The 144,179-nt window shown below is 39.3% G+C and overlaps 2 protein-coding genes across 4 annotated transcripts in view; one reads left to right on the plus strand and one right to left on the minus strand.

Annotated features, from left to right (window-relative positions):
• Positions 1 to 3,709, minus strand: part of GPR65 (G protein-coupled receptor 65) — a 6,942-nt gene extending 3,233 nt beyond the window's left edge. The window contains exon 1 of one of the 2 annotated variants that reach the window (XM_004476011.5): positions 3,629 to 3,709. The gene's annotated coding sequence lies outside the window, so the exon portion shown is untranslated. The remainder of the gene's footprint in view (positions 1 to 3,628) is intronic. The other variant, XM_071213739.1, reaches the window with a different exon arrangement.
• A 15,173-nt stretch (positions 3,710 to 18,882) lies between these two features.
• On the plus strand, positions 18,883 to 82,318 carry GALC (galactosylceramidase). Of its 2 annotated transcripts, XM_058292720.2 has the most exons (19): positions 18,883 to 19,042; positions 20,311 to 20,503; positions 22,232 to 22,701; positions 28,344 to 28,412; positions 28,681 to 28,744; positions 29,896 to 30,009; positions 38,187 to 38,326; positions 40,336 to 40,374; positions 44,473 to 44,603; positions 46,580 to 46,735; positions 49,892 to 50,016; positions 56,247 to 56,374; positions 65,241 to 65,330; positions 66,044 to 66,130; positions 68,421 to 68,568; positions 71,632 to 71,812; positions 77,199 to 77,362; positions 78,218 to 78,294; positions 81,490 to 82,318. In XM_058292720.2, the coding sequence occupies exons 3-19, from the start codon at positions 22,546 to 22,548 to the stop codon at positions 81,634 to 81,636; spliced, it is 2,016 nt and encodes a 671-aa protein (XP_058148703.1). In that variant the 5' UTR covers positions 18,883 to 19,042; positions 20,311 to 20,503; positions 22,232 to 22,545; the 3' UTR covers positions 81,637 to 82,318. The 2 variants fall into 2 exon arrangements, with proteins under 2 accessions (XP_058148703.1, XP_058148705.1); XM_058292722.2 differs by lacking the exons at positions 18,883 to 19,042; positions 20,311 to 20,503; positions 65,241 to 65,330; positions 66,044 to 66,130 and having other exon boundaries at positions 21,625 to 22,701.
• The last annotated feature ends 61,861 nt before the right edge of the window (positions 82,319 to 144,179 follow it).

Raw genomic sequence — 144,179 nt, forward strand, 5'->3', positions numbered from 1 at the left:
TGGCAAGTTCTCTGCCTGAGCTTTGTTTTTGTGAGGAGTTATAGTAAAAATGCCTTCCCTGAGTATTCATGACCCTTGCCTGGGAAATACAAACAGAAACCTCAATGAGATACCCCAACGAAAAGTAAGAATCTAGAGCACCTGGAACTCTCATTTACTTTTGGCTAGAAAATTGATTTGTGCTGTCTACTCAAATTGAACTTATACATGCCCTGTGATCTAGCAATCCCACTTCTAGGGATATGCTCAATAGACATGACTACAAGTGTTTACCAAGGGATATGTGCTGGAATGTTGGCACTATTTGTGATAACCCCCAAGTAGAATGCCATCAGCAGTAAAATAGATAAGTACATTGTAATACATTAACACAATTAAAGTCTATACATCAATGAAAATGAACAGATTATTGCTACCTGCAGTAGCAGGGTTGACTGTCACAAACATAATGCTGAGTGAGAAAATGACAGGAACAAAAGAGTATGTACTATCTGATAGTAACCAGGCAATGCTTATCTAGCTGTTAGAAGTTAGGATACTGGTTATCTTTGGGCATTGGTGGGGTAATGATGAAGGACTTCTGAATTTTGGTAAGGTTTCTTTCTTGATATGGATGCTGATTACGCGAGTGTACCTAGTTCATAAAAAGCTTAACAAGCTGTACTCTTAGGATATGTTATGCTGAAGTTAACAAGTGGAATCAAGAGGCTGCCTGACAATCAAACTTAACATCTGCTTTATCAGCAGGTGTAATACATATGCCTTCCCAAGAAATGAAATGACTTTACTGTTTCTCTTATGTATAAAAAGTTGTTCAGAGAAACAAAACAAACCTTTTAAGTAATATGGAAATTAATTCACCAAAAAAAAAGTTTTTTATGAAAAAATAATTCCAGGCACCTGGAAGAAGCAAACATAAATTCTCCCTTGAGTTAGGGCCCCTTAACCCAGATCTCAAACTATTCCCACAGATATAGTTCTACCAGACATGAGCTCATTAAAACACACAAACACACAAAGTCACTATGTGAGATTCAGCAAAAAACAAGAAATGACTCTTTCAATTTCAATTTCAGTTGTAATAAATTTACCACACAAATGAGAGGTGTTAATAATGAGGGGTGAGGTGGATTATGGGAAGTCTCTACTTTCTGCATGATTTTTCTCTAAACTTACAACTTCTTTAACAAACAAAAAGAAATGACAGACCCAACTCAGAAAAGCTTTAGAGATTAGAATGAACAGATACATAAAAATTAGTGTGCTTAATACATTTAAAGAAATACAAAAAGGAATTTGACCATGTGAGTAAGGAGCAAGAGACTATAAAAATGATCAGTCATATTTTTTTAAAAAATGAGTTTCTGGAAGTGAAAGTTATCATAATATAAATTTAATGAACAACGCAGGATGATTAGACCTATCTGAAGAGGAAAAATTAAGAGATAGCAAGGTAGACCTAAAGAAGTAACTCAAGATCATCATAGTGTTCCAAATATGGAGGCGTATAAAAAGTAGGTTAAGACACATGGAGAATAAAGTGCAAAGCTCAGCATATATGTAGCGAGAACTTCCATAAGCATAAAAGAGACAGAATGGGGAAAAGGCAATTTTCAAAAAACTTTCTGGACCTAATGAAGGACATGAAATCCTCACATTTATGAAGGCCATTGAATCCCAATCAGGATTAAACACAAACAAAAATGGAAATATACACTTAAACAATTTTCAGTCAAACTACAGATCTCCAAAGACTAAGGGGGAAAAAAAGAATCAGAGAGAAAAAAGGGATTACTTACAATGGATGGAATTGAAAACTGACAACAGCAATAAGAGAAATCAAAAGAGTGGATTAATATTTCCAAATTGCTATGATAAACTATATGTCATCCTGTAATTGTATACCCAATAAAACTAAATTTCAAGAACCAGAGCAGAAATTGGAACATTCCTAGATAAATTAACATTGAGAACATTTACCCTTAAAATCCTTGTTAAAGAATCTTCTAGAAGATATAGTTGATGAAAGAAAACGTTATTAGAATAAAGGTCTGAGATGCTTGAGGGATTGAATAAGCTACTGAGGATAGATATCTGAGAGGTGCAGAGAGTCTCTTCCATCTCTAGGCCGTGTACCTGGAGAAGGAGCCCTGAACTGTGATAGTATCCTGCCTGGACCCAGGATTGGGAGAGCAGAGGGATGGGGCAGTGGGTGCCCCTTCCTTTTGTCCACGTTACTCAGTAAACATGCATCTTTTCTCTTTAGAAATTATAAAATGGATAAAACGTGGAAAATGATTTCAGGAGGATATATAAAGTTCTGAGAGGAATGGTTTTTCCTATCTGTAAAAGTTCTTCCTGTCCTAACTACAAGCACAAAACTGAGTGGTTGTGAGGAAGCAGCTACTGGGTCTCTTCTCTGTGGAACAATGAGGCATTCGAAGCGTGTGGTTAAGAGTGTGGGCTCTGGAAACCCTTTGAAGACCTTTCAACAGCCCCCAGGGGATATGCGACTATGTTTCCTCACCTCGCTAAGCTACAGCTTTCACATGTGTAAAACAGAAGTGAGATTACTGCTCACTTCATAGCATTGTCATGAGGATTAAATGACATGACACAGAAAGCGGTGTGCCTAGCACATGGTCAGCTCTCAATACACATGAGCTAATGTTACTGTTTTAGACTCCAGGAGCTTCAAGCACCCTCTGTACTGATCCCTACATTTCCTTGAGGAAAGCATTTTTTGGCCATCTAGACAGAACATAGCTGAGAAGCCAAACAGAGGCACTAGGAGTGTAATTTTCATAACAAAATTTCACATGTGCCATCAAGCACGGCAGATAATAGTAGCTAATTTAATTTACATGCATCGGAGATTTTAATGGAATACATAATTATCATTTTTCATACATCTTTTCAGATTTTTTGGCTCCTCAAAGCAAATTTTGGGGGAAGATTGTTTTCAGAACTAATGCTGAGAAATTTGAATAATCTTTTCATTTTGATTTTAATTTCTATAAAATGCCAAAAGAAGTATCTATTATTAACCAATTTCTAATATAGAACAAATCATTGACAACATGACCAAAAGTAAAAACATTTTCCTACAGTAAATATTTGCTAAGGCTATTTACTAATTTAATAGTTATTTCTTAAGACTCTACTATGCATCAGGCACTGTGGTAGTTACTTCCTAAAATTATGTACTTATTAATACTGGTAATATAATTTCCTAACTTCATGCTATTTCCAAGGGGTAGACCATCCTACAGATGAAGAAACATTGTCAAATAGCTTTCCAGCCAGGAGCTGGTAGATTTTTCCCTAAACACTTAATTCAGTTTTCCCAGTACACTGTTTCCTGAAGAGGAAATGGAGTATAAATATTCCTCCCTTGTCTATCGATCGAGATTTTTATCTAACCAGTTCTAAATTTAAAATCTGACATCCTTTTCTCACTGTTTAAAGTAGAGGAAACCATGGTACTTCCTCATTTTTCCTTCTATAATGCTTCGCTTTACCACATTTATACTGCCTAAATTAGGTTAGATACTGTGAACGTTCCTGACAATCCTGCTGACAATACATCTACTTAAAAATCTTATTTTACTTTAAATCTTTTACTTACCCTTGCTTCTTGGGGTGGTGGTTTTGTTGACCAAGGAGCATTATAAATTTGCCTGCTTCACAATGAGAAGCCAACTCTGTTAAGGGGACAGGAAATTGCACTTACATTTCATCATAAACCAATGAGGAAGCACTATTTTAATGAGAAGGATGTATATTATCCCATTTGAACAGCAGAAGTCTCCTGAATACTTAAAAGATGATTTTATTTCTTATCTACTGTATAATTTTTTTTTTTTTTTTGAGGTACCTGGGACCTCATATATGGGAAGCCTAAGCTCACCATAGTGGCTTCCCTGAATTGGCTTTTCTGTTTGTTCTCCTTGTTGTTTTTTTTGTTTGTTTGTTTTTTTCGGGAGGTACCAGGAACATGAACCTGGGTCCTCCCAAGAGGCAGGCTCAACTGCTTGAGCCACATCTACTCCCTGTATAATCTTTTTTTTTTTCCACTCTAATCCGTATTTTATTTCTCTGTCCTGAGGACCCTGGGATGGCGATGTCCACTCCACCTCTAAATCTAGAGGGGGCTTAGGTCCCACATGGATGATGGATGTGATTCTCCTGCTTGCAGTTGTAGGCTCTCTCAGTTCCCTGGTATGGTGGTTGACCATCCTCCCCTCCCTGTTAGCTGACCTTAGTAAGTCCAATGAACCGGAGAGTAGATGCTGCAACTCTGCTGAGGCTCAGGGCCCAGCTGCCACATGGACAGTCCAGAGATTCAAGTCTCCTGAGCATACACCAACCCCAGAACCAACCACAAGTTCAGTAAAAGTGACAGAAGAAGCATGTGTAGAGATGTCACATCTGAGTCCATCTCCATCACACTCAGGAGCACAAATTCCAAAGTAGGGCCCGCTGGCAAGGCACTGAACTCCAGAGCCATCTGCTATGACCATAGGACCTGGGTGTCTCTGTAGCCCTCAGGAGCACCACTACCTGGTGTTGTATCTATTTTGGCTGTATGTGGGATCCTGCTGAGATGTGTGTAAGCATGACCCCTCTGATGACCTCCCAATTCATTCTGAAATCTCTTACCCATATAAACTTATTTGTTTTATACCATTTCCCTCTTTTATTCAAGGTATTTTTCTAGTTGCATCATCAGCTGGTGCTTGGTAGTAATCCCTCAGTGCCTGGGAGGCTCATCCCTGGGAGTCATGTCCCACACTGGGGGGAAGGTAATGCATTTACATGCTGAGTTTGGCTTAGAGAATGGCCACATTTGAGCAACATGGAGGCTCTTAGGAGGTAACTCTTAGGCACCCTGCAGCTCTAGGCCTAGTTGAAATTTCAAGCACACTGACTCATAAGCATAGTCATAGGTATCAAGGGCCCATCATTGGACCATTCTTCTTCACTGTTCTTTGCCCTTGCACTTGGGGGATTGTTGCTGGCTGTTCCATTGGGGAATGTGACAGAGCTCCCCGGGATGGGAACTCAGTGCTCCCTCAGTTGCCGTCTGTAACTCTACCCACTATGACAATACCCGATGAACATTTGAACATATCTATATGCTCTATATGCATGCCCTGGAGAACTTCCTCCCACCCATGCATTCCCCATCAATGACATCTCACACTAGCACTCCTCCCTGCCATAGTTGAACCCCTCTGTGATCCAAAACTTCTTAAAAAAATGAAGCCTAATATATTGCCAAATTTGATTAGTAGGAAAATGAAGTAGTAATGTTAGGCTTAAAGATTAGAAATAGAATACATAATAATTTAGGAAAACTAAAATAAAGTAAAAAATAAATTGGGGTGTTAAAAAATGAAAAATATAAAACTTTTTTTAGATGCGTTGCCTTTCATCACTGTAATAGGTGTTGTCCTGTATGTACAGTGGCAAGGCAATCTCTTCCATTTCTTCCTCAGTGTCTACATCCTTTTAGAAAAAAAATTCTTATTATATCTTCAAAAATGTTTTAGGTCACAGTAAAGTCACATGTAAAATATAGGGGATTTCCATATACCCAACATCAAACCCTTTCCCCCTTCCCCAGGAATGATCTTTTTACATGTGAATGTCACATTTGCTACAACCTGAGGTGCAGATTTTAAAACACAGTACTAACCATGGTTCCATTATGGTTTATATTTTAGGCTGTACACCTTTATAAATTTTTGGTTATGTTATGGTTTACATTTTGGACTTCATAAATTTATAAATTTTTGGTGAAATTTAACATGGCCTGTATTCATCATTGTATGATCTTGTGGAACACTTCCATTGCCCCCTAGTTACCCCTCTTCCATTTATTCTATTCCTCTCTCCCCCTCCCCTTGGGGCCCACACTGACAACTAAGCTTCACTGATGAAGAACAAGCCCTGCAAGAATGCTGGGGGTTTGACAAACTAGTCTGTCCTCCCTCACCCATGCTCTTGAGAGACAACCTCCCCTCTATTTGAGAATGTCACCCCAGGATGTGGGTACAACACCTTCCTGCTCATAGTATGGGTCTCTACCCACTGATGTAACACTCTATGACAAGATGAACACTCACACCCTCCCTAGAAGCCTGCCCCAGGTGCACCCTGTGCCAGATGCCCCCTGTCCAATACCTTTGGCCAGTTACCCTTCCTTATGTTTTCTAAAGAATTTTCTCTGTATACGCTTTTGTATAATTCACTTTTCTCTTTGCATCTTAATTGCAATCGTGTAATGATATAGCTGCTTTATTTAATAGAATGGATACTAGGATTTCATTAATCCATTCATTGCTTCACTCATTCCTTCTTTCTTTCAACACATATACCTGTTATATCCAGAGGCAGCGGGGAGAGGGTCCTGAGCTGGGTGGTGAATAGGAACCAACTATCCCATTTAAGGAGCTTATTGCCTAGTGAAAGAGAAAGGCATGTTCAAAAATAATCATAACTCAATGGCAAAACTGGGTAAGGACTCCAAGCGAGGTACAAGTTAGGATGAGTCATTCAGATGTGTGAGGAAGGAAAGGATTAAGAATGATCGGTTTCATGGGAAAATCAGTACATAGTTCTCTTAGAATGGTTGGGTATATAATTGTGGATGTTGCATTGCTTAATGGCAGTGATGGAGGGGGCTAAGCTAGCCAACTTTTGGACTTTTAAAGTCTTTTAAGTTACTTTTTTTAGAAGGACTAATGGGATTAGCTAGCTTTTGACTATAGACCATGTTTACTTGGATTCTCCTCTTGGAATAGAAGACAAAGAATGCTAAGTGTATGCTAAAACAAGGTGAACTAACTGGCTTAGGCCAATAAATAATTTTACGAAACTTGTACATTTATTGAAGAAAGATATAGATTGTTATTGCGCAAATTCACATAGTTCTTGAATGATTTGGAAGTTACTGCCAAATCGTTAAATGGCTTAGTATGGATTGAAATTAGCTTGTAGAAAGGAAGCACTTCCTACTGTCAGAGACATCACTTTTGAATCTTGCTTTCATAAGCTTTTTATCAGAAATGAAGGGGAAATGTAAACATTTTCTATATTTCTTTTGTGAAACTTTTATTGAGAATAATAAAAATAATACTTTACATGTATAAAGTACATGGAAGTTTATAAAGTAATTTAACATACATTAACTTAAAAAATTCAGAATACTTTGTACTTTTACAAAATGGAGAAAAACTTTAAGTACAATATTGAAAATTAATAAAAACCCTTAAACCCTTAAAATAATACCAAATGAAAGTAACAATTTCAGTATGTTTACAACTTTAATTCAAAATTCTCATTTTTGCTTGGTGTGGCACATCCGCTTATTTGTGGTTTCAATACATGGGCATTTCATGACTCTGATAATATCTCATTTTATCGAAGGAGACTATACTTCCGCTTTTAAGGAAGGAGGATTTTCATATCTATAGCAATCTTTGTATTTTGCTCTTCAAACATAAAGGGTGTAGCTAAAAAACACAAGATATATATATAATCAAAATTTCACTCCTCTGATTAAATATGAAAAATATTAACTGTGGCTGATCCATGCTAAAAGCTTATTAAAAGAAATTTAATAACTTTTAATAAACATGCTTCTTATTTTGTTCAGAATTTGTGGCAATACTGCATTTTCCATCTCAGGGTGATAGTGAACAGTTGGAAATATTACAGCATTAAATCATTGTGACATTTTAGTAAGATAAAGATGATAAAAAGTCAATTAGCAGTGATCCAGAACATTGGCAGTTGGCATTGCTGGTGAATGAAAGCTATCTGGTCTTCTGAGAACACATACTGGACACTAGAAATTGGCCAGTGGTATTATTTCCCCTGGGCTACCCACCAGGAAAGAGGGAAAAGAACACGTAGATCAGTCCCATTCCAACTTTTCTGTGGTCTGGACAGTGCAGAGCCTGTTTGGCTGATGAAGGTCCTTTGTGAGGCCACATTGTCTGTTGTAATTTTACTGGTTAAAGCAGTGACTAAATATAGCAGGATAAGGTTTTCAAAAAATAAATAAAAGTAGAAAAGTAGGTTGTTGTCCAAATACCCCTTTCCTGAAGTGGGGTTGGGGTTAGTGAATGGGGAAGGAAGCCAGATCGCCCTTGAGGGTTCCATGGGGCCAGATTGGAGGATGGAAGATTTCTTATTCAAAGTGGGTGGTGTCAAAATCAGTTGAGCAAAGCGGGGAACCAGGGTTGCTGAGGGAGTGTCTGAACCAAGGTGGAGGCCAAAAGACAATATTGACAGCCAGAGTATTGAATCAGGGATCAGAAATAGAGGGAGCAAGATGAGAGAGACATTATCCAAAGTAATTTACAAATTAAATGCAATCCCAATAATAATTCCTACAGATTTCTTTGCAGAGATAAAAAAGGCAATCTTCAGATTTATAAGGAAGTTAGGTAAGGAGAACTGAATAGCCAAAGTTTTCTTTCAAAAAAGAAGAATAAAATTGGAGGGCTTGCACTTCTTGGTCTTAGAATTTAATACAAAGCCACAGTAATTAAAACAAAATGGTACTGGCTCAAGGACAGACATATTGAACAGTGGAACTGAACCAAGAGTTCAGAAATAAACCCTCACATTTAGGGCCCATTGATTTTTTAAAAATATATCTTTATTAAAGTATAGCATTCATACATGAACATGCTCAAACAATAAGTGTATAGTAAAGATTATGAATTTACAAAATAAACATACATGACATCATATAGGGGTCCCATACATCACTCCTCCACCAACACCTTGCATTGTTGTGAAATATTTGTTACAAACTATGCAAGAGCATTGTCAAAATATTACTACTAATTATAGTCCTTATCTTACATTTGGTGTATTTTCCCCCCAATCCACCCTGTTTTTCAAAAATATTATTTTTATTACAGAGGTTGTGAACTTACAAAACAATCATGCACATGTGTGGAATTCCCGTACAACACTGTGGTAGAATATTTGTTACAGATTATGAGATAATATCAGCAGACTATTACCATCAGCCATGGTCCATATCATATATTTTACACACCTTTCCCATACACCTCCATTGTTAACACAGTACATCTTTGCATTGAGGCAAGAATATTATAGTATTGCTGTTAACCACAGTCCATAGGTCACACCAATTGTGTTTTTCCCATGCTTCTCTACATTCCCACCACCCTGCAATAGCAATGTACATCCGATCTAGCTCACAGAAGGCACTCCTGCATCTGTACCATCAACTACAATTTGCATCCACCTCTGAGTTCACTGTATTATACAGTCCCTACATTATTCTCTAGCTTTCTTTCAGTTGATATTTACTTCCCCAGACTACCTTTTTCAGCTACAATCCCATTTGTGAACCAGCTGCTACTCACTATAAAGTGTTACCATCAACTTTATCCATTTCCACACTGTTACAGTCAAGTTAATTAAAATTTCTATATACATTAAGTGTCAGTAGTTCTTCTCAACCCTCCTCTTATCTCCTAATAACCTATACTCTAGGTTTTAATTCCCTGTGTTTATTCTTCGTATTTAGTTCATGTTAATGAGACCATGCAATATTTGTCCTTTTGGGTCTGGCTTACTTCACTTAGCATAATGTCTTCAAGATTCATCCATGTTATTATATGTGTCCCAATTTCATTTCTTCTTAATGCAACATAGTATTCCATTATATGCGTATACCATATTTTGTTTATTAATTTATTGGTTGATGGAAACTTGGGTTGTTTCCATCTTTTGGCAATTGTGAACAATGCTGCTATGAACATCATAGCAGATGTTTGTTTATGTTATAGTTTTTAGTTCTTGGATATATTCCTAGTAGAGGAATTGCTGGATCATATGGCAATTCTGTATTTGGCTTCCTGAGAAAAGTCAAACTGTCTTCCACAGAGGCTGCACCATTTTACAATATTACCAACAGTAATAGGAGTGTTCCTATTTCTACACATCCTCTCCAGCATTTACTGTTGTCTGTTTTTTAAAATAATGATCATTCTATGCGGTGTTAGATGATATCTCATTGTCGTTTTGATTTGCATTTCCCTAATAGTTAGTGATACGAAATATTTTTTCATATGCATTTTGGCCATTTGTATTTCCTCTTTGGAGAAATGTCTATTTAAATCCTCTGCCCATTTTTAAGTTGGATTGCTTATTCTTTTACTGTTAAGTTATAGCATCTCTTTATACAGAAGGGAAATCAAATTCTTATCGAATATGTGGTTTCCAAATATTTTCTCCCATTGAGTGGGCTGCCTTTTCAAATTCTTTGAATCTCAGAAGTGTTTAAGTTTGAGGACATCCCATTTATCCATGCTTTCTTTTGTTACTCAAGCATTCAGGATAAGGTTTAAGAATCCACCACCTACCACCAAGTCTTGAAGATTTTTCCCAACATTTTCTTTTAGGAGCTTTATGGAACTTGCTTTTATATTTAGGTCTTTCATCCATTTTGAGTTAATTTTTGTATAAGGTGTGAGATAGGGCTCCTCTTTTTTCTTTTGGCTATGGATCTCCAGTTCTCCCAGCAACATTTGTTGAATAGACTGTTCTGCCCCAGCTGGGTGGGTTTGACAGGCTTGTCAAAAATCAATTGGCCATGGATGTGAGAGTCTGTTTCTGAACCATCAATTCAGTTCCATTGGTCTATGTGTCTACCTTTTTGGCAATACCATGCTGTTTTTACCACTGTAGCTAGGTAATATGATTTAAAGTCTGGAAATGAGAGTCTTCCAACTTCACTTTTTCTTTTTAAGATGTTTCTGGCTATTGAGGGCCTCTTATCTGTCCAGATAAATTTGATAATTGTGTTTTCCATTTGTTTAAAAAATGATGGTGGAATTTTTATTGGGATTGCATTGAATCTGTATAACAATTTGGGTAGAATTGACATCTTAATGATATTCAGTCTCCCAATTCATGAGCATGGAATGTTTTTTCAATTATTTAGTTCTTTTACAATTTCTTTTAGCAATGCATTGTGGTTTTCTGAATACAAGGGCTTTACATCCTTGGTTAAGTATATTCACCAGCAATGCCAACTGCCAATGTTCTGGATCACTGCTAATTGACTTTTTATCATCTTTATCTTACTAAGATGTCACAATGATTTAATGCTGTAATATTTCCAACTGTTCACTATTGCCCTTAGACGGAAAATGCAGTATTGCCACATATTCTGAACAAAATAAGAAGCATATTTATTAAAAGTTATTACATTTCTCTTGCAGTGTCTCAAATATATTGTGATGGATAGGCTAATGTGTCAACTCGGGCAGGTAATTGTGTCCAGTTGTTTGGTCAAACAAGCACTGGGCTAATTGTAATCCAAGAGCATTCATGGAATTCAGTCACCATTGACTTTACTGCAGTGGTAAATCATAGATAGCTGATTACAATTACATCAATCAGGGAGATTGCCATCAGCAATGACTGATGCTTTATCCAATCAGTTGAATGCCTGAAAAGGGGAAGTGATTCCAGCATTGAGTGAGAATTTCCCAGCTTGTCTTTGGACAGCCAACATCTTCCAGAACTCATCAAGAATCTTCACTGGACTTTCATTGGAGCCCCTAGTTGCAGCCTGCCTGCGGAATCTGGACTTGTGCATCCCCACAGTCACATGAGAGACTCTTATAAAATTTTGCACTATTGGCAGGTATCTCTTTGTTGATTCTGTTTCCCGAGAGAACCATGACTAATACATATATCATACCACTGCCGTCTAGCCTCCATGGTTTCTGATGAGAAATCAGTATTTAATCTTATTGGGTATTCTTTATATGTTACGCATTGCTTTTCTCCTGGTGCTCTCCAAATTCTTTGTCTTTGGCATTTGACATTCTGGTTAGTATGTGTCTCAGTGTTGGTCTATTCAGATATATTCGGATGGGAGTACAATGTGCTTCTTGGATGCAGATGTCTATGTCCTTCAATGGGGTTGGGAAGTTTTCTACCATTATTTCTTTAAATATTCCTTCTGCCCCTTTTCCTTTCTCTTCTCTTTCTGGGACACTCATGACAAGTATGTTTGCATGTCTCTTGCTGTCATTTAGTTCCCGGAGACCCTGTTTCTTTTTTTCCATTCTTTTCTTCATCTGTCCTTTTGTATATTCACTTTTGGAGGCTATGTCTTAAAGCTCACTGATCCTTTCTTCTGCCTCCTTAAATATGCTATTATATGACTCCAGTGTTTTTTTACAATTTCATTTATTGCAGCTTTCATCCCCATAATGTCTGCTATTTGTCTATGCATGCTTTCAAATTCTTCTTTGTGCTCATCCAGTGTCTTCTTTTTTTTTTTTTTTTGATTTTTTTTTATTGACTTTGTAATAATATTACATTAAAAATATATATGTGAGGTCCCATTCAACCCCACCCCCCCACCCCCCCCTCTCCCCCCCCAACAACACTCGTTCCCATCATCATGACACATCCATTGGATTTGGTAAGTACATCTTTGGGCACCTCTGCACCTCATAGACAATGGTCCACATCATGGCCCATACTCTCCTCCATTCCATCCAGTGGGCCCTGTGAGGATCCACGATGTCCGGTGATCACCCCCGAGGCGCCATCCAGGGCAGCTCCACGTCCCAAATACGCCCCCACCTCTCATCTCTTCCTGCCCTTCCCCATACCCATCGTCCACCATGTCCACTTTTCCCAATCCAATGCCACCTCTTCTATGTGGACAATGGATTGGTTGTGTCCATTGCACCTCTATGTCGAGAGGAGGCTCAGATTCCACATGGATGTTGGCTGCCATCCTCCCATTTTCAGTTGTAATCACTCTAGGCTCCATGGTGTGGTGATTGTCCTTCTTTAACTCCATCTTAGCTGAGTGTGGTAAGTCCAATAAATCAGATTGTAGGTGCTGGAGTCTGTTGAGGCTCAGGACCTGGCTATCACATTATCAGTCCAGAGATTCAAATCCCCTAACTATATCTTAAACCCCAACGTTAACTGCACCTCCAGCAGATTAGTATGAAAGTCTTATGAAGGGAGATCCCATCAGTGTCTTCTTAATATCCTTAATCTCTTTGCCATCTCATTGAATTTATTAAGGACATTTGTTTGAACATCTATGATTAGTTGTCTCACTCCTTTATATCATCTGCAGGCTTATCTTCTTTAGTTAACTGGTCCATATCTTCCTGTTGTGTGGTATGGATTGCAATTTTTTGTTGGTATGTTTGCATCTGGCTTACTAGATGTATTTGTCCTAGATGTAATTTCTCCCTTTAGTTTAGGGCTTTCTTGTCCTTTCTCCCTTGCTGTTTGTGTAGTAGGAGTCAAGGATATAGTTTGTGCTGTAAGCTATGGAAGCTGAAACTGCCCATGTTGCCCCAGGAATTGATGAAGCTTCTCCCACCTTTCTGCTCTCCCAGGGGTAGGGACAGAGCTGAAGCCATGTGTAATAATCCAAGTTGTTCAAGACAAGACTGTTTGTATTTGCCTGGAGAGTCTGATGAAGTTTCACACTCCTTCCTCCCTACCTGGGGTGAGATGGAGCTGCAGTTGTGGGTAGCAATCTTTGCCATGTGGGTCAAAAATGACCAAAGTTGTCCAGGTAAACTGCTGTAGCACAAGATCCCCTCCCTGCCAGGGCTGGGGCTGGGCCCTCTGGAGTGCCCAACAACCCAATCCTTGTAGGACGAATACACCTGCATTTGCTCTGAGAGGCTGAAGCAGTACTATCCCTTCTGCCCTTTAGGGGGTGGGGATGCAACCACTGGTGTCCAACAGTTCAGTCCCTGTAGGCTTACAGTACATGTCATTGCTTGTAGAGGCTGAGGAAGCACTAGCCTCCTCCTATCCTATTGGGGGGTGGTGGTGGTTCTACTGATACCCAACAGTTCAGTTCCTTTAGGCTGAGAATACCTGCCATTACCCAGAGAGGCTGAGGAAACACCAGCCCCCTCTTATCCCATTAGGGTGTGGGACTGAATCCATAGGCACCCAACAGTTCAGTCCCTGTAGGTCAAAAGTACCATTTGTTGCCCGAGAGTCTGTAGAGTCATCAGACTCCTCCTCTCCTGTTGGGGGTGGGGATAGATCCACAGGCATCCAATAGTCCAGTCTGTGCAGGCCAAAAGTGCCTGCCATTGCCTGGAGATAGGCAAGCCCCTTCCTATTCTAGTGGGTAGTGGGGGTGGATCCACAAGTACCCACCAGTTTAGGTTGTGTGGGACAAAATCATCTGGAATTACCCAGAGAGGCTGGGCAAACACAATCCGTCTCTTGTCCTATTGGGGGTAGGGGTGGAGCCACATGTGCTCAACAGTTAAGTTTGTGCAAGCCAAAAGTACCTGCAGTTACTGTGAGAGACTGAGGGAACACCACCCTCCTCCTATCCTATGGGTAGGCAGAGGTGGAGATGGACTCAAAGGCACTCAACATACCAGTTCCTGTGGGCTGAAAACACCTGCAGTTGCCTGGAAAGGTTGAGGAAACCCAGTTCCTCTCTTATCCTGTTGGGGGTCAGGGATGCAGTCCCAGTTCTGACTATGCAGTTTGTGCTGGCAGAAAGCACCTGCACTTGCCTGGAGAGCCTGGTGCAGGTCCTGCCATCTTCCTCCCTGCTGGAGGTGAGACTGGACTCCAGGCTAGGGCTGATCTTGGTGGAAAGAAGTCAGTCCCTAACTTCATTGTGATTTTTAGTCAGCTGGGCTTCCCCTCATGCTGGGGGTGGGTGGGTGGGTGGGTGGGGGGGGGGGTTGGTGGGGTTGGAAGCAAAATGGTGGCCACCAGCATATTTCCAACTTGGACAGGTTCAAACCCTAGCTGTTCCTAGGATTATACTTTAGCCAGCAGAGTCCACTAATCAGTGCCTGATGTCTGTGGACAACCATCTCTTCCTTCCCTGTTTAGGGGAAATGGAGCTTCTAACTGTAGCCAGCCATGGAATAGCTCCTGAGGCTGCTTGAGCTGCTAGAGTAGCATGGGCACTGGTCTCTGTGTCGTGGCTTGAAGTTTCCCAGAGAAGCAGTACATGTTTCCCTAGGTTCCTCCCTGCCAGAGGTGGGGCTGGGGTTTAGGCTAGGGCTGCAATCCAATCTGGGTGGAAAGAAGCCAGTCCTTACCAGGAGTTAAAACAGTGGTTACGGGCCTCTTCCTGACCTGGACAGGCTCGAAGTTTAGCTGTTTCTAGGATTATACTTTAGCCCACTGAATTTACTAATTAGTAGCTGAAGTCAGTGCCAAACTGTGTCTTCCTCCCCCATTTTTGGGAAATGGAGTTTCCAACTCCAGCCATGGAATAGCTTCCTAGACTGCCGGCACCAGCCTCCAGGTGTGGAGGGCTCTACTCATGAATCTTCTCTGAAGATGGGCAGTTTCCTCCTTCCATACATTCAAGGATGTTGTAGAATAGGCTCCTGTTCTCCTGGAGTCCCCATACAGGTGCTTTAGATAACTCTGGGTGATTTACTAACTGCCTTGCAGGATGAGCTGACTCTTGGAGCTCCTTACTCTGCTGCCATCTTTGCTTCCCCCCATGATCAATTGATTTTTGACAGGGGTGCCAAGTCCACTCAATTGGTAAAGTATAGTCTCTTCAATAAATGGTACTGGAAAAACTGGATGTCCACATGAAAAGAATGAATGTGGACCCCTACCTCACACCATATACAAAAATCAACTCAAAGACCTAAGTATAAGAACTGGAACTATAAAACTCCTAGAAAAAAATGTAGGGAAGCATTTCAGCGCCTTGTGTTAGGTAAATGTTGGAGAAAAATGGTGCTCACTGGGACATGGAGACTGATTAAAGGCAGAAAGTTTATTGGGAAGCTCTCCCAATAAAGGGGGTCTGAAGAATAGACTTCAACCCACTTTTGGAAAGGGGGAATTTGAATTTATACAGTACATTCCTAGGTAGGGAAATGATAGTCAGTGGGAGAAGATTGAGGGTCCAAGTGAGGTGCAGAGGCCAATAGGAAGCCCTAGAGGTGAAAAATTTCCTTATATTGCCAGAGGATAGTGGGTTAGGGAGTTATATGTTTTCTTGGAATGCTGGAGGAGTGGGTATTCCTTTGATCTGGAGGGAGTAAAGGTTTTTTTAAATCTGCCTTTGAATGCAGGTAGTGGAGGTTTCTGTCTCCCTTTGATATGCAGTTAGTGAAGGTCTTTATCCCCCTTTACTCCCATTTCCAGGTGGTTTCTTTGTTCAACCTTTGAGGAAGTGCTTTCAGACACAAAGACTATGAAGTGCTGAGACCAGCTCAGCAATAGGTTTGCATGAAGGGAAGGTGATGAAGAACTGAAGAAATAAAAGGACAGAAAGAAAGACACAAGAGAGGAAACAAAATGGGACCAGGGGACTTACAGCTTCTGAAACTGAGAGCCTCAACCCTAGTTTCACTTTGTATTTATTTAGAAACTAACAAGCAGCTGTTTGCTCTCAGAACTGCAACATCATCTACAATAACAGGAAACAACTGCAACATCTACAATAAGACAACATCTACAATAGAACAGGTGCAGCATTTTACTACAATACAGTACAAGTTATACAAAGTCCAAACGCTTCCTCACACAAACATTTTTTCATGCTGACCAGATGGTGTTCCATCTAGTCAAGGCCTGTCATTCCTAAGCCCACACTTTATGTCTGCATTATGGAAATGTTTCAAACTCAAACCATGTTCCCTACTCTTTTCCCACAACAATGAAGGAGGGGGCTTGTCTTTCCTCAATGCATATCAGGAGAACTGAGTTACAACTTATTAATTATTGCAAACCTAGTGAGGGGGAACCTCTAACAGTAAAGTTTTCTTAGACTTTACACCCAAAGCACAAGCAACAGGAGAAAAAAAAAAAAAAGATGGGACCTCTTCAAAATTAAAAACTTTTGCACATCAAAGGACTTTATCATGAAAGTGAAAAGACATCCTACAGAATGGGAGAAAATATTATGGACATTACACATCTGATAAGAGTTTAATAGCCAGAATATATAAGAAATCCTAAAGTTCAATAAGAAGACGAACAACACAATTAAAATATGGGGAAAAGACTTGGATAGACATTTCTCCAAAGAAGATACACAAATGGCCAAATGGTCTTTGTTCTGATCAGAGTCAACTCTGGGTTTAATGATGAACCTGGTTAAGCCTCCAGTTCTATTCAGTTTCTCCACCCCTTCCCTGCTTCACTAAAATGTGCTGGATCTTCTTGGTCTATTTCTTTTTCTCCCAGCCCAAACCTGATCTCTTGAATGATTCTGGGGCTAATTCATGTTAAGGTATAAAAGTATTTTAATGACATTTTAAACACATTCCTCCCCTTAAGGGAGGAATTTTTGCCAGTAGGTTAAAATAGGTATTAATTTGAACCTTGGGATTAAATGTTTATTCATGTATTCTGCCATTCATTCTATAAGTATTTATTCACAAGCATTTATTAGGTATCTATTATGAACAAACACTGTGCCATAGTGTGGTACTGTGCCACTGTGATGGAAATTATGAGGAATCAGACATGGGACTTAACTTTAATCCAGCTTTTGAGTCTAGGAAAGACAATATGTTGGAGGTTAGAAGTAGGGAAGGTTAGTTTTAGCAGAGAAATCAAGAGAAATTTAAGAAAGAGATAGCACTGAGATGGATCTTATAGAATGGGCATATTTTAGGCATTTAGAGATGGGAGAAAGGATGTTCCCAGACTAAGAGAATAGCACGACCTAAGTCATGGAGGAGAGCACCTAATAGGTAGTTCAAGGAAGAACAAGTGGTTATACTCAACACAGAGTCTATAAAAAGTTATGGGTAACATATTCTTCCCACCTCTGACTCTGATTATGCATGCAGAGTTCTAGATTTCAAAACATACTACATTGTTGTTTATGCTATAGATTTTCCCTTGGACACATAAGTGTCAATTTAATTTTTTGAAGAAAATTCTAAATTTTCCTGATGACTTTATTTGTTGAAGATCAACCCTATACTCAATAGTGTGCTACCCTTGTGCAATGAATAAGTGTTACTAAACTGCAGTTAGGTATCAAGTGGATACCTTCAACTGCATCTTCAGCAGCAAGCGGTAGACATCTAATGAGTGTGCCTAGTCCAGCACCTGGCATACACCAACACAGGTGTCACTGGCCATATGTGGTTACTGTACACTTGGAATGTGTCTAGTGCAAACCAAGATGACTTGTAAGTCACCGGATTTCAAAAGTTCAGTATGAAGAAAAAACAAATAGTATTTTATTAGTGCATTTTTATACTGGTAACATATTGCAGTGATAATATTTTGGATATCTGGCGTTAAATAAAACAATCCATTAAAATGCATCTATTTCTTTTTAACTTTAATGTTTTACTAGAAATGGCAAGTTACTAGTGTGGTTTACATTGTATTTGTTGAATAGTATTGTACTAGATGCTCAAAAGGTATCTTTTGATGGTGGGAACTTCTTGCACTGCCATTTTCTTCCCACCTAGGACCTGAGGCTAGGTGGACTCTAAAATTCTTCCCTTGATAGAGGTGCAGAAAAGATGGATATTGAGACTCCAAACAAGAAGAGACATCACAGGGGAAGCATGGGACAGTCAAACTTCCTGGAATTCCTTTATTTAACCAAATTAATGCAGTTACAGTTAGCAACAAAAGAACAGCGGCTGGTGAAGGGAGTTTAAGGGGGGGGAAATAAAGCTGTAGAGGCTGAGAATTCTGTTTTATCACATAAGCTGTGGACTGTAGTCTGCATATTAGTCAGAGCTCTTTACTGCAGGGAACAGAAATCATCTGTGGCTAACTAAAGCAGAAAATAAATGAGTCAGAAAGAAATCAGGAAATGGCACAGAACTGATGCAGAGGTTGCAGAACCAGGCTTGGAAACAGATTAGAGCCAAAGGACCGGAAAGACAGCTTAGACAGTGAGGTTAGGATGGCACTCTTTGACCCCACTGCTCCAGTGTTTGAGGTTACTGCTGCTGGATCCTCTCTGCCAATGTCTTCTCTGGACTCTACATAGCTCCAATATCAGGTATGACATATCCCAATTGTGCAAATAGTTGTCCAAGATCAAAGTTGCAGGTTGGAGGGACTGCAGCTGGGAGCATGGGGGCAGGAAGAGGGAGGATCTATCCCCTTCATTCCTGAAGGAGGTGGAATTCTGCCTCCCACCATGCAGAATCAGCTAAATTGAACATGGGTTTGTATGCTCAGAAACAAACAAACAAAAAAGAAGTGAAAAAATTCAACCTATTTATAAATCAGCAATATTAATTATACTGAGATTTTCTATCAATTCCATTCATTTCCACACATTTACAATAAGCCTTATTGAAAATTCTACATGCATTAAGCATCAGCTCCCATTCTCAACCCACATTCAATTTCTAGTAACCTATACTCTAGAGTTTACCTCTGTGAGTTTATTCATCATTTTAGTTCATATTAGTGAGACCATACAATATTTGTCCTTTCATGTCTAGCTTATTCCACTCACCATAATGTCCTCGAGGCTCATCCATGTTGTCATATGCATCCCAATTTCATGTCTTCTTACAGCTGAATAATATTCCATTGTGTGTTTATAGCACATTTTGTTTATCCACTCATTGGTTAATGGACACTTGGATTGTTTCCATATTTTAGCAATTGTGAATAATGCTGCTATGAACATTGGTGTGCAAATGGGATTCCTAATATAAATGTGAGACTATAGTTAATTGCATAATTATTATAATATTGTTTTACCAATTTCAAGGAAGTCACTGCACTAATGCAAAATGTTAATAATGGGATAAAGTGCATATGAGGGGGTATACAGGAAATACCTACTATTTGAACGTTTTTTTTCTGTAAACTTACAACTGGTTTAATAAAAATAATTTTAAAAGGTTAAAAAAAATTCAGACCAGTACAAAGGCAGGAATGATTTGTTTCCCCAGAATTGTCTTAGTTTTGGGGAAGAGCATAAACTCAAAAGTTATACTATAGCTAAGTCTGTGTTATCATTTGTGTTATTTTTATATAACAACACATGTAGTATGTGGTATTGCTGGTCACTCTTATAAATGCTACATGAATACTTACCAGCTCAACTTATTTTCATATTTTATCGATTGGTAAACTGAAGCCCATAGTAACTAAGTAACTTGTCCAAAACGACACAGCACCACTGTGGGGTTCCAGAGCCTATCTTTTCACCACTATACCATACATTGATCCTTGCCAGAGCAGTTCTTATCTGTAATGTAGTTACACTTAAAAAATGTTTAATAAGCAATACATAATTTATTTCATTAGGTGAATTCTGTTCTCTCAACCATTTTCATCGCATTTCTATAAAGTCCTGAGTTGTCAAAATCTCTTCACGTATTGTAGAGAGAAATGGCTGAACAGGGTGATGACAACTGTAACCAAGCAACTTTTGCCCAGTGTTGAAAGACCTAATAGGCGGCAGATAATTGCAGGAGAGTGCATGAAAGGAAAATATTTCGTAAGTACTCTATATTCCTTTGTGCCCCAGGAGATTTCTACTTCAAGAAATATTCAAGGAAAATAACCATTTATTTTCCTTTTCCCCTTATGTGATTATTCAGTGTTTTTTCTTGTTTTTGTTTTTAAGTTCAACTCAACTAACATTTTTTCAATACCTACTATAAATTAGACACTGTGCTTAGGAAGTACAAGGAAAAAAAGATGATCTCTGTCCTTGAATTTCTGACAGTCGAATTCAGATTTCTAAAAGTAGAGCCATTTCCTAAAGTGAGACAGCAGCCTGCTACCAGACTTTTAGTAACTTTCATTAAAAGGCAAGATCTCTTATCTTTTTCGAGACCATTTGATATTGATCACATTCTTCACTTTAGAAAAAGATTTGCAGCGACTAAGGCATTGGATATTCAGAAACTGTCGACTTAAGAGGGAAACTGTCACTTCTTAAACTCATTTGAAGTTCTAGTACTGAGAGACACTATTCTCCTAATGTCTTGTTTCTCTCAGACTCTAGAGCCACGGATAGGAAGCCAAACATAGGATTACTTGTCTGATAAGTGCCACTTCCCTTTATCTCACATCTTGAGCAAATTTGAGTGTCGTGCCCAGCAGTCCAAGAACTGAGCTCTTTCTCAGCATGTATTTATTGCCTTTTTACTAGAAACTTTAATAGTCTCCTGAGTGTATATTAGAAATTATAAATAACAATCTATGTTACTTGCTTACCAAATAACACAGGCTTGGTAAGCAAGTCTATGAATTAATAGGAAGTATTGGTAGTTCCTGGGGGTGAGGCTACATTTTCTGTTAAAGACTGTTTCCTCTTCTCCAGATTTCACACATTGCACAAATACTTAGAGCATGTCTTCCAAGTACATGGTGCAATGATGAACCACATGAAAGCATATGCTGGGTACTAGTTTCATCTTGCTAATTTGTGTGTATGGTATTTTCCTTTGTTATATATCATTTTGGTACTTCCTTTCTAGTCACATTATGTGGTTCTTCGGTGCTATATGCAAATCACAGATATAAAATCTCAGGGTGGGTGGGAAGCTTAATGGCCACCTGATTTATTTTCTGTGGCTTGCGCCCACTGGTGTTTGCTTTGCTTATGTCTAGGACTTTGTGCTAGATGTCTTCTCCTTGCCGCCTGGTGTCTCCTTGACATTTTGGTGTTCCTGGGGCTTGTGTTGACTCTGCCAAGAGATTTTGTCATCAGAAAAGCTTTCTCAGAGTCTCAGTAACCTCAATTTGCTTCAATACCAAGGGAATCAGCAATCTCAGGATAAGGCTGGATGTGGCAGAAATCCCAGTACAATTCACCACTTTTCTACCAATCTAAGGTCATCTGCCTGGAATAATTTTAACCGCTAAGTGGCAGGTAGTTTATGAAGCTAAAAGCCCTGGATATACCCGGGTAGGTACCAGAATGAGGAACCTTCTCAGCTAAGGTTTGCCAAGTGCGTAACCCTTCAAATGCGATTTACCAAGTGCCTATTATCTTCCTTTTATTCCATTTAATACGTTTGCCAGGCGGCTGCTCTTCCTGCCGCATCTTACGTAAGAGGAAACTCCGGCTTAGGGAGCTAAGTGACTGAACCAAAGTTAGAGCAGAATTCGGGTTTAGACGCTCCAAGCCCAGTCTTCTCATTCTACAACCGTCTGCGCCCCAGGATGCTGGCGTAGGTCCACGACAGGGTCACTCCCTGCCCTGTTCTGTTTGTAGGCCTCGGACACTCCCCTCTCCATCGCTAATAGTGCTCCAGCACGTGAATTCGCCAGAGAAAGAACGAAGTACTCGTGAAGGCCCGAGCCGCGCTCCGACCACAGGCGCACCAAGAAAATCTCATTCTGGCCTCGGTCAACACGACGTCGGCAGCGCAGGCGTCCCGCGTCCCGCACACAAGATGGCGGCGCCGGCGTCAGCGGCCTCCTGCCCTTCTCCATCATGACGGCAGCCGGACGCGCCTCTCTGGACACCTGAGTCACGTGACCCCCACCGAGGCCGAAAGCCTATCCAAGTCTTCCCGGCAACACCGAATGAAGGCGATGGTGGGCGCCCCGAGTTCTGCGGGCCGTGCCGCGGTGCCCTTGCTGCTGTGCGCGATGCTGGCGCCGGGAGGCACGTACGTGCTCGACGACTCCGACGGGCTGGGCCGCGAGTTCGATGGCATCGGAGCTCTCAGCGGCGGCGGGGTGAGCGGCGAGCGGCCGGGCTGCGCTGGGGTGTCGGCGGACCCTCCCCTCCCCGTCCCTCCTCACAGGTCCCCGCGGCGCGGCCCCGCGTTTCGGGTCACTTCCCCCATCACAGGTCTCTCGGGGCTGCCCCTGCAGCCAGCTGCCGGGGCGCGCCCCTTGGGGCCTGGGTCCAGCGCTTGAACCTGTCGAGGCAGTTAGGCTTGAACCAATGAGGATCGGGAGGTCCAGCGAGGGACAGATCTAGACAGCGACGAGGCCGTGGCGGGAGCTCTCACCCCGGGCGCCGGTGCCAGGACTTCACCAAAAGCGGCCAGGGAGCTAGAGGTCCTCAGTCTACAGAAGAGGACGCCCCAGTGCGATGCTTCGATTGTGGTGCTTCCATTTTAGGGGAGGGTGGGTCCAGGAGTCGGAAACCCTGGGCCACTAGTTTAGGGGTGCAGGTGCGTTCTTTCAGAGACATTACTGAGTAGGTTTTTGTTTAAAGATACAACAGGTGCCCCAAAGTCCCTTTAGGGAGGCAAGAGACCTGAAACTATCTAGGACCACACGCACAAGCATTCATAATTTTTAATGGCTAGTTACACTAGTATTAACCGATAGCCTGGAATGTGTCTCATTGATGGCTATTTTTGTGTGCAAGGAGGTGGGAAACATTGGGTTAAAGGCTAAAACTTCACTTTTCGTGTGATTGTTAAAATGTAGATGTTGTCTCCCCTCTAGCCCATCCCTGAAAATTCCGATTTTGTAGTTATGGAGTGGGGTCTGAGAATCTGTACTCTGGTCCAAATACACCATTTGGTGCTGATATTAAGTATTGAGAATCCTTGCTACTGATTCTAGGATCTCAGGAGCAGGGATGGGTTGTTGTTGTTGTTGTTTTTTTTTTTTTAAATTAAATTAACTTTAAATTTTAGAATAGTTTTAGATTTACAGAAAAGTTGCAGAGACAGCAGAGCTGGATTTCTCTATTATCCACAGCTGGATTTCTCTATTATCAGTATCCCATACATAGTATGGTATATTTGTCATAAACAGTACTGACGTATTATTATAAACTAAAGTCCACACACTATTCAGATTTCCTTAGTTTTTACCTAATACCTTTTTCCTGTTCCAGATCCTACCCAGTATACCACATTACAAAAGCAAGCATGCAAAAATCACTTTTTCTCCCCGTCCCAAGCTCTTTGTAACCTTTGCTTTGTCTTTGTTTTGTCCTCGTCCCTTTGTACTCTGGGATTTATGGTGGCAGACCTTTGGGAGAAAAAGTGATTTTTGTACGCTTGCTTTTGCAAACCTCCTTCAGAAGTTGCTGTGTCAGTGACCCGGACTGTAGTCTGATCAAAGATTTGATCTTCTGCCAGGGTTTAAAAAAGAAAAGTTCCCGAACCCAACTGATCCTTCTTGAGTTTTACGCTTTTGTTCCTTATGTTACAGCTTTACTCACAGGTGCTGGTACATATTTCAGGGGAAACCTGTGAGCTAATGGGTTAATGCATTTGTTCTTTATTACTACCATTTTTCTTTTTATTTTATTCATTTTTTCTAAACCTGGAATAGTCAGCATTTCATAAAATGTGACCCTTTCTGTCCTTCTGATATCTTTATTTGTGATATTCAATCCAGTGTATAAGCTTGCTGAAAAAGGAAGTCTTTAGTTATATTATGTTTATTTAGCTTAGTTAAAAATTAGTAAAGCGAGAATAGGAGACTCCTGACATCCAACAACTATTAGTGACCCTATATGAGCACATTACTTAGAAACTTAATTACTGATTGAATGAAAATTGTCTTAATACTATGTAATTACACACCACTTTAAGCTTCTTTGTGGAATCCACAGTACCTGCCAGTTTGTGGCCAAAGTGTTCATAATGCTTTCATTTAATCTGCATGCCAGAAAGGGATGGCTGTAGGGTACAGTAGTTAAGAACATGGACTCAAGAACAGATTGCCAGGACTCCAGTCTGGGTCCTGCCACTCACTGTTTAGTCTTGGGCAGGTTATTTTACCTTTCTGTGACTCAGATTCTTAACTAGGGATTAAGTGATACCTGCCTGGTAGGACAGTGTACAGATGAGGTGTAATGAATGTGTTTAGGATGGTGTCTGGTAAATGATTAATATCGGTTAATATTCAGTTTCAGAGGTTAGGGAGAAGGAGGTTATCCCAAGGACTTCGAAAGAACAGATGTTTCCAAGGCTTCTTCCTGGATTTATAAACAGTTCTAACCCTTATTCAGACAGTGTGGTTGGTAATCTGATAGTTTGTTATTGCTTGATGGTGTATTTCAACATTGGGCTATAATGCCCTTAGCTGACTCTTGTTTTTGTATTGCATATAAGTCCAGATTCATAATAGCATGATGATGTGGCCTGCTTGCCTAAGCCTGGCAATTTCTGTGTTAAGGATAGGCGTGCATTCAGGACAAAATATCCTGGAATCAGCAAAACACACAATTCTAATGGCATAATACGGGGCAGGAAGCATTGTTTGCCTTGGGTTAGGGATATGTTAATGTGCATATATGGTGTTTATCCACTTAAAGAGTTCCTGCTTTTAATATTGTGAGCCTCTGGTAGTTCGTAAGCTCTTTGAGAGCAATGAATATATTTTTAAAATTTGAATATCTGACGCTTGCCATTTATCGAGGGTTTATTATGTGCCAGGTACTGTGTTAAGTCCTTTTTGAACATCTTATTTTAGTCTTATGTAACAGCAGAATGAATAATGTCACGTAGCTTGCCCATGATCACATAGCTTGTAAATGGTGGAAGGAGCATGCAAGCTTCATCTGACTCAAACCTCCTGCATTGTATTGCCTGTACTAATGCAACAGAAGATTACATGAAAGCTTTGAAATGATTATTGACTAAAAGGATGAATAGATATCAACTAGAATAAGACACAGCTCCTGTCCTCAAGGAACTTAGAGGTGAGATTATCTGAGTAAACCAGTGATTAGGGCCTAGGGTTAGAAGTGTTTTTTCAGAAATATGGACCCGGTGCCACAGGAGCCCAGTGGGGAGACACCTATATCAGATTGATGGGAGGGGCAGAAGGCATCTTGCCTGGAAGAGATGATGTTTGAGTTGAAAACTAAAGGATGAACTGAAGTTGACCAAATGTGAATGTAGAGGCAGAAGGAGGGGAAAAAGTAGTTTGGTATACCTAGATAGAAGGTGTGAGAGTATAAGAGGTGAAGTGGCTGAGTTAGGACCCAAGTAAGTAAGGGATTTGGGTGCAAAACAGCAATTTGAACTTTATCCTGAAAGCCTTTGGAGGTTTGAACAGAGTGGTTTCCTGATTATATTTTTGTTTTGGGCAGATTACTTTGGTAGTAGTGTGGAGAGTAGAACACAGTAAGGCATATGGGAAGTTCTGAGACCATTTAGGCTATTCTTATGAGTGAGGAGGGTCTAGGGTAAGGCAGGGGATAAAGAGGAGGGGTTGGATTTGAAAGATATTTTGTAGGTCTTGGTGAGGGAAGATTGATGAGAAGTTTGGCGTGAGAGTGACTCCACTCTATGGTTTAGATGTCATTCTTTACTAAAATGGCAAATGCAGGGGAAGGAGCAGATTTAGGAATAAAGTCCTGTGTTCGATTTGGGGTGTGTTGTGCTTCAAGTGGCTAGAAAGCAGCTCCATGGGCCTGTGGCTCAGTTTCAGGTGCTTGAGGGTGATAGATATGGGTACACTAGAATGCCAGTGGATGTGTATGAGGGTAAAAAAGGAAGTTAAACCCTGTATTAGTCAGCCAAAGAGATGCTGATGCATCCAGAAATCAGTTGGTTTTTATAAAGGGTATTTATTTGGGGTAGAAGTTATAGTTACCAGGCCATAAAGCCTAAGTTACTTCCCTCACCAAAGCCTGTTGCCACGTGTTGGAGCAAGATGGCTGCCAACATTTGCCAGGGTGCAGGCATCCTGTGTTCCTCTCTTCCTGGGGCTTTCTTCTCTTTCCTCACAACCAAGCTCCTTTGTGTGCTTACTCCCTGGGGCTCCAGCTCAAGAATCCAACCTCACTTCTCTGTGGTGCAGTTTCTCTGTGAATCTCTGCCCACCACAGGGGTGGGAATGCAATGTCCTACTGAGGTGGCCCAATCAAATCTATAATCATTACTTAATCAAGTAAAAGTGAAACTTCTGAATCCCATACACTCTAATATGCCCAGAGGAAAAGACTGGTTTACAAACGTAATCTAATCTTTCTTTTTGGAATTCATCAATATCAAACTGCTACAAGCCCCATTGTTGCAGAATATGAGAGAGGTTCAATTATTTGCGTATAGAGAGGCCAGGACTCAGGAATGATTTTGAGAAGGAAAAATGGTTTATTGGCGGCCGGCTGGACTCGGGAGCTTTCTGTTTTAATCCCGAGCCCCGAACAAGATTTTTGAGTCCCTTTTATACAGAGAGGAAAGGCCAAATGGTCCTTTCGTTTCAGTTCTCAGTAGGCTTGAATTAGCATTTATCTTCCACATCCTAGGTAAGCTTTTAGCATGGACTTCATACATTCTAGATAAGCTTTTAGCACATTTGGTTTGCATTTTCCCTGAATATTTAAAGTTTATAGACTTTTCATTGTTAAACTGTTTCCTGGGACTGGAGTTTTTGCCATGGTCACCAAGGGCAGGACTGCAGCCTCTCACCATCCCACACCCACAAGTCAGGACAGACAGCTTAGGTTAAGGTTGTCTCTGAAGAGACAAAGAGCCTCCCACCCATAGCCCACATCACCATAACAATCTAGTACCTTGCCCCTGTCATACACCTGGAAAAGTGTTGGTGGTTTGAACCTGGTGCTGTCTGGCTTCCCAGCCCAGGGGCATTTCACTGTTCCCTGCTGATAAACTACCTCTTTTCTACCCCTTGCTTAGATTGTTCCCCAATGAATAGATTATTGGCCAGTTATTCATGTGGTGATTTCTGTTCTCAAGCAGTCATTAGCCACGGTCTTGATTTGATCCAGTTTCCATCCTGGATTTCCATCTGTGTCTTTCCATGCATTTTTTTGTCAGTCTTGTGTGAGGTTTCCTTAGAACAGCCTGGCCTGAGGATCATTGTGTGGTCATTCCTAATAGTAACAGATAGTACTTGTAAATCTCTCAAAAGCACGAAAAGAGTGGTACTTCCTTTCATCTTTCCTCCTTGTAATGTTTTACTACAATAAATTGAGGTTTTGGAAAAATTAGCCAAGATCATCCCTTCCAGCCCCCAGATATCACTGTTGAAAAATGGTCTTAAGCTAACAAACCTAAGATTCATTTTTACTAATAACCACTCTCTGAGTCAAGGTCCTCAAGATAAGTTGGTAATTATGTGGTGGTTCTTCAGTAGCCTCAGCAAGCTTACTTCCCAGCCAATCCTCATCCCAGCAGGAGAGAAAAATTGCCTGTTGCTCAGAGCCTGTATTTAGCTATTGGTCATCCAACAGGCCTGCTTGCCCAGTGATCAGCAACGCAAAGGCATGCAAATAAAACGACCTGGGAAGTGACTTTCCCCACAGTTCATCCTGTTGCAAGAGATGCTGAAATATGGGCATGCCAAGTGGCACACATGAGCACTGTGAAAAAGTATTCAGGGTTGGATTTATTTTATTCTTACTTTGGAAAACTTTTTCTTTTTTTAATTTTTAGGCAACCTCCCGACTTCTAGTAAATTACCCGGAGCCCTATCGTTCTGAAATACTGGATTATCTATTTAAGGTAATGAACAAAATAATCATTTCATGGTATCTGTGATATTTTAGAAACTGTATGGTGGTGCATTTCATCCAGAGAACTGATTATGCTATAGAATTAGATAATTATAATGAAGACAATTGGCAGATTACTTTTGTAAGATGTTTCTGGTTGAAGTTTTGCTTTGGCTTTTTCATCTGTTAAACCAAAGGCAGTAACCAGAAATTGCCTTGCAGCACTTTGTCCTTTATCCGGTGAAGCACGATGTTAATGCTGTTTCTTCTTTTCCCAGCCAAATTTTGGTGCCTCTTTGCATATTCTGAAAGTTGAAATAGGCGGTGATGGGCAGACAACAGGTAGGAATATTTGGAACATGGGATGTTGGGATCTGTTCCCCCTCCAACATTTCAATCTATACCTAAACATACAGACTGTGATTTTAGAATACGAATAAAACCACCACTTTTGATATTGATTGTTGCTTAGGAGATTGCTCATTTTAACTCTTTAATTATTTTAAAAATTTATATCAAAAACAACATTTTTTACTTTAGATTGCTTATTTATATATAGTTTACTATTTATAGATCAGATTCCATTATAGTGAACTCCAGAGTATTTTTTGCATATTTGTATTTCTATGAGTGATTTGGAAATAATTTTTTCTTAAACGGATATATCTGTGTGGTGGTATTCATCCTTAATCTGTGTCAGAAGAAAAAAATGCAAATCAAAACCAAAAGAACACCCCCATAGCAAACACTTTCCTTATTTTAAGAAGCTGTTTTGAGAAGACATGAATTTTATTGTCAAAATCGTTTAGGTTGTATTAATCATGCCTGGCTAGTATTATTTGATGAAGTTTAATTAGGCTAGAGATAGAGAAGCAGGCTGTCCTTGTGTATTGTGATGTGAGGCCCTATTTAGCAAGGGCTGATGTTTGTGGATGTCATTTACCTACCTTGACACATTATAGAGGTTAGTATAGAATTTGCTAGAGGGGCATGTGTACTCTTTCCTTTTTTTCCTAAAACAGTTTTTTTTTTTTCCTGTAACGTGATATGTTATAGCTCAAGGCTTATATGGGGTTTGAGAATTAGAGCTCAGGAGCTCAGAGATTCACAACCAAGGTAAAGAAGCTAGAGACTGAGGTGATGTAGCCTTAATGTTGGACAAGGGGATTTGAAAACCCCAGAGAGACCAAATGTTCAAAGAAGTATGTAGTTTTTGGAATTATAAATTACATGAGATGATAACAGCTCTCTTACTAATGCTTATAATAGAAAGTTATGGCTTTTACTTTAGATCATTAAGATGTCTAGGATTATGAAAAAAATGAAATACTATGCTGTGATCATCCATCCTCAGGTTATATAAGATTATTCTTATTTGCCCACCTTCAGGATTGGACTTGGAATACTACTTTCGTGAAATGTGTGTGTATGTATATCCCTAAGAAAGACCATTAACAGATTGACTCCCGCCTGTTTTCCTCTCCCCCATTCAGATGGTACTGAGCCCTCCCACATGCACTATGCCCTGGATGAGGATTATTTCCGAGGATATGAGTGGTGGCTAATGAAGGAAGCTAAGAAGAGAAACCCCAACATTACGCTCATGGGTAAGAAGTAAAGTTTTTGATGCTTCTGCGGTCTGTTTTCCCTCAACTTTTAAATTCTGGATCATGTTGGTAGAGTCCTTTTAATACTGAAATACTAATAAGGTTGCTAAAACCTCCAGGATGCTGCCAGCAGCAAAGCATGTGCCAGGCATGATCCTTTCTTTGCCGTTATAAATTACGTCTCATATTTACAATAGCCCTGGAGTGAGGTGTTACTCTTCCCATTTTATAGAAGAAAGAATGAAGGCTTAGAGAGCTACTGACTGAAGGTCACAGACAATTAGTATAAGGCATAATCAGGTTTAGAGCCTAATTCCATTCTGATTTTTTTTTCCTGTGACTCTGAACTTTCCTCAACAGTTTCTCTTATCAAAATTTGTAAAATGGCAATATTACTTGCAAAATTATATATTACATGCAGTGGTAGACCCAGTTTCTAGAAGAGGTAGGTACAAAAGTGTTTTTTTTTAAACCTCAGTGAGGTGCTTATCACTGTGGATATCGAAAATCTCAGCCCTAAATCCCTGTGCTGTGGGGCATAGGTGCTAGTAGTAGAGCCTTGGATGATTGCTCAAAGGGGATTAAACTCACATCTCTCCTGTGGCAGTGAATACAGAATCTGTGAATTTTTCCCAGTATCCACAGCGGTGGAATGCTTTCATCATTTCAAATGAATTTGAGGTTTTGAAACAGGCCTACTTTCAGGCTCATTTAAGTAAAGTTAATGATTGGTTTTAAAGAATTGATTTCAAGTTATTTTAAAAATCATTTTCAACAATCAAATTAAAGGAAAGGAATAATTTGTTTCTAAATTTAAAAATTGGGGAGGAAGTATGTTTTTCCTAGATGGACTTTGTAAGAAATTCCAGAAACATTCCAGCAGTAAAAAGCATTATTGAATTAGCACAGCCTTTCATTGTGCTGCTTTCAAGGCCAATTCTCATTTAAATGTAGAATGTCTGGCAGGCTGACCCCTGTCCTAACAAAGACTTAACACATGGTGTGTCTTCAGAGTGTATTTGACATTTCATTGTTTTAAAATGCTCCATTATTTTAAAGTCACATTTCTTATGTAGGTACAATTGTGCATTCCTTCTGAATGTTGAAAAATAAATAAGCAGTTTGTCATTTTGATTTTGATGTTTTTCAGTGATGAATTAGGTTGGTAATATATTCAAAAGTTAAGGAACTGAACTGTTCAGCTTATATTAATATTAGTAACAGAATTAGGATTTGGAATTATAATTAGTGCTTCCCTAGTCTTCTCATTTTTTTTAGCTTAAAAATAATCAGAGGTATTGGAAGAATGTAAACTTATTTGATCTTTATCATTTAACAAAGGTATATTTCCTTTTTGAGCCATTGGCATTTTTCTTGATATAAGGAAAAACTAGTTTTGCTACATTTGATTACCTGACTAATTTTTTAAGTAGCCTTAAAGTGTAAGAAAATGTGCTTGTGAATGAGGGATTAACATTACATTTACCTCACAGGAATAATTAAACATAAGCCTTCTAGAACACTTTCATTTGACCTCTGAGAACAGAAATTGAATATTGACATTGCCAAAAGAGGGAGGGGATGTTAAGTTAAATGTCGTATCACATTTCTTTCTATGATGTCTTTGAGAGAGGTGCTTGTTTTTGTTGATGTTTGTGTTTCTTTTTCTTGAAAGTACGTTTGGAATGATGAGACTTGACTCTAGGACTCAATGAGGAATTATTACAGTGGAAGCAGAGAGGACTCAGTGATCATGTATTGAAGGCTAGGACGCAGGAATTCTCTGAGAAGGAAGATATATTATGACTGGCCGGGCCTGCCGGATTTCTGTCCAAAAAAACCAAGCCCAGAGTAGGGCCTTTAGGTTATTTTTATACAAAAGACACACAGGGTGGGACCAGGAGCGATTTCGGCACCAAAAAGACTCTTTGTTAGTTTTTTTAGTAGGGTTTAGGGGTTTGTTTGGTTACCAGGTAAGTTTGGATTAACATACCGCCCACATACCAGGGAAGCTTGAATGAACACATTGCCCAAATTCTGTCTGGATGTAAGTTCGAATACACATTCAGTCTATATTCCTCCTGAATATTCAAAGCCTATAGAGCCTATATCACTTAATTGGCTTTCTGGAAACTAGGCAAACTTGGATACAGAATTAGATAAGTTTGAATTCATGCACAGGCCATATTATTTCCCCCATTTGATGCATGCTTAAGCTTGTTAAGCTTTGGCGTCACTATTGTCAGGGTTATGAGGTAGGCCACTGTCTGTGTTCTTACTGCATTATTTATTAAAGTGTGTACTCTAGTTATTATTAAGGGGAGGAAGCAGGGAAGTATGATGAGGGCATGGGAGGACTTTCAGCTATTCCCTGCTTCGACTGCTCATTTTTCCCATTAATTTCTCAGGAGGGCTTAATGATAAAGTCTCTGGGAACATCTGAGGCTTCTCTTGGCTTCTGGAGGAAGTCTTCTGAGTGGTAGACTCTTGGGGAGATTTCTTGCTAGGTTCCAGATCCATCTACTGATTTCCTATCTTACTAGCCTGCCCAAGTTTTTTCTTTAGAGAGTTTTTACCTTTAATCTTGAAGGGGGGTGCTGAAAGGAGATGATCTTTTTTCTGTAGCTACTTCCTGCTGGTCAGGGACAGTCGGCCCTATCTGACAAGGTGTGAAACTCTTTTGCTGTCTTATCTTGGTTGGAGTAAGATGAATCTGGCATCTTGGGCGAAGCTGGATGAAGTTTCCATATGGGTAACAAGATGTTGATTCTGGAAAAAATAAGCTTAATTAGAATTTTGAGAATATATGGTCCTACTAAGAGGACACTGGACCACAGAAGTAGAAAATGTTAGGTGCCTGCAAAGGCTGCCTTTTCCTAAAGTTAATGGGAAACAGTATTTTCTTTGAGTTATTTTATGCTGTTGGTTAACTTTAGAGAGAAATTGCAATAGACAACAGGGTTAGGTATAAATTGCCAATCCCAGTTCCTATGCTAGAGGAGAGGAATAAGAAGAGGCATTTCTCTTTGCAGTTAAGTTAATGGAGATGAAAAGAGGCAAGGTTTTTAAAAGGGAAGTCTGGTTTGCCTTATACCTAGCAATAAGCATTTGGGCTAGAGTTAGAAGGAACAGCTGATTTTGGCTTAGATACTACTTAGCTTTGTCTTTTGAAGAGGTATTTGTGGCTGTCAATGGCTGGCAGTTGTGTGTTCCGTTAGGTGCTTCTGGTGAACTGGCACTTTTTTGGGCAGCTGACTTGGGTTAGTGCACCAAGCTGGGCATTCCTTTAATTGCTGTGGGAGTGATCAGAACTACAGAGTAAAGTTTTTTTTACATTTTGGCTCTAATTGAGCAACTTCTGTTAATTTCTTTGACTGCTTTTACCAGGCTTTGCCTTTTGAAAACTCATTTGGCTAAGCTGGTTAGGGCACCTCCCCTAGATGAGTGGATTGGTGAAGTCGATGAAGGACTTTCCACTGCACTGCTCCTGGCAGGTAGACTTGAGTATTTTTAACAGGCTACTCATTAATTTCCAGGGTGAGTTCCAGGCTAGCTGCCTTGGTTTGTTCATCCTGGGTATACTGCGGAATTTCAAGTACTGGTACAGGTGCTGGAATAAGGGGTAGGAGGGAAACTAGGGTTTGTGCTGCTGCTTTAGCAGCTGCGTCAGCTTGAGCATTTCCCTTTGCTATAGCAGTGTTTGTTTTCTGATGCTTTGGACAATGCATAACTGAATAGGATATAGGTACAGTACTTAATACTGATTAATGTACTATTCAATCCATACGTTTCTACTTGAGCTGCTATTAATAGCTTTAAGCTTCAGGTTTGCAGTACCATATAGGTTATCTCTCCATGGGAGCAACCTATAGTGCCAATTATGTTTTAAGTTTTACTCATAGTACTCTGGTAATTTTTGCTCCACTTGGTATGTTCTTCACAGAAACTGCAGCTCCGTTGACCCTAGAGAGAAGCTAGGAAAATAGGTTCCAGTATTTTACTGGCCTGGTGCATAGCGTTCTTTGGCACTATGAAACAGTGTCAGTCTGGAGGTGAGATCCATTGTACCTTTGGCTGAACTGAGTTATTGTTGGCTGCTGCAGGAGTTTGAAACTGCAACGTAGTTCCCATCCATTTCAGGAGCAGACCAGAGATGTAGTAGATACCTCTGTTGTTTTAGGGGTCAGTGACCAGCCAAGCCAATAACTCATATGGAGAAGTAACCTGCAGTGTATTGAATGCCTGGTTTGAATGAACAAGAGAGTTTGACAATGCTGAAGTCTGTCTCTTGATTTTTATATACCTATTTAAGATTTTTAATGCAGCGTGTTACATATTAAATGAACTTTCAGTACTTTGCTTTTTACTTCTACACTTTTACCATGAAGACATTAATTACACAGGCATTTTACTTTAGCAGTAGAGGAAAAACTACTTTTTTTCTATTTTTAAAACGAAAACTGAATATTCCCAATGGAATTAAGGTAACTTTTCACTACCACCACTTGAATACGCACATTGAGGTGATTTCCAGACAGGTTTTATTACTGTGAAGTTACTTTTTGCCATTAACATCAATTTAGGTTTTAGTTAATAATGGCTTTTTAGAATTAGCTATTTAAATGCTTCAGTTTAGAAGATGCTTTTACAACCTCTTTATAACTAACCACAACCATACAGACTGGTTAATTTACCTTAGATTACAATTAGCAACTGATGGCTTTCACTTTATGCATTTAAGAGACGGTAGATCTATATTTCTTCAACTTAATTTCATTAGATATGAACTTAGAATTTTTATCATATTAAAGACTCAATACATATAATATTAATTTATTAACTTGGTATTTTATAAACCAAAGAGATAACACCTTAGCTAAATAGAAACTGTCATAGTTTATACAAAGAAATTTTTTTTTCCCATTTCTTTACTGGGGGCTAAACCCTTTTTAATAAAAACTTATTCTTAAATTTGAGTTTAATTTGTTACATCTAGTCTTTTTTTTTTTTTTTTTTTCCAGAGCTCTTGCAAAGAAAAGGCCCTGGGGGCTGAGTAGGTCAAAGAGCTCAGAAAAATCTCTTTTCCTTTCTCAATAGTTGTTATGTTTAGATTTCTACATGATTTTTCTGGTTTTTTTTTTTTTTTTTGGTTAATTTGGGCTCTAGGAATATTCATTATAGCTATAACTGCATATTTAATTTTAACAATTTAAATAGAGGTCTTTTAGGAATTATTTGTTAATTTGATATTATTATCCCAATATATGAAAATATACACTGAGCAAATAGGCAGACAAATAGTTTGACATGGAAACAAAACTTAGTTACTTAATCTTCCTGAAGGCTTTCCTTTGTGGGCTTTTCTAGACTAGGGGTCTGCGGTTTCCGCCCTTTGTGGCTTTCTTAATGAATGGTTTATAAGCAAAATGTTTCCAGTGCTTTAATACAATTTTTCCTTGTCTCAGAACTTTATATTTTACTTTGACTTTTAGTAGACTTTGGATGAGCAAGACTAATTATATGTATATTTGCTGAGGCTAGACCTGCAGTAACTATGAATGAAAGCAAACTTAGTTTATAATTACTATCACAATAGTTGAACTCTAGGGGCTAGGTGGAGTTAGTTATAAAATAACCATAATTAAAGGTAAGTTTAAGTTATAATTACCATTACTATATTAAGCACTAGATAGACTTGAAGTAGCCATAAACAAAGGTAAATTAGTTTAAGATTACCATTACAGTAGCTGAAATCTAGGCTACAGCTATTCTGTTGTAATAATTTGTTATTATTTTTTGCTGTTTTATATGTAAAGGCATTTATACAATGATTTCAACTCTTAGTTTCTAGAAAGTTTTTACTTAAAATCAATTTGGGTACCTTTATTTACTAACTAAGCAATTAAAACAATTTTCTTAGTAATAACTTTGTATAGTTTTTCTGTTTTTCTTCCAGCAATTAAATAAATTTCACTTGTGATTTATGCATTAAATTCACTAGCAAGACAGTATTGACATTTAAAGATATATTTTTGGGTTACCTCTCACTGTTATTTAATTTTTAAAAGGTGAACTCCAAATCTGATTTTCTAGGCATAAGCAAACTGACAAAACTAAATGCAGACTTTAAAGTTGAACACAGAGTTAAGCACAGATTAAAACAGAAGAGAAAATTCTATATTTTTAAACGGGTGAACTCCAAATCTGATTTTCTAGGCATATGAGGTCTTTTTATCTTGATCACTATTTACACCTTTTATAGGCACAACCGAGTTTACACTAATGGAAGTTCGAGGTTTATTTTCTTATTTCCTTAAGGAGACATGATATGAGGTTTCTAGGCCTCAGATCTATCCGTTCCTTTTTTAACATGGGTTTAACTGGAGTTCAGGATTACACAGAGGCTGTTCTGTGGCCATGTGGACCAGCAGCATGTAGAACTTCCTGATTCCTGAGAAGAGACTCCCATGCGGAGCCCGCTGGCATGCCAGAAGCCTTGCTTATCATTCTAGGAAGAGTGAATGACACCCTTTTAGTCGACTGACCTGGCATCCCAGAGTTCCAGTCTAACCAAAGTTCACCATGTCACACACAATACCACCGTCCGGAGGCATGAAAACATACATTGGCATAAAAAAAAATGGACAAACACGAAAGAGCCATTGTACTTAGAAACATAAAGCCTATCAAGTTGACTCATAATTTCCATTTCTCTGATATGGCCATTTCCGAGCTTTTTACTTTTTACTTTTATTTCTAGGAGGTTTCTTTGTTCAATTTTTGGGAAGTGCCATCTTAGGCTATGGAGGGAGGGGGCTTATCTTTTTTTAATGCATATCAGGGGGAACTGAGTTACAGCTTGTTAATTATTGCAAACAGCAAGGGGGAACGTCTAACAGGACTCTTTGCCTACCCTTGCTAAATAGCTAAATACAAAACAAGCTCAATTGCAATCCAGCATTAAAATTAAAAGACTTATTTCTGGCCAAACTTTTCCATTGCTCAATTCATATTCAGGCTAAGCTTTATCACAAAAAAACAATTCATTTTTCTATAACCAAGATCTTTCAAATTTAGACCAATTCTTCAGGATGCATCCCAGTGGAAAGCACTGGGATACTGATGCCTCATTCCTTCATTATCTTAGTGAAGTCAAACCAAATACCAACCCGCAGTCAGCTAAAACCCACATCAGTTTTTTCTTTTCCTTTTTAGACCTGGAGAAGATGGCTTCTCCCTGAACTTTTGGGGATACTAGTGTCTTCTCGGGAGTTGATCAGCGCCCCCTTCTAATGTTCACAGTTAGGCTTTTCTTACACTATGCCTCTAGGGGACTTACCCATCTGGTGTGTGGAGCTCCTTTTTCATTTTCAGAACTTCCTTTAGACCCTTTGGTGCCTTCTTCCAGGAGGGCTCCGGCAGAGTCCACAACCTCTTTCTGGTCTAAAGGGGTCCTGGGCACCTTGGGCTGGGGTCCGCCTGGGACCTCCTGGCTTCCTTGGAGGCATCCAAGAGGGACAACTAACTGTTGCCATCTCTGGCCTTCGTAGCCATCCTGGATGAGTCCCCAGGAAGGGCAGTGGAAACAGAGAGGATTCAGTGATCGTGTATTGAAGGCTAGGACGCAGGAATTCTCTGAGAAGGAAGATTTATATGACCAGCCGGGCCTGGCAGACTTCTGTCCAAAAAAACCGAGCCTTTAGGTTATTTTTATACAAGAGACTCATGGGGTGGGGCCAGGAGAGGTTTTGGTGCCAAAAAGACTCTTCATTAGTTTTTTTAGTAGCCTTTAGGGGTTTCTTTGGATACCAGGGAAGCTTGAATGAACGTATCACCCAAATTCCATCTGGATGTAAGTTCGAATACACATTCAGTCTATATTCTTCCTTGAATATTCAAAGCCTATAGAGCCTATATCATTTATTGGTGTTCAAGAAACTAGACAAACTTGGATACAGAATTAGATGAGTTTAAATTCATGCCCAGGCCATATTATTATAGTGTGCTTTGACTGGAAAGGATTTTGAAAAATTGTGTGTGGTGTATAATTTTTCCTTTAGTCTGGTCTATATTGGCATTTTCCGTAACTGAGCATGGTTTTTGTTCAGTTTCTTTGTTGTTAACAGTGCAGCACTGTTATACACACTCCACCTTTGCCTTTTTCCTTCTCTCTGCAGGGTTGCCGTGGTCTTTCCCTGGATGGCTAGGGAAAGGTTTCAACTGGCCTTATGTCAATCTTCAGCTAACTGCCTACTATATTATAAGCTGGATTGTTGGTGCCAAACATTATCATAATTTGGACATTGATTATGTTGGGGTTAGTAATATATTTAAACTACAATTTAATTTTGGACAATTATTTTTAATTTTTAAAAAGTAATTTGATTCTGTGACACTCCCAACTAACCGTTTTGTGTCATGGACTAATTTGTTCTATTGGTGTTTGATAACAGTACAACTTAAGCTACATGTGATCTTTTATTCCTCCTCTTTGCCCATCCAAATTCTTCCCACCTCTGAAAACTGTGCTAAAAGTATATGCCTTCTCTGAACTGTTTTTTTAAAATTATATTTTGTTTGTTTTTGCTACCATCCCACCTCAAATCATTCTACAGAGCTTTCCCTAGTTACTCTAACTCTTACAACAATACTGTGTTTACTACACAGCTTAATGATCAATGTTGTTTTGCTCTATATATATTCAGTTGTTCTAAACAAATTTTTCTTAAATATTATAGGTTTTGTGGGTCAAGAGGCAAAATTGAAGACATTATATAGATAATTTTAGAACTATTTGAAATGCAACCATTTAGGGGAACAGGTATAGCTCAGTAGTTGAGTGCCTGCTTCCCATGTATGAAGTCCTGGGTTCAATCCCCAGTACCTCCTTAAAAAATAATAATAAGAAAAAAAAAGAAAATGGAATTTAACCATTAAAAATTGTAAAAACAGAACAAAACAAAACTTTTAGCTCCCAGGATGTGAAAATAAAGGTCATGAACAAGATATGGTCCACAGGCAGTAGTCTACCTACCCCTGCCCTAAACCATTATTTTATATCTTTTAATGATTAAAAAGTGTAAACCATGATATATTGTGTCTCCAGCTGGTCTATTGGTAGGCTGGAGGCATGCCTCAGACTGCATTGTACCCCACAGAGCTGTACACACACACATAATGGTCCCCATAAGCACTTGCCAATTTGTCAAAAATGATTTTAAAAGTTTTCATGCAATCAGCAAGCAGTTATTGAGCTCCTACTGTATGGTAGGTCCTATAACTGTGTTTTAGGGATACCAAGATAAATAAGCTCTTGGGGAGTTAAGTGGAGTGTGGGGGGAAACTAGAACAGATAAACTGCAGTGTCATAGCATGACAGAGGACACTGGGTGTGGACCAAGGGTGTAGGAAGCCAGGGGCAGGAATATATTCATTTTTGTAATGCTTTTCCAAATTATAACTGAAAATTAGTTTGTATGTGAAAAGTTTCTTAAATGTCGGGGAATGTTTAACCCACAGTGAAATTGAGGCAGGTATAGCCTAATAGTTTTCTCTTATGGTAAAGTCACATTTAGAAAATGTTTCTGATAAATAATGAATGATTCCCATCTCTTTAGACTCTTGATAATCACGTGCTATCATAAGGGACTTTTCAGATAAAAAACTCTTTCCTGCTTCACTGGAGTCGGATGAACCCTTGTAGGTATAGCACCTGAACTCTAGATTCATCTCTCTTATTAATGGTTTTCTCAACTGTAAAGTGACAGTCACGTACCTTCTCTTTCAACTCTAAATCTACATGCTTGGTGATTGTAAACCTAAGAGATTTGTGTTTGTATGTTTTATCCATCCTTCTTGAGAATATGCTTTTTTTTTTTAATATATCACAATGCTGTGATTTTCAGTGTGTGCTTAAAAAATTACTCCTATATGGTGTACTTATTAGTATTATTATTAATCCTTAGTTTTCAGTTATACTAATTATTATAATTCCCATGTTAGCCCTCCAGTGCCTAGTATAGCACCTGGCACACAGTATTCTGCCAGTATTGAATGAATGAATGAATGAATGAATGTTCCATTGCTTAGAAATCTGTGAAACAAATTACTTTTTGAAAAATACTCATCAAATATTTTAAGATTTTAAAAAATAATATTTTAATTTTAAAAAGTTATCATGTTATACTATAAACTCTGATATATGGGATTCCATAAGCTAAGAGAAATTGTTTATCAGATAATATGAAGGATATGAAACATGATGGACAAAGTGGCATGTCTACATTCTAAAACTTAAAATTTTCAATTCAGACTTTTTTTTTATAGATTTGGAATGAGAGGACATTTGACATAAATTATATCAAGGTATGTATAATTCACAAATATTTTTGCCTTTAAATTATTATGAATAATTCCTTTATGGTTCTGTAGAAATTAGTGGGAACACCATTATTTTTTCTTTGCAGCACAATTACTTATTTTACTAGTTGCAACATAAAATAGAAGCAAATTTCTTAATTATGTGGATATTCCCGATATTATAGCATTTACCACTCCTTGGAGGCTCCGGATTGCCTTTATCTGTATAGTTGTGTTGAATTTCCCTATTTTGAAATTCATTATTTGTGCCATTATGATAATCGTTAGAGAAACAATTTATCATTTTAGATTTATTGGACTTCAAGAAATGTAGCTTTAAAAAATTTTGTCAAATTTCATAGTACATAGTTCCATTATTGTTTTCCTTTGGAATGCTTATTATATTGAAGTGTAACATATAATGTAATTCTACTGATGATTGGTAAACAGATAGCAATGAACATTTGCAAAGCGTCTTATTTATGAGCCATTTTTCTGAAGTACTTCTCTCCTTTAGTTGTTATAACCTCCCCTATGTACTATCCACTATTATTGCCATTTTTCAGGAAAGGAAAAGCTAAGAGTAATAACCCCTTATGTCACTGGAAAATAAATGGCAGTTTTACTTTTCATGTAGAAATATTCTCTCGTTTGTTTTTCAGTTCTGTCTTGTTTCATGTATCTTTCCCCCAAGAAATATAATTGTTTTCATTTAGTTTTAGCTTCAGTTTTAAAAAAAAGAATGTCCTTAAATTGAGTATCTTATATTTTGAAACAGATAGTATCCAAAAATGTCAGTCATTCACTCAGTTATTCATCAGTCATTCATTCAGTCAACAAGCATTTACTCAGCATCCAGTTTGCCAGGCATTGTGCATGAACTTGGGATACACAGATAAAGATGTTTCTTCCCAAAAAGAGTTCATATTTGGGGGGTAGAAAGCCAGATTTGGACAACTAGAACATCATCTCTAACCTAATAATGTGCAGATGGGGTTTTCAGAGAGTGCTGAGAAGTGAGGAGAACATCTCTGTCTCAGTAGATTAGGGAAACCTCTTAGAAGGGTGACAAGAAGGGCTGGAGTAGGAACTCCCCAGGGCCATGGAAAGTGCATGATTGAGAGCTAACGGGATTTGGGGGAAGAGCAAGTGGTGAATGATGGATTGGACAGGGGAGAAAAAGTGGGGAAACTGAGCCCAGTCAGGAGGCTAATGGGTTCACATCTTATTTCATCCATAGTCGGTGAGAAGAGGGGTTTGAGAGGAGAAATTGCTTGCAGCAAGAACCCAGCAACTCAAGGTCAACTGCAGGTTGTGGCATTACTAGCAGGATAGGGATGTTATGGGGAAGTGCAGCTAATATAAGATTGACACATGAGGATTGTTAGTGGAAAGTCAAGAGTGCTATGAGCACAGGTCTTATGAGAGCAGGCAAAAAGGGAACCTTAGTGGATAGAGCAGAAGCCTACTTAGTGCATATGTAGGTCACTACAGGGTCTTAGTGGTAAAAAGTGGTAAACTTCCCCCTCCCCCTCCAGATGGCTGCTCTTTGTTTCCACTTGTCTGCTTGTTGTGTTTATGCTTATTGTGTTCATTCTTTGTGTCTGCTCATCTTCTTTAGGAGGTACCGGGGACTAAACATGGGACCTCCCATGTGGAAGGCAGGTGCTCAACTACTTGAGCCACATCCTCTCCCCAGTGATGAACTTTTTATCTACCAACTTCAACATTTCAAAGCTTATGTTTTGTTTTATTTTTTTGGTGATTATACAAGTATGTCACTAGTCATGTTCATTCCATCTGAGGAATACATTAGAATCTGGTTTTCCTTTTTTTTTTTTTTTAATTAAATCTCTGGGACTGAGATTCTATTTTGTTTTTTAAATTAAAACATTTAGGATCTGTTGCTAATTCTAGTACATTCTAATTCAACTGAACCGACCTGGTTTGAAGGACTAATTGTTGCTCTAAGATTCATAATCAGTATTTTAAACAGTTCAGAGTTCATTTCCTCTTCTCTTAACCTTTAGTTTCCCAGCACTAAAACATCTCACTTTTATAAATATAAAACTTTTAGTTTTATTTCCCATTTTTGTAGCAAACATTTTATTGGGATCTGTGTTCTATTTGTTAAAATGCCTCTTGGAGAGAGTTCAGTCATGCCAAATGAATGCAAGTGTTCAGGTTTAATAAGATTAATCAATATATTTTTCATTTAGTACATTAAAATGGTCTCTGGAAAGAGTGTTTGTTTTTGAGAGTAGGGATGATCTTTACAATTTATATAAAGATGGTGGGGTATTATTTCTTTTAAGTTTATTTTTACTGTTTGCATTGTATTTATGGTTTACTCTGTTTTTTTTCTGTGATAATTTTATGATTTTAAAATTGTGTCTGAAAAATCCCATCTAGGGTCTGAGAGTGGTGGATGGAAATGGTTGTTTGAGTCTCAGGATTTTCACTCAGTTCAACCAGAACAACTTCTTTGTCATCTCTCTTATAAATAGGGCCTCCATCTAAGTTTTTCTTTTTCCTAAGGGGAAGGGTTCTACGACAAAAACAACATTTGAAAATATGTTAAACTTTTGCTCAAAGAATGCTGCTCTCTATACTGCCTTTGGAATGGAAACTTATTTATAATTCATGGCTTATAACCCAAAACTTTTGGAATGTTACTTAGATGTATGTATCAGAGTAAACAATCTTAAAGGTGATTGTCTAAGAATAGGATTAATGAAACTAGGTATATCTATAGTGATAAATGCAAATTTAAACAAGTTGCTCTCCCTCCAGTTGGTAAGAATAAGAAAGAACTTCAGGGTGATGAAATTCACAATTGGTCCCTAAAAGAGGGATAAGGTGTCTCAATCCCACTGAATCTTGAGAGTTGATCTCTATTTATTATTAAGGATCTGTTCAAATTACTTCCAGAGTACCCTAAGACTCACCTGACCTTGTTTGAAAAATGAACTTGTATTGCTACCATTATTCTCACCATGTTTTCTAAAATACTGTAGTACATCAGTTCTAAGAAACAATCCATTGTAAAGTACACCAGGAATTTAAATAGAACTTTTATTATTTGCCTCATAAAAGAACACCTTAATTGGAAGAAACTTATGTGGTTCAGAAAAGTTAGAATGTGAAAAAAAAGCTTGTGAAATTCTTTACTCTTTCATTTTTTAAATTAATTCCACCAGTATTTAATGGCTACCTATTATGTGCCTCATAGGGGATAGCAGTGGGTGTATTTGTATACTTTCATTGAGAATTGCTTCTACGAATTCTTACCTTCCTATTCCTTTTTTACGTATAGGCAATCCACATACACTTTGATTTTCCCATCCATCTCTTTCTGGTATCCTAGTCAGTATGTTTACTACCTAAAGATCCGCATGGGGCCAATGCAGTGTTAAGTAGTAGGTACTCAGTGTGTGCTTTGTTGATTTCTCCCCTTTAGGATTTAACATGTTACTTTTAGTTTTTGTGGGTGGATAATCCTACAGAAAAAATTTATATCCTGTCTGTCATTTTTGTACGTGTGAAAGGCTTGAAGGTAAGAATGGAATAGTTCTATTTCAACTTCTAGTATGGTACAAAACATTAAGAGCTATAATATTTTTAATAATGGCAGAATAAGGACCTTGGAAAATATTGAACATAAAAGATATGTTAAACATTTTACCCTATGCTATGTTTAATATGATTCTAATTTTTTATTGTGTCTGTATGGAAAAATTCCTGGAAGAATGCCTACTAAAATAATAGTCATTATTTCTGGGAGGTAATATTATGATTATTTTTATTGTTTTATCCCTCAAATTTTCTATGGTTAACACATAATTTAAAAATCATGGGGGGGGGGCAATACCGCTGAAACATTTTATCCCTTGTTTTTTTTTTTCTTTTTACTTTCCCATGAAATTGGTTACCTTGATGAAAATGCTTTTATTTTTCACAGGAGGCACATTTCTATTGAGAAATAATATTGAAACTATCATCCTAGATGCTGATATTTGAAGATACACTAGCTATCTTGGTGATAATTCAGCATTTAAAAACTCATGCAGCCCTTCCTGTATGTTCTGTTTATCTCTCCAAAAGATGTTAAGAAAAATGCTGAACAATCAAGGTCTCCAGCAAGTGAAAATCATAGCGAGTGATAATCTCTGGGAGCCCATTTCTGCTTCAATGTTGCTTGACCCAGAACTATTAAAGGCTATTGATGTTATAGGGTAAGGAATGCTTTATTCTGAAAGGTAGCAGTTTGTGGTTGCTTGCTCTGCGGATTGACTGTGCTTTTGTTTTTGCCTTCCCCTCCCCATCTGATTATATTTTCAGAAAGTGCATTTCTTGGATTTACTTAACTAAACCATGTTAATTTCTTTGTCTTTGAAATGTATATATTTTAGGAGCTTTCTATGGAAATGAAATGCATTAATAAGTTTAACAAATTGTGTAAATGTTTGGAATCTAATAAAATGGAACTTTGTTTAGATTAAGGGGCAAAGCTGAATGTAATTCTAGATATTATTAGGCAGTATCTTGAAATTAGTTCCTAACTCAGCTTTCTGTTTGGGGGAGTTCTCAGCATGAATACTTGTGTAAATGCTATGGTGGTACAGAGTTTGGAGTCCCTATGATCGTGCTTACTCTGACACCAGTTGCAAATTTGAGGGTTCCCAAGACCACAGCTGGGTTCTTTAATTCTCTAGATTGACTCACAGGACTTGCTGAAAGCTGTCTTTCTCATGGTTATAGTCTTTCACAGCAAAAGGCTACAGATTACAGTTGACCAAGGGAAAAGGTGCTTAGGGCAGAGTCCAAGAGAGTTCCAAGCATGAAGCTTCCAATTGTCCTCTCTCAGGAGATGTGTACAGACAGCAGCTGTTTCTCCCAGCAATGTTGTGTGACAATATGCACAGAGTATTGTGTATTTAAATAATTTTTAAAATTTAATCTGCTTATTCTCATGCTAAGGCTCTACAATTCTGGAAGGTATTATTTGGTACCTGTTTCTGAGATTTTTACATGTTTAGACCTTCAGTTGTCCCATATAGTATTTATTCACTAGCCACCAGTGACTAGTGAACACTTAAAATGACTCCTCTGAATTTAGATGCACTATAAATATAAAATATACACTGGAGTTAGAAGATTTAGTATAAGAAAAGAACTTGAAATGTTAATATTTGTTTTACATGGATTATATATTACATTATAATATTTTGGATGTATTAGGTTAAACCAAATATATGATTAAAATGTATTTACTGATTTCTTTTTACTTTAAAAAAAGTGTGGTAAAAAACACATTACATTTAATCTAATGTAATATAACATGTTACTTTTCTTGCAGCTTTCAGAACTCTCTCCTTGTGCTTTGCATTTGACAGTTTAATCAGTATGTATTGGTGGTGTTTTTCCCTTCAAGTTTCTCCTGTTAGGTGTTTTCTGGATATGCAGAACTTTTGCTAAGTTTGGGAATTTTTCTGTTATTATTTCTTTGATAATTCTTTCCCCTACCCCCCTCCCTCCCTCCTTTCCTTCCTTCCTTTCTTTCTTCCTTCCTTCCTTCCTTCCTCCCTCTCTTCCCCTCCTTCTGGTAACCTTGATGGTATTCCAGTGGTCTCTTAGACTATTTTTGCTCTTTATAATTCTTTTTTCTTTCTGCTCCTCAAAAATTTATTGTAATTTACCTGCCTCTTCCTCCTGCTCTTCCTTGAATGCTGTGCAGTGCTCTACTGGACTCTTGGATTTCAAAATAGTTGATTCAGACAGTTCTTGCCTGTTTACTAGTTATGGTACATAACTAGGACTGTTTCCTGGAGCTTCCTACTCTACCATCTTCCCACAATTCTTCTCCAATCCATTCTTTTCCTGGAGTATTCTAGCCCGTGGCCTTCTCTGCTAGCTCCATCCATCAACATGCTTCCTATCCATTTTATGGTTTCTAAAACCAGATTGAAATCCCTCATTTACTGTGGAGCTTTTATACCATTCTGGGTGCTCTTAAAGGTTTCTCCCCCTTTTTTTCTTCCCTGTCATTTTCACAGGATCCTGAAATAGAAAGATGGGAGGCAGATGACTGTCCTTGATCTGGAATCTGCCTGTCTTTTTAAAATAGAAAAGCTTGGGTAAGGGATGTATTTTTTTTTCACTCACCAAATATAAATAACTGTCACATTCCTTCTTACCCTTTCTTTTTTAGGGCTCATTATCCTGGGACCTGTACAGTAATGGATGCGACGTTGACTGGGAAGAAGCTTTGGTCTTCTGAAGATTTTAGTACTTTCAATAATGCCCTGGGTGCGGGATGCTGGGGTCGCATATTGAACCAGAATTATATCAATGGCTACATGACATCGTAAGTTATTAAAAACTTTTCAAGTTTTTCATTATGAAAACTTTTGAAAACCCAGTAAGTAGAAAAAAGTACAGTGGTATTCATAGTCTCACAACATTGATTCAATGATTATAAACATTTTGCTTTATTTGCTTCATTTATACCTAAACCTAATGTATATCTACTCTATATCTACCTTTCTCTATTATATAATCATCAGGTTTATTGAAGTATAATTTATATGTAGTAAAATCCTTGCAGTTAAGTGATTTTTTGACAAGCTACATAGTTTCTCTATAGCCTCCCCCCATTATTAACACCTTTGTTATACTTTTGTTATAATTGTAATTATACTATTATAATTGTGCTATTAACTATAGTCCTTAGTTTAACAGTAGCTGTTTGAGTTGTACAGTCCTGTGTCTTTTTATTTTAATTTTAATTCTGTTAACACATATAACAACCTAATATTTCCCCTTTCAACCACGTTCAGTTATATAAATCAGTGCTGTTAATTACATTCACAACATTGTGCTACCTTCACCACTGTCCATTTCCAAAATAGCACTATCAACTACCAAAACTTTTTCATTGCCCCAAGCAGAAATTCTCTACCAGTTAAGCATTAACTCACTATTCCCTGTCTCTACCTGGCCACTAGTAACCTGTACTCTAGTTTTTATTTGTGAGTTTGCTTCATCTAATATTTTGTATCAGTGAGATCATAAATATACTTTTAATGAACAATTATAACATTTTAATTACAGATGTGATGACATTTTATCTGTAAATATTTTAATATGCATCTCCAAAATTAGGATATTCTCCTATCTGATCACAATATATTAGAGCATTCTTTAATGTTTCTAATACCAAATACTGAGATTTTCCTAATTGTTCCCACAATGTCATTTATAGTTTTTTGGGTTTTTTTTTTTAAACCAATATTCAGTAAAACACCATGCATTGAATTTGGCTGTTTTGGCCTTCAAGACTCTTTAAAACTAGTATAGTTCCCTTCCTTCCCCATTAAAAAAAATGACAATGGCCTTTTATAAAAAACAGGCCAGTTTGCTTTTTGACAATTCACCTCCCAATCTGCCTGATTGATTCTGTCTGGCATCATTTAACTTGTCTAATTGTGGATTTAAATAGAGGATCTTAGGGAAGAATACAATAAAATTACTTTTATTTCTAAGGGAAGCATTTCATAAATGCTTTGAAAACACTTTAATTGTAATGAAATTAAAATTAGTGTTCTAAAACAATGATAAACAGAACAAAGGAAGACAAGACAAACTCTTGTGATGTTAATGTGAGTAGATAAATTCTTCTTACAGCCTTTGTTCTTTTTCTTATCTTTTTGAAAGAAAAGATGCTAATCATGGAGAATTTGGTTTTAGTCACTTAATTTGGTTACAAGCATAATGGCTGTTTATGGCATAGAAACTGTAGATAAGTACAAGAAGGAAACAAAATCACCCATAATATTGACATTCAGAAATAACTGCCCTGAACAATTTTGGTGTACATCCTTCTAATTTATATTTACATGTAAACATTTTTAATTAAAAATGGAGATCATAATACATAATCTGTTTAGTAAGCTGCTTTTCACTTAACAAGGTGTTAGGAAAATTTTCTCACTTTTAAGTATATTAATACTTAACTGTTTTTAAAGCTTATAGAAGAAAAGCAGTTTTCTCCAAATTTGCCTTGTTTTAATGAGTACCTGGGACATTTGTTATATTGATTCCCTAGAAACTGTCCAATCCTAATGAATCAAAGTCTCCAGGGGAAGCTTCTATTGGTTGGTGCTCCAACTGATTCTCCTGTCATGCAAGTTTTGGAAACACTCGTATAGAAAAAATATCATTCCTCAGAATATTCCTTCTTTCTAGAAATGCAAAGTTTGTTCATTCGTTCTTTTGTTTATTCTCTCTTTCAATTATATTCCAATGTCTTTATATATATCTATGATTATTTCCTTAGGGTGTATTCTTAGAAATGGGGAATCTGGGTCAGAGGTGTATAGATTTTGGTACATATTACAAAGTGCCCTCCAGAAAATATGTCTCGATTTATACTCCTGTCACCACTAGCCAGAGAGGATACCTATTTCTAGGCATCTTGCAAACCATGGGTAAAATCATGAGAACTCTTAAATTTTTTCACAGGTGTTAAGGTTTTCTGAAAATTTGGACTGTTATTTGTACTTTGTGTTGACAAATTAAAAGGCTTTGATTTTCTAAAGAATGCCATTCTGTCAGTTTTTGGTGCATAAGGACTTAATAAGAAATATAAAATTCTGTGGGTAAGCCCTGGTCTTTCAGCTGTGAGGAGCTCAGCAGTACCTGGTTCCAGAGATTCCTTTTTGCCCTTGGATTTTCCAGGTAATGATCGAGTCACAACATTTATAGGGCTCAAAACTTGCTGTGAACCATTAGGGCCCAATCATCAGAAAGAACAGGCCAAAAAGCAGACCAACAAGCTGGAACCAATTAGTAAATGGAGGAGAGAGAAGAGAAGTTACTATAGCCCAGACCTTGTTCTTTACTCTGCATATATATTCATACATTTAATTCTCACAACAATCACATGAGCTAGGTACAATTAGTATCCTCATTTTACAGATGAGGAAACTGAGGTCCATAGAGGTAAGTGTGAAACCATGATTTGAACCCAGGTAGTCTGACTAGGACCTGAGTTCTCAATTTTAAAAGTTGGGAACAGTTCAGAGTCAATTTCCTAACAATTATGTCATGAAACTGGGGCATTAAGAAGGCTGACTGTTGAGAGGAAGGCACATATGGATAAAGCTTTTATTTGTATTTGACTCAAATTTTTGTAATGTCCAGTACTGGCAGAGTGTGGGTCATCTTCTGGCTATACCATTGTTCAGTAAAACTCTCGTATAACCCAGATAGATTTGTTTTTCTTTATTACATGATTCACAATTAAAAGTTCTTCTATGTGTCTAGCACTGGATTTTTTAAAATATGAAGGACCTTTGGCAACTTACATTTCCTTGTGTTCTCTGGTCATGTTATAGTTATTTACATATGTTTACATAACTTATCATAAGGTCTTTTTTTTTTTTTACTACAGGCTTCTAGACATGTATATTTTTATGGTTAGTGGTTTTGATATTTCTTCTTTATTAAACAAATATTCTAGCACAATCGCTTGGAATTTGGTGGCTAGTTACTATCAACAGTTGCCTTATGGGCGGAGTGGACTGATGACCGCACAGGAGCCATGGAGTGGGCACTATGTAGTCGAATCTCCTATCTGGATATCAGGTATGTCTCTGATTCCATCTCTGTCTCCCAATATCCCTGTTGAAGAGAAAAAGCCCATAGTGATTAGAAGGAAATTACATAAACTGTATAGGTATACGTATGCATGTGTTTATCTCTGTTTAAGCAAGATTTACCATAGTGGTTTATAAGAATCTTTTGGGTAATTAGACCGCCTCTTGTGTTTCATTCTTGTTTGTTAGTCTAAGACCAGACTCTTAGAAAAAGAGTAACAAAGAGGGTCAAGTCTCTTTTGTCCTTTGTCTGGTGACTGTCTAGCAACAATTAGGATGTCTGAATAATATTTTGTTTTTGAGCAAGCATTTCTAGATGTCTGCTGCATATGAGCCACGGGGCTGGGTCTTGGGCTTACGGTGGTGAGCAGAAACAGATGTGACGCCTGCCCTCACGGAGCTGTCTAGTGATGGAGACAGACATAAATCAAACAATCTTCTAAGTATATAATTACAGACTGTGCTACTTGCTAATAAAAGGATATATTTGAAAAGATTCATTATAACTCAGAGCATCTAAATGATTTAAAGTTAATTTTGGAGACAATTTCCTCTTTCATGTTAATATAGTTTGCTGATGAGAATGGCATGCTAACAAAATCGAAAGTGATTGTATGGTTGGTACTCATTAGGTGATTAACAAATGCTGTATGTATTTGAATTATTAAATGAATAAGTTAATATCAAGGATGGGTGAAATATCATGGCTTTAGATGTGCTTTAAGTATACATGATGAGTGGTATTTACTTTTCAGAAAAAGGGAAAATTATGACTCATACAGATATAAAAATGAACACATTAAAGATTTTCTATTACTTGTATGATATGAAGGAACCAGGCAGATGTTACAACTAGTTCAGAGGAAAAGCGAAAATAGTACAAATTTATATGGAATAGGGAATTTGAAAAGAATTGCAAATAGAACAAAACTGGTGTTCCCATGGCAGTGGGAAATCAATTAAGTCCTTATCAGACTGGACATTATTTACATATCTATTAGTTATCTACAACCTAAAAAGAGGCTATGATGATACATCCTTTTCTGTTGAAGCACAAAACTTTTTCTACAGTTTCATTAGTCACAAGGGAAGTGGAACTCGTACAGGTAACGGATGGCATGGTATCACTTTTCCTGAAGGGATACCAGGTAACCATATTAATAATGAATATAATTTAAACAAAATACAGAATTCCGTTGTTGAATTTCTTTGAGTTTTTTTCCTACATTTTTTTGTAAAAAAAAAGTTTACAGGAATATAAACATTAATGATCATTTTATTTTAGTATCATACCTACAATCTTTTAAAAAATCAGTTCCTTCAACAAAAGTTTGATACTTTCACAGGAAAATTATGAATTTGAAGTGAAATTTCTTTTAATTTTAAGCCCTTATTTTTGTGATTTTCTTTTTTCAGTTGCTGTATTGTCCTCAGAGATTTGTGATCATGATATTATGTTAATCATGACATTAGGATAAATCACATTATTCTTCCAATATATGGAAAACTTAAATTGGATTTGTATATCCTGGTGGGTTAACCCCTTAGATGTTAAAACTGTTGGTCCCAAAAACCAGCAAGATGGTGGAGGAGTAAGGAGCTCCTAGAGTCAGCTCCTGCTACAGGGCAGTTAGTAAACACCCAGAGTTCTCTGGAGCTAGCTGAAGCACCTGTTTGGGGGCTCCAGGAAGCCAGAAGAGAATCTTGCCACATCCTTGAAGGAATGGAAGGAGGAGACTGCCCATCTACAGAGAAGATTTGTAAGTAAAGCACTCCATGCCATGGAGGCCAGTGCCCATCCTCCATTGGACGCACAAACCACCTCGGGAGCTGTTCCGTGGCTGGAACTGAAAGCTCCACTTCCCAAAAACAGGGGAGAAAGAGATGGTTGGGCACCAACTTCAGTTACTGATGAGTAAAATCAGCGGGCTAAAGCATAATCCTTAGAAGAGCTGAATTTTGAGCCTGTTCAAGCCAGAAAGAGGTCGGTAATTGCCATCTGAACTCTATGCCTTAAACGAGGGGAAGCAGGGTGGACTGAGAATCTCAGTGCTGGTGGGGACCGGCTTCTTTCCATCCAGATCAGCTTGCAGCTCCAGCCCTAGGCCCCAGTGCCACCTCCAGTAGGGAGGAAGCTGCACGGACCTGCCTATCCAGGAAATTACTGGCCAAGCCGTGGAGGTCAGTGATTGTCCTACTCTGGCAGCATGAGCCACCCCAGGAGCTATTCTGTGGCTGGAATTGGAAGCTCCATTTCCCAGAAACAGGGGAGGAAGAGACGGTTGGCTGCCAATTTTGGCTACTGATTGGTAGACTCGACTGGCTAAGATATAACCCTGGGAACAGCTCGGGTGTGAATCTGCCCAAGTCAGAAAGAGACCTGTGGCTGCCATTTTGACTCCACCCCAACCTTAGGGGAAGCTGGGCTGACCAAAAATCACAGTGACACTAGGAACCAGTTTCTTTCACCCAGATTGGCCTGCAGCCCTAGACTAGGCTTCAGCCCTGCCTCTGGCAGGGAGAAGGCTGGTAGGCCCTTCACTAGCCTATCCAGGTAACTGCAGGTAACTTTGGTAAAGACTGAAGATTGGAAGTCTACCAGGGCAATTGCAGTCATCTTGGACTTGCACTGCATAGACTGCTGCCCCCTGCAGCTCCACCCCCACGCCAGGAGGGGAGAAAGGTGCATGAAATTCATCAGTCTCTCTGGGCAACTACAGTCTGGGCCTGCACTTGGATTATTCCACATAGCTATGACTCTGTCTCTACCCCTCGCAAAGGAGAAAGTTGGAAGAAGCTTCTTTGGTCCCTGGCATAATGAGAGCAGCTTGAGCCTGCACAGCTTATCGCACCAACTACATCCTTGGCTCCTACTGCTTAACCAGCAAGGGAGAAAGGCAGGAAGCTCTAAACTAACTGCCCCAGGAAAAAATACTCTAGTAAGCCAGATATGAAGACACCAACTGAAAATTACAATCCACACCAAGAAACAGGAAGCTATTGCCCAGTTAATGGAGCAAGATAAGCCTCCAGATGACATAAAGGAGTTGAGACAACTAATCATAGATGTTCAAACAAATCTCCTTAATAAATTCAATGAGATGGCTAAAGAGATTAAGGATATTAAGAAGACACTGGATGAGCATAAAGAAGAATTTGAAAGCATACATAGAAAAAATAGCAGATTATATGGGAATGAAAGGTGCAATAAGTGAAATTTTAAAAAAAACTTTGGAATCATATAATAGCAGATTTGAGGAGGCAGAATAAAGGACTGGTGAACCTGAAGAAATGGCCTCTGAAAGTGAACATACAAAAGAACAGATGAAGAAAAGAATGGAAAATATTGAACAAGGTCTCAGGGAACTAAATGACAGCAAAAGGCATGCAAACATACATGTCATGAGTGTCCCAGAAGGAGGAGGGAAAAGGGGCAGAAGGAGTATTTGAAGAGAGAATGGTAGAAAATTTCCCAACCTTATTGAAAGACATAGATATCCATGTCCAAGAAGCACAACGTACACCCATCTGAAAAAATCCAAATAGACCAGCTCCAAGACACATACTCATCAGAATGTCAAATGCCAAAGACAAAGAGAGAATTCTGAGAGCAGCAAGAGAAAAGCAATGCATAACATGTAAGGGATATCCAATTAGATTAAGTGCTGATTTTTCACCAGAAACCATGGAGGCAAGAAGACAGTGGTCTGATATATTTAAGATAGTATAAGAGAAAAACTTCCAGCCAAGAATCTTATATCCAGCAAGACTGTCTTTCAAAAATGAGGGCAAGATTAGAATATTCACAGATAAACAGAAACTGAGAGAATTTCTATGCAAGAGACCAGATTTTCAGGAAATACTAATGGGTGTGCTAGAAACTGAAAAGAAAAGACAGGAGAGAGAGGCCTGGAAGAGAGTCTAAAAATGAAATTTATATCAATAAAAGTAACTAAAAGTGTCAAAAGTGGTGAAAATATGACAGATAAGATTCATATACTCAGGAATAAACTTAACCAATGATGGAAAGCATTTGTATTCAGAAAACTGCAACCCAATGTTAAAAGAAATTTAAAAAGGCCTAAATAACTGGAAACATTACATATTCATGGATTGGAAGACTAAATATCACTAAGATGTCGATTCTATTCAAATTGATATACAGATTTAATGCATTCCCAATAAAAATTCCACTTGCTTTAAAGAAAAAATTGAAAACAGGATCATCAAATTTATTTGGAAGGGTAAGGGGTCCTGAATAGCCAGAAACATCATAAAAAGGAAAAGTGAACCCTCATCTCCAGACTTTAAATCTTATTTCCTAGCTATAGTGGTAAAAACAGCATGGTACTGGCCTAAAGACAGACACAGTAGACCAATGGAACCAAATTTATGGTTCAGAAACAGAATCCATTCAATAAATGGTGCTGAAAGAATTGGATATCCATAGCTGAAAAAAGGAAAGAGGACTCCTATCTCACACCTTATCCAAAAATAACTCAAAATGGATAAAAAATCTAAAAATAATAGCAAGAACCATAAAACTTCTAGAAGAAATTATAGGAAAATATCTTCAAGACCTGGTGGTAGGTGGTGATTTCTTAAAGGAGATAAGAGGAGGACTGAGTGGACTACTGATGTTTAATGTATGTAGAAGTTTTAATTAGCTTTACTGTAAAAATGTGGAAATATATAGAGTGGCTGGTAATCCACAGTGAGTAAAAGCTAGTTTATAAATGGGGATGTGACTGAAAGTGGTAGTTAGGTATATAAATGCCAACCGACAGAGTGCTAGAGAATAATCTAGGAATTGAATAGCACAGTAAACCAAGAGGTGGATGAGAATTGTGATTCATGGTACAGATGCAAGAGTGTTCTTTGTGAGCTAGAGCAAATGTATATCACTACCCCAGGGTGTTGGGAATGTGGAGAAGCATGGGAAAAATACAGCTGGAGTGACCTATGGACTGTGGTTAGTAGTAATAAAAAATCTTGCATCTGTGCAAAAGATGTACTGTGTTGATAATGAGGCAGTATGGAAAATGTGAGCCAAATGTACACTATGAACATGGTAACAATCAGATGATATTATCTTATCTGTAGCAGGTGTTCCACCACAGTGTGGTGTGTTGATGGAGGGGTGTTGTTTGGGAATTCTGAACATGTGCATGATTGCTTTATAAGTTTACAACTTCTGTAATAAAAAATATATTAAAAAATAATAGGGTGGGTTTGGGGGAAAAACACAAGGACTATAATTAGTAGTAAGATTTTGACAATATTCTTTCAAAATTTTAACAAACGTCTCACGACAATGCAAGGTGTTGGTGGAGGGTTGATGTATGGGACCCCTGTATGATGTTATGCATGTTTGCTTCGTAAGTTTACAACTTTTATTGTACACTTAATTGTTTATGTGTGTTCCTATATAAATGATATAAAGATAATAATAATAGGGTTGGTTGGGGGATAATACTTTAGTTAGTAGTAATATTTTGACAATGCTCTTTAATCATTAGGTTTAACAGCAATGCAAGTTATTGGTGATAGGTAGGGTGAGTTGTGAGAGTCCTGTATGATGTTATATATGTTTGTTTTGTAAGTTTACAACTATCATTATACACTTATTGTTTATGTATGTTTATGTAATAGTGATGTATTTCAAAAAATTCATTAAAAAAAATGTTGGTCCCACATTATCTAGGGAAACTAAGATGCTCTACTATTTTTGTGACCTAATTTGATTGGTGGGGTGAGACCATGAAGTATTGTTCAGGATATTTTGGAGGGCCATCTTTGGAGGGTGCCCAAAAAATATATTGTGAAAGTAAACTTAGTTAGAGATGATAAAACTTATGTTTTTGAAATGCACTATTAATGTTTTTTAACCTCATTTTGGTAGTTATGTTAGGATGGTTTAGATAGACATGAACATAGATTGGGAAGGGATAACTTAATTTTGCTATTAGAAAAAAAGTAATCAATACTCTTGGACTCACAGAGTAATTTGTTTGTACCAGTTATTCTCAGAATATTCTTGCAGTTGTACAGTGACTGGGTTAATTACTTAAAAGTTAAAACATGAGGTTATTGGTATTTTTCCCCAAAATAGAGAGAGCCTTCTTAGACTCAAATCAGTAGACAGTTTTTTTTTTTTTTTAAAGAATCCTTACTATCACCATTTTTATCTTATTTGAGTCTTTCTTTGCTTTTCTATAGCTCATACCACTCAGTTTACTCAACCAGGTTGGTATTACCTGAAGACAGTAGGCCATTTAGAGAAAGGAGGAAGCTACGTAGCTCTGACTGATGGCTTAGGTAACCTCACCATCATCGTTGAAACCATGGTAATTTTTTGTTGTTGCTTTTGGATTAACTCACATCTTTAGAATCAGAAATAACATACTACAAAACCAAATGCTTTCATTTTTTAAACCAACTTCATTAAAGTATAATTGACACATAATAAATGGATGGCACATATTGAAAGTACACCATTTCTTAAGCTTTACATATGCATATGACCAGAAAACCATCACTACAATCAAGATGGGGAATGTGGTGAATATCGCTATTACCCCTGAAAAGATTGCTCCTATCTCTTTTTCCTCCCTGCTTCCCACTCCTCCCCCACACACCTGTGGTTCCCTAAGCAACCATTGATCACTGCTTTCTGTCTCTGTAGATTAGTTTACATTTTCCAGAGCTTTCCATAAATGGAATCATACAGTATATTCTGTTTTTTTACTTGTTTCTTTCACTCACCATAAATATTCTGAGATTTATCCATGTTGTACATAACAGTAGTGCATTCCATGTTATTGCTGAGTAATTTTCCATTGTATATTATACCCCAGTTGGTTTATCCATTTACTTCCAAGTTTTGGCTTTTACACATGAAACTGCTTTGAACATTTGTATAGAAATCTGGAAATATATTTCTATTTCTTTTGGGTAAATATCTGGGAGTGGAATGTCTGGATCATATGGTAGGTATAACAATGTTTAATTTTTTAAGAAACTGCCAGTGTTCTCCAAAGTGCTCCTACTATTTTACATTCCTATCATCAGCGCAGTTGAGAGTTCCAGTTTTTCCTCATCATTGCCAGCACTTGGGTGTCATCAATCTTTTTAATTTTAGCTGTTCTACCAGGTTAATTAGGGATATTTCATTGTGGTTTTAATTTTCAGTTCCCCAATGACTAATGATGTTGACCATCTTTCATGTTCTTATTTGTTATTCATGTATTTTCTTTAGTGAAATATCTGTTTAAATATTTTGCCCAACTTTTTAATTGTTTTCTGATGTTGAGTTTCAGAGTTCTTTGTACATTCTGGATACAAGATCTTTATTAGATATGTACTCTGGAAAGATTTTCTCCCAGTCTGTGGCTTGTCTTTTCATTTGGCTAACCGTGTCTTTTGAAGAGGAAGAGTTTTTAATTTTGATGAAGTCCTTTTATTAATTTGTTCTTTTAAGGGACATCTTCTTGGTGCCATATCTGAGAAATTTTTGCCCAAGCCAAGGTCATAAAGATTTTCTCCCATGTTTCCTTCTAAAAGATTTATAGTTTCAGGTTTGTCTTTAGGTCCCTGACCCCTTTTGTATGGATTTAAGTTCTTTCTCTATTTGCATATGAATATCCAATTATTCTACTGCCATTTGTTGAAAAGGCTATCCTGTCTCCACTGCATTTTTTTTAATTTAAAATTTTTTATTACAGTTAATAGATCACACGGAATGTTACATTAAAAAACATAAAAAAACCCAAAAAACATGTTTCCCATATAACCCACTCCCCACCCCCACCTCATCATTTTTGCGAATTGTATTTTTTTTGAAGATATGTACATCACAATAAAATGTTACATTAAAAAATATGAGGTTCCCATATACCCACCACCTCCCCACCCCACTCCTCCCACCCCAACCACCTCTCCCATCATTGTGGCACACTCATCACACTCGGTGAACACATTTTGGGGCACTGCTGCACTGCATAGATAATAGTTTACCCTGTAGTTCACACTCTTCCCCAGTACGTTCTCCACTGCATTGTTTTTCACCTGTGTAGAAACAATTGTCCATATATATGTATATAGGTTTATTTCTGGACTCTATTTTCTTCCATTAATCTGTTTAGGTATATTCATGACAATACTATGATTACTGGAATCAGTAATTCTTGGAACTAGGTAGTGTTAGCCTTCCAACTTTGTTCTTTTTCAAAGTCATTTTGGCTATTTTGGTCATTTGCATTTCCATATGAATTTTAGAATCAGCTTGTCAGTTTCTACAAAAAAATGTCTGCTGGGATTTTGATTGGAATTACCTTGGATCTGTAGATCAATTTGGGAAAAACTGATATCGTAACAACATTGAGTCTTTTGACCCATACAAATTATATATTTCTTAATTTACTTAGGTTTTCTTTAATTTCTCTCAACAATATTTTGTAGGTTTCATTGTACAGGTCTTCCACATCTTTTGTCAAACTTATGGCTAATATTTCATATTTTTGATGCTATTATAAATGTTATGACTTTTAATTTTTGTTTTTAGTTTCTAGTGTATAGAAATACTGTATTTTTTTGTATAATGATATATTTTTTTTGCAACCTTGCAAACTCACATAGTTCTGTTGGCTTTTTTAATAGATGATCTGCAAATTAAAATTTTACATCTTCCATTCTAATATGGATATCTTCTATTTCTTTTTCTTGTCAGATTGGACTGCATAGAATCTCTACTACGTTGTCAAATAGAGGGCAGGCATCCCTGTTTTGTCCCTGATTTTAGGAGGAAAGCACTGGGTCTTTTACTGTTAGGTATTTATACTAGTTGTAGGTTTTTCATGGTTACCCTTTATCTGAATGAGGAAGTTTCCTTCTGTCCCTAGGTGTTTTTTTTTTTTTTTTTAATCAAATGGATGTTGGATTTTCTCAAATGGTTTTTTTGCATTTATGGAGAACATCATATAATGTTTTAGTTTTCTAGACTAAAACTAATGTTTTAGTTTCTAGTTTTCTGCTCTAACAATACACCACAAATTGAGTGGCTCAGCAGAAATTTATTGTCTCACAGTTCTGAAGGCTAGAAGTTCATTATCAAGGTGTCAGCAGGGCCAAACTTTTGTTGAAGTCTGTAGGATTCTGGCAGTGCCTTGCTGCAGTCCACAGAATTCTTTGATTTGTGGCAATGCTCAGTCATGCTCTATCACATGACAATCTTTTCTCAGTCTCTGCCCAAACTTCTCTTTCTTATAAGGATACCAGTTATATTAGCTTAGGGTCACCCTAATCCAGATTGGTTATATCTTAACTAATAGCTTCTTTAAAGATCCTATTTCTGTATACAGCTACTTTTACAAGACTGGGTGTAAAGACTTGAACATATCTTTTTGAGGGAGTAATTTAGTCCATAATATGTGGTTTTTCTTTTTTTTTCTTTATTAAAAGAGTAAATAATCTTTTTTTATGTGTGTGTGGTACTGGGGTTGGGGATTGAACCTGGGACCTTGTATGTGGGAAGCTGGTGCTTGGCCACTGAGCCACACTGGCTACCCTGAATTGTTTTTTTCATTTGTTGGCCTTTTGTTTTTAGGAGACACCAGGGATTGAACCTGGACCTCCGACTTGGGAAGCAGGCACTTAACTGCTTGAGCTACATCTGCTTCCGAGTAAATAATCTTGATTTATTTTTTGATCTATAATATAAAATTAACTCTTTTAAAGTGTATTATTTTGTTGTTTTTAGAATAGTCACAGAGTTGTGCGAGCATTACCTTTAATTAATTCCAGAATATTTTCATCACCCTGAAAAGGAAAGTCATACCCATTAAATGTCACTTCATATTTCCTCCTTCTCCCAGCACTTGTCACTATGGATTTCCATTTTAGGATATTTCATATAAATAGAATCATATAATATGTTACCTGTGTCTGGCTTCCTTTACTTAGCAATGTTTTTGAAGTTTATTCCTGCTGTTTTATGTCAGTATTTCATTATTTTTATGCCTGAATAATGTACCATTGCATGGATATAACACTTTTTGCTTATCCATTCATCAATGGATGAACATTTGAGTTTCTGCTTTGTGACTATTATAGATAATGCTACAATTAACATTCATCTACAAGTTTTTCTGTGGACATATATTTTCACTTCTCTTGGGTATATACCTAGGAGTGGAATAACTGGGTCATATGCTATCTCTATTTTAACATTTTGAGGAACTGCCAAAATATTTTCCAAAGTTTCCACACTCTTACACTCCCACTAGCAATGTGTAAAGGTGCCATTTCTCTTTTATTATAGCTGTCCTAATGGGTGTGAAGTGATGTCTCATTCTGGTTTTGATTTGCATGCACCTAGTCACTAATGATGTTGAACATCTTTTCATGAGCTTATTGGTCATTTGTATATCCTCTTTGGAGAAATGTATTTTTAAATTCTTTGCCCACTTCTTAATTAGGATATTCGTTTTTTCATAATAGAGTTGTAAGGGTTCTTTACATATTCTGAATAGATGTCCTTTCTCAGATGTATGATTTGCAAATATTTTTCTTCATTTTTGGGTTTTTAGTTTTTATATGGTATCCTTTGAAGCATAAAAGTTTTGAATTTTGATGAAGTCAGTTTTATCTAGTTTTCTTTTGCTGCTTGTACTTTCTGTTTCATATCTAAGAAACCATTTCCCAATCCAAGATCATAAAGATTTACACTTCTGTTTTTTTCTAAGAGTTTATACTTTTAGCTTTTACATTTAGTTCTTTGATCATTGTTTTGTATGGTGTGTCCACCTTCATTCTTTTGCATGTGGATATCCACTTGTCCATTCACCTTTTATTGAAAGGTTGTTCTTTCCCTCATTGATTGCCCTGGCACCATTGTTGAAGATTAACTGACAATAAATGGGAGGGTTTATTTTGGGACTTTTGATTCTGTTGTACTTATCTCTAAGTCTATCCTTATAACAGTACCACACTGTCTTAATTACTGTAGCTCCTTAGTAAGCTTTGAAATCAGGGAATGCGAGTCTTCCAATTTGTTATTTTTCAAGAATTTGGCTGTTCTGGGTTCCTTTTAATTTCCATTTTAATTTTAGGATCAGCTTGTCAGCTTCTACAAAACTGTTTTTAGTAATTAGAGTCTTCCCTTGTTTCTCTTGGTTATTCTAGCTAAAGGTTTGTCAATTTTGTTAATCTTTTCAAAGAACCATCTTTTAGTTTTGTTGATTTTCTCCTTTTCTTTATTCTTTTGTCTTTATTTCATTAATTTCCACTCTAATTTTTATGATTTCCTATCTTCTTGTTTCCTTTGGGTATGGTGACTCTTCTTTTTCTGGCTTCTTAAAGTAGAAAGTAGGCTATTGATTTGAGATCTGTCTTTTTTTAACATAGACATTTATAGTTATATATATATATATGTATATAAAATATATGCAGCTTTTATCAGTTTCATTTTATGGTGCTCCTTTTCATTTTCATTCATCTAACAATATTTTCTAATTTTCCTTGTGATTTCTTTTTTACCCAGGAGAGTGAAAAAGTTTAGGAGTGTGTTGTTTAATTTCCACATATTTGTGAATGTCTTCAAGTTTTCCTGTTATTGATTTCTAATTTCATTCCATTGTGATCAGAGAACATACTTTGTATAATATCAGTCCTTTAAATTTTTTGAGGCTTATTTTATTACCTGGATATGGTCTATCCTGGAGAATTTTCCATGTGCATTTGAGAAGAGTATATATATCCTGCTGTTGTTAAGTGGAATATTCTATAGATATCTGTTTTGTCTAGTTTATTTATAGTATTGCTCAAGTCTTGTTCTATTCATTATTGAGAGTGGATTGAAGTCTTCAGCTATTGAATTCTCTATAACCTATACCTTCTCTCCCTTCCATTCTGTCAATTTTTTTTTCTTGTATTTCGAGGCTTTGTGGTTAAGTGTATGTATGCTTATATATTTTTTAAAATTTTTCTGTTGGTTTTGCTGCTTTATCATTATAAAATATCTTATCTCTTGTAACTTTGTTTATTGTTTTAATTGTTTATTTAGTAGACTATTTTGTATACTGTTACTCTAGCTACTCCAGTGTTCTCATAGTTTCTGTTAGTATGGTATATCTTTTTCTATCCTATTATTTTCAATTGAGTTGTATTTTTAAAATCTGAATTGTGGCTCCTTTTGAGAGCATGTAATTGGATCTTGCTTTTTTATCCAGTCTGACAATCTCTACCTTTTGATTGGATTGATTAAAACCATTCACAGTTAATATTAATATTGGCATAGTTAGCTTTACATATGCCATTTTACTCTTTGTTTTCTATGTGTCTCATGTCTGTCTTGTTCTGTTTTTCCTTACTGATTCATTTGCTCGTAGTGTATATTTTGAACTTTCAATTTTTACTATGGTATGTATGTGTGTGGATCTCTGCATTTATTCTACTTGGAGTGCACTGAGCTCCTTGGGTGTGTAGATTAATGTTTTTCATCCAGTATGGAGAGTTTTTAGATATTATTTCTGCAAATATTTTTTCCATTTTCTCTCCTCTCCTATATTCCTACATATATGTTGTTGTGCTTACTGGTGTTTCACATTTCTTTGAGCTTTGGTTTAATTTTCTTAATTCTTTTCTATCTTTGTTCTTTGGATTGCAAAATCGCTATTGATCTGTCTTCCGTTCTCTAATTCTTTCTTCTGCCAGTTCTTTTCTACTCTCGACCCCTCTAGAGTAAATTTCTCATTTCAGTTACTGTACTTTTCAAATCCAGAATTTCCAATTGGTTCTTTCTTGAAATATATATTTTTTTATAATCTGTTTGGTGAAATAACATTTTTGTACTTTCTTTAGACATAGTTTCCTTAAACCCTTTGAATATATTTATATTGGCTACTTTGAATATATTTATATTGACTACTTTGACGTCTTTGATAAATCTAACATCTGGTCTCTTTCATAGGCAGTTACCTGCACTTTCTCCTGTGTATGGGCCATATTTTCTTGTTTATTTGGATGCATCATAATTTTTTGTTGAAAACTGAACCTTTTAGATAAAATATTGCAGTAACCTTCCATGTGGAAAGTGGGCATTCAACTGCTCTGGTAACTAGCCGTCCTCTCCCCTGGGGCTTGTTTATTAGTTTAGTGACTGGCTGTACTCTTTTTGTGAAGTCTCTTGTCTCTACAGTATGAAGCCTCTGATGTTGCTCCTCAGAGGTTGCAGCCTTGGGCACGTGCCCCCGAGGTGGGATCTCCTTTGTGTTCACTGTCCTTCAGAGAACATTCTCTACTAATTGCTGATTGATTGGGATATTGTTTTCAACAATGTCATGGGAAATAAATTGCTCCACAGACTGATCCAAATTAACTCCAGTTCATTTGCTGGAGTGCATTTGAGCTTAGTGTTTTAGGTTGTTCTGTTCCCCGTTGGGTTTTTTTGAAAAAGTTACCTCTTTTCCTGGGTTCTCTCTGGTAAAGTAACTTGTCTGCGGTTTAGCTTAGGTCTCTAATTTTTTTTTTAAGATTTATTTATTTATTTATTTATCCTGGGAATAGGCCATAGTCCTTGACTGGGAACTGGAGGGAGAAGGAGGCCTGTGTTCCACCTGGAGTAGAATTCTGTCACTCTGGTTTCGGAGGTGGATGGAAGCAGTGGATCATTATTCAAGTGTCACAGACTCTTGCTGTTCTTACTGTTAATTTTTCTTGAATAAATGTTTCTTCAGTTGCTGTATGACTCTGGTCCATTTCCAGAGACTTTAATTGAAAAAACAATTTTTTTTTTCCCACCAGTTTTTGGGGGAATGAGTCTGTGGAACTCCTCATAATACTATTCTGGAAGTAGAACTCTCCTTTAGTTCTTTATCTCAACCAGCCTCAACTGCTTGCTGGAGCATGGGGTTGTTTGATGGGTGCTCATTGGCAGGGTCCTGAATAAAACCCCAATACCCTGGCAGCACAAGTGTCCCTCATCTCTGATGCAGAATGAGGCGTGCAGAGCTGCCATACTGACCTGAGCAGTTAGCCTCCCCAGGGGACTGGCTACCATGGGATTGTTTCCCTTGTCTTTGTGATCCTTTGTGCTGTCTAAATAATAAAGCAGCAATTTGCTGAAAATCTCTGTTGTGCCTCAGCCTGTGTTCTTACAACACACCATGCAGCAATCTGCTCTAAGTGCCTTGAATCTTTTTCGCTTTATTGATACTTCCTCTACGACCAAGAATATCACCTTGGTAAATGTTCCATGTGCACTTGAAAAGAATGTGCATCCTGCTGTTGCTGGCTGGAATGTTCTATAGATGTCAGTCAAGTCCAGAGAGTAGGTAATATTGTTCACATCTCCTATATCCTTGTGATTTTTCAGTCTGGTTGTACTATCAGTTTCTGAGAGCAGATTGTGAAATATCTAACATAGTTGTAAGTTTTTTATTCTCTTGAAGCCTGGCATAGAACTTTGAAATGTAAGTACTTTGTGATTGTTGAATCCCCTGCAATATTAATTGTCACATCCTTCTTTTGATCCTTGCCCATAGTAGTGATTGTTTAGGAAAAATTATGTTTTTTGACAAGGTGAGGATTATTATTCAGGTGACTTAAGCATGTATTTGAAAGCTATACTTAGATGAGATCCCTTTTCAGTGAAAACATCCCAACCTTTCCTTTTATTTTGATGTATTTTACTGAGAAAACAGTGTTATAATATTAAAATTAATCCATGTGTACCAGAAAATGCCTTTGGAGATTAGCTATAAATTCAAAGTTTGATTCAGTTGGAATGCCATTGAGTTTTACTTTGAATAGGTATATACAATAGATATTTCAATAAAGATTTTATTAGAAAAATGCTTCTTTGTTCAGGTACCAGGGGCTGGGGATTGAACCTGGGACCTTGTATGTAGGAAGCTGATGCTTAACCACTGAGCCACATCAGATTCCTTGAATTATTTTTTCTATTTGTTTTGCTTGTTTGTTTTGTTTCTTTCAGGAGGCACTGAGAACTGAACCTGGGACCTCCCATGTGGGAAGCAGGCGCTCAACTGCTTGAGCCACATCCGCTTCTGAAAAAATGCTTTTTAAAAGTTGAATATCTTTCACTTAATGAGTGCCATTTCTGTTAATATTGGGGCATTAACTATTTAACTCCCCCTCTCCCCAAGATAGCTTATGTTATTTGAATAACTCACGTGATTTTTTTTCCCCCCTCAGAGCCATAAACATTCTAAATGTATTCGGCCATTCCTTCCTTATTTCAATGTGTCACAACAATTTGCTACCTTCTTCCTTAAGGGATCTTTTGTAAGTAAATATGTGGGACTTTTATTTTATTTTAAGAATTTATGTATTTCATCACAGGCCAGCAGTTATTAAGTGAAGTCTCATATTATGAACGATTAAGAGTTTGCATATATATGGAAAAATTCCCTGGTATCTTCTATCTCCTGACAAGTTTTAGTCAAACATGGTAGAAGCCGGTATGAAGCAAAGCTTTTTGTACCTTTGAAGAACACTTATAAGCCGATGTAAGACTGTCATTTTTAGTGGTAGATGCATCAATTGTGTGGTCTAGGGAACTTGCAAGCATTGATATTTATAGTACACTATGCAAAAAAGACACTAGATTCTTGCTATTTCTACTTACTGTTAAATTTGTTTACAGAAAATGCAGTGCCTTTTCTGACTACTGATGGCATAAGTTTGTTTTTCAATACCAGGGAATTCTTAAAAAAGCATTTTGCACGGGAGCAGGAATGAGTTATTTTGAAGCAGAGGCATTAAAATCTTTTTAACAGTTATCAAAATTCTCTAGTATTTATAGGTAATAAAGTAGTTACATGAATATTTTCTTACTTTAAAAAATATCACTACTTAAATTTTGAGATGAGTCTTTTGGTAAATAGAAACAATGTAATTATCATTGGTCCATTCTTGCTGCTACTGATTTTAGAAATTCTCAGAGAGGCTATGATGACTCTTACTCAACCATGCTTTTTGTTTGTTTCCTTTCCCAGAGTCAAATAACAGAGCTACAAGTGTGGTATACCAAACTTGGAAAAATGTCTGCGAAATTTCTTTTTAAACAACTGGCTCCTCTAAGGGTAGTTTTAAAATAAATTCTTATATTTTGAACCTTTCAACATTAAATAGTAAAAGAGAAGACCAAGACCTTTGATTAATGAATTTAGAATTTTTAATTTTGTAATTGATTTTATGGAAGTTATGAAAATTACGATTTTATGGCTAAGCATAATAACGATAAAGTCTCCAACTGTTTTTATATTACAGAAATCCTCTTCAAGGCAGTAAAGTAATTTGTGCTCTTATAGTTATATTTTGCTCTTAGGTACTTTGTCTTGGTGAATTGTTGCACCTTTCCTGGCTGCCCAAGTCAGAAATTGGCATGTCATTCTAGACTCTGATTCCTACTTTCCTTCTGCACCCCACTAGTGATCAAGTTTGGAAGATAGATTCTATCATCTGTATGTTTCTCATCCCCACCCTTTATTCTCCATTTCCCCTGCTACTGCTTGTTTCAGTTCTTTATCATCTTTCTCCTGGATTGCTGAAATTACCTCCTAACTGGTTTCCAGCCTCCAGTGTCATTCCAGGCCCCCTCCCACACTGCTGCCAGGGCGATCTGTCTAAAGTGGCCAATCCCTTGCTCAAAGTACTTCAGTGGTTTTTCCAGTGAATTTCATACCCCTTATCCTGGCATGTGACCCTCATTATCGCCTCATGAGGGAAATTCTGCTTTCTTTTCTAGCTGTATCTCCTACCAAACTGGTCTCTCCTGATGGACTAAACTCCTGGCATTTTGCAGAGCATGACATGGCAATTTCCTTACCTCTGACTTTGCACGTGCTTTTTCCTGCTCCTACAATGGCTTCTCCTGTCTTTATGTCCTTTAGGACTCAGCCCAAGTGTCACCTCCTGAAGTTTTCTGATGCCCACCACCTGGTCATCGCTCCGTAGCCACCTAGGACTGTGTGCTTCCCTAGTTGAATACTTTCCTACTAGACTGGGTATCTTGAGGATTGGGGCACTGTCTTGTTTTATTTAGCTTTGTATCCCAGGTGCCTGCTCTAGTGCCTGGCACATACATGGTGATTTCTCAGTAAATGTTTCAAAAATGAAATGAACTAAGTGAACACATTGCTTCACCTATTGACAGAAATCTGTTGCTTCTGGAAGTTATCAATGTTCTGTAAATCAGTCATTATCAATGATCGAATACCCATTATATATTAATTTCTAAATAGGAACAATATCTTCTTTTGTGCAACATATTGCTAGAAACAGCATAATAAAATTGATTTTCCCCATAGGAAAAATAATACCATTTGGGGGTTATTCCTTAACAAGCAGAATTTGGCATCAGATGTTTCACAGAGAAGACTGACACTTTACTATCAAAGAAAAGATAGGATATAAACTCCTTTAATTAAAAGTAGAAAAAAACTGTTACTCAAAGTTTCATAAAATAGACACAAAAGTAATACTTATGTTAATTATGCAGGGACTTCTGTTGTATTCAAAGGTCTACATTTGCATCTATAATACGGGGGTGTTTTTTTGAGCTAAGTACTTTGTAAACATTAACTTGTTTAATCCTCACAACAGTCCTCAGAGCCATGTGTGGTTTTCCTCATTTTCTAGAAAAGGAGATTGTGGCTTAAAGAAATTAAATTGCTGAGATCATAAATGTGACATAAACCTACCTTACTAATTGAATAAATATTGAACATATAATGAACAACACTTTCTTATGATTTAAAAGTTTCCTGTGATTAATAGCTGAGTCATTAGTGAGGTTTTATGGGCTTTTCTACCTCCGTAAAGTTCTATAGACTAAATAAGCAGTCTCTTAGTTATATGTATCGAATATACATAAACTTCAAGGAGCATATAGTCTAATGGAGAAGAACAGGCTAATAGAAACAGGTTTGAGATCCTTTAGGTCAGGGGTTCTTAACCTTTTTTGTTCCATGGACGCCTTTGCCAGGCAGGTGAAAATCATGGACCCTTTACTAAGTCCACACTTCACTGTGTATTATTTATAAAATACATCACACCTGCACCAACATGGCCCCACAAGAATAACTTTTTCAAAATTTCAGTTCTTGCTCACGGACCCCTTGTTTATAACCCCTCTTTAGTACTTCTTCCCTCCATAAGAAAAAAAGATGATTCTGAGGGCCTTGATAGTGGATATGCCTTTTACAAGTTGCTAGAAAGTTCTAACAGAAATGAGTTTGGATTTTCTTTTAAGCCTACCTATATAAATTTATACATAGTATATATATAAAATATAAAATACATATGTCATATTTTGCCCGAACTAGATGAGCCCCAGCACTTGGCCTGACTACAAGTCGTCTTCTCTTTTAGGTCAACAGCAGTGGCAGTTTCACCCTGGAACTGCATGAGGATGAGCTCTTTACCCTCACCACCCTCACCACAGGTCGCAAAGGCAACCACCGGCTTCCTCCCGAGTCCCAGCCCTTCCCAGCTAGATATGAGGATGATTTCAATATTCGTAAGTTTTTATCCCTGAAATCGAAATTGGTCTCCATCTCCAGCAGTAATTGGTAAATTTCTACATATCAAACTGTATGCATGATGGAGTGGCTGTAAAATCACACTTATTTGGCTCTAAAATCTCTGTGGTAAAAGGAGACCCAATTTTTGTGTTACTTCAAAAGAGTTCTCAACTTGAGGACTCTGTATGCCTTGGAACCTGAAAAAACATAGAGGTCACCATATTAGTCAACCAAAGGGGTGCTGATGCAAAGTACCAGCAATCTGTTGGCATTTTTAAAGGGTGTTTATTTGGGGTAGAAGCTTACAGTCACAAGGCCATAAAGCATACGTTACTTCCCCCAACAAAGGCTGTTGCCGTGTGTTGGAACAAGATGCCTGCCAGTCTCTGCGAGGGTGCAGCCTTCCTCTTCCTCCTAAGGCTCTGTGGTCCAAGCTTCTTCCATTCTTAGCTGTAGGCTAGTGTACGGCTCATCTCTCTCCCCAGGGCTCATTTCTTTCTGGGCTCAGCTGCTCTGCTTTCTTCACAAGGTCAGCTGTAGACTCTCAAGCTCATCTTTCTTCCTGGGGCCTCTGCAGTGTCTAATGGAGCCTTCTCTCCTTCCTCACGTATCTGCTTCTCTGTGTGTTTACTTCCTGGGGCTCTGGCATCAAAAGCTCCAACTCTCCTCTGCTGTATTGTTTTCTCTGTGTGTGCGTGATCAAAGCCTAAATCATAATTTAATCAAGTAAAAGTGAAACCTCTGAATTTAATACAATCTTATGCATCTAGAGGAACAAACCAGTTTACAAACACAATTCAATATCTATTTTTGGAATTCATAAATAGTATCGAACTGCCACAGTCACTGTCAGAAGGAAAGTTACAATTCTAACTTTAGAATCTTTACAAATATTAATGAAATGTAAGATTTGTCCCTCTGCTAATGCTTTGTTAGCCATAATTTATTTAAAGCCATAATTGACGTCTTCCTTTTGTGTGGAAGCTAAGGCACATTAATATCTGTGTTTCCCCAGTGCTTATGGCTGCTGTGTTATCCTTGAGTAATTTAACTCATTGCTTACCCTCTAGCTGTGCCCAAGAGTTTTATGTTAGTGTTTTCTTGGTGTTCTATGAAAAGCTCTCTGAAAGCTGTTAGAAAAGCTTTTGATTGTAGGTAATTGTTTTAGTTTTCTGGGCTGCTCAAGCAAAGACCATACAATGGGTTGGTTTAAACAATAGGATTTTATTAGTTAAGAGAAAGTCCAATCAAGGTGCCATCAAGGCAATGTTTTCTTCCCAAAGACTGTTGTTACTGGGGCTGGCTGCTGGTCATCCTTGGTCCTTGGCTCCTCTATCACAGGGCAATGCATGTGGAAACCTCTCCTAGGTTTTCGGTAATCTCTTCTGGGTTCCATTGATTTCACGTTCTTGCTTCACATGGTTTTCTCTCTTTCTCTGAGTTTCATTTGCTTATATCGGACTTGGATTAAGAAATCCAAGGATTAATAGGATTAAGACCCATCCTGATTGAGGTGGGTCACACCTTACCTGAAGTACCCTCATCCCAAGGTCCTACTGACAACTTTGTTCGAGTTTGTGAAGCTACATCTGATAAAACTCCAGTTGAAAAAGAAGGAATCCATGTCTAGATTCTAGATCAGACCCACAGGAATGGATTAAGTTTAAGAATATGTTTTTCAGGGATAATACAGCTCCAAACCAGCACAGTGAATGACGAAAAGTTAGAAGACACCGTCATTGTGGGCATGTTCCTGGACTCAGGAAGCAACAAAACTTTCTGTTGCCTAGTAGGTGTTGTACAAAATTAGGGACTCCCAGCCAGGGTCAAGAGGCCCTCTATACCTACAGTGCTGTAGGAGAGTAGTAAGGCAGGGAGACTGGCACTGAGAAAGAGCCACTTGAACCTCTTGTTGCCGCAGGGCTGCTTGTTCCACCACGGAAGGAGAGTCCTGCCACTCTCTACCAGCCCCTGCCTTGGACTGTGTGCTGGAGTCCCCGCGCTCATTTGGACTATACAGAAAACAGTGACCTTCAGGGGACTTGCTGGTTTTTCCCCAGAACTCTCTGAAATGGCCTATTAAATGAGCCCTTTAATTTTGCCAGCCACGAGTGTCTTAGCACATTGCTTGCTTAGTTCTCTCTTGGTGAAGGTAACTGGGTTATGGGCTGGTTAATGCGATTGAAGAACTCCTGTCAACACCAAAACTCTTTATTCTGTGACCCTGAAGACTGAAAAGCAGTTCTAAACCTTCAAATCTAAAACATAAGGCTAAATTAGCTATAAAAGTTAAAAACTAAAGTCAGGCTTTGAAGCTACTCGATAGGATTCTTAATATCTCAAATGAGATAATGAATGCAAAAGCACTTGGGAAAGCATAAAGTGCAAAATAACTGAAAGATATTATGGTTAAAATTGCTCTTCCATAACCTTCATCATTGTAAGATTATAATTTAATTTAATAATATTTAAAAAAGAATTGATAGCTTATGTCCCAAGCTGGATCATGCTCCACTTTCAAAGTACAAGAAAATTTGTAAATTCCCTACTTAAAATAGTGAGACTTTTCTAATGTTCGTCTAGGTGAGGAGTGTGACCAGTAATTTATAACCTTGCTTGCCAGATGCTGGAAATAACAAAACTATTCTTTGATGCTAGCTTATATTCATCCTTTATACACATTATCTCATTTAATCTCCTGCCCCCTGCTGCTTAGAAATGAGGAAACTTGGGTTAAGTACCTTGCATAGGGTGACATACTGAGTAAGAATTTGAGCCCAGGTCTGCCTTACTCTAAAACTCACGCCCTTTCCTTTCAAGCAAATGCATGTTTTAAATATTGCGCAAAGTGCGTATGTCACATTCATCATATTGTCATTCCTTAATGATGATATGAAAGTCATCTCTTTATGAGACTAAACTCTAAACTTGGATTGGTTGTATTATTTATTTATTTAAAACTTTTCAAAAGTGTTACAAAAGGTATGATGAAATATCAAAGAGAAAAGATTCTCTAATGGTTTGTCACTAAAAGGAGAATTTTATTATGTTCTGAATAGATTACCCACCTTTTAGTGAAGCTCCGAATTTTGCTGATCAGACAGGTGTATTTGAATACTTTATAAACACTGAAGATTCTGGAGATCATCATTTCACACTACGCCAAGTTCTCAACCAGCGACCCATTACTTGGGCTGCCGATGCATCCAACACGATCAGTATCATAGGAGATTACAAATGGTATGTAAAATTGATGACTTTAACATAGATCTGTCAGAAATAACACTGTGATGTTGTGTGGTGCACTTTTTTGTCTTTATTTTTTTAATGTTACATTCAAAATATATGAGGTTCCCATATACCCCCCACCCCCCTCACCCCACTCCTCCTCCCATAACAACATCCTCCTCCATCATAATGAGACCTTCATTGGTGAATACATCTCTGAGCACTGCTGCACCTTATGGTCAGTGGTCCACATCATAGCCCACAATCTCCCACAGTCCACCCAGTGGGCCATGGGAGGACATACAACGTCCGGTAACTGTCCCTGCAGCACCACCCAGGACAACTCCAACCTCTGAAAATGCCCCCACATCACATCTCTTCCTCCTAGTCCCTACCCCCAACAGCCACCATGGCCACTTTCTCCATACCAATGCCACATTTTCTTCGATTACTACTAATCACAATAGTTCATGAATAGAATATCAGTGAGTCCACTCTCATCCATACTCTATTCCTCCATCCTGTGGACCTTAGAATGGTTGTGTCCACTCCACATCTATATCAAGAGGGGGCTTAGATTCCACATGGATGCTGGATGCAATTCTGCTTTCAGTTGTAGGTACTCTTGGCTCCCTGGTGTGGTGGTTGACCTTCACCTCCATGTTAGCTGAGTGGGGTAAGTTCAATAAACCAGAGTGTAGGAGTTGCAAGGCTTTTGAGGCTCAGGGCCTGGCTGTCAAATGGTCAGTCCAGAGATTCAGGTCCGCTGGGTATACACTAAACCCCCGCACCAACTACAGATCTGGTAAAAGAGAGGCTTGTGGACAAAGATCACAGCTGAGTCCAGCTCCATCACACAGAAACACAAACGCCAAAGTAGGGCCAACTGACATGGCACCGAACTCCATCTGCCATGACCATAGAACCTGTGGGTCTCTGTAGCTCTCAGAAGAACCAGTACCTGGGGTTATATCTACTTTATCTGTCTCTGGGAGTCTGCTGAGGTATGCACCAGGGCAACCCCTCTGATAACCTCCTGGCTCTTTTTGGAGACTCATAGCCATATAAATTCATTCGTTGTGTGGTGCATTTTGAAGCAATGGTTTTCAGTGGACCTACTTGGGCAAAGACCCAATATGTATGTAATAGCTGTTGGGTATCATGGTGACCACAAACCTGCAAATTCCTTTTTTTTGCTGTTTCAGTGTCCTTCCCTCAGATCTGCCCAGTTTAACAGTGATTATTGCAGAATCAATTTTTATTGGATATAAAAATTGAGGACTTTTGGACCCAGTTATAATTTCATATTTCTAAACAGATTTTGTGATTTACATGTTTTTAGGTTTTTGATTGGAAAGCTGAATTATTGATTGGATGTTGCCACCTGCTGGATCAATCCTAAAATTACACCAGCTCTGTTCTAGAAAATCTGTTTACTAGGTGACAGTATTAGTAAAACAGCAATAGTAAATAGTAAAATTATAATAGTATAAAGCAAATCTGTTCCTAGTTGACTAGTGAATGTCATTGCTTTTTCTTTAAGAATATGGTAAAGAGATGAGATGTATTATTTCTTCTTGACTTAAAAATATAATGACCAAACCAAAATTTCATCTTCTCCTTTAAGTCAGTTATGGAATTCCAATGTGCTGCCTTATTATTATTAAACTTGTTTTAGTTTTTTCTTATTTTTCCTTTAAAATAGTATAATTCCTCTATGACAAAAAATAAAAAACAAAAATCTAAGCACTCCAGGTTTATTGATAGTAACTAGTAATGAAAAGCCCCCAAAGGGCCCTATCTGTAGTTTGTAAGTTGGATAGGGAAAGGGAAGATAATTCTGAAAAGAGGCTTGAATTGCTTAGGTGTGGAATGCTGCAGAAAGTATTTACCCCTTCTCTATTGCCTTACTCCTAGTTGTAAATCTTGACTTTAGCTTCAAGCTCTGACAGAAATCTTGAGAAACTGTTAGCTAACCAGACACCTTAGAACCCTACCCTAGAGTTATTGGGGTAGAGTGAAGAATTTTTGCCTAATTTAGAATAGCTTTGGTGCTTAGAATAACTTTTTATCTTTTTACACAACGGAAACACTGCTTATCCTATCATCTCTGAATTGGATACTCTACCTGGATTTTCTGAACATGGTAGTGGGTTTGTGACCTTCTCATTTGTGACTAATGGTTTTCCTGTAAGGCAGGTAGCTGGGTTCAAGTGTCTAAGGCCTGGGTCCTTTTATTGTGCTCATCAGTTGGAAGCCGACCTCCAAACTTGGAAACCTGAAACTTTTCTATGACAACCCCTATCCCTCATGCCCCTGAATAGTACCTAGGGCCCTTTGTAACTCAAACTCTTATTTCTTGTTAAAAATTCCAGCAAAATCGAGAGGCCCCTTAATTGTAAGAGAGAGATGATATAGTGTACTATCCAAAGATTAACCAAAACTCCCCATAAATTTTTAAATTTTGCAATATCTTAATAGCAATACTCAGTCTTTACCAGGATCTGTTGCAGTGTGGGCAAAGAGGTAGGAAAGAGGAGGGTGAGGGAGAGTGGGTAGAGGGAGAAAGAGACACACGTTCTGCAAGTAAAGGAACCAGGGAATAGCAGTTATGTATGTCATCTTCCTCAAACCTACTTTCATCATGTTATTCATGTTATTCACCGCTCAGGAATCCTCACTGACTCCCTCCTGCTGCGGAATCAAATCTAAGTTTCTATGCCTGACCTCTACCTTTAAAATTAGGTTTGATCCTCTTCATCATATGTTAGTTTCCAATACTCCATCTTTTATTCCAGGTAGCCAGGTCTGTTCATAGATGCACACACATTCCATGTTCATTTCTGTTCTCTGGCTACAGTGCAGACAATGTGGGGAAGGAAGGCAATAAACATTGGCTAATACTGGACACTTATGAACTTATTGCAACCATCACACTTTCTGGATGAGGAAACTTAGGCTAGAGGTAGATGATTTGCACAAGATCCCATATTTGCAGAACCAGGGCTTGAAGCCAGGTCTGTCTGGCCCTGTAGGCCGTATTTGCCTCACAGCCTCATTATAATCATTGCTTTCTTCCTAAGAATAGGAAAGGGAAAATTAGTTTAGTTTAGCTTTTGTGCTATTTTATTACATCAGATGTCAATGTGTGCCTGGCCTCAACAGTTCTTGGAATTCTTTTGCAGTAGAACTTCTTCTCTCATGCTTAGATTTGGTTGAGTATCAGCCTAGTAGTTGACCTGTAAAGGGTAGACTTTACCAAAGCTACTTAAGACTTCCATCTTGTCAGTAAGCTTTGGTTAAGATCAGAAGACAGCATAAAATTGCCTTTCACTGCGCATCTGAGCTTTGCCTCCCTTTGATCAAATCTGCTTACTGTATTGGCTGGTTTTTTTTCTCTCACCACAATAGAGAGATTATGGCTGTGGAAGAATAAGCTGTACTTTTATTCTCTTTCTTCATCTCTTATCCAAAAATTGCCTGGCAAGTTCTGAGGCAAAGATCACTTTTTCTGGAATGAGATGTACAAAGAAGAAAAAAGTTTGATTTTCTTTTGCTCCAACTCTAATAGAATACATTTATGGTGCGGAGAGTATCTGTAGCACTTTTAAACTTTTGGTAAGCATCAGAAAAGAGACTGAGGGTGTAAGGAACAGTGTTGCTCAGACCTGGTTTCGTACTAACTGTTAATCTACAGAGCGAAAAAAATGCCTCTAATGTTGAAGGACATCCAAGAGAGACTGGCATCAGTGTAAGGTAGTCCTCCTCTGGTTAGATGATTAAGCATGGATTTTCCTGATTGTGTACCTGTTGTTGGTGTTTCTTTTTTATATTCCCTCTTAAATAGTATAATTCTACTATGCAGAATTAAATTTAGTGATAATAAGAAATTCTGAGAAAGATAAAAGCCATGTAATTCTAATTGCAGGCTTTCTTTTTTCTTACTCATTGCAATTAGTCCTTGAGTAGGAGGTGAATTATTTTGAGGTAACCTTGGGTTAAGGGGGTGATCTGTCATCACAGAAAGAAAATATTGTATACGAGTAGCGTTTTCAAAAGGGAGCCTGGAGAGAGCTCATTGTAAATGCTTAGTTCCTGGTCGCCTGTCTTTCCCCTCTTTTTGTATACTCCTGTGGATCAGTGATTCTTACTGTCTCCATATACAGAGATGTTCTGCAGGGCCATTGGCTCTCAAAATGGTAGCAGCAACACCTGCTTTTGAGACTTGCAAATTCAGGGGTCCACCCCAGACCCGCTCTCTTAGTTTCCTACAAACTCTGTAACAATTTGCCAGAAACTTAGTGACTTGGAAAAAATACCATTTGTGTCCTTACCGCCCTGGAGGCCAGAGATCTGATACCAGTTTCATGGGGCCGGGATCACGGTGTTGTGAGGGCCATGCTCCCTCCAGAGGTCCCAGAAGACTGCGCTCCTTGCCTTTGCCAGCCCCTGGTGGTTGCCAGCATTCGTTGGCATTCGTAGCCCCATCACTCCATTCTCTGCTTGCATGGCCACTTACCTTCTCCTATTTCTAATCGCCTGCTTCTCTAAGGACACATGTGATTACATTTAGGATCTACTGGGCTACTCTGGGATAATGCCCCCTCATCTCAAAATCCTTAGATTTAATTACACCTGCAAGCCCCATTTTTTGACCAAATAAGGTAGCATTTACAGGTAATAGGGATTAGAATGTGGATATCTTTTTTTGGGGGGGCTGGTGGCAGTGCTATTACTCAGCGGACCACATCTACTGAATTGGAAACTGAGAGGGTGGGGCCCACAGCCTGAGTTTAACAAGTCCAGATGCTTTTGGTGCTGCTCAAGGTTGAGAACTGCAGCTGGAGATTGAACACAGCATTGACTCTCTCTTTGCAGAGAAATAACATTAGCTCTTTTTCTGGAATATTTAAATCTTGTTATGTTAAATGTAAAAATTAGCCCCAAAGCTAATTTTCCCCAGGGGCATTGCCTTCACTGCTTGCTTCTCTTTGCTGATGGAAATTTTGAATAAAACTTTTTATTCAGAATGATGTAGAAACTTTGACCTATTATGTGTCAATCTACAAGTGTCTTGTTTCCATGTAATGCTCCTAGAATGAGACATTGTTTTATTATAGAGAAGCAAGAAAAAATGTTCTTAAGAAACTGAAAATAGTACATAATATTTTCCAAAAATCCATTGTGAAAGAGGCAATGGATTTTTTAAGTCACATAAAATTTTTGTTAGAAAATTCATGAAGATTCTTGAAGTCCATCTCCATTACATGCACAAAGTTAGCAATCACATTCTTGCTCTAACTAGAAGTTTGGGAGCATGCGGCTGTAAAGTGACACATCTGTGGTTGACTAGGAATGGCATAATTTAAGAGTACTAATCCACAGTTTCGTTCTGCAGGACCAATCTGACTATAACGTGTGATGTTTACATAGAGACCCCTGAGAAGGGAGGTGTGTTTATTGCTGGAAGAGTGAATAAAGGTGGTATTTTTATTAGAAGTGCAGAAGGAGTTTTCTTCTGGCTTTTTGCCAACGGAAGATACAGAGTTACAAGTGATCTAGGTAAGTGACTTCATTTGTTGAGAGATTACTATGTGATCTGTTATTTTGAGCATCTGCTTTCAGGTTGTGGAAGCAATGAATGTGCTCTACCTCAGGGCACTTGGACATCTAATTGGGAAGAGCTTCAAATCCAAAACAGAAAGCTACTGAGATTAATTGATTTGCCCAGAACTAATTAGTAGCAGAATTAAAATTAGGACTTTAAATCTGTATTACAGTCCTTATAGTTGTGTATTTTAAATTGCCCACTCAATATCTCTTCCTGGGTTTCTCACAGATGTTCAAATGCAATAGATCCAAAAATTAACTAATCATTCTCTCCCCCTAATTCTCAGTTAATGCTACTTCTGCACAACCAATTACACTACCTGGAATGCTTATGGCAGTCTTTCACTACTCCTTGTCATCCTCCATTTTCAAACCAATAAGACATAAATGAACACCTGATCTATAGAATCTAATATATTATAGTGTGGTTGGTTTGCAAGTTTATTTCACCAGTTCCATTGTGAGCTCACTTATAGTAGATGGCTCAGAATAGGATCTCAAAACATGCTTGTTGAATGCAAGGTTGAATGAAGGGCGTTTTTGTTTTGAATTAGTTGTAGATCTGGGAATGAAGGGATACAGATCCCTATTAGAGCTGACTTTACTAAAGGCTAATGCCACCTGAGAGTTCCCCCACTGAATTATGTGATTTAGATAAAAACCTACCTATATAAATTTATATATACATACATTATCTGTAGCTATATGGCATATTTATATGTTTATTTATATAATATGTAATTTATACAATATATGGTATATAAGAGATACAAATATGTAAATTAGGATAATCTTTTTGTTTGACAGCTGGATGGAGCGTATATGATTTAGGACATGTCGATGTTACAGCCAAAAAATGGTATACACTCACTTTAATTATTAAAGTAAGTATTGCTGATCAGCATACCTGGAGGTAAATTGTTCTTTTCTGCATTTTCTGTTATAAAATGAGAAGGGGAAGAATATGATAAATAATGGAAGAAGCAGAGAATCTCCATGGTATCAGTGACTACCAGACCCTAGGATGACAGTGGAAGTCAAGGTTATCCTTTTGAGAACCCTCAGCAGATGACTCTTACCAGAGCACTATTTTTTTAAAATTTGTTTTTGTTTTTTAAACCGAGGAATTGGTAGCTAAAGTCAATAATTGAACTATTTTTTTATGTTTGCTGAGACCAAGTCTGTAATTGGAATGTATAGGTATATGAAAAGTCATGTAAGCTTATTTTAGGTGATTGAGAATAATTTGGTTTTCAACTGAAAGCATAGTTTTTTTGGTTGTTTTAACTATGAGAAAATAATTTTAGAAATTAGTTTCCAGGAATATTTTTGTCAGAGAAGTTACTAGGGTATTTATGTTATACCAGGAATGAATGGTATCCAGTAGGACAAATTCCTCATTCTTCTTCAAAATTATCTTTGCCATTCCAGTATGTTTACTCTTGTCTTTGAATTTTAAAAATAGCTTTTCAGTTCTTTGAAAATTGTTACTGGTAGTATACTGAATTTATTTATCAGTTTAGGCAAACATAACAATATTTACAATAATGCTTTCTCACATGCAGAAACATGTTATATCTCACCACTATGTCCTCCAAAAGTTTATAGTCTTATTTTTGTAGTTCTTGCACACTTTTTGATAGGTACTCTGTTGGTTGGGGTTTAGCTGACTTACATTCACTCTGCCTCTCCATTGCCCCATTACTTCTTGTGCTATCAACTGTAGGCATTTGTTGCCTCAGTTGCATCCCACCTCTAGACCACATGATCTGAGAGTCTTTCTGTAACCATCTAGTGTAATCTCTCAGACACTCATCATCACAACAACCTGTTTTCATTCTCTATGTGCCACTAATGCACTAAGCTCTTATTGTGTGTTTGTTTGTGTGTCTCCTGCTACTAGTATATATGCTCCAGGAGCAGGGACCTTGTTTTTCTTGTTCACCCTAAATTCCTAGTGCACAAGACTGCATTCGACATATTAATATTTGCTGCGTGAATATAAAAACAATCCATAACATTTTCTGTATTGTCCATATTTCAAATTATAACTAATATGAGGATTTTATCCCCCTCACATTGACCACCTGTTGAATTCGCCTCAGTACATGTCAGGTGCCTTATACTGTTGGGATGATGGTTAATGCAATGGTCTTTGAAGTCTCCTACATTCCACTTGCAATTATTTTATATCTCTAAGCTTCACTTTTCCCATCCCATCTTCTGTAAAGGAGATAATAGCTTCTTTAAGGCAGTTTTGAGTGTCAAATGTGTTTTGCTCTTTTAGCCAGCACACTTTCTTAAGCATTTACTATCTGCTCTATTCTAATGCTAGGGATACAGCAGTGAGCAGTGAATAAGAGAAGTCTCTGCTCTCTTAGAACCTATATTATTTTAGGACTGGGGTTGGCAAACTTTTTCTGTAAAAGTAGTAAATACTTTAGACTTTGTGGAACATGGAGTCTCTGGCACAGCCACTCGACTCTGTTGTTGAAAACAGTGGGAAAACAGCCGTAAATGATACACAGTGAATGGAGTGTTCCAAAAGTATTTGGCTGTGTTCTCCAAAACACTTTACTTGTAAAGCAAGTGGCCAGGCTGCAGGGCACAGTTTGCCAGTCCTTGTTTTAGGACAGTAAATTTGTAAACCAATGAAATAAAACAAAACATTATGAAGAAAATAAAATGGGTGATGAGATAACGTAGCTCCCCTGCACTGGTTCTGTAACTTAAGATGGTCCGGGAAGACCTTGCTGAGTTGATGATGTCTGAGCTAAGACCTCAGTGATGGTGAGAGCAGTCTGAGCAGAGGGCACGGCTGGTGCAATGTGAGGAGCCTCCCAGAGGCCAGGATGGTGGAGCCTGAGGACAGAGGGATGGAAGTGGAGAGGAGGGCAGAGGTGTTAGTGGGTCACTGCTTTATATGTTTGGATATGTGAGTTCCCGGGCTCAGTGTTCATGTTTACTGTCCCATAAATAGCAGAAGATGTTTAATAAACACTTTCAGAGCCAAAGATAGCACTGTGAGTGAGAGTAATAGGTATTTAGATTTGGGTGACTTAGATTCATGTCCTAGCTCTGCTGTTAAATCTGTGACTTCGAGTTTGATACTGTTAGTCCCCAGAGTCTCCATTCATAAGACTAGTTCATTTTCGGTGGTAAGCTATAATTGATGTACTGTGGCTACCTGCTCACAAACTTGCAAATATAATGTAATGTAATAGAATACAATATAATATAATATAAAAAATATAATTTAATATAATATGGTATGGTATAATATCGTATAATATAGTTAGCATTCATTATTCACTGTGTGTCATGTACTGCCAAAGAAAGGCAATCTCATGGCAACTATCTGAGGGAGACATTATTTTTTATCTTTCTCTGTCAGTGACTAGTAAGTGGTACCTTGTGCACATTTTCCTTCTCCTCCAATCATCAGTCTAACTGATGGTTACTACTTTTCTAATGTAGATGGAAGTGCTTCTGACATATCATATGACTTTGAAGTGATGATCTATACATGGGGACAGAACAATAAAAGGATGGTTAATTAATCCTCTTCTGGTTGAGGTATTAGTCCTCTTCTGGTTGTGGTATTATTCCTTAATGAGGACTTTAAATAATAAACAGTGAGGTAGAGGCAGTCATTCTGACTTCAGCACAATCGTATTTGAAGAACTGGTGGCTGTTAGTGACAATACATGTACTGTTAACACTTATAAATAAGTGCCTTTTATTTTAGTGGGCTTTGGTCTAAAACTTTATAATAATTTTGTGAAAAGTTTTGCAGTTCTGTTGATTGGTTTTAGAACATCTTGGTGGAGTACAGGGATCTACTGGGATATTCCTTTTATCCTGGAAACTATTTAAATAGGTTGTTAAGAATTTCCTTAGAGAAAAGGTTTCCTGTATTTCAAACTTTTGCTAAAACTTGTGAAATTGCAGTTTGCTGTGGTAAGTCTTGAGTAAGAAGGACATTTGCACCATTAAATAGGTTTGCTACATTATTAAGAAACAGACTTCAGAAGATCATTTCCATATGTTTACAAAGGCTACATTTCTTTCCACTCCAGGGTCATTTCTCCTCTGGCATGTTGAATGGTAAGCTTCTCTGGGAAAACGTCAGTGTGTCTTTCCCGAAGAATGGCTGGGCTGCTATTGGAACGTACTCCTTTGATTTTGCACAGTTTGACAACTTTCACGTGGATGCCACACTCTAATATTCACAGAGCACTATGGAACACTAGATTTCCCCCTCCCACTTTTATTTGTTTTTTTTTTTTTTTTTTTTTTTTTGGGTTTTCATTAAGAGCTAGTTCTTGTTTTGATGGACCCATATTTGAGCCTTTTGGAAGCTAAAGATATATGAATAGGTAATGGGGAGAAAAATATATTTTTGCTTAAATCTCTGGAAGATTTTATTAGAACTAATTCCAAGGAGAAAACAGACGAAACTTTATCAGTACCTGCTGCATCTCCTAAAATTCAGACTGCATTTTGTTCTGTCCTTAGAAGTGGTCTGGATGGGTCAAACCTCAAAGCCTTGGTTTTAATACTAAAGTAGTGGTCTTCCTCTTATTTGCAAGTGATCATGCAGAAGGCAATAACTTGATCATCACTGAGATGTATTTATTAATGCTGACCAAGTGTCTAAGTGAGTGCATGTCCTCATCTTAAGATAATGCTGCCATAATAGGAAGGTGGAGAACACTGGATGTGCTGCTTTCTGAAAACCACAGCTATGTGTCATCCTTCTACCCTAAAAAGCGTTTTTTTCTTTTCCATTTTAAGATGATGCTTTTGAATTGCAGGATGTGACAAGTGGGATGATTTGAAAATGCCTCATTAATAAATACCTCTAAAGCTTTTCCTGCCATAATAAATATTACCAGATTAATTGGGTTACCTGCATTCTGTAATTCTTTCAGATGCAACTTTTAGCATCTAGCCCTTGTAACACTGTGAACCCTTTTCCTTGGTGGCTGGAAGGAGGACCAAAACCCCACCTCGTGAATGCCATAACCGCATCCTTAGACAAAGTCATAGCAGTTTTCCCGTTTTTCATTTCATTTTGACTTTCATGGTCTCTCTTCTCATGTGGCATTGTTAATAGACTAAAACAACTAGTGAATTCTTTTATTTCTTTTGTGTGTGGAAGGAGGGAGCATTAGCCTACTGCTACCTCATTGAATTGGATCACCTTCACATATATTGTGTGGTTACTTAAGGTCATTTCCTTAAAGCTCAATTCAGTTTACATTTAAGTATTGGTTAGCATGTTTCTCATGCAGTTTAGTTTATATCTAAGCTAAAAACCATTGTTCATGTGGATAAAGTAAATTCTGGAATGTTTACAAATTCATTGCTCTAATTTTACCATTTTGGAATGTGTAATGGTTTAATGTAGGCTAAGCTGACCTGAAGTATTGAATTACTGTTGAAGACCAGAAATTAATTAGTTAATAGAGTAAATCAGATTGCAGAGTAATTTTTTAAATTAAGCTTCAGTCTAAACAATTTCCATTTCAGGTTTTGTATTAGATTCTCCTTAGAAACAAAACTGGCAGGATGTGTGTGTGTGTGTTTGTGTGTAGATATAAATATTAAGAGATTTGTTATAAGAATTGGCTCACACAACTGTGGGGATTGGCAAATCCAAATTCCACAGGGCAGGCTGCTTGTTAGGAACTCTGATGAAGGTTTCGTTGAAGTTCCCAGAAGAAGTTAGTTGGCTGAAGTAGAAACAGAAATGTTTCCTGACTTCTGAAATGATCAGTTCTCCCTCTGTGGCCTTTAGCTGACTGGATGAGACTTCTCTCATTCCTGAAGGTGGCAAAAGACTTGAACAGACGGCTCTCCAAAGAAGATATACAAATGGCCAGAAAGCACATGAAAAGATGCTCAACATTATTAGCCATTAGGAAAATGCAAATCAAAATCACTAGATAACATTTCACACCCATTAGAATGGCTGCTATTAAAAAAGGGGAAATTAACAAGTGTATTGGAGTGGATGTGTGCTTTGGAAATCAGTGTGGACTTTGGCATCTGTGATTTCACTGCAGTAGATTTACTGCTCTATTTGACAACAAACCGGCTGTCAGGCACTCAATTGGAAGATCCTAATAGATGTAGGCAGAGGGTACAAGTTCCTTTAATGCAGGTAAATAATTTAAAAATTATCTGTTTATTGTTGGCTCTTCTGTCTGGGGAACACAATAATATCCTCCCAAAGTCTTTTCCTGAAGACCTGTAGAAAAGACTTAGATAAATTGTGATTATCTTTGCAAATAATTAAGGTTTCCATATAAAGCTATCCAAGATAATTTATCCTATAAATGCATCTTTTGGTTCTTAAATGAAAGAATTTAAAATCTTCTGTTTGGACTACCTTATTAAACTTTCTAATAAAACTTTCTGAGAGGGCAAGGATTTTTTTGCTGTTTTTGGTAGGTGGTAGAGAGTGCATGGGAAATGATCAATGTTTGTCAGTTTTCTGGGCTGCTATGACAAATACTGTTGTAGAATTTGAGAGAGGTTCAATTATTTGCGTATAGAAAGGCCAGGACTCAGGAATGATTTTAAGAAGGAAAAATGGTTTATTGATGGCCGGCTGGACTCGGGAGCTTTCTGTTGCAAACCCGAGCCCCGAACAAGATTTTTTAGTTTACTGACAATGTGATAGCCAGATCCTGAGCCTCAACAGACTCCAGCACCTACAATCTGATTTATTGGACTTACCACACTCAGCTAAGATGGAGGTGAAGAAGGACAACCACCACACCATGGAGCCTAGAGTGATTACAACTGAAAATGGGAGGATTGCATCCAGCATCCAGGTGGAATCTGAGCCTCCTCTTGACATAAAGGTGCAATGGACACAACCAATCCAGTGTCCACATAGAAGAGGTGGCATTGGATTGGGAAAAGTGGACATAATGGACAAAGGGTATGGGGAAAGGCAGGAAGAGATGAGAGGTGGAGGCGTCTTCGGGACATGGAGTTGCCCTGGATGGTGCTTCAGAGGTAATCACCGGACATTGTAAATCCTCACAGGGCCTACATGATGGAATAGAGGAGAGTATGGGCCATGATGTGAACCAATGTATATGAGGTGCAGAAGTGCCCAAAGATGTACTTACCAAATCCAATGGATGTGTCATGATGATGGGAACGAGTGTTGTTGGGGGGGCGGAGAGGGGGGGTGGGGGGGTGGGGTTGAATGGGACCTCACATATATATTTTTAATGTAATATTATTACAAAGTCAATAAAAAATAAAAAAATTAATAAAAAAAAAAAAAAAGATTTTTTAGTTCCTTTTATACAGAGGAAGGGCTAAATGGTTCTTTGTTTCAGTGCTCAATAGGTTTGAATTAGCATATGTATCTTCTACATCTTAGGTAAGCTTTTAGCATGGACTTTGTACTTTCTAGATAAGCTTTTAGCACATTTGGTTTGCATTTTCTCTGAATATTTAAACTTTATAGAGTTTGCATTGATAAACTGTTTCCTGAGACTGGAGTCGTTGCCATGGTTACCAAGGGCAGGGCTGCAGCCTCTCACCATCCCACACCCACAAGTCAGGACAGACAGCTTAGGTTAGTTAAGGTTATCTCCGAAGAGACAAAGAACCTCCCACCCATAGCCCCCATCAATACCATACCTTGTTTGGCATAACAATAGGAGTTCATTGCCTCAGTTACAGAGGCTCGAAGTCCAACTTCAAGGCACTGGCAAGACCATGCTTTTCTCCAGAGTCTGTAGTGTTCTGGTGCTGGCTTGCCACAGTCCTTGGGATTTTCTAGTTTGCATCTCTGCCTCCACTGTGATCTCTCTCCCTGTATCAGCTCTTCCAGCTTCCAATGACTTCTGGCATCCACTGTGGTTTTTATCTGTCTGAATGAGTGACTGAGTCTGAATTTCTTCTCTCTATGACACCTCTGGGATATTATTGTGTTCCCCAGACAGAAGAGCCAACAATAAACAGATAATTTTTAAATTATTTACCTGCATTAAAGGAACTTGTACCCTCTGCCTACATCTATTAGGATCTTCCAATTGAGTGCCTGACAGCCGGTTTGTTGTCAAATAGAGCAGTAAATCTACTGCAGTGAAATCACAGATGCCAAAGTCCACACTGATTTCCATTCGTTGAATAGACTGTTCTGTCTGAGCTGGCCGAGTTTGACCGGTTTGTCAAATATCACTTGACCATATATGTGAGGATCTGTTTCTTAACCATCAATTCAGTTCTATTGGTCTATGAGTCTGTCTATATGCCAGTTCCATGCTGTTTTTACCACTGTGGTTAGGCAATACAATTTAAAGTCTGCAGGTGAGAGTCCTCCAACTTCATTTTTCCTTTTTAAGATGTTTCTGGCTGTTTGGAACATCTTACCCTTCCAAATATATTTGATAATCAAGTTTTCCATTTATTTAAAAAATGCTGGTGGAATTTTTATATGAACCCCACTTTTATTTGTGGTGTCAAGAGCCCAGATAAAAGACTCTATTTCCCAACCTCCCTTTTGACTCTCTAGTTATCAAAGCCCAGCTGTTGAAATGGAAAATCAAGCTCTTCTTCTCCTCACAAATGGCAATAAACAAAAGGAATACGTTGGAAGTAAAATGCTACTGAAACATGCAAAAAGGAATTTTCAAAGTCAATGTTGAACGAATTTTCTAATTAAACATCACCATAGCCCAGCAAGCCAAAAGCATTTTATTTAGATAATTAAATTAATGTTTCTTGAACTCTTTATACTGTTAGGAGAAAAAATGTCATTACAGTTAGACTAATGGTAATCTTTGTAATTCATTGTGTTTATGACCACTGTGGTACATTGAATTATGTACTTCAACAAAAGGCATGTTCTTAAAATCCTCCTCATTCCTGTGGATGTGAACCCACTTGAAAATAGAGCCCTTTATGGGTTAAGTTTTGGACTCCTTTGTGAATAAGCATTGCCGAATGGAATCTGCTATGGACCTGGTAATAGTCTGATTATATTATCTCATAATCTGTAACAAATATTCTGTCATGTTGTGGTATGTTGATATGGGAATCCTGCACATGTGCATGATTGTTTTGTAAGTTTACAATTTCTGTCATAAAAATATATTTAAAAATAATAATAGGGTGGGTTGGGAGAAAATACACCAAATGTAAGGTAAGGACTATAGTAGTAAGATTTTGACAATATTCTTTCATCATTTGTAACAAATGTCTCACAACAATGCATTGAGGCATCAAACCAATACCAACATCTTGCATGTTTGCTTTGTAAGTTCACCAACATCATGCATGTTTGCTTTGTAAGTTCACAACTTTTACTATATACTTATTGTTTATGTGTGTTCATATATAAATGATATAAAAAATAATAATAGGGTGGTTTGGGGAAAAATACACCAAATGTAAGATACTTTGGTTGGTAGTAATATTTTGACGATGCTCTCTAATGATTAAAAGTGTTTCACACAACAATGCAAGGTATTGTTGGTAGGGTGAGGTATGATGTCCCTGCATGATGTTAAGTATGTTTGTTTTGTAAGTACAACTACTACTATACACTTATTGTTTATGTATGTTTATTTATTTGTGATTTACTTCAATAAATAAAAAAAATATGATCCCCTGCCAGCATTGTGTTACATAAGGAAAAAATGCCAAGTTGTTCTTTTTAAGAAAAAGCATATAGAAAAAAATTTTTTTTAAACAACTAAAATAAAAAAGTCCTCTTATTGATTCTACTAGCTCCAATATCTCAATGAATTTCTCAGAGAACTGGAGAATTCCTCTCTGCGCATTTTATTAATACCACCGTGAAACTGAGAAAATTCGTGCCATTACTCTTGTAATCACGGGCAAAAAATAAGTTTATTCTTATCAATCTGAATTCTGTGAAGCTGATGTTTGCCCCTTTAAAGTCCTGGGATCCTGCTTCAGATAATAATCACTTTACCTCAGGACAGTCAGTGGTCTTATTCATGTGTGTTATGGGAATGTACTATTATGAGGAGTACTGATATTAAGTATGCATAATATTTTTCTGGTTGTTAAACTGATGAAAACAATGGTCGATATTCAAGTATAAATGTGTGTTAAATAAAATATTAAAAGTGAAAAAAAAAAACAGGGTTCAGTTACTAAGGAGGGGGAAATGGAGGCTGGGGTAGGCAACCAGCAGCCTCTGACACAAGGTGTCTGTTTTTGTTAATATTATTTTAAAATCTCAGATGGTGGTAAAGCATTTGCCTAGTGTTTTCAGTACTACTCTGTTAAAGCTGGGAGACCTGAATCATTATTTCTTTTAGGGGGGAAAAAACAACTAAAACAAAACAAAATAAATTCTCAAGAATGTTAGAGCTGCAGGGATCTTCGAAATAATCTGGCACTTCTTCATTTTACAGTAAACTACAGCCTAAGAGGTGAAACAACTTAAAATGGAAATTATAATGCACTGGCAAGACATCTTGGGACAGGAAATTTGATCATCTCAAGCTGTTCCTACACACCCTTGCCTCTTAAGAATTAGTTAGAAACTTTAAGCAAAGTCGGAAAGTTATCCAACCCTTCAACCTGTATTGTTTCTTTCCATGAAACTTAACTGTACGAAGAGTTGCTGTTTGGCAACCAGCAAGATCAAGTAAAAGTTGTTATCACTCACGCTATTTATTTTTAGCAGTGAAAGGATTGTTGCCATTCTTAGCATCCTGTATTAATACTAGTCAGCATTTATTGAGAATTAGTTTGTAAGCTCCATGGAAGCAGGGAGAGTTTGTATATGTCGCACCTGCTGCAGTCCGTGTGCATGATACGTATCTTTTGGATGAGTGGCTATAGTGTGCATGAGGTGGCAGACACTGTGTTCAGCACTTCTCATGAGTTGTCTCATTTCATCCTCATAGCAACCCCATGAGGTAGATAATATCTGACACTAAAACTTCAAAATGTGCTGAAGGACACAAACATATTGAGTTTTGGGCCCTCAACCAGTCTGCCTGACTCCATCCTGAATTGCCAGGGAAGCTGGAGGTCTTAGATTGTAATTGATTATCATATGAAATGAATGAAACCACTATATTATTATTATTTCTTACTATTTGCAATTATGTGTGTGTCTATTTAGTAAAATAAAACCACTTAGGTCAAATATGAGGGCTTGTAAACGTCTGATAAGCTGATGTTATCTAGCAATCAAAAAATAAGTTGATTAATTAGCCTCATGAAAAACAACAGAAGAATAAAATAGGAGAAGTCTAAGGTTATTTGGGTGCTTTTTGGGAGGAGGGGGTAGGGTAGGGGTCAGTGGAGAATAATCATTCAATATAATTTCCATCTACCTCATTTGAAATGTTCTAAAGACTATCTTCTGAACCATAAATTCAATTTGAAAATGCTATCCTGTGGTGTTACTATATCTAGATCGTGTGTGAGAGACGTGGAGAGCTTACTTCCAGGATTTATTTCCTCAACCCTAAATCTTTTCCAGTGGAAATGATGAATTTGTACAGGAGTGGGAGAGAACAGAACACTGCAGGAATTGCAGCTCTGTGGCTGCTGGTCCACCTCCGCTGGGTGCGGTCACCTCTCGGGCTGAAGTGTGGTTTGCTGGCCTGGCGGGGGAGCGGCCGCGGTAGGCCTAATTCCAAGCCGCTGCCCCCATAATAGGGTGGCTGGTCGGACTCACCGCCACCCCTGAAGGGAGCTCGGCATGGGCGCAGAGTGCCCTCGGGTCTCCCCTTCTCGGCAGCCATGCTTCCGCGGCCGCCCCTCCTCCCGGATAGCGCCACACGATGCCTTATAAGGCAACACCCTTCTTCTTCTTTCTCCCTGCGGAGGTGCAGGGCGGAAAATTCCAGTCTGCCCTTTTCCCCGCCCCCGACGGCAGCAACAGCCAGGCACAAGGCGGGAAACTCAAGTCTGCCCTCTACCCCAGCAACAGCAGCCACCAATCCCTAAACCCTGCCACTTCCCCCGGCAACAGCAACAGCCAATCCCTAATCACCACCCCTCCCCCTTCCAGTACCTCCCACCGACCTTTCTCCCCAGTAACTGCTTGCGGCAACCAATCAGAACATGGCATAAGCTTCGACCAATCAGCCTTCCCCAGCCCCTATAAAACTGTAGCCACTTCCTCAATAAAGTTGGACCTGCGTGTTTACCTCGTCTCCGCGGTAGTTCTTCTGCCGTGCGCCCTCCAGTCCTGAGAGCCCCCGACAAGGGCCTGGCCTCCCTTGTCCCCAGTTCGTTGCCTGCTTCTCCGGGCGACCCCTTTGTCGCCGGCTTCGCCGGGCGACCCCGTCAGCCGAACTGCGCAACCCCTGTGAGACCGACCCCTCGTATGCTGCCGGACCGACCCCTCGTCCCAAGCCGGACCGACCCCTTGTCCCAAGCTGGACCGACCCCTTTTCCAAAGCTGGACCGGCCCCTCGTCCGCAGCCAGACCCCACCGCCACCGACCGAGCAAGCCGCCGCAGCTGGGGAAGGATTTTGTGTTTTTACACACATGGATTTTTTCTGGCTCGAGGTATTTCTAATGTTGGAAGCCTCTGCTAGGTGAGGATGATGCAGTCCTGTTTCTCAGACCCCTACAGAGAGATCCAAGCCACTGTGTCTGGGATAGAGCTAAGGCCTTGGTCTTGGCCTCGAAAGTTTTTGAATGGTGAGTATGGGGTAGAGACCACGTGGCCAAATTCCTTTAAGTTTTTAGTATTTCTATACCCCTCCTCCCCTCCCTATATTTCTAGAGCCTAGAAGTTCTCAGCTCTGGGTGCACATCAGAATCATCCGAGATGACTTAAAATGCTGATGCCCAGGTTCTGCCCCAAAGATGCAGATTTCATTGGTTTGGGGAGGAGTCGCTGGTAGTTCTCTTAGAAGAACCCCAGGCGTTTCCGGTGTGCAATCAAGGTTGAGAACCACTCTTGTAGCCTAACATGACTCCTGTTCCAGCAATCATCATTTTTCTTTGCTTTTTCCCATTCCTGTGTCCTGCTTTCCCCAGCATGAGGATCCTGCTTATGTTAATGACATTTTTGGGAATCGTCGACTGCTCTACATTAAATTAGAGTTGGAAAGGCAGGGAGTGTGTGTGAAAGGCACAGAATGAAGTGTATTTGAAAATTGCTGGGGTTTAATATATACCCAGGGGATCTGAATCTCTGGGCTGACCATATGATAGCCAAGCCCTGAGCCTCAACAGTCTTCAGCTCCTACACTCTGGTTTATTGGACTTACCCCACTCAGCTAACATGGAGGTGAAGAAGGTCAACCACCACACCATGGAGCCAAGAGTGCCTATAACTGAAAGCAGGAGGATTGCATCCAGCATCCCTGTGGAATCTAAGCCCCTTCTTGATGTAGATGTGGAGTGGGCACAACCATTCCAAGGTCCACAGGATGGAGGAATAGAATATGGATTAGAGTGGTCTTACTGATAATCTATTCATGAACTACTGTGATTAGTAATCGAAGAAAATGTGGCATAGGTGTGGAGAAAGTGGCCATGGTGGCTGCTGGGTGTGGGGAATGGGAAGAAGAGATGACATGTGGAGGCATTTTCGGAACTTGGAGTTGTCCTGGGTGATGCTGCAGGGACAGTTACCGGACATTGTATGTTCTCCCATGGTCCACTGGCTGGAACGTGGGAGAGTGTGGGCTATGATGTGGACCATTGACCATGAGGTGCAGCGGTGCTCAGAGATGTATTCACCAAATGCAATGAATATCTCATGATGATGGAGGAGATTGTTGCTACGGGGGGAGGAGTGGGGTGAGGGGGGTGGGGGATATATGGGGACCTCATATTTTTTGAATGTAATATTAAAAAAATAAAGACAAAAAAATCAATGAATATCTCTAACAAAAGAAAATATTGAAAAAAAAAGAACTAAAAAATTTTATTGTTTTTCTGTTGCTGTTACCTGTGAATGCAGATTACTAAGTAACAACAACAAAAAATTAGGTTAAATGAATGCTTCTCAAAAAATCCTTTAAAGAAGTAGACTCAAGAAGAACTGAAAACAATGAAAGTGGCCATTTTCATGGAAGAAATTGAGATGCTGTAAAACATCAAGCCCAAACAGTTTTCCGTTGAATAATTTTAAATTGTTTAGGATCAGATGGTTCTTACACTGCTTAAAATTGTTCTAGAATAGAGAAAGAGAAGTAAACCTTCTGAATTATTGTTAGGAAGCAAGTTCAGTATTGGTATCAAAACTGGATGAGGGTAACATTTAAAAACAAACAGCAGTGAAACAATCTAGTCTTTTTTAAGAATACTGATACAAAAATCCAAAATAAAGTATTAGCAAACAGAACCTAGTGATGCTTTAAAAGGATAACACTATAGCTAAGTGAGGTTCATTTTAACAAGTAAAAGATGGATCAATATTGGAAATCTGCTAATGTAATTATTTTGGAATAATGGATGGGAAACATTTTTTTTTATTTCAAAAGATGTGGCAACACACAGCAAATGGACACAGAGCAGACAATGGGGGGATACATCTTTAAAACAAACAAACAAAAAACAAGATGTGGCAAAAGCATTTGATGAAAGTCAATATATGTTTTGTATATACAAAAAAGTAAAACAGGAACAGACTGTATTAGAGAAATTTCTGTGAGTTATTTCCCTTATGCTTAATGGCAAAACACCATAAGCATTTTTAAAGGTTAGAAGGAGACAAGGATGCCCATGGCAACAACCACTCTTCTTAAAGAGATATAACAAGAAGTGTAGAAGTTCAAGTGAGCAGTGCTTTCCATGTTCCACGTAAATCATTTAATCCTCACAAAACCCTGCCAGAGAGATACTATTATTCCCATCTTGCTGATGAGGAAATGAAAGCAGAGAGAAGTTAAGAAACTTGCTGAAAACCATACTGCCTGCAAGTGGCAGAGCTGGGATTTGGATCTTTGTGTAAACTTCCCCTCCAGGAAGAAAATTAATGGTAAAAAGAGTCTTGAGTAAATGGAGATTGGAAGGTAATATTCTAAGGGTGGTGTGGCAGTTTGTCATTGTTTATGAACTCCAAAATAGATATTGGATTGTGTTTGTGAACTGGTCTGTTCTTCTGGGTGTATTAGGTTGTATTAAATGCAGAGGTTTCACTTTTACTTTATTAAATCAAGATTAGTGCTTTTATTTGACCACATCATTAGGGTGACTTCAATTGAGTCCCCATCCCCGTGGTGGGGAAAAAACAGACTCTCATATGGAAGTAGACACAGAGAAGCAGATACACAGGAAGAGAGAGTGCTGCGTAGCAAGGCCCCCGGAAGAGAGCTGAGCTGTTGGTCTACAGCTGACCTTGTGGAGAGAACAGAGCAGCTGAGTTTGAAAAGAGCGAACCCTGGGAAGAATGATGAGCCTTATGCCAGCCTACAGCAGAGATTGGTAGAAACTGGGACCACAGAACCTTAAGAAATAAGAGGAAGGCTGAATCTTGCAGACATCTCCTGCCATCTTGTGTCAACACGTGACAACCGACTTTGGGTGAGAAATTACCTCTTTTGGTACATTTAGTTGTATTCTTTAGGGCCTGGTAACTATAAGCTTCTACCCCAAATAAATACCCTTTATAAAAGCCAACAGAGTTCTGGTAGTTGTATCAGCACCCCTTTGGCTGACTAATACAGGTGGTATTCTCTCTAAATTTATTTATCAGTTAAGTTAATCCCCAATTCCAGTAAGGCTTTCTTAGCTTTAAAAAAATGATTCTAAATTTCCTCTACAGGGATAGTCAGGAATAGCCAGAAGAATTCTGTAAAGTCTAATGAGAAAGGACTTAAAGTTATAGTAATTCAGTGAGCATCGTAATGGCCCCAGGAATAGAGAAACAAATGTATGGCATAGAACCAGTATCAGCAAACCACAACCAGAAAGCCAGATGTGCCACATCCATTCACTTAAATATTATCTATGGCTAATTTCACAAGACAATGGCTGAACTGAATAGTTGTGATGGAGGCCATATGACTTGCAAAGCCAAAAATATTTAATATCTGGTCCTTTCCAGAAAGTTTGCCTACCCCTTATATAGAATAAAGTACAGATCCAAGTGTCTGTAAAATAGCATTTAAAAATAAATGGAACTATATGATTACGGGGGTTATCTTATTCATTTTACTGAATAGACACACACATAATTGCAAATAGTAAGAAATAATAAGTAATAATATAGTGAAAGAAAATGTAACTTTTATAAACTTGGTGTGGGACAAGCATTTCCAGAGATGTTATAAGCTAGGAACCATAAGGTGTTTTAAAATATGAGTACACACTAGAAAAAATTTAAATGGCAGGGAACAGACAAAACAAGGCTTAAAGACAAAGGACAAGCTTAGAAAATTACTGACAAAATGTGTTTAGCATGGCTTAGCATTTAGTGGCCAGGATTTGGTGGCAGACTACACACTACACACTAGCTCTTTAAGCAGAAAAAGATTTAATACAGGAATGTGGTGATTAATAAGTCTTTGGAAGGGCCAAAGGAGGAGATTCCAGATCTGGCTTACCAAGGCAACTGCTGCTCTCATATGCCAGGAAGCTACTGAGGAAGCTGCCATGTCCTCTGCTATTGGGTCCCAGGGGCACAGGTGTGAGCCAAGGTTAAAGAAGGTGCACACCATTGAGTCACACCATACGCAATGATTCCACAGCAGCAAAAGTGAAAGCCGTATGTACTTCATGTGCTGACTCAGTTTCTTGTGCAAGTCTCATATCAGGGTACCTGAATGGAGGAACGATATCACATTTTTAGTCCTAGCTGCTAGAGAGCTTGAGTTTTAGCTCTATTCAAATAGGAGGAGGTTAGGACAGGTCCTGAAGGAGCCTGGCATGTACCTAGGGAGAACTGTGGAAAGCTAACCTGGAAGAGAAGAATACCCAAATTAAAAAGAAATAGTCAAAGAAAAATACAGGTAACTGAAAAGCAGAAAACCAAACAGATCAATAAAAATAAAAGCTGTTCAACCTCATTATGGTAAAAAAAACTACAACTGTTATCACCAGTGACAAATCTGGTATATTGTCAAGGATGTGGGGAAAGAGGCACTCTCACACCACTTAAAATTCCAACAACCTTTCTAGATAGCAAAGAAAAGGTACTGACTTAGCATTCCTACTGCAGGAAATGTCTGCCAAGAAAAGGAGGTAAACTCATGAGGTTCAAAATAGTTTCATCCAAGGATGTGTATCAGAGTTTGCTTATAATTGCAAACTATTGCATGCAATCTAAAGACCTATCAAAAGTAGACAGATTTTTATGTAACATTTTATGTACCTAAGTATCTTTTAAAAATAAATAAAACATATATTTTAAAAAAGTAAACTTAGTAATTACATGATGATAAATTTACACTCTAAAGCTCCATACAGCATTTGAAAAAGAATGACATTATGCCAATTGATGGTATCACGTGGTGGTTAGGGACACAAGCTTTGGAACCAGACTACCTGTGCCTGAATTCTGATTCTAAGACTTACTAGCTGCGTGATCTTGGAATTTAATTTTTCAATGCCCCAGTTTTTTTTTTTGACATTTGTTCAATTACCAGAATTTATTTTATTTTTATTCAACTATCTCAGATGTGTTTTAAATTTGAATAACTTGGCAATATTAACAAATTCCAACATGAATAGAAAGTATTTTTGAATTCCATAACCATGATGACTTATTCTCTTGTCACAATATATTTTGAAAAGACAACCAGAGATGAAGGCAAGATACTTTAAGCCTATATTTGGGTGCAGATTTTGTGGCTTATACTGCAAAGGACTATTTTTGGTTTGAGATAGAAATTCTTTAAAAAAAATGGCAAACATAACCACAACCACAATACTAAGGGTGCATGGTTTTTGAGAAGTCCTCTGCACCAGGCACAGTTCGATGCCCCTTGCTCATGAAAGCACGATGTTGTTAATTTTATTGCCACCACTTTACAGATGAGGAAAGCAATGCAGAGGGGTGATAACTTGCTTAAAATGCCACAGCTAATGTGTTCTTTTATTTACAGGGGTTATTTATATTATAGGACTACACATGAGGACCTTACACTGGAAATAACTTGTAGGAGTTATCATAGGTCCTTTTGGTATTTTCTTTTTTTTTTTTTAAATTTTATTTTATTTATTCATTTTAAAAAATATATTACATTAAAAAAATATGAGGTCCCCATTCACCCCCACCACCCCCACCCCACCACTGCCCCCACAGTAACACTCTCCCCCATCATCATGACACATCCATTGCATCTGGTGAGTACATCTCTGTCAATGCCCCAGTTTTGTTAATTGTAAAATGAGGATAACAGCAGCACCCACTTGGCTGGGATTATATGAGAATTTAATGAGTTGATATAAGGTCTTCTTATTTCTCAATAAATATTAGATATTCTTGTGGTTGTTTGATGAAGATAGATGACCATGATGTGACATTTTGAGGGATAAAGTTTCAAAAGATCAAGTGCACTATGATTCCATTTCATAAGAAAAGCACTATGCGTGTGAGCACACACACACCAATGATAGAGACAACAACAGAACTTTCCAGAGTGTGTTCAAGATAGTAACAAAGGTCCTCGTCGAATGGAATTTCAGGTGATTTTACTTTATTTGCACTGTCCTAGATTGGTGTTTGCATATGTACTTGTGTTTTTGAAATGCCTTGTATAGTTTTAAAAAAAAGCCATTTTAAAAAGCTATTATACATCCAAATGGCCTGGGTTTAAATTCCCTCCTTTTATTATTTTGACTAAGTAAGACACAGCCCACGACTGGCAGACAGAGCCCAAGGTCCTTGACAAGGAGCCGGGGGTGCCAGCCATGCTTGGAAACTCGGTGGACCACACCAGGGGGCTTGAGGCCTCCTCGCAGGAGCCAGGCACCAGCTCAGATCACCATGGCAACCATGATTGGAGAGTTACAAAAGCAGATTTGAGGAAAGAAAGTGCCTTTCTTTATTGTCAAGGGCATAAAAATAAGCATTTAATTTCTATTTTTTGATGGGAATCCTCTCTCCTCTATCACCCAAGTCCCAGAGCAAGAAGCCTGTACAATCCAATCCTTTGACTACAGGTTCAAAAAACTAATGAATGATTTGGTATGTAAGCTCATTTCATAAACAGTCTTCTTCAGCAGATTTTCCCTGTTCTCTATGGAGATTATTGTTTAGTACACATGCTGGGGATGAGCTATTCAAATGAGTGGCACCCTCTTCAAAACAGGACTGGCAAATCTTTGAGTGCTTGGGAAACTTGATGAGGCGTGAACCCCACTTTCAGATCTGATTAGTGATGATTTTGCTTTTGTCTGACCCCTCTATTCATTGTTGGAATGCCTTCCTTATAGGAAGGTTACCATCATTAGAATTGATTTCTTTTGAGCCCCAAATCTACCTTTGTATAGCTTCCACCAATTGATTCTTAATCTAGATTAGAAGCAATTCTGAGAACATCTAATCCTTATCCTACTTCAGAGCCCTTCAAATAAAGGTCACTTTTACAGACCATTTAGGGAAGTAATATTTATTTATTGTCTATGATAGGGTATTTCAGGTGTTCTAAGGTACTAGGGGTATACAGATAAATCTCGACCCCCCATAGTCTGTTTGAAAAGCTGATATAGTCTCTCCTCCCTCTCCCTGTAACAATTTCCTTTTGATCTAGTTAATGCTTCAAAAATCAGGACAAATGTTATGCTTCTGAGAAGGTTTCCTGGTTCTCTCCAGAGAGTTGCCTGCCTTTTTTGCTGCTCCTTTCCCATTTGGTGTGAGGGTTTGTTTCAGTTCTATCGCCTCCATTAGAGTGACAGTCAGTCAAGCAGGCAGGAGGGCTCTGTCCATCTCTGATTCCCAAATGCCCATCCTACTCTGGGACTCTCTAAATGTTTGTCAAATGTGCAATGCGGTTAGCTCAGAGGACAGAGAAATAAGGCTCCCTATTTCTGATAGCCCTGTGAGTACAGCCTCAGGTGACATTTGTTTTTGGTCTGTTAGTTTTTAGAGCACTTGTGCTTCAGCTGCTGACAGACGAGCCACCCCTTTTTTTTTTTTTACCAAGCGAGATGTTATGGAGCTTTGAGAGCTCCAGCCAGGACCATGATGTGCTTTCAACATCCCTTCAGTGCAATATTTTTGAATGCCGATTCTCTCATCCAGCGTGGTCTTGAACTGTTAAAAATGGAGTTAACAGGATGCTTCTTGATGTGGAGTGATATCATATCTCCTCAGGATTGCCTACAAAGTCGCATGGTTGAGACCCAAAGGTGTCGCATGGTTGAGACCCAAAGGTGCTAAGGACCCTGTAGCAGTTTAATATAGTTATGAATTCCAAAAGGAAATATTGGATTATGTTTGTAAACTGATCTTTTCCTCTGGGTATACTAGATTATGTTGGATTCAGAGGTTTACTTGACTAAGTAATCAGGTAAACCTCTTGTGCCAGTAGGGCATTGAGTCCCCACCCCTTGGTGGGATAAAATAAAAGATAAAAGACATAGCAGAGGACAGAGTTGAGGGATTCTTAATGTTGGAGTTTTGATGTTGGAGTTTGAGGCTGAAGAATTAAGCATGAGACCCAGGAAGTAAGCACGCATAGGAAAGAGAAGAAAGCCCTGGGAAGAGAGGAACCCTGAACCCAGAAAGAAGCAAGCCCTGGGAAGAGAGGAACCCAGGAAACCTGAGCCCTGGCAGATGTTGGCAGCTATCTTGCTCCAACTCATGGAAATAGACTTTGGTGAGGGAAGTAACTTATGCTTTATGGCCTGGTATCTGTAAGTTCCTACCCGAAATAAATACCCTTTATAAAAACCAACCAATTTCTGGTATTTTGCATCAGCACCCCTTTGGCTGACTAATACAGACTGCACATCCCATGTTTAGAGAACTTCCAGAAGGTGGTGCCTGGCCCTTCTCTGCACAGCTTTCTGAGAGACACTGTTAGTGAACTTGCCCTATGCCCCTTGGCCCAACTCTCCCCGTGTCCAAGAGGGATAGGGCAAGGGGAGAGAATTAACCTCTCGGTGGGTAGGGAAGAGTGCATTGTTGGTGAAGAGAGACCATTTCTTTTGTTTTCCTCCCCAAAATAAGGGCTGGAAGACCCCAAATCCACTGAAGGTGACTGAACCACCCTGCTCTCCACCAGCTTGGGGACTAGTGGTCATTTGTGGTCTGAAAATTTCTGATGCTACTGAAATTATGCTCCAGGGATTGGAGAGAGATGTGGAGCCCAGCAGCAACTCCAGCAAAGCTGCCTCACTTTTGCCACTGGCATGGTAGGGCCATTTTCATGTTCTATGGGTCTAGTGGATGCTCTGAAAGGGGTGGCTGGCTGTCATCCTAGGTCCAGGAGAGAGTTGCCTTTGGGGAAGGGGATCCTGCAGCTTCCTCTGAGGGTGCTGAGAGAGGTAGGAAAAGGACAAATCCAATTGGATTTCTGGTGCTGGGGGGCTGTACAGGGAAGAGCCTTGGAAAACTGCTCCCCCTTCCAAAATGTACAAATGTGGTCCTGAGAGTCCATTTTGAGCCCTATTACAGAGAGGTGACTAATGTCCAGTCAGAGTTAGACAGAGAAACAGAGACACCAATGGAAAGGGGCTGTAAGTTAGGTAGGTGGGCAAGTGGACACTTGGGTCTACTTTTTGTGTCCTTCTGCCCAAACATTACAACATTAGGCCTGGAACAAGAGAGAGAGAGTATGTGGGAGCTGCAGGGCTGCAGCCTAACCTCCCCTGGGGAGGGATATGAATCATATATGAATTTGAAGAGTTAAAATGAGGAATGCATCTTTACAAACTGGATTTATGCTGTTCTAATTGAAAGAGATAAAAAAGTGATAGAATTGGATTGAGGTATTACTAGACCCCCTTCTTTCCAGCAGGGAGGGGCTTGCAGAAAAGATCCTTTTGGGCAGAGCCATTATTGGGGAAAAGAAGATCTTTCCATGACTATATTACCAATGAATTGAGATTACCAGTAAATCTATTTCTTTGGGTTTATTTGTAAAGAATTGATGAGTCTCAGAACTGTATCACCTTGGAGGTTGCTGGGAGTCTGGGTCACTTTTCTATGAAAATCGTCAAGGGCAAATTTTATTTTTAGGAATTTGCTTGTAAGTCACCTGGTCTGGTGAATAATGTATGGAGAGTTAGCTCCCTCCTCACTGTAGGTGTGTGGCAGAGAAATTGTGGGGAAGAGACAGGGTCTTGTACGCCTGCAAAGAGTGGGGTCCTTTTTCTGACTAAAGATGGAGATCTATCAGGAATATAAGAGCAAGTTACCCAGGCCAAGAAAGCCAGAAAACCCACTTGTTTTTTTGATCATCCATCCATCCATCCATCCATCCATCCATCCATCCATCCATCCATTGTGTCTCCCTTCCTGTGCTCCTTTGTGCAATTTATAACAACTGCATGCATATTTGTTTACTTCTGTTTATTGTCCCCCTTCTCCACTAGACCATAAGCTCCTGAGATCACAGCCATGTCTGTGGGGCTCACTATTCTATCTCTATTAGCAGTCCATGACCGGCATGTGGCAAGCACTCAATCCATATTTATTAAATGACTGCATAAATGAATACTCAATGGTGATCATTAAGATAATGTTCTTTAAATTGCTAGTTTTATTATAAGCTAAATGTCCTTGTCTCACTAGACTGTAATCCAAAATAAGATCACGTTTCCTTTTTAAGTATCCATGGTATAATGCTCCTCAATATCTCTACTGCAGAAATTCCCTCCCCAGGGCTCTTGAGATGCCGCTCCAGTGGACTTGGCTGTCAGTGCTGCTGCCCCCTGTAGTACTCCCGTTCTAGCTTCAGGGGAGTATGGACTGCTCTCTTCCTTTATACTTCCATCTCTAGCTTAGGCCAAGCTTTCCCTCCAATTCCCAGAAAACACACAGAATAATTGAAAACCATCACTAGAGCAGCTACATGCAGGGCCAGGACCCAAGCCTGTCCTCAGATGGTCCCTCCCAGGGGTTACTTCCCACTCTACCTCCTGGTCAGCTTCCACACAGCACTGGGAATACCCCAGGCATCTCTGGACCTCAGGGTCCAAGACCCTTGGCACCTACAAAGAAGATGTCGGTTTTTGCCTTCCCTTAAAATAATTTCACACCCAATTTCCCTTAGTTAATGAAATAGTCTGGGACATCAACATTCAGGTTTCTCCACTGAGCATAGTTCTTACCTGTGGGTAAGAGGTAGGAAACTAATACTGTGAAGGAATTTTCCAAAACCAAAATATGGTCTTCCATAAAAGCAAATTCCAGCCTCCTCTCATAGGAGGAAGAAACCACTTGCAGAAATTTAAAAAACCAAACAAACTTGCATCTATTTTCAGCCAGAGCATCCACTACATTATTGCAATCATAGTTTTTGCAGAACATTACTCATTTGAATGTCATGTTCTGATACCTTTGTTAGAAACCCAGTCATGACTTTATACTTTTATCACATATTTGCTTATTATTTAGTCAACAAATGTTTATTGAACATTTACAAATTTCCTATTTTCATGGAGATTACATTTTAGCATGGAGATCAGCAAATCATTTCTGTGAAGTGCCAAATAGTAAATATTTTAGGCTTTGGGGGGGGGGGCACATGGTCTCTTGCAACTACTCTGCCATTGTAGCCCTAAAAGAGCCATAGATAATACATAAAGGACTGAGTGAGCTGTGTTCTAATAAAACCTACTTTACAAAAACGATAGCTGGCCTGGGGTTGTAGTTTGCTGACCTCTGATTTGGACAATAAAAGAGATACATAAAGGAAGTGGACTTGGCCCAATGGATAGGGCGTCCACCTACCACATGGGAGGTCAGTGGTTCAAACCCGGGGTCTCCTTGAACCATGTGGAGCTGGCCCATGCGCAGTGCTGATGTGTGCAAGGAGTGCTGTGTCACGCAAGGGTGTCCCCCGCATAGGGGAGCCCCACACACAAGGAGTGCGCCCTGTAAGGAGAGCTGCCCAGTGTGAAAGAAAGTGCAGCCTGCCCAGGAATGGCGCTGCACACACGGAGAACTGACACAACAACAAGATGATGCAACAAAAAGAAAACACAGATTCTTGGTGCCGCTGATAAGGATAGAAGTGGTCATAGAAGAACACACAGTGAATGGACACAGAGAGCAGACAGCTGGGGGTAGGGTGGGGGTAGAGAACTTAAAAAAAAAAAAAAGAGATACATGATATGAAAGGTATAAATGAGATATATAATATGGAGGGTATGGTTAATGCCAAGAATAAAAATAAGGCATGGTGAGTAGCAGGGGACAGATCATGTAGGAATCTATGATGTGTGAGATTGGAAATCTTTGGAAGGTTTAAGCTGGGAAATGGTGTGATTTGACTTCCAGAAGATGTGGCTGCTGTGTGGAGCACACGATAGAAAGAATGGAAACTTGGAGATCAGATTGGAGGTTGTTGAAGTGGTCTTAATGAGAAGGAATGGTGACTGGTACTGGGATGGTAATGGTAAGGTGGTAAGAAGTGGTTGGATTCTAGATAGGTTTAGAAGGTAGAACTAGAAGGATTTGCTGATGGCCCAGATTTAAGTTGGAAGAGAAAGAGGGAAGTCAAGGATGACTCTAAGAGTTTAGCTTGGAAGCATGGCTTTCCATCTACTGAGATAAGAGAGAGGGGGGGAGGAGCAGGCTTTGGGCAGAAGAACAAGGGTATGGTTTGGGACGTGTTAAGTTTGAGATGCTTATCAGACATCCAAGTAAATATGTTTAGTAGGCAATGGATAGAAAAGTCTGAGTTTAATGCTGAGAGTGTGGATAGTTTAATGCAGCATGTGGATAGTCCATGATATCTGATGAGATTAGGCAGAGAGTGAGAATTGATGTAGAGGAGAGGTCCAAGGATTGAGCACTGAATGTGGAGGTCAGGAAGAGGAGCCGCACCAGCAGAGGAGACTGGGGAAGAGCACGGAGAGGTAGGAGAGAGGCGAAGGAGAAAGGGGTGGGGGCGACAAGGATGAGGGCTGAGCCTGTCTGCTTCTCAGGCTCTGCACTCTGGCTTTCTGTGATCTAAGGGTAGAGCTCAGCTGGATGGTTCTTGACTCTCACTGTTCTCTCTTGGAACACACATTTCATTTCCCTCTGTGGTTCCCTGCTGCTGCTTGCAGAGAACTCCCAGGCCATCACTCTTTCCTGATCCCTTTATCACCAGACAAGTTGCATTTTCTTCATGACTTGGCAACTTGGCAGGGAAATTGTACCTCCCAAATTGCTTATAATCCTTGGCTAAACTGCTCCTTTTGTATCGCAAAAGGAAGCCAGCAGAGGCAGAGAATGATTTCTGGAACAAAGAGGAGAATCTCCTGACAAAAATGTAGGCACATCACATACCCCTCTCTCCCTGGTCCCTGGGGCAGGATGAAATCTCTTGCCAATACAGCAATTTTCCTCTTATAGGGTAAAGAAACAGCCCTTCCTGAGAAGTGTACGAAGTATCCTGGCTTGCATATTGAAACAAACAGAATAGAACTGGTCTTTCATGGGTGGGTGGGTGTGTGTGTGCATGTGGAGGGGGAGTGTGGGTCGAGGAGGAGGGCAGGTAGAGGTGACAGAGAATGGCCTGAGGGCTCGAGCAGATTGGCCAAAGGATGGATGCAGAAATACTAGTGACAAAGGTGGTGGGCTTTTTCGTGCATCATCTTGAGTGACTTTGACCTTTAATTAGTGCAATGTTGAAGGGTGTGGATTGAGGCAATTGGTCCCCTACTTCTCCATCCTCTTTTGCCACAGCCAGATGATACCTGGCACCATGTGCTTGCATCTGCTGATGCTTTTGTTCTATTTTTTTCCTACTTCTGTTCAATTTGGATGTTTGGCACGACAGACTGAGGTTTGAAAAGAACACTCCAGCTGTCTTCTCCATGCCCACTCTTCCTGAATTATCTTGAAACCTGCTTGGCATTGCTTTCTTTAGTTTCCTGCTAAGCAGTGTCTTCAGCAGGCTTCTGTTTTGACATGGAATCATGTACATAGCTCCTCCTGTCAACAGTCTTCTCGGATTATTGATTACCTGCCTTTTAGGCCTCAAAACTCATAGTTGGGGGATGACCAGCTGTCCCTGAATAGAGCGGGAAGCCAGGGCCTCCACAGGGCCTCTCTATGGTTTGGGTCCTAAGCCAAGTAATATAAAGTCCACCCTGTGTTTCACGCAGCTCAGACCACACAATGTCTTTTAGATTGGTGGGATGCCCAACAGAGGGATTGATTTTAAGAATGTTTCAGTATTTATTTTTTGTTACCAGGCATTATCAATTCCAGAATAAAACGCTTGTTTATTGTCCTGGCTACAAGTAGAAACTCACCAAAAAAGACAGGGGAGAAAGAGGTATTTAGGCAGTAGAAAATGCATTATTTTAGCATATGCTACCAGAATTCTTTCAAGGAAGGAAGCTATTTTGGGAAAATATCTTGAAAAACCATTTCGGGATGAAAAAGGGAGGACCAAAAGTTTATGGGAGTCAATACAATCAAGGGAATTTTAAAGCTGCTGTGCAAAAGGTATCAAGGCTTGGGAAGAAGGAAAAAAAAGAGGGGGGATTGAGAGGTGGCCAGAGGTGAGTGAAGAGCCTCTGTTGGTAAGAAGGTAAAGAGTTTTCTGTATAGAGATGATGAGTGCGCCGCCAAACCCTCTGTTTCCGAGATCTTCTGTCAAATGCATCAGGCACACAAATGTACACACTCTGTGAGGTGTGTAATAGAGTGAATGTGTGTGTACGTGCACATATGTGTGAACATGTGGTACCTGCATGTACGTGTGTGTGCATGAGTTCGTGTGGGGTTTGAGTAGATGGAAGAAACTGAGATTCCTTTCAAGGTGACTGCAGAACAAGGATTGAATGATGAGATAATCCAGAAACTGAGCTAATACAGCAAGGGCGTCCGTAAGGTGTGAATTTCCAGAAATCTTGTGGATGGTTGAAATGAAATGGGAATTAGAGTCAATCTTATCTAGATTGGTGAGTCCAGCCATCTTGGGTTCCAGAGGCTCCATTACATTCTCGTAAAAATACAGAGGCTCAAGGCCAATAGACTTATAATCTGGCCATAACTGCCATCTACTCTCTAACAAAGCAAGCAATCTGAATTGTTCCTCTCCCTTTACATTTCTCTCTAGTTGCCATCTTCTGACAGCTTTCCATCTTCTCCTTTAACAAAGGCACTTTACCCTAATTTTAGCAGATATAACTGTCAGAGGTAAGGGTGTGCTTTTTTTCAATGCAAATTTCATTCTGGGCATTACAAATATAATTCAGTAAAAGCTTGTATGAGATGAATTAAACTTTTGTGCAATGTTCTGAGTGGCCAAAAAACACAAAAAAGGTGTATAGTGTTTCCCTGAAGCCTTAAATGTCTCTGCAGAAGTGAATTCATCTTATAATACAGCAGGTACCCTTTGGAGTGGGTCACCACTCCCCGTTCTCTATATCACTGTAGTATTACTGCATCATTAGTGTGTGTTAGTTGCTGAGCTTGAGTCATCAGATGCTAATCAGATAAGAAATTTATTAGTAATGAATCATATTAATTGTGCAAATATAAATGCAGAGCCAAAATAAATGCAGTGCCAATTTAAAATGGATGGTGAAGCTATCACAGCTATTTAGAATGCAATAAAAGTCCATTTTAGTAAGCATCACATAGTTTACCTGTAGCCCATTAAATGCACTTTAGAGATAGGCAAAGTGAAAAGTGTAATCTGGTTTTAAGCCTTTTCCACTAATATAAATTACCCAGATGAAGTATTTGGGCATGCATGCACTGCTAAATAAGGCAGAAAACTTTACCAACCAAACTTTTCTGTGACTGATACTCCTTATGGCTGTGTTAGGAATGAATCGTGCACTGTTAGTGAAAATTCCTCTTCAGGCTCTGAAGGCCAAACAGATCTCCCTCATTTCTGCTTCTTGCTAGTTTTCTGATCTTGGGCAAACCATTCAACTTCTCTGATCTTCAGCTTCCTTATGTGTAAAATTAGGCTAATTAACCCAGTGTGTATTGCTATTTAGGCTAAATAAGATAATATATGTGAAGTACTTCACAAGTCTGGTATATAATAAGTACTCAATAAAAGACAGCTATTATTATAAGATTGCAGTATTTAACTCCACACTATTATTTTAGAGTTAGAAGTGGCATTTATCCTATCCATGTGAGATGGAAATTTTAAATAAATAAAGTAAGCTTTTCCTTCCTGTTAAGCTGGATTTATTTGTTTATAGGAACATACTATGGCAACGGAAAGGAAATTAAAAAAAGATTTTAATAATCCAAAACCTCTTTTTGGATTCCTTTTCAGTTCTTGCCCATATGTAGATACATTTTGATATCACTGTAATCAGTGTACTTAGCATTATCCTATATTCTGCATTTTCATAAAATGTACTTATACTCTTGTTTTTGCATGGTCTCCGTAATTGTAATTTTTAGTGGTGCAAAATATTCAGTTGAGCTGGACCATAACTTGACAGTTGCTGCTTTTAATCACTTTCATTGTTTCTAGGTTTTATATACGTTGCAGAGATGAATAGCTTTTGTAGGTGTCAAGGATTATACATTTGGAGAACTGGAAGAGGTGGGGCCTTTGTGTGGGACTGAGGGCAGGGCGTTATAGCTGAGGTGTTTGGGGAGGAGGACTGTGGCTCCTCTGTGCTTCTAGAGAAGCATCTATAACCAGAGTGGGGTCCCAAAGGAGAAGACACTGGTACTGGCTACACAAAGCTGATTTATGGCAGGAGGCAGAGGGTATCTTGAGGTTTCCTTCTGAACTGACCTGCTTAGTTCACCAGGGAAGGGAAGGACATGGGAAATTGGGATCAAAGCCTTTTCTAGCAATGGGCAAAGAAAGAAAGCACTTTTGGAGGCAACCTCTGCTTCTGCTACTTTATAACTGTGATCTCATTTAAGCCTATGAAGTGTAATTAATGCTATAAGTTGAGTAGTATCTCATCTAAACAAATGGGGGAACTGAGGCACAGAGCGATTGAGTCGCTTGCCAAGGGCAGGACATTCCTGAACTGAGAGTGGCAGAACTCCGAGGGGCCGTCAGTCATTTGGGAGCCTCTGGGAGTGATGTTAACAGCCTTTACACTGGTAAAGGGCCAGGTTGGCAGAATAATTAAAAACAAGGCTAGCCTTTCCTGCTGAGTAAATTGAGACACTGCAGAATAAACAGAGAGAAAATGGCCATCTATGTCTCAGCAGAAGCTGACTGTATTTTCTCAGGAGCGTTTCACCTGAGTACGGCACCTTTAAGAACAGTGCAACCAGATTTGTGCATGTAAAACAGTTCCATATTTTAGGACCTTTGAAATGCCTGGGAGACACCATATAAACTCTAGCTCTTTGTGGTTGGAGAAGACTTCTTTGCTGTCATTCTCAAGCAATGACTGAGTCAACCAAATTGGTTTGACTAGAGCTATTTGGGCCCTGCATTGTTCTAGCTAGTAGGAGATATTATGAAAATGATCAGGTTAATTAAAATAATGAAAAGGCAGCAATTTTTGGCCTCTCATATTGGCAAATATGTATATGTATTTATGTATATTATATTCAATATATAAATAATATATGTAATATATTTAGAAATAAATGAATATATATATGTTTGTATTTATTTTTATATATGTACATGTCTTAAAACATTATTACAGTTCCTGGAAATTCATCAGGAGGAAATATGTAACACTGGGTCTAAATAGGTTTTTGTTTTTTTTAAATTAATTTATTGCCTCCCCTGTCGTTTTGTGCTCACTGACAGCTTTCTGTGTCCATTTGCTGTGTGTTCTTCTGTGTCTGCTTGTCTTCTCTTTAGGCAGCACTGGGAACTGAACCTGGGACCTTCTGTAGTGTGAGAGAGACACTCAATCTCTTGCACCACCTCAGCTCCCTGGTCTGCTGTGTCTCTTATTGTCTCTCCTCTATGTCTCTTTTTCTTGTGTCACCTTGCTGTGCCAACTCTCCGTGCAGGCCAGCACTCTGCATGGGCCAGCTCTCTGCTCAGGCCAGCTTGCTGTGGAGGCCAGTGTGCCTTCACTAGGAGGCCCTGGGAATCAAACGCTGGAACTCCTATATGGTAAATGGGAGCCCAATTGCTTGAGCTATATCTGCTTCCCTAAATAAGTTATTTGCTACATCTTTTTTTTTTACTCAAAGGTCAGGATTTAATACAATTAATAATTCATACAGCTTCATCAAGGACACACATAATAGGAAGGAAAAATAAAACAATTGTGGAGACTTAAGGAGGAAGCTACTTGGTTTATTTTCATAGTCATAGTCATAGTCTGATACCATACTACCAGATTCTTACAGTGATCTTTAGAGAAGCAAGTTGACTTCTATCTATACTTGCTCATCTGACTGAGCTGAATACTAATAATAACTAGCTGTTTGACTATATGTCAAACACCACTAGGATCTTTATAATAATTTTCTCATTAAATAATTTCAAAAATTCTCTGGGGTCAGTAGGTCCTATTATTGTACACATCTTACAATCATGAACCCTGAGGCTCAAAGAACTGAAGTTACTCAAGGGAACAAAAGAGAGATTATTTTGTCTAAACACTGATCAAGAATATTGCTAACTCAGGAGCCATGTTATTCAGCAAAAACAAGAACTTACGAAAATAAGAATATTTTATTTTTGCCTTAGCCAGAAGTTGACATAATACTCTCATGACTTATAAAGCCAACTGTGTTTTTCCCCTTGCCTTTCCTTGATCTTGAAATCATATACAGCTAGCAAGTGATCCAAAGAAAAACTCCCAAATTGTGAAGAAAACAGACCACTTTCTCTTCAGAAAAATCAAAGCTAGAATGTATAGCTCTCTGAATTTCCACACAATAGCCTTAGAACAAGTGACTTTGCCTTGGATGGCTCAGGAAAGGACAAACTCTCTCCTTCCAAATCACGCCTGTCGATGAACACCTATTGCTAATTAGCAAACCCAGCGTTTGGATTGGATGCCTTCTAAGAGGAAGAGGAAAGACTTCAAACTGCTCATACCTACCAAGTCTGGACTCTGAAGGAAAAGATTATTAATTTGGGTTAACAAAATGAGTGCTTCCAGACCACTTACTCCAAATTCACATTCTGTCAGACAGTCCAAGAGAAAGGCCAAGTACCTGCCTAACCTGAAGGCTGAGGGCCCCACAAGACAGCACCGCTGTCTTCAGGTAGAACTGCTTTCTATGGCAGCTTCTCCTCTGCCTCCTGGTTAGGTCCAAAGGTGCCAGGGTGTTCTCACAGCCATTAACAGTCATCCTTTCTTTAAGAATTTCAAACTATTAATACATACCAGTCTGGTTTTATTTTTCCTTTTGCATCTAGGCACGGCTGTAATATGTTCTAGCCTGGTTTGAAAACTATAAACCCATTGAAATTAAAAGATGAAATACAAAAATAATACAGGGGCCAAATACCCTGGTATGAGGTAGTCAATAGTATAGTTTATAGTCAAATCATCCCACCCCAGCCTTCCCAGAGGCTGGAGAAGCTTTAGCACAGTCAAGAAGCCACAGGCAGCTACTGCAAGTCTCCTCCAAGACCACGTGGTCACCAGGGTCCAAGAGTCAAGTTCGAAATGGCAATGAAACTAAGACCAAGTTGTGTTGTTCTAGCTACAGGAAGCCTCTGTATTTTCTGGAAGAGTTTCTGCTCCAGCCCCTCTGCTGGGATGTTATCTCCCAAGCTGCAGTGAGGTTTGGAAATTAATATTGCAAGCTACTTTGTCTAGATATCTATCATCAAGAATCTCTTGCAGCATCTCATCTTCAAGCTGCCCCTCCAGGCTCGGGATCACAACCTTGGACCCCTCGGCAGTCTCTGGGCAAAAGTTAGCTAAGTAGGCCAGCTTAAACTTGTGAAGCTTTTTTGGAGCAGCAAACTCTGGACACGGGCACTGGTCTCTGTTTTTGAACTGAATAGGGCTGTGTGGTTTAAAATTTTCATGAAGACCTCTGAGAGTGCCTGTTCACCCTCTGCACTCTCATTCTGCTGCTTTCAAGGTTCCAGAAGCACGTGAACTTCTGAATTTAGAAGCGGCTCAGCTGTTTCAAACTCTTTGGTAAATTTAAACTGCGAAGCATCCTCTTCCACATTGTTGTGGGTCTGTAGTTCTCCGGTGCTTGCCGTCATGGCTGTGCCTAGTGCCTGCCCCTACAGGCTTTTTATGATAGTAAAAATTTGGAAAATACCTAAATGTCCAATGATGGGAGAATGGATAAAAGATTCTGCACATCTTGTAGTATGGAATTGATTTTTTAAAAAATTAATGCTTGTCAATAATATTTAATGACATGGGAAAATATTCAGTTTTTTAAAAAAAATAGTATTTATAAAATGGTTCCAGTTTTGCAAAGAAAATAAAAAGGATTCATGAAAAAACAACTGGAAATTAACGCATCAACCTGTCAAAATGTGAATGGTGATTATTCTGGGAGGTCAAAGTAGGGGTTTTAAATTTTCCTCTTCATTCTTTCCTGTAAAGTTTATACATTTTCTTCAAATGAGCATGACAAAGATACATAGTAAAATATCTGTGCACATGAAGACAGCAGAGAGCCAACACACTGTCTAGATTTTCCTAAATTATCCCAATTTTCAAGTTCTGTCCTATTGTCGGACCATGGGATTTGATTTTGGCTTGGAAAATATTGTGCTGCAAGAATTTGGGGAAGAAGAAGTCAATGTTTTTTTCTAAGGAGAGATCTTGGCTGAATTGTTTTAGAGAATAGTAGTCTGGGTTGGTCAGATGGAAGGTGGAGGGCAGCTAGGGTTTAGTGGAGAGAGCACTGAACTGTGAGTTGGTATGGGAGAGAGGAGATGGGTGGGTATAGTTTCAAGTCCAGGTCCAAAGTTACCTACATTGGCTTAATCCCACAAAATCTCAACATAGTTGTAAAATGGGAACAATAATGACCATCTTGAAGGGTTGTAGTGCAGAGCCAATGATATAATGTATATAAAAGGGGTGGCAAGGAGTCCAGCTACCCCAGAGTGTGCAATAAAACATATCCAGTGATGGTTTACCTCTTTGCCTGTCAAATCAAGGAATGGAAATAGATGATTGCTAAATTCCCTTTCCTCTTTAAAACATCTATGATATTTAAAAAGCTTTAGCGTGGAGAATTTAATATTCTCTTTTGTTTTTATTTTTCCTCCTTTATCAAAGAATGAGTTATTGTAGCACACTCATTTAGATTGAGGACTAAAGTAGCAGTGTTTGAAATGAACCTCTGTGAGCAAATGGGCTTAGAAGAAGCCTGAAGTTCCCCAGGTGAAGGATGATGAGGGATGAGGTGATTGGGTGCCTTTGTCTCCTACCCCTTTCTGGAAAGTCTCATTTCATTACCAAAGGACTCTGAGTTTTATTTTCTCTGAAGAAGTGGTTCTCAAGCTTTATTGCAAATTACAATCACCTGGAGAGTTTTAAAAACCATCCCGAGGTGTCAGCAGTACCCCATACCAATTAAATCTGGGTAGATTCCAGGCATTGGTAGTCTTTAAAGCTCCTCAGATGATTCTAATGTGTATCCAAGGTTAAGAGCCACGTCCTACAGTGAATGTAGGGCTCAGAAGTCACTGTGACTCCCACATGCAAACCCTCCGCTGAGTGGAGAGGGGCAACTCTTCCCTCCAACATGTTCCAGGTAGCAATGAGGATCTGACATCAACTGAGGAGAGTAAAACGGGAGGAATCTTATGACTGCTTTTTATGGATGTCATCCTGACACAGTAGCTGCGTTGCTGTAGGGTTGTAGCACTCACCTGTGATCTAGCAGAACATGCTTTGGAGGGAGGAGGTACTGCAAACTCCATCTCATCTTGCTGATCACTTGACAGAGGAAGAAACCGAGGCTGCCATGGCATGCCTCAGAAACGAGCCCAGATTCTCTGCTTTCTCACTCATATCCTTTATCCTACGCCATGTACTCTCCATACTGTAGCAATGCATGTGAAGGCATGAAAATAAAATGTCCTTTCTCCAGATAGTAGCATGTTTGTCATACAGCAGTTCTCCATAATTGTTTCAGGGCAACATAAAAAAGTGAGAAAAAAGGAAGTGATCTGTCAATGTTTCTTTTTGAGGCCTAGGTCCTCAAAACACCCTATGAGCTAAGTAGAAGACAGGCTCTTGATGATGTGATGGTGCTCCTTTCCAGAGGGACACAGTTTCTGTTGTGAGCCTCTTGTTTGTAGACAAAAGCAGGCAAGCAGAAAATATCCTGGCTCAAGTGTGATCAACACATTTGAAAACATCTTTCTGTTAAGACAGGAGACAGGGATAGTGCATACTTTGATCTATATTTAGAAAAATCTATAATGATATCCCCCAAATTAACCTCTGTAAGAAAAATAGATATGTCTGACATGAACCTTAGGATTACATATACTTGACGATCTCCAGAAGAATCTCATACCTAAAGATGTCCACTAGATGGCAGCATTCATATGGCTAAAATATTAACATTTTTTGGCATAGAAAAAGGGATTTTTTTTTTTTTAATACACTGATTGGAGTTTGGAACTCAAAATGTTTTATGGATGTAAATCTACTACTGAAGTATTCCAAAACATAGCATATACTTAGTATGTAACTGATTTTTACTATCATTGTGTAAAATATCACATTGGCATTCTTACTATAATTCTTACTATCATTACTTAAATCATGTGTGATTTAAGCAGGTTTAATGTCATGGCTGCAAGTCCTTTGCTGGCTATCACCACCTTTGCTTGGCTAATCTTAACTTTTTCTGGGCTAATAATAAATTCTTCAAAAGGCATTAGATGTTTATTTATTAAATGGCTCTAGAATTAGCCACACAGCTAGGATCCTGCTAATTACTAGGCTAATCACGATTTTCATGCAGTTATATGATGTAGTCAATTTCTGCTTTTTCTACCATGATTTAACATTAATTGTGGTCCATTTTTTGACATTTTGTGTACGCAATATATTAATTACTTAGACAGGTTTTTACTGTGTGCCAGACCCTGCATGAGCTGCTGGCAATGCAGAATAAAAGTTTCGAGGAGACGGTACCCTACTGGGGCATACCTTGATGTGTATAAAGCACATGCTTTAGTAATTCATGAATTCTTTTAAAAAAAACTTTTAAGATTTAGGTTCTTATTTTTTTGACTATAGAAAGTTCTTTCAGAATTAGCTGGGTGATTGGGAAAAAGGAAAAAGGCTTGGACCTGGCCACAACAGTGGTGTTTTTCCAAATGTAAAGATTGTTACGAGAAGACTGATGCCAGACGTGTCCACTGGGGACCAGGGCCCCACTGCAGCTGTCCTTCTACTGGCACCATCTGTCATCTTTGGGACCCTTCCACACAGCTAACACAAAGTAAGGAATATGTGGACAGTCTGGTTAATTTAGTTAAATAAATAAAAACACACAGAGTCTGGCCAACTAATAGCACGAGTCACCATGCTGGGTTGGCAAGTTAAATCTCCCTTTTTAAAACACTTGATGGTCGATAAAGCATGTTCAAATACGTCACACGTGAATTGAACGACCCTGTGCTCAGAAAATGAGGCGATCAGCCCCAGATCACAGAGCTAGTCAGTAAAAAGAGGGTTCTGAAGTAGAGTGATAGCAGTGCACTTCGGAGGCACCCAGTCATTTGCTATAGTACCACGGCTATTATTTATTAGCAGCCTGGCCATTGGTGCCCAGTGGCGTAGGATGTTATGCTCTTTCTGGTTTAGTGATGTATAGCCTGAGATCTTCAGATGATTCTTTAAGCTCCTGCTCTGGTTGTGTGTGCCTGATCCTCAACTTCTGCTCCCTGGTTCCTTTTGCACGCGGTGTTCACCTGCTTGACTTGTTTTTTAGCGCAGGGTGGGAGGAGGGGAGGGCCTTGTCTTTCTGTGGTGGGAGGATCATAAGCCACCCGGCATTGTTACTGGACAGAGTGTAAATTAAGCAACAGGCATTTCTGGAGATGAAATTTGAAAAGACTATTCCTCATGCTATCAGCCTGGAAAGGGCTGTCCTTGCTGCAGAGAGTGTGACTTGAGAGTGATGCTCATTTATAACCTGGGCCACGGGTGGTCTCACCGGTGCAGAGCCTGTTAAAGAACACTGAAATGTTAAAGGGAAAGCTGTTGCCTGTGACCTTATAAAATGGGCTTGCTGTTTCCAAAGACAACTAAAACAAACAAACAGAAAAAGGAAACTGCACAAAAAGTTGAAACGGCTAAATGTTGGAAGAGTATGAGTCAACATGAGGAAGGGTGCCCAGGGTCCCTGGGATTGGAATTTTCCATGAAGAAACACATGTCTTTAGAAAACTGGTAGCACCTTTTGACATTTGCTAAGTAATTTTGATGATTGACTTTTCAATTGAGTTTCTGTAGTGAGAAAAGGAGGGGTGTGAGGAAAAAGCAATTTTCCCAATGGGAGTATAAAATCCCTCAGCCTAATGAAATGTTTTCTCTGGTTTAGAGATAACAACCCACTTTTGAGTTTTATGCCTAATATTGATTCTTTGTGTATTTTTTATAGAAGCCTTGATGAAATTCAGTTAATTGTATTTTATTAGACTGTGAGATTGTCTTTTGTAATATCCTGCAATCTTCCTCACTCGCAGCTCCTCATTCCACCTCCCTTCTCTCTATCAATAGTTTAACTTTGATGGATGGTTCGTGGCAGTTGAAAAAAAAATCAGACTCACACTCTGCCTTTTTGATCTCCTTCCAGTTTGCACAATTGCAAAAGCGCTGAAAAAGCCAGCTTCTTTTAAGCGGCATGATGCTGAAATATGGTCATTAAATCCTGATGGGCTTTTCATTCTGAATCCCATAATTTTAAGAACTGCTTTCTAAGATGGTTGGATAAATGCAGAAAATACAATAAGGTGGAGTGAGGTCCCAAGGCAGCTTTTCAATCTACGGGGTGCCAAGTTTACTTACAAACACTACGAGAGGTTGTCAGTTATTAGGGTCCGCTTCACTAAGCAAAGATGACCCGGGAAAACGACATGGCAGGTTTGGAGGAGTCAGCAGTTTGATGGCTGGGTGGTGGGTGCTGCTGTGAATTCCATGTTCTTATAGTCTTGGTGCTTATTAATTGAAGATATTTTCTTGGGAGAACTGCTTTGCTATTGGGCAATAAGATGAGTGACGTCTTGTGATAAGGGTTCGCATGAAAAATTTGGACAAGAAGACTCTGTTTATAGAAACTGTAATCTCTATTGAACGACTGGGCTGGGCATGGGAAGAGGAATTAAATTTAGAACCGCTTAAATAACAGAAAGATTCTGACTGATTTAAACCCAGTACATGAAAGAATAATGAAAATGAAAGGAAATAGACAAGATGTTGCAGTGCAAATAGTTTTGCCCTAGGATTTTGAAGACTTGGATTTTAGTCCGGATTTTATGACTTAGGAGCTGTATCTTCTTGGGTAAGTCATTTAAATTCTCTGAGCCTTAGTTGCTTATCTGTAAAATAAAGTCTTCTAGGGGCCTATTATGGGTTAGACCAAGAACATCACATGTGTTTTCCAACTTAACCATCTCAAGAACTTCTGAGATAGGCACTGTTATTATTATTCCTATTATACATATGAGAAACCCGAGGCACATAGAAGGTTGGTAACATTCCCAAGTCAGTGATAGAGGCATGATTTGGACCCTATGGTCTGAGACTAGAGTCTACAACCCTGGGGAGGGAATCCTTGTCTTGCTTACAAAATTGTGGCATGGATCAAATATGGAGTTAATTTTTATGAAAAGCGTTCTATAAAATAAAAAGACATGTGCAAATAAGACGGTGTTGATATCCCTTAAGTACAAGTAGCCTCCTTCATGGTAGCTACGGAAACTGCGTAGACCCCAGGCTATAGATTCAAGGGTCAGGAGGCTGCTTTGCATAGTAGATGAGTGTATTAGTCAGCCAAAGGGGTGTTGATGCAAAATACCAGAAATTGGTTGGTTTTTTTAAAGGGTATTTATTTGGGGTAGGAGCTTACAGATACCAGGCCATAAAGCATAAGTTACTTCCCTCACCAAAGTCTATTTTCAAGTGTTGGAGCAAGATGGCTGCCAACGGCTGCGAGGGTTCAGGCTTCCTGGGTTCCTCCCTTCCAGGGTCTTATTTCTCTCTGGGTTCAGGGTTCCTATCTTCCAAGGGCTTGCTTTTCCTGGGCTCAGTGTTCCTCTCTTCCTGGGACTTGCATCTCTTTTCTCTGAGAGCTTATTTCCTGGGGCTCCAGATTAAGGTTTCAGCATCAAACTCCAACATATTTTTTTTCTTCCCATTCCCCGCCCCGCCCCTCCCCCCCAGTTGTCTGTTCTCTGTGTCCATTCGCTGTGTGTTCTTCTGTGTCCACTTGTAGTTTTGTCAGTGGCACCCGGAATCTGTGTCTCATTTTGTCGCATCATCTTTCTGCATTTCAGCTCTCTGTGTGTGCGGTGCCATTTCTGGGCAGGCTGCACTTTTTTCACATGGGGCAGCTCTCCTTATGGGGCACAATCCTTGCACGTGGGGCTCCTCCATGCAGGGGACACCCCTGCGTGGCACGGCACTCCTTGCGTGCATCAGCACTGCACGTGGGCCAGCTCATCACGCGGGTCAGGAGGCCAGGGGTTTGAACTTTGGACCTCCCATTTGGTAGGTGGACGCCCTATCCATTGAGCCAAATCCACTTCCCAAAACTCCAATATTAAGAACCCTCAACTCTGACCTTTGCCATGCCATTCATCTGTAAGTCCCCACCCTCCAAGTGGTAGGAACTCAACACCCTAATGTTGTGGCCCAATTAGAGCCCTAATCATAACTTAATCATGCCCAGGTACAGACCAGATTACAACCATAATCCAATAACTATTTTTGGAATTCATAACTATATCAAACTGCTACACTGAGCATGGGGGTAAATTTTGGAGTCAGTTACACCAGAGTTCAAATCCAGGTTCCATCATTTACTAGTTCAGTGTGACCATTCTAAATAACCCTCTGTAGGATGAGAACCCTACTGTTTTATTTCTAGGGTTGTTGAGAAGGTTAGAGGAAATCATTCTTGTGACGTATTCAGTTCAATATCTGGCCTAGAACTACTCATTGCACATTAGCTGGCCATGTTAATACTGTTTTCAGCCATGCAGTTTTAATGCCAGGCATTTTTTTGGGTGGAAAAAACTGTAAATATTTTGGCTATTTGTATGGATCCAAAGCAAAGCATAGATGTTCTGTTCTCTGGGCTACCTCTACCTATCAGTGGGGGCTTGCTCAGCATTTGGGCTGCCTGTATTTTGGTCTGTTTGGTTCACTATTCAATCAAGTGGCAATTTCTAGAGATCATGCTTGGGAAAAGAGCCAAGTTAATTTGATGATCATAATGTCGTTAAATAGTCCACGTTTAGGCACTTTAATGTTTAAGACATTTTAATGGCCAATGTAATGCTTACTCTATTCCCTCCCAATCTCTGGCCTCAATTTAAATCATTCTAGAATGTTTAATACATCTTGTATAAGCAGCCTAAAGTCATATCAATAGAATGGAATAATAAAAATTACTGTTTTATAACTACAATAACAATATAAATAATTGAAGAATACTTTATAGTTTAACAATGGATTTTCCCATAGACCATCAAATAAATGGCTAATTTGATGGTTACATAAGCATTCTGGCATGAGAGTAGAGAAGTTTCAAGTATTGGCCTTGGAATCAGACTGACCTGCTTTCTGTTTCCACCATTGTCCCTTAGGAACTTCATGATCTGAGCCAAGTCACAGACCCTCTCTGAGCCTCAGTTTCCTCATCTGTCAAATGAGACAAACCACAGGTTTTGCCTTGGGTTGAAGCGAGGAATCAATATAGGAATACCCATAAAGCACTTGATTCAGTGCCCAGCATACCTAAGTGATTGATAAATATTGGTTTCCAATATTACCACTGTTTCTATTATTTTAAGTTGATATAAAAATGAAGGTCTTCCAGTCCCAGTATCAGCTGTTCACCCACGTTAATAGAGGCTGCACTCTAAAGTGCAGTGCAAAACCACCATGTAAGCCTTGGTGGTGGCTTAAACCCAGGATTCTGTCCTATCCCTGGTCATTTGCCTCCAGCCTCTAAGAGGTTGGTAAGATGGACAAAGGAGTGATAGGTGAGAAGAGGATTTTGGTGGGAATTGTTGGTGTATAGTGAGTCCCCCACTTCCATAAAAGAAAAGGATGGGGTCCAGAAAGAGAATTTTTAAGGATTCTAACCAGAAAATATAATATGTGTCTCGGCAGTGTGGTGGGCACCATGGAGTGGTGCATAAAATTCATTTCCAGAAATCTAAAGGGTAAGAAACTGACTGGCTAGTAGTTGTGAGAATAGAGAGAAGGAGGGTTTGCTACTGCTTTCAGGTTGGCTACACTCCCAGGGTCTCTCTAGACAGAGGAAGTGGATCCTGTGGGACAGCTTGGGGCTGTCTGCGATCCTTCCCTCCCATGGGGGAGGGAGAGGACTTCTGGATTCCCAGGGGCTTAAGCAGGACCATAGTGCCAGCTGGAAGACATGCGTTAGCCTAAGTCAACAGAACTACAGGAGAGGAACCCCCAGTGATGGGGAGAGGAGGGTGTATCTCAGGCACTCAAGGAAGAGCCCCAGGAGGGAACCTGAGTGCCCCAATGCTAGGTCACCCCAATGTGAGACTTCTTTTCCTTCTCTCCCTCATCTGTTGCTCCTAGAAGAGTCAGAAACTATGACTAACAAAGTTGAGGAGAAAGGAAGAATATACAAGTGGGTAAAGAGAAGTCAAATGCCACCGTCTCTCACTGCAGACAGCCAGCCTGCTCTGCCCGGCTGTGAACATGGATAGGCTGGGAGAGAGAACAAAGAAGTGGAAAGTTTTCTCTATTCCAGTGGACAGAAAATATATATTACTGATCCACGCCTTCTATGATTACTTTAAAGTATCCAGAAAAGTCATGGAACTTGCCCAAAAGGTGATCCAGGGGCCAGAAACAGTCCCATGGAATGAAGTGAGAGGGATGGTGAGATAGAATTGAACCTGCCCTTTCATCAAGTACTCCAAAGTTATGCTTGTTCAGCATAGTGGTAATGCCATTATGTTCTTCCAATAGTGACCAGATAAGTATTGTCATGAGATGTAATAACTACAGTTCCACAGATGAGGTAACTAAAACTTAAGGGGAGAAGGGGTTTGTGTAAAATCTCAGACTGAAGAAAAGCAAAAGCAGGATCTGAACTCTGGCTTCCTGATGCGGTTTGGTCCACCAGGCCACAGAGCTTCTGACATCACAATCAGAAATGGCTGCTGAACAAAAATCCCTGAGGACCTCAGAGCCGAAAGCAGATTCTCAGAAAGTCAGGAAGTACCTGCCAGGAGCCCTGCTTCCAGCTTGCAAACTCTCTTTCTCCTGGACTGAGATGTAGTTAAAGACCAAGTCTTTTCCTTTTAGCACAAATACGCTTGAGAGACCTTTCCCATGTGATACCCATGGCATTCTTGTGATCAGTAGATCCTTGCCCAGAAATTATGCTTTTGCTTGCTTCCATGGACATAGAGAAGGACCTGCTCCTTAATGCCTCAGATGAGTAGGAACATTTCTGCCAAAGGGAAGATGATAAAAGAGGACTCCCTCCAGTGCAACGGCTTCCTGATCATGCCCTCAGAGCGGGCTGTGGGTTTTAGGCCAACCCCTCTGTGTCACCCCTATGTGTGAGCAGGACCAACTTAGGGGGCCACAATTGCCCTTCATGCAAGTCCTCAGTCCTTTGACCAAAGGCTAGAGCTAGTGGCTGGAAGAGCTAAATATTGTATTGCACTGTATTGTGTAGTCACTAAAGGAAAAAAAAAAATCCCAAAAAACAAGAATCTTCAACTAGTCTCTCTCTCAACATGTTCTGAGGCTTTTATTTTGCTGAGATGACAGAAAGAAAATCAAGTCTGCAGCCAGTCCGCTCTGATTTTGCAGATCCTAAAAAAGCAACCTTGTCTTATCAAGGATGATTGAAGAAGAGGAATGTATTTAGCTCAGAAACAAACAAATACTTAGGGAGACATGAGAGGGTCATCAAACTGAAAAGGCATAGGCTTGTCCTTTGTGACCCCAGCAGGGAGATCTAGAGCAGGGGGAAAAAAGTAGCATGGAAACAGACATGGGCTCAATAATATGAACAACTTCCTAGCTTCCAGTACCTAGAAGTCATGCTGTTCTTTGCAGAACAAAAAAAAAAAAAAAAAGTAACCAAACAGACCACTTTGCAGCTGGTCCTTTCCTAACACCTCTCCCCAAAGCTAGCTGTTATGCTGCTGGTACAATGAATAACAGAGGCTGAGCATGGGGTGTGAAGTTTATCTGGATGAAAATTTTTATAGGGGGGTTTTTCAGCTTGATGGTATTATCCCCTCCCAATGGGGTGCAGAAAAGAGCATGGAATTTGGAATCAGACTGCCATTGGTTCCAGTCCTGGCTCTGCTGCTCATGCTAGGGCAGGCGATTTGAACTTTCCAAGGACTTCTTAAACTCCTTTGTTCCAAGGACCCCTTTGCCAGTCAGGTGAAAACCACAGACCCCTTACCAAGTCCACATTATACTGTGTATTATTTAATAAACATATCACACCCACACATACATGTCCCCACAAGAATGTTTTTTTGAATTTAAATTCAACTTCATTGACCCCTTCTTAAGAATCCCTGCTCTAAGCCTTAGTTGCCCCATTGGTAAGTGGGAAAAAAAAAAGTCACCTGCCTCATAGGGTAGTTGTGAGAATCAAATGATTACTGTGGCCTGGCTTTTATGGCATTTATATATAAATGGAGGCCTCAAAAGGCATTCTATCTTGTTTCAAGATTACAATGTTTAAAAATATATAATATAACTAAATTTTACATTCCATAAAATTGAGTAACATTATAATTACAAGTCGAAATACCTAGTGCATTAAAGAGGTGATTTGTTCTTAACCACTGATGAGTCTGAGTTTTTTGTTAATAGTGGTTCTTTCTAAACATCGGTGTAACCACTTGCTAGCATACACCAATAGACAACTGAGAGTAGACCCTAAAAGTATGAGGAAAGCTTAAATTTGGTTCATTTTTATATGTTAAATTCAATGTAATTATTTTTTAATTCTAACTGGGTTTGAATCCTTGTTTGCTACTTAATTAGCCTTATGACTATGGACAAATAACATTTTTAAGCCCCAGTTGGTTCATCTACAAAGAGAGAATTGTTGTATTAAATTTCATGAAATTACACATGGAAAAGCTTAAGACTGTGCCTGGGATATAGTAAGGTTTCAAAATTAATAGCCATTATTTTTTTTTGTATAATAATTTTATTCATTATTCAATTTTACCTAATTAATATCTGGGTCAGAAAGTATCAGCATTTCACAGGTGTGGAGTTGGAGGACCATGGTAGCAATAGTAACACAACCAGTCTGCATTGGTTTCCTATAGCTGCTGTAACAAATCACCACAGACTTGGTGGCTTATAACAACACAGATGTCTTCTCTTATAGATCTGTGTCTTAGACGTCTGGAGTCAGTTTCACAGGGCTGAAATCGAGGTGGTAGCAGGGCTGGTTCCTTCTGGAGGTTGTAGAAGAGAACCCATCCCCTTGCCTTTTCTGGCTTCTGAAGCCTGCCTGTACTCCTTGGCTCATGGCCCCTTCCTCACATCACTCTAACCTCTTGCTTCCATCCTCATATCGCCTACCTTTTGAGTCAAATCTCCCTCTGCTTTCCTCTTACAATGATACTTGTGATTACATTTAGGACCTACCAAGATAATCCAGGAGAACTCCCCTATCTCCAAATCCTTAACACAATAATACCTGTGAAGTCCCTTTTGCATAGGAGGCAACATTCATAGGTCCAGGGAGTATGATGTGGTCATCTTAGGGGACCGTTATTCAGCCCATCACGTACTTTGTCCTGGGAATCAGGAAATTTCCCTTCATTTGCTATATTTAATCAAAGCCTGGGGCCTGACCTTGTGTCTGTCAAGGTGGAGGCTGACTCCTGTCCTGGCTGGAAGTTTATTTCAGAGCTGTCTGTGGGCATGTAGAGTCTGTGATTTTAAATGGGAGACAATGGGGAGAAATTGTCCCCCTCCAAAATGAAAATATTTCTCTTTTCCTCTCTGCCCTATGCTGTAATGTTCCATCCTAACTAGGCAAATTTTTTATCTGTAAGTGCATTTTCTTAGAGTTGCTTCTATCCACTTTGTACTAATCCATAGACCAGTTAAGCACCCCTCCCAGTCTTTGCGGGAGTTCCTTCCCTCTTCTGACACTCCCTTTTGCTTTCCCTTGCCTCAAAGTCTGGTACTGTCACACTTGTATGGCATGTTGTATGTCAGCCCTGTTCTAAGTAGTTTACATATATTAACTCATTTAGTATTCATACTCTATGAGGATGTATTCCCACTTTACAGATAAGGAAACTGAGGCTCTGATAAAAGTAAGCTTGCTCAAAGTCTCAACTGAGTGTCCAAAGGTCAGCCGTCTAGCTCCAGAGGCCACGTGGTGAACCACTGTGGGACACACCTACCTCTCGGCAAGTCCTCAGCAAATGGCCTCTTCTGCTATTTTTATAGAGCACAGAAAGAAATGTTTTTGGTTTCTGACTCCTGCAGTTCTGCCATTTGCTCCCTCTGCCTTTTCAAAATAAAGAAGGAAAGAGGAGGAAGGGAGGGTGGGAAGAAAAAAAGAGGAAAAAAGACAAAAAGGAAAAGAAAGAAAAGCATGAAAGAAAGGGAAAGCATGAAAAGCAAGGGAAGGGAGTTCTGGTTGACTTGACTGGAAGTCACACTGTGACTCATCCCAAGGGTGAGCCCTGTGCCCATGGGTGATGCCACCAGGAGGCAAGGAACAGACTTTGTCATCCAGCGTTTAAGCCAGGGCTGAGCAGATGCCGTAGATGTCAAAGAAACATCGTACAATGATAATAAAACTAAAAGGAATATGAATGGTGAAAATTCAGTCTTAAATCTACACATTTATAACTACCCTAGGCATTTGTATTTGTTGTAAAAAATTCAGTTTTAAATCTTTAGCTATGCTGAGAATTTGTATGTGGAAGGAGTGGGTGGAGTGGGAGAGATGATCCTCCCAGGTAATTGTATACATTGGCCTCTGGGGGGACAGAACCTCTGTGCATGGCATGATGGAAAGCAAAAGGTGGACTCAGGGTGGCTGAGTCCAGGTTCTGGAGCCAGAAGGTCTGCATTCAAATTCTGACACTGTGGAATCACAGCCAAGTTTACTCAACCTTTCGGTGGCCCAGTTTCCTCAGGAGAAAAAGGACATAATGATGGTGCCTACCTCACAAGGTGGCTGTGCTAAATGGGTTAATATGCATAAGGCCCGGAAAGGCACAGCAGAGAAGTACTCAAGAGATGTGAATAGTTGTTATTATCCCCTTTATCTCTAAGGGGCCTGGGGGATCTCCCTGGGGAAGCAGGAGCAGTTTTGCTTTAACTGGAAATGGCAGGGAAGACACTCATTTTTTTTTTTTAAGGGGGAAGGAGACAGATGATAAGCAAATAGAAAATTCAAGAAGATTGTTTCAGATCATGGTAAATGCTATGATGAAACCGTTTCCTGATAATGTGCTTCTCTGTGCCTGGGATTGAGATGAGACAGAAACCTGCTAGGCATTGGCTGGTGGTGACAGGCGTCCTGTCTGGGCTGGGGTCTGAGGGAGTGCAGAGCTGGGGAAGGAGAGTTTTAGGATGTGGGAGCAAGAAGGGCAAAGACCTTGAGATGAGAAAGAATTTGGATGTTGGAGAAAAGCATATAAAGTCGGCGTGGTTGGAGGCAATGCAGGGTGATAGAAGGGAGGTTTGAGAGAGAGGTATGGGTGGTGAATGACTGGTGGGGGGGGGGGGTATTTTGATCCTACGTGCAATGGGAAGCCGCCAGAGGACCTGCATCCAGGTAGAGACATGACCTGTTTACTGTCTTAAACTTGACGTTACTGTGCTTTCCAAGTGCTTTACTTTTATGACTCATGTTATTACTACGGATAGACACATTTATTAAGTGCTTACTATATGCTGGTGCTTACTGTGTGCTAACTGCTTTGCACACATGTGAAAGGAGGTAAACTGGAAGTTTGAACTGAGCCTCCAGAACACTATCGACAGGAAATTCCAGACTGCGATGCCAGACTAAATGCCGATTTTCAAAGGCGCAGGGCTTAGATGGCACGAAAACCTGCCCAGACTATCTAGAGGTAGAAAGAGAGGATTTGTGAAGAGGATTTCTTTGGAGAGAACTGCTTCCAAATTGTATCCCCTCAGTCCTTCACCACCACCCCTGAGTGAGGGGCTTCAACGAGACCCCTCAGAAAGTGGGGGGGTCCTGAGGTATGAGGGGGCACACTGAGATGGGGTTTAACTAGGAGAGTGGGCAGGAGGAGGAAGGGGCTGGAGAGAGAGAAGAGGGGAGAAGGCCAGGGGTGCTGGCCTGTTTGAATGCTGTGTCAGTGCTCCTTCAAAGGGGACTCTGCCCGACAGGACCCGCGACGGGGATCGGATTCTCCACAGAAAAAGTTCTCTGTGGAATGGGTCCTGCCTGAGGGAAGGGAGATTTGGAGTTAAGTCAGATGTGCTTATTTTCTGGAGCTGGACCTTCTAATTTTTGAACTGAAACTGTATTTGAAACTTAAAGTGATGGGAAGACTTTTTTATCATCCTAGGCCTGTACGTTGTGGGGCACGCTTCAGAGAGGCTTCCGTCGGGTATAGAGGCAGAACCTCCCTGGCTGGATGCTTTTTTTTTTTTTTTAATTTAATTTTATTTATTTCTCTCCCCTTTCCCCCTCCCCAGTTGTCTGCTCTCTGTGTCCATTCCCTGTGTGTTCCTCTGTGACCACTTCTGTCCTTATCAGCGGCACCGGGAATCTGTGTCTCTTTTTGTTGCATCATCTTGTTGTGTCAGCTCCGTGTGTGTGGCGCCATTCTTGGGCAGGCTGCACTTTCTTTCGTGCTGGGCAGCTCTCCTTATGGGGTGCACTCCTTGCACGTGGGGCTCCCCTACGCGGGGGACACCCCTGTGTGGCACGGCACTCCTTGCGCTCATCAGCACTGCGCGTGGGCCAGCTCCGCACGGGTCAAGGAGGCCCGGGGTTTGAACCATGGACCTCCCACGTGTTAGGCAGACTCCCTATCCATTGGGCCAAGTCTGCTTCTCTGCTGGATCCTTTAAAGGTAAGTGTTGAGGTTTGGTTACATCCTCTGAAGCACTCATGTTCCAGCATTACTGGTTGTCCATCATATTTTGTTTAAACCCTCTATGAGGTAGGTAATAATTCTTAACCCCATCATAAGGATGAGGAAGCTAAGACTTGGAGAGGTTCTGTTAATAAGCATGTGGTCATAAGACTAGTAAGGAGGAGAGTAGGTTGTGAGCCCAGAGCTCCTCTTAACCGCTCTGGAATGTTACTGAGGAACCCATAACTGGCCATTGTGTGGTCTGACATGGAACCAACTGTTGGAAGTAGCTCAGGTGTGGTGGGTTTTGATGTTTTTTTCTTTAAGAAAGAAGGATGTAGGCCAATGTACCAAGTCTAATTCCCCATCTCTTCACTGAGGACAACTTGAAAGTTCCCCAGAACGAGATGGAGCCTCAACTTCGTAGCTCACAACATTTTCTCTGGCACATTCCCAGAGGACAGAGCTGGGTCTTCAGTGTGGCGGGGAACATGGAGGCACTACTCACTCTCTCCCCCCTTCCTGTGGCCTTCTTCCCTTACCGGGGAATGTTCCCCATTGCTGGCTCCAGAGAGGATCCAGAAGGACAGGTTCAGGGCCGGTCCTATGGGCTGTGATTATTCACTGGGGCCTTCATCTTGGTCCAATTTGCCCAACTTTTCAGGGCTGGGGGGAAGTCTCAAAGCTGCACAGCCATGCTGGAGAGGTGAGAAATTATATTTTATCAGAGGACCCTCAAGTACACCTAGAAAACAGCCCCTCAACCCCTCCCCTCTCATGCTCTATTGCCTTTCTTGGGGAGCATTCTTACACCAGCTTCATTTGCGGGTGCCACTATTCTAGCGTAAAGTCATTGTTAAACAGCCAGTGGTAGGATTGGGACTATTAGACAAATAAAATACTGCTGTATACTCAAGCTTGGCCTTTACAGCATTATATTAAAACAATAAATCAAGTATCACAGACTCAGCATTTGAGCAGGCTTTTATTGTATTATTCCATTCTCTCCATTATCCAGCTCTAAAATCCCTCCCCCTGCATTTATGATTTTGAAACATTACATCATTTATGTCCCCATGGCACTTTAATCTAATCCAACACTTTAAGGGGTAGGTAAGTGTTTAGGACACTGGGCCAGGCTCTGATCATTTTATGAAACCATTGTTTTATAGAAGAACATTACCTTTATGACCAGATTCTATGGTGTGTTTGGGGAGACAATCTGGTTACAATTACAAATAGCATTTCTTAAGAGCTGCAGTAGAAAACTCAGCCTTTTGAAGATGAGATACAGCTTCCTCCATCACTTGTAACATATTGGTGCAAGATGTCAAAAGGAAACAAATCAGTGCCCCCGCCTGGTGCTTTCCTGGGGGATTTTAGGTTAACTATTGGCTCAGGTGGTTCCAATGGAAATGCTTTCTGTGCTCTATGCCCTGAAATAATGTTAGCCATCCATAAGCACAATCGCCATCTATATCAAAGGACAGCCTTTATGTACTGGCTGATGCAGTATGTTAAATTCACCCCAAATGAACTGAATGCCATTAAGCCTTTAGAGTAATGGGTTCCTTCTCCCAAGACGGAAAGTCAGTCTCCTGGAGGAGGGCTCACCTGCAGTGCTGCTTCTAGATCTCGTGGGAGAAAAGGGTGTCCGTCTGTGGTTGATTTTTTAAAAAATATACTTTTAATTTATTTTTAAAAGATATTTAGATTACATAAAGTGTTGTGCGCACACACACACACAAATACAAGGGATATGCCCCACTCCCCACACCTCCCCCCCTTCCCCACATTAACAGCTTCTTTCATTAGTGTGGTACATTCATTGCAATTGATGAACACATTGTGGAACATTGCCACTAAGCATGGATTATAGTTTACACTGTAGTTTACACTCTCTCCCACTCAGTTCTGTAGGTTATGACTGTAGTATATAACGACCCTTATCTGTCGTTGCAATGTCACTCAGGACAATTTTAAGTCCTGAATGTGGTTGATCTGCCGATATTCATGTGCATAGTTGCTCAATACCCATTTATTTTATTTTGCTCACATTAGGGGAACAGTGCATAGATGAAACTATTTTTAAAAGAGAACCCAAACTGTATCAGTAGGATGCTGTTTAAAATTCAAGTGGTCTGTCTTTCACATACCATGAGTCTCTTGGAAGCCAATAAATGTCAAAGAAATGTCAGATTATTTATGTATTTATTGGGTCCATGGTGCATTTCTGAGGAAGCTTTGTGACATTTGGTCATTGCATTCTTTGAAGGCATCACACAGAGTAACGGCGCCATAATCACATCAAATGAATTTCAGCATCCTGCTCTGCACAATCAACTGTCCAAGCATTTGACAGCATGGAAGGCATGTCCCTCTGGGGATTGCCTTTGCCTTTGGCTCTGATGTCAAAAGTAGGTGGGCAGATGAGTCCCAGCGGTCAGCAAAGGCTGGGGTTTGGATGGTCTTCGATTTTCCTTGCCCTCTTGGTGGAAACCCTTCATTGTTACCTGGAAGTGAGCTGCCAAGGCTTTTGAACAATCACCTGTGAGATGAAGGAAGGTAAGTTAGGGCATGGAGGGGGGTGGGGCATGGAAGAAAAGAGGGAAGAGCTGGGCACTGGCAGGCAGCACGAGCAAGGGCTTTCCAAGATGCACACACATCTTTCTCTCTGCTCTTTGTAGAGAAAGAGTCGTCAGGTACTCCAGGCCTTTCTGAGTCAGCATTGCTCAATCCTTCAGGGACTGAGCTGAGCTGAGCTGAATTCACAGGCAGTCAGTTTGAATAACTATCTTTTTTCTTGATATTAAAATGGAAAGTGGATGTGTCAAACATTTTGCGAGAAAAGCTGCATCAATATGGGAAAGAAATATATTTTCTTTTTGCTCTCTCTTTCTTCAGCCACAGTCAAAATCTTTTCCTCTCATATTTAGAAGCCAACATTTTCGTAGTGCCTACTATGTGACAGGCACTGTACATGGCAATTTATATTTACATTTTCTCTACTTGCCCCTGCAAGGCACGTGGCCTTATCTCCAGTTTGCTAGTGAGGAAGCAGAGGGTCTGACTGACCTCAGTAATCTATTTGCTCTGTGCCACACCTAGAGCCTGAACCCAGGCTTTCCTGGCCTCCCTGCTCACATTCTGTTCATCACCTCAGGCAGACTCTCCGGAATGGACTGCCCCTGAATGTTTGGGTCTTATAAAACATGTACAGTCACCTGGCAAGAAATTAAAAATTGTTCAGCTCTGAGTCCCATCCGGAGGTAGGATCTCAGCCGAGCCCTTAGAGAACACGCCCCTTCTGTTTGCCCAGCCCCTTTGTGGAGGAAATGGAATAACTATCTCTGCCAACACACGTTACAGGAAAGATGTAAGGTTCATCATCACACAGTGCAGTCCAAGGCAAAATGATGAAGGATGGGATAAGCTGAAATTGAGAACAGTGGGGCTAATTACAGTGATTATGTTGTAAGGAATTTGTTGGAAGCTTTTTAGAAAAGAGTCTTGAATGGATGATGATTGACTAGCAAGGAAAAGTATTAAATATGTGGTACATACATTCTGTATGTAAAATGTGCTGCAATTTTAGAATTTTTCATTTGGCCATTTCTCTGGTAATAGAAAGAGGGGGCCTCGAACTACACAGCAGCAAACTCCTGCTTGTGCAAGAAGGCTAGAATTTTAAAAAGAAAAATTCTTTAGAAGGATATTCCATCAACTGACAGTATTATTGTTAGAATAACTCTTTGCTCCCCATTTGACAAACCACCCTAATTTGTTCTGTCTCTCTCGAGGCTATCATGAAACATCCTATACCTGAATTAACCTGCAATTTGTTCATTCTCAAGCTTGACTTTATAGGAGGCTCAGACTTGGATTCAGCAGGTGTTTATGCAGGTCCTGTGCTAGGCATTTTCTTATACATCCTTCTGAAATATCCCTCCCTCAAGGCTTCTATCGACCACACTAAAAGGAGAGCATCCCTCACTGGGGAAGACAAGGGACATTATCCAGCCTCTTTTCCGGGAGGGTATTGTATCTTAAAAAACAAAAGCACAGAAATCAGATACCCAGTTAGATTGTTGGACGACCCCCATCCCCCTACTTAGAAGAACTGTAATAATTTGGTCTTCACTAAAGTAGAATCTGTTCCAAGTCAGACACAAGCTTGTAAAATCACTTGGCTGCTTGAGACATGTTTGACCTACCTCTGAGAACACATCCTTTGGAAGCCCAGTAGACACTCTATTGACATATTAATAATTGATGCCACATTTACTGATCGTTAAAGAAGAAGGATGTTGACTTGCTAATTTGTGGTAACTCTGTTTTGGCTAATGTATATAGCTGTGTTAATAAGTGCAGTTCTTTGAATATTCGATGAGTCGAGACTTTTCTCACTGATCTTGGGTGGAATAAAACTCATTAATGAGATTTTTCCGTATTTCAGTGTTGACAGCTTTCCTTGCATATGTTTGTTGACGGTGCACATCTAAATTTTACATTCAGGAATTCTTATTCTTAGAAGTAAGAACAGATTACACTAGGGTTTTCAAAATATTAATGAATGACAAATGCATGAGGATTTAGTAAGGGGGTTGGGGATGCTTAGAGGTCCATTGCTGACATTTGGCTGGCATCACATGGCATCTCAGAATATCTGCTGTCGGAGGAAATATCCAGCATCATGCTTAGTACACTTTAGAAAATGGTCCTGTAGACAGTGAGTTGGCCTTTAGGTCTGATGCAGAATGATGTGTAGTATAGTTTATTTGTCTTTATTTTCATATTTCATCATCTGAATGTTTGTATAATATTTATCCTGCTGGTGGTGGCTAGTAAACTTATTCAAGAATTTTGTAGAACACCTGGACAAAAGGGCAAACCACTCTGATGGCATAAAACCAGAGAGAGGGTAAACTTTTGTGTTTTGGCAGCATTTCATTCACAGAAATGGTTTCAGGCAGTTTCTAAATGTCAGGCTTAAACTAGCACATGTGAAATGTGGATGAGAATAGGCCATTGAATTTAAATAGGAGAAAATGTTAATTTTTTATGTGTTTAAGAGAACTTTGAAGTATTTTTAAACAAGCACAACTGGCCTCCACTGGATAGTTCAGAAAATAAGGGAAATGCTGGTTTCTGTGCATTTAAATGATAAAATGTAGCAGTTATTTTATGAAATAATAGTTTTCCTTCAAAATAGTGATGTATAGGAAAATATAGACAATATAGAAAATATAAAAAGGTAGGCAGTAGGACAGCTATCACTTTAAAAATATTATCCATATTTTTGGTGAATTTTCTTTCAGTCTTTTTTCTGTACCTTTAAAAAATGTTTGGGTTTTACCTAGTTGTATGACACTGAAATACACAGAATAATTGTGTTATTCCTTTTTTCTCTTTACATGAAAGGAATGTTTTTTGAACTTACGGAAATGCAGCCAAATTTTCCAAGGAAAGGAGTTAACTTCCCTAGAAAACAGGCCCAGGAGTTGTAAAATTTTAAAAAGAAAATCTGTTATTACTGTTAGAACATTTTTTCCCTCCCTGTTGGTTGTTAGCATCCCTGTGAATATTTCTGGCCAATAATACCAAAGCGGTACTTCAAAGGCGAGCTGTCCAGGCTAGTGGTCAATAATATCCCAGTTCTGGAGCCAGATGTCTGGTTCAAATCCCAGCTCTGCAGCTTGCTGCTGGAGTAACTTTGGGCAAGTTTCCTCATTTGTAAAATGAGGATTATAAAACTTCCTCTCTCATAGGACTGTTGCGAGGATAGTACAAAATAAGGCATGGAAAAAGCACTTAGAACATTGCTCTCAATAAATGTTAGCTCTTATTAGATGACACAGTAATATAGTTGGCAATGACCATAATAATCCCCTAGTTAGTGAGTGCCATGTCACGTACATCTCGTTATATATATCTATTCATTACAATAGATCTGTAATACAGGCATTGCTCTTCCCATTTTTCAGATGAGAAAACTGAGGCTTGGGGAATTTACATAGCTTTTCCAACGTCTCCCAGCTGGTAAGAGGGAAGACAAGTCATTAGTTGTCCACAACTTCTTTCTGGACTTTAAAGCAAGCAAACCCAGAGGTTTCTTGTCTCCCCTGTGTAGGTGTGGTATCAGTTATATTTGGAGAAGGAGGTGGTTTGGAGAAGGAAAGGGGCTTTAAAGAAGTACTACTGTGGTCTACGAGGGAGTATGTAAATTCACATAAAGGACGTGAGTTATTTTGAAATTACTTTTAGCATCAGCATTCATTTTTAAACCCCCTGCTCTGAGACTAGACCACATACATTATAACGTTTTGATTGCCGTGTTCAACATCTTTATCACTTTTTAAAAAAAGAAACAAGAGAGGAGAATGTCTGTTTTCCATGAGGAATGGCAGAAAAGGAAGACACACATTTTCCTTCTTCAATTTTCTCTAGGAAATTTGTCATTCTACCTTAGTTGCCCAAGAATGCACATTTTCTCTTCTTACACATGATTATGTCATCTGCAAACAGCTTTTGAAAGAAATACCCAGGGTAATTTATCAAGGAAACTGATTTTTGACTTTATTCTTTTCCCTGTAGTTTATGAAACTTCAGCAGGTGGCATTTGGTGGTTAGCATGACAAGCTCGTGAAATTGCAACAGCTAGCAAGGGAAAAAGCAAGTTGATTTAGTTTCTTTCGTATATAAGAAAAAGAAGGGGGTGGGGAGCTAACATAAGTTGGACCTTTTGAAGATGCCAGTCCTGTGCTAGGGGCTTTCACATACCTTATCTAATTTAATTTTCACAGCATTCATTTATTCATTCTGTGAATATTTATTGAGTGTCACCAATGAGCAGATACTAGGGAAGGCACTGGGTTTATAAGGTGAGTATGGAAACAGAGATGGTGAGGAAAAAAGACCTGTGCTAGGGCAGTAAGGAGTGTCATGTTTGGGAATTAGCAGGTGCCCCTCCGCTGGTTGGAATTCCCTCTGCCCCTAAGATTTTGCTGTTGAAAAAAATTGGGGCTTACAATGGTAAAATGATTTTGCTAACTAGTCAATAATGAGGCCAGGATTCCTTCTAGTCTGCGTAAGTCCTTCAGAGCCACATCTCTCAGAGAGTGTACTGGATTATATAGTGTCTCCCCCAAATTCATGTCCACCTGAACCTCAGAATGTGACCTTATTTGGAAATAGGGTCTTTGCAGATTACAGCATTAAGATGAGGTCACATTAGATTAAGGTGGGCTCTAAATCCAGTGTCTGGTGTCCTTATAAGAAGACCATAAAAAGAAACAGACAGACTCATGCAGGGGACAGAGGCCCATGTGAAGACAGAGGCAGAAGTTTGAGTGATGCGGCTATAAGCCAAGAAACACCAAGGATTGCCGGCCACCATCAGAAGCTAGGAGGAAGGAAGGAAGGTTTCTTCCCTAGAGACTTCCGAGGCAGCATGGCTCTACCAACACCTTGATTTTGTACATCTAACCTCCAAAACTGTAAGAGAATAAACTTTTTGTGGTAATTTGATACAGCAACCCTAGGAAACTAATAGAGAAGGTCTCCAAGGAATACATTTGTTTTAGTTTCCTTGGCTACTCAAGCAAGTACCATGTACTGGGTTAGCTGAAACAATGGAAATTTAATGGCTCATGGTTTTGAGGCTAGGAGAACTCAAAATCAAGGCATCTTCAAGATGATACTTTCTACACAAAGACCGGCATTCTGGGACTGGCTGCTGGGAATCATTGGTCCTGGGCTCCTCTATCACATGACAGTTACGTGATGGCCTCTCCCTTCTCTTTCGGGTTCTGTTAATGCTGGTCCATCAGTTGCTGGCTGCTCCTTCAGTGGCTGTCTGTCTCTCTGAGTTTCGTTCTGCTTACAACTCCAGTAATAGGATTAAGACCCTTCCTGATTTTGAGATGGGTTACACCTTAACTGAAGTAACCTCATCTAAAGGTCCGAGTTACAGTGGGTGCACACCCACAGTAAAGCATTAAGTTCAACAGCATGTTTTTGTGGGGTGCCTAGTTCTAAACTACCATTCCATTTAAAACTGTATTTCCTAGCTCTGCTCTTCATGATCTTAAGAGGTTTGCCTCATCTATCCCCATTTTTGAGGGCAAGCATGTCTTATCCTATGTATTTCCTGTCCACCTCTCTGCTTCTCCTTTTCTCCTCTATTCTAACCCCATCTTTAGGGCTGAAGATATGGCAAAACAATTGAAGTAGCATAAATAACCCTAAACACAAGACAAGAGACCTTAACCACTCTTTACAGGTCTTCAGCTACTCCTGCCTGCCTCCATGAGCTCCACAGTGGGGAAACTTTTCTTCTAGATTTCCTGTCTACAGATCTCAGGTTTTACAGTGGAGCCCAGAGGTTCACTAGTACAATTCTTTCCTGTTCATTTAAGTGGAAGTGATAGCTATTGTAGAACTGTGGCCAGCAAAAAATTTTCTGTAAAGGGCCAGATAGTAAATATGTTAGACTTTGAGGACTTTGTGATCTCTGTTGCAACAACTGCTATTTGCTGTTGAATGCAAAAACAGCCATAGACAATTTGTAAATGACTGGGTATGGCTGTGCACCAATGAAATATTATTTAGGGACATCAGAATTTGAATTTCATATAATTTTCACATGTCATGAACTATTACATTTCCCTTTATTTTTCAACTATTAAAAAAAATGTACCATCCATTCTTAGTTCATTGGGCATACAAGAATAGGTGGTGGTTTGGATTTGGCCCCTAGTACCCAGTTTGCCAATCTCTGCTAAAGAACATGGAGCGAGTTGCTGCAACAGTGGGAACAGAAGCTCAGGGCACAAACTTTCAGCAAATGATCACTTTAGTGGTCAGAATAAAGAGTCCAGAAAGGGCATATCTCCTTGTCACTTGCATAGTACGAAGAGTCCAAAAGAATAGGGAAAGAAGCCCCATCGTGGCCGGTCTCCTGGGAGGTTGAAAACAGGGCCAGGGTTGGTAGTTCTGCAGGCTCCACTTTCTGCTGGAGAAGAGAGAGCAACTTAGACTGTTTGAGTGTGGGTTTTATCCACCTGGGGGGAAGGGAGGGGATCTGCCACTGAGAATTTCTGTTCCGATAGGCTTCAGGGGCTGACTGTTCCCTATTGGAGGTTTAAGGTGTAGCAGGGCCTTTCCATTAGACTTAACATCTCCCTCTGGCTGTAGAATGGCACACAGCAGGAAAGGAGAGGGGGTAGCAGAAGGCTGAGGATGGCCACTTAATGTCTGTTTGTGACTTCCCCAGGGAAGAATGCAGATAGGTGAGGTCTGGGTGAGAGCAGCTTAACAGGTGTCTGCGATTTCCCTAATAAAGAGCATTATAGGTAAGAGCCCACTATTTGGAACTAAACCTGAATTCAAATTCTGGTGCTGCAAGTTAATGGGTGGGAGACCTTGGGCTGCTTACTTAACTCCTCTGAGCCTCAGTTTCTACACTGGCCTTATTTTTGTGAAATATGCCAAGCTCTTTCCTGCTTCAGGACCTTTGTATTCTCTCCTTGTGCTAGCTTCTGTTTGGAATGCTCTGCCTTCAGAACTTTGCCTTTTGGGATCTTTTTCATTAAGCTGGTATCAGCCTACAGTGGCCAGCCTTTACCCTGGTCACTCATTCTCCCATTCCTAGCTTTATTTCCTTCATAGCATTTATCAAATCTGAAACTATTGAATTCATTTACCAGGTTATTCATTTATTGTCTAGCTCTCCCATTAGAATAAGCTTCATGAAAGTAGCAACGTTTGTAAAAAATTTATTTACTGCAGTATCCCCAAGACCTAGAACAGTGTTCAGCATAGAATAGGTATTTAAGAAATACCTGAAAGCAATATGAATTAATCTGTCAAAATGCAGACGATAAATTTTACATTATAGGATTTTGGTCAGGATTAAATGAAATGATATAAGCTTAAATATTAACTATTTATTGTTATAAAATTGTGATGAATAAACATTAATAATGGGGAATTAATAGATAATAAAATAATAAAATGGGTAGTGCCAAGTTATGCAAATCTAATGAACGTATCTAGTCTAAGACTCATAGAGAATATTTATAAAACTAAACTGTCTTCACTCACCTTCACTTTTTATATGCAGGGAAACTGGGTTTCAGGAAAGCTTATGCACCTTGTTTAAGGATGGGAGCTTTTGATAACATTGTAACAAGCATGATACATACATATATTAAAACAAATAATTCATGTGCATCTTGGGGAGGAGTGGGCAAGGGGTGTATTAGTTTTCATTCCTGCACAACAAATTACCACACCTTTAGCTGCTTAAAACAATACCCATTTATTATCTTCTAGCTTCCACAGATCAGAAGTTCAGCATGCTTCAGCTGGGTCTCTGCCCAAGAGTGTCACCCTCAAGATGTCTCAGCTGGCTGCAGTCTCACCTCAGGCCCTGGGGAAAATCTGCTTCTAAACTCATTCAGGTTGTTGGTAGAATTCAGTCCCTTGGAGTTATAGGATTGAGGTCCCCATTTCTTGCCTTTTAGAGGCCACTTGCAGTTCCTTGCCATCGACCATCTCATTGGCCCTCTCACATCATCACAGCCAACACCAGGATCCCTCATATTGAAAGTCAATCTCCTTCATATTTTGAGTTACTCTGACTTCTGCTGTTACCAGCTAGAGAAAACTTTCTGCTCCTGTGATTAGGTTAGCCCTACCCAGATAACCTCTCTTTTGATGAACCCAATGTCAACTGATTAGTAACCTTAATTACATCTTCAGAAATCCTTATTGAATTCACAGGTTCTGCCCACAATCAATGAAGAAGATTCTACAAGGACAAAGGTCATGAGGGTCATCTTAGAATTCTGCTTTCCAGCAGGAAATAGATGTTTTCAGCGTTTTCTCTGATGAAGACCAGTACATTCTTTGCTTGGTTTTCAGTTCAGGTTGTCCCCTACTTTCCTGCTAGATCCTGCAACTTTTTAATGTTTACTAGTAAATCTTCTGAGACAGATAGGAATGACAGCCATGTAAATATGCTATTCAGTGTCCCTGCTTCAGAGGAAGTCGTTGACCAATGGCCTTAGATCTAAATTCACCATCACTCTCACAGAAATCTTACTTCCAATGGATTGTACCAGCCGAGGACTGAGTGTGATAGGAAGACTAGTGATGAGCTCCTTTGGCTCCTTTGAAATGACACTTGTGGGTTAAGGATGTGAAGACTTTTAGGTTAGACTAGGGGTGCATCACCCACAAAGGCTCATGGGTGAGAAAGTAGTAGAAAGAAAGATGTCACCCAAAACAAGGAAGATAAATGTCGTAAGAAATGTAGATTGATCATTACCTTCACTAAACAAAATATCAGATAAACTAAGTTATAAGCACTTGGTAGAGTGAAACCAGGGTCTTTAACAGAGACTCTCTTCCAGAATAGGAGTAGAGATATATGGAAGCAAAGGTAAAAAAAAAAAAAAAAAAAGGTAAGACCTCAACTTTCACAGGGTATTGGCAGATTGTTGGATTATATGGGGATTTTTTTTCTTCTCCAGGTTGTGGATTTTATGCTTTAGTTCCATTGAAGGTATGTATGTGTATCAGTTAGGGTTCTCCAGAGAAACAGAACCAACAAGGTATATGTATATATGATTTATTTTAAAGGATTTGTTCACACAATTTAGGATTGGCAAGTCCAAATTCCATAGGGCAGGCTGGAAACTGGAAATAAAAAATTCCACTAAAAGTGATTTTGAAGTCTTGAGTGTAAAATCCACAGGGCCTCAAGGGTAGTAGGCTGGGAATTTAGAGGGGAGGAAAGGGTATAGTCTTGAGGCAGCATTTCTTCTTTCTGGAACCCTCTCTTTGCTCTTTGAGCCTCCAACTATTGGATAGGGCCCACCCACATTATCAAGAATAATCTCCTTTACTTAGTCAACCCATTGTAGGGGCTAATCCCATCTACAGAATACTTTCCCAGCAACATGCAGGCAAATGTTTGACCAAGCACCTGGGCACCATGACCTAGCCAAGACGATGTATAAAATTACTATCACAGTATTTAAGATACTGGCCAAATGAGTGCTTTAGTTTCTGAGTGGTCTGCTTCATGCCCTTTTTCCTAACCTTCAAATAGATTCTTTCTCAAAAAGGTGCCTGTCCTTTTGTGTGCCACTTTTGGGCCATGCCAGTACCCAGTTTCCTATATTTCCTAGCAATGTGTGCATGACCAACCCCCATGTTTCCCCCCAACTTGCCCGCTGTTGTATTAAGAAAAACATGAATGAGTTTTCACCTTGTGTTTAGAGCCATCCTCTTCTATTTCATTGTCAGCAGCTTGCCCTCCCTTCCCTCAATCCAAATACCCTCTCTGGCTGAAATAACTTTTTTCCTCCTTAATGTGTGTGCATATCCATTGATGAATCATTTTTATTTACCCTATAATCATTTTCTCCACCTGTTAATACACTCTGCTTTACGTATTTCTTTTTCCCTATTCAGTGCATAATGTGGTTTCAATATGCTTTCTGTCATTTGCCTAAAAACTGTTACTAAGTTGTGTAGTAACAGTGTCACTTCTGAGTGTGTGAGTTTTATCTTGTCAAGAGGACTCTGGCAGACTCCAGAGAGCCTCCCCATTATCCTCTCTGAGTCGTCCGGCCCTATTTATTCACAGAGAGAGTAAGCGGTCCTCTTAAAATCAGACAAACACAAACCTCACCTTGCCACCTTCAAGCCTGACCTGCAGTGAATCTCCTGTTTTCCTCTTTATCTGATTCACAAGCAATAACCTGAAACCAGTCAAGGCTGCTGAACTCAGTTGGCTATGAACTTTATTTTCCAGGCCATCTTTGGTGTGCCTTGGAAAAAAAGGCCAAGGCAGCTGGTTGATAATCAAAATGAATTTTTTTCTCTTTTGCATTTTTCCCTAAAGTTGAATCACTGCCATACATTAACTTGTGGTCCCCACACACCATCCTGTGGGCCCATGGCTATGGCTGTCGCATTTGTTTCCCCTGAGAGTTTTCGTTTTAACATTAAAAAAAAATAAAGTATAACCTTTCTTGTTATATCCAAAGCAATACATGCGTGCTGTATAAAAATCAGAAAATGCAGGTAATCAAAAAGAAAATAAAATGTCCTCCTAATATAACTATCCAGAGCTAATCATCTTTGTATTTTACTGTATCTATAGTTACAGACACACACACCAGAACACAAAATAGTGTGGTGAGTATGTGAGTTATACACACTTTATTATTTTTTACAAAATTGGAATTGCATCATACATATATTTTTGTAATATGTTTAATATGTCCTGAGCATCTTTTCATGCCAATGCGTATTTATCTATTTTATTTTTTTGTTTGTTTGTTTGCTTTTTGATCTACTGGGGCAGGGGATTGAGCCTGGGGGTCTTGTATGTGGGAAGTTGGCATTCAACTACTCAGTCACATTGGCTCTCCTCAGTTGGTTTTTTCCTTTGTTTGCTTGTTTTTTATTTGTTTTGTTTTGGTTTTTTTGTTTGTTTTTTAGGAGGTACTGGGAACTGGACCTGGGACCACCTCCTGTGTGAGAAGTAGGCACTCAACTGCTTTGAGCCACATCTGCTCCCTCAGTTTCAGATTGAATTGCTGAATAGTACCTCATCATTCCAATTTATTATAGCAAAATTTCTTAGCTGATTTCCTGTTCTTGGTCATTTATGTTGCTTACAGGGTCAAAGAAGACATGTTTTGAGGTTTTTAAAAGCATCCTGCCAGATTATGCCCCAGATAATTTTTCCCACTTCCACATTCCCCATGAGTTGGAGTGTGCTCATTTCTTCTCATCCTGAGATTTATGAGCAGGTAGGAATTTTGTGGCCAGAGGCAGATGCTGGACAGAGTCTTGGAAAGGTAGATAATAAGGGTCTGGGGCCCAGAGATCTAGAGTCTAGCTGTGGGACTGTGGATAGATTACAACTCTAGAACACCCCCTAATATTGCCTGGAATCCCACAAGTAGAAGACCACCCATTCTTCTAAGTCTGTGATGCCTTTCTCTTCCTTCTTTCTTTCCTGATCACCTTTATTTTCACTGCAAATATACCTTGTGCCATGCCCCAGTACTGGCTTCCGTGCTTCTCTCTTTGGGTCTCTGCTTTTATGTGTGTAGGAGTTGCTTCTCCACCCTGACTTAACTTCTAGGGAGCAGAATGTTAGACGTTCTTCGGTAGATTCCACTTTGCCTGGCACTTGATAACAGTTGATAAGTATCTGATGACTTACAGACTAGACCACAGCTTTATCCTGTAGCGGGTACTTAGTGGGCAATTTTAGGAAATAGCATAAGTTGTAGAAAAATATAGTGGATTGGAAAGGTGCTTTCTTCATTCTAGAAAATAAAATCATGTGCTGTGCTGGGGAAGCCTTTTTCTAAGCCTACAGACAAGTGAATTCTGTTCTTTATTATCCCCTCAAGGAGTCATATAGCTTACTACTTTCAAGCTGTGTTACATGGAAAGTCGAAGTTTAAATCAAGGTTTCCTCTTCTTGTTCCTTAGTACCAGTCTCTTGATTTTATTTCCTGAGCCTGAAATAGTAGGAGGAAGGGGACATGCCTAGACTGAGTGGGACAACAGTCTCTTTACTAGAATAACTGATGCCCAAGGAGGGCTTGGCTTTTCTCAAACCCCTCTTTCCTTTCCTAATTCAGAGCTCGCTTTGTACAGTTTCTTGGGTGACCTAGAGCAAAGGCAGTTTCCCTTAACTTTATTACTATTGTTATTATTTTTAAAGATTTATTTATTTATTTATTTTCCCCCCCCTCCCCCGGTTGTCTTTTCTCTGTGTCTGTTTGCTGCGTCTTGTTTCTTTGTCCGCTTCTGTTGTCGTCAGCGGCAAGGGAAGTGTGGGCGGCACCATTCCTGGGCAGGCTGCACTTTCTTTCGCGCTGGGCGGCTCTCCTTACAGGGCGCACTCCTTGCGTGTGGGGCTCCCCTACGTGGGGGACACCCCTGCGTGGCACGGCACTCCTTGCGCGCATCAGCACTGCGCATGGGCCAGCTCCACACGGGTCAAGGAGGCCCGGTGTTTGAACCGCGGACCTCCCATGTGGTAGACGGATGCCCTAAACACTGGGCCAAGTCCGCCTCCAGTTTCCCTTAACTTTAATGCTAATGCTCAGATCCTTTGGAATTGCATTCAGTGAATCACCTTTTAGTTTCCCTGAGTCTGACCTCACTGGATTGGTTGAAAGGATAGAGTTGTGGGAGATAATTTGATATAATTTGATATAGGAATAGCCCTAAGTATACATACATACATACAAACATACATATATATATATAGAGAGAGAGAGAGAGAGTGAGAGAGAAGGAACTTAGGGAATAGAGCCATTGCTTGTACTCATAACCTCTTCATGTGGCAATTGCCTCAGTGGTCTGTAAGGCTATGTCAGAACTTGGGGACAGAGTAGAAAAAGGGAAGAGCATGGCAATATCCCAGGTCAGTCTTTGGGATCAACAGACTGACCAAGATTTGTGATTTATTAGTTGGAAATAGCCACACTCAAGCATTTAGCATTGATGGATATTTTTCTCATTACATTTCAAACATAGCAAATGGTCCTTTCTGAATGAGGAATCTGGGGGCATTTTAGTCATTAGTCATCTCAAACTTCCTTTCTATTCTAGTGTTACAGAGAGAAAAAATGACAAGAACAAAAACACATTCTTTGCTCTGAATTGCCTTTATAGAACAAAATGAAATGCTTAAGTTCAGTAACTCTATTAGCCTGGTGGTTTGCATCTTTTTCTTTCTATTTTCTCTTTCTGATCTAGTATTCTGTTGTATTCAGACCTTTTATTGTGCAGGAACTAAGAATGATTGAGTGTATATCATGCAGGGGATATTTGCATACATATTAACTCTTCAGTGGTTCCCAGTTGCAGGTAGAATGAAATCAATTAATGTTTGGTGAATTGAACTGAATGGGATAAAACAATGAATTCTCACCTCCTCACAGATGGAAGTCCTAGGAAATTTAAAAATATTGATTTATCTTTGGATATGTTGGTGTCAAATATACCCCCCTTAGCAATCACCTTGTGAAATGACCTGGCTGCAACTCGGTCTTAATTTGACAGTGCCTGAACTTACACAGTTGGGTGGTCTGCAAAGAGCGCCCTCATCCTCCTGTTCTGGTGGGATGCACCAGATTGCAATTTCCCAGATATTTCCAGTCTACTTGTACAGGTTATACAAGTATAATTGGTTGCTCATGCAAATGAGCTTGAGCTGAGGTTTTTGGGTTCTCTGATTTAAGATTCCTTATGGCTTTTAGTCTAATAGTTGCAGAATTGGAGGTAGTGGAGGTAATTGTGGTAGAAGTGGTAAATGCAGCAGCTGCAGCTATATTCTGGAGTTTACAGGAAGCTTTCTGCAGCATTGTCTCGTTTAGACTTCTAAATAACCACAGGAAGTAGGAGTTATTTTCCCACCTAAGATAAGGGAATTGAGGAACAGAGAGATAAGACACATATTGAAGTCTACTCAGGCTAGCGGGCTGCAAAGTTGGAACTTGACATTGGCTTTCTGGCCTCAGATACTTATTCTGGGACAATGTAGGAAGTTGGTGAATGGCAACTGCAGGATACAGTTCTGCTTACCAAGGCTTTTAGGTAAATGCCACTGTTTTAAAGAGATGTGTGCCTTTCAACTGGATCACAGCTTGCCTCATACAAACTGTTTTCTGTGAAAGGGATCTGGAATCATTAAAATCTCAATGAATATTTGACAAAGGAAAATGCCTTTTAAGCATACACACACACCTTTCTTATCACCTCTCAAAGGCTCAAGTAAAAGCAAACAGCTTATTTAAGTATCAAAACTTATTTTGACCATTTTTGATAGTAGCGTTTATAAAATAAGGCAAGACATTTCCTGCCTTCTAAAACAGATTTTACCTAAATAGTCATAAACTTCTTGAGGGCAGGAATTGTGTTTATATCAGTGATACTACATCCTGAGCATCTAGCTCTGTACCCTAGTAAGTGGGTTTCTATAAGCATTTGTTGAATGACTCAATGAGTAAACCAAAAAACACATCTAAATAACAAGATTTTAAGCAGTTAACCTGTTTTTGGTGGTGACTTCATTTCAAGGCAGTAGAAAGTTTTAAGAATTTGTGGTCCATCTTGCATCTGCATTTTTTTTTTTCCTCTTTACTCTGCTCTGAATCTGTGTGGAAGCCCTTAGCTGTAAATCCATAGTTGCGTAACTCAGCTAGAACCAAGTCAAGTTTCACTTCAACTCTACCTGATTTGCCTGGTATAGTCCATCTTGGATTATTTTTCTAAGTAAAAGGAAGCCGTTTTCTTGCTGACAGTTCACTAATTTAAATATACCTGCAGGTATGGATTTTCCGTAAACCCAGGAAGTGGCTTGGCTTATCTGTTTGGCTTTTAATTCTGAAATTTATTAGCTCTTCCTAGCCATTTGCAGATACAAACTCATTCTTAATTGTTTCATTTTCATTCTTACCCTAAACATAGTAAATCTTAATGGCTGTGCTTCCAACATTAAGAGGGAATGTGGTAGTTGTAGGAAAAAAGTATTCAAAACACATTAAATTAGCAACGATATAATAGAATTTCCAAGCTGTTTCTAAGAACTTGTATTGACTTTCAAAGAGTAATTGAGCTGGGACTTTTTTTCAAGGGACCCTCCAGATGGATGTATTCTCTTTGTCTTAAGTTGTTTTGTCATAACTTGTTTCATTCTTCTATCTATGAGTCATTCAGAACTGTGAAAATTCTATTTTCCCACTTTAATTACCGAGCTGGTTGAGAATGTATTCTGTTGTTTGGCAGTATTACTAACACACACTCTATTTGTTTATGGCTCTTTGAGAAAGCCATTTTAATAAGGTCAGATTTGCAATTTAAATGAACTTTAATATTTCTTGCAAAGTCTGGGACTGCTTATTTATGCAAGAGGTGAACATGGTGGAAATTTATGGTTTAAAAATATGTTCTCCTGTTTTCCTTTTCAAATGGCGCATCTCAGGTGATAAACGTTTTCAGCTACATTTATAATTTTTTTTTTCTCTCCAGAAAAGGGCAGAAAATCCAAATCAGTGAAATAAATCATGATTCTAAATGGGGCTGTTAGTACTGTATTTTCTGTTTTTCCCATTAAAATCTCTCCCTAAACAAACACCTTTTGTTATTGATCACTAAATATTGCTCAGTCCCCATTGAAAGGACGTGGGGGAACTCTTTGTTCTGCCACACTCCTTAAAACAAACAAACAAACAAAATGAAAACAAAATGACACAAAATGAAAACTTTCCTCTAAACCTTAAGGTTTTTGGAGTGTCCATCTCTTTACTGTATTTAATGGCTCTGGGTGGAAGGGACTATAGGTAAAGAATGGAGCTCCTCCTACATTTACATTTCAAAAGCATCTGTAAAGTGTCAAGGCAGGCCAATTTATATCATATCTCTGCAATTCAGTTTTCTTCAGAAGGGGTGGACTTTCGATATATAATTTGTTAATTTGTTGAGAAATTGGTTCTTCATTGGAGCAATGAGAGAGAGAGGAGAGAGAGAGAGAGAGAGACAGAGAGAGAGAGAGACAGAGAGAGCGACAGAGAGAGCTATTTCCCTGTTTTGAAGTCTGCAGCCAAATTCCTAGGTGGTTTCAAGATCCTGCATTGGAAAAGGATAAAATAAGGGCTAGATGAGATGAATGAGGCTTTAAATAATAGATGATTTGAGATCCCCACATTGAAAATATTTGACTATATTAGAACAGGATGACTCATAAATATATTTGGGAGAAATTTTTTCTTGGGAATAAGGGATGGGGGGACCTGAGGAAACACATTCAGTCAGAGCCTGGGGCAGGTATGAGGATGGTCTGACGGACATGACATCCTAGGTCCCGGCTGTCCAAGACTGGCTGGGGACAAGTTTCCTGGGAATCATGGAAGTGGGTGACCTGAAACACAGTTGCCCTCTTGGAACTGCATAGATTTCTTGTGTTTTCTGACCGTCTGTGACCTGCCTATTGTTAATTAGAGTACCGAGCACTCAGAGTCTGCTTGAACACTTCAGAATGCTGTCCTCATTCCTTTCCGTTCCCTCTAGAATCAGGGAGTGTTGTAATCACAGGGATGTGTACCTTTGGGTCCTGCTTGGACCTTGAATTCCTCTTTATGTGGAACATACTTTCTTTGCATTAATTCCACCTATCAACCCATTTTCTTCTTTAGGATCTGGCCAATGTCTGATTTATTCTTGTGTTTCAACACATCTTTTGTCCCAGGTAGAGCTCTGATTTCAAATGGCCCTGGGCTATATACAAAGGCTGATACTATCTTGGCTTTGTGTATCAGTATTTTTGTCTTTTCCCTCTTTTCTGTGAATAAAAGCACTGAAGCAAATCCTTCGCCCTGTTTTCTATTTTTTTTAAGCTACTCTATGTTGAGAACTGTGGTAGGCTCAGAAACATCTTGTTCTCAGGGGTCTTTGCTAATTGTCTGTCTTA

This window comes from Dasypus novemcinctus, chromosome 3 (assembly GCF_030445035.2).
Source record: "Dasypus novemcinctus isolate mDasNov1 chromosome 3, mDasNov1.1.hap2, whole genome shotgun sequence".
Classification (NCBI taxonomy): Eukaryota; Metazoa; Chordata; class Mammalia; order Cingulata; family Dasypodidae; genus Dasypus; species Dasypus novemcinctus.

Coding starts and splice junctions, on each gene's coding strand:
- GALC (XM_058292720.2), top strand. CDS start 22,546: ATGAAGGCGATGGTGGGCGCCCCGAGTTCTGCGGGCCGTGCCGCGGTG. Junction 68,569..71,631: donor TGAGGATGATTTCAATATTC/GTAAGTTTTTAT, acceptor TGTTCTGAATAG/ATTACCCACCTTTTAGTGAA. Junction 71,813..77,198: donor ATCATAGGAGATTACAAATG/GTATGTAAAATT, acceptor TTCGTTCTGCAG/GACCAATCTGACTATAACGT.